The following is a 144179-nucleotide window of genomic DNA, read 5'->3' as shown; positions in this document are numbered from 1 at the left end:
GTCTGAATTAGGCAATTTTGGTCCAATTTGGAAGCATGACAAGTTACCATTCCAATGACCTGAAATAGTCTAAATTTGACCTCTGAAGATAGAGTTTTGAGGGTTACTATTGGACAAGAAGATGAAGGAAACATTCAGGACCGACGACAGCGATCCAACTTACGGATGCCCAAATGGTCTCAGAATACAACGATACCAGTCCAAAATGAAAGAGCACTATAGTACCATTCAGATGACTAGAAATTGACCCAATCCGACATCAAATGATGGAGTTATAGGCATCTCCGTTGGATCGCGTAATTTTGAAAGATTAGCAATCCATATTGAAAAATGACGAGCGAAGAGTTCCAACGTGCATTTGGGATAACGAACGGTCTTTGAATTAGGCAATTTTTGTCTCATTTGGAAGCTTGACAAGTTACCATTCCAAAGACCTGAAATATTCTAAAGTCGACCTCTGAAGAGAGAGCTATGTGGGTTATTATTAGACAAGGAGATAAATGATACATTCAGGACCAACAACTGCGATCCAAATTACAGATTCCCAAATCATTTCGAAAAATGATGATTTCAGATAGGAATGAAAGAGCACTAAAGTACCGTTCAAATGACCAAAAATCAACCCAATCTGACATTAAAGGATGGAGCTGTAGGTGTCTCCGTTGGATCGCGCTATTTGGAAAGATTAACAATCCATATTGAAAAATGACGATCAAAGACTTCCAACGTGGTTTTAGGATATCGAACGGTCTCTGAATTAGGCAATTCTGGTCTCATTTGGATGCTAGGGAAGTTACAATTCCAATGACCTGAAATAGTCTAAATTCGACCTCTGGAGAGAGAGTTATGAGGGTTACTATTAGACAAGAAGATGAAGGAAACTTTCAGGACGGACGACGGCGATCCAACTTATGGAAGCCTAAATGTTATCAGAATATGACGATTCAAGTCAAAAATGAAAGGGCAATAAGTACCACTCAGATGATCAAAAATCGACCCAATCTGACGTCAAATGTTGGAGTTATAAGCATCTCTATTGGATAGCTCAATTTAGAAAGATTAACAATCCATATCGAAAAATGACGATTGAAGAGTTCCAACGTGCTTGTGGGATATTGAACGGTCTCTGAATTAGGCAATTTTAGTCCCATTTGGAAGCTTGACAAGTTACCATTCCAATGACCTGAAATAATATAAATTCGACCTCTGAAGAGGGAGTTTTGAGGGTTATTATTGGACAAGGAGATGAAGGAAACATTCAAGACCGACGACAGCGATCCGACTTATGGATGCCCAAATGGTCTCGGAATACGACGATTCCAGTCATGAATGAAAGACCACTAAAGTATAATTTCGATGATCAAAAATCGACCCAATCCAACATCAAAGGATGGAGTTATAGGCGTCTCCGTTGGATCACTCAATTTGGAAAGATTAACAATACATATTGAAAAATGACGATCGAAGACTTCCAACGAGCTTTTGGGATATCAAACGGTCTATGAATTAGGCAATTCTAGTCCCATTTGGAAGCTTGACAAGTCCCCATTCCAATGACCTGAAATAATCTAAATTTGACCTCTGAAGAGAGAGTTATGAGGGATACTATTGGACAAGAAGATGAAAGAAACATTCAGGATAGACGACTGCGATCCAACTTATGGATGCCCAAATGGTCTCAGAATACGATGATTGAAGTCAGGAATGAAAGAGCACTAAAGTAACATTCAGATGACCAAAAATCGACCCAATCCAATATTAAATTATGGACTTATAGGTATCTTCATTGGATCGCGCAATTTGGAAAGATTAACAATCCATAATGAAAAATGTCGATTGAAGAGTTCCAACGTGCTGTTCGAATATCGAACGGTCTCTGAATTAGGCAATTTTGTTCCCATTTGGAAGCTCGACAAGTTACCATTCCAATGTCTGGAAATAGTCTAAATTCGACCTCTGAAGAGAGTGTTATGAGGGTTACTATTGGACAGGAAGATGAAGGAAACATTCAGGACTGATGACTGCGATCCAACTTACGGATGCCCAAATGGTTTCAGAATACAATGATTCCATTCTGAAATTAGAGAGCACTAAAGTGCCAATCAGATGACTAAAAATTGACCCAATCTGAAATCAAAGGATGGAGTTATGTGTCTCCGTTGGATCACGCAATTCGGAAAGATTAACAATCTATATTGAAAAATGACGAATGAAGAGTTCCAACGTTCTTTTGGGATTCGAATGGTCATGAATTAGGTAATTTTTTTCCCATTTGGAAGGTTGACGAGTTACCATTCTAATGACCTGAAACAGTCAGAATTTGACCTCTGAAGAGAGAGTTATGAGGGTTGTTGTTGGACAAGGAGATGAAGGAAACATTTAGGAACAACGACTGTGAAACAACTTACGGATGCCCAAAAGGTCTTAGGATATGACGATACCAGTCAAGAATGAAAGTGCACTAAAGTACGATTCAGATGACCAAAAATTGACCCAATCTGACATCAAATGATGGAGTTATATGCGTCTCCGTTGGATCATGCAATTCAGAAAGATTAACAATCCATATTGAAAAATGATGGACGAAGAGTTCCAACGCGCTTTTGGGAAATAAAATTGTCTATGAATTAGGCAATTTTGGTCTCATTTGGAAGCTTGACGAGTTACCAATCGAATGACCTAAAATAGTCCAAATTCGACCTCTGAAGATAGAGTTATGAGGGTTACTATTGGACAAGAAGATGAAGGAAACATTCAGGACCGACGACCGCGATCCAACTTACAGATGACCAAATGGTCTCGGAATAGGGCGATTGCAGTCAAGAATGAAAGAGTACTAAATTATCATTCAAATGACCAAAAATTGACCCAATCTGTCATCAAATGATGGACTTATAGGCATATTCGATGGATCACGCAATTTGCAAAGATTAACAATCCATATTGAAAAATGACGATCGAAGAGTTCCAACGTGCTTTTGGGATATCGAACGGTCTCTAAGTTAGGCAATTTTAGCCCCATTTGGAAGCTTATCAAGTTACCATTCTAATGACCTGAAATAGTCTAAATTCGACCTCTAAGGAGAGAGTTATGAAGGTTATTATTGGATAAGGAGATGAAGGAAACATTCAGGAATGACGACTACGATCTCACTTACGGATGTGGAAATGGTCTTAGAATACGGCGATTCCAGTCAGGAATGAAAGAGCAGTAAAGTACTATTCAGATGACCACAAATCGACCCAATCCGACATCAAATACTGGAGTTATAGGTGTCTCCGTTGGATAGCGTAATTTGGAAAGATTAACAATCCATAATGAAAAATGATGATCGAAGAGTTCTAACCTATTTTTGGGATATCGAACGGTCTCTGAATTAGGCAATTTTGGTCCCATTTGGAAGCTTGACAAGTTACCATTTCAATGACCAAAATTGTCAAAATTTGACCTCTAAAGAGAGAGTTATGAAGGTTACATTGGACAAGGAGATGAAGGAATTCAGGACCGACGATTGCGATCCCACTTATGGATTCCTAAATGGTCTCGGAATACGACGATTCTATTTAGAAATGAAAGAGTATTAAAGTACCTTTCAATTGACCAAAAATTAACCCAATCCAACATCAAAGGCTGGAGTTTAGGCATCTCCATTGGATCATGCAATTTGGAAAGATTAACAATCCATATTGAAAAATGACGATCGACGAGTTCCAATGTGCTTTTAGGATATCGAACGGTCTTTAAATTAAAAACTTTTGGTCCCATTTGGAAGCTTGACAAGTTACTATTGGACAAGAAGATGAAGGAAACATTCAGGATCGACGACTGTGACAATTTACGGGTGCCCAAATGGTCTCAGAAAACGACGAATCAAGTTAGGAATCAAAGAGCACTATAGTACCATTCTGATGACCTAAAATCGACCCAATCCGACATCAAATGATGAAGTTATAGGTGTCTCCATTAGATCGCGCAATTTGGAAAGATTAAAAATCCATATTGAAAAATGAGGATTGAAGACTTCCAACGTGCTTTTGGGATATCGAACGGTCTCTAAATTAGGTAATTCTGGTCCCATTTAGAAGCTTGAGAAGTTACCATTCCAATTACCTGAAATAGTCTAAATTTGACCTTTGAAGAGAGAGTTATGAGGGTTAGCATTGGACAAGGAGATTAAGGAAATATTCAGGACCGACGACTGCGATCCCACTTACGGATGGCCAAATGGTCTCGAAATATGACAATTCTAGTCAGGAATGAAAGAGCACTAAAGTATGATTCAGATGACCAAAAATCGACCCAATCCAACATCAAAGGCTGGAGTTTAGGCATCTCCATTGGATCACGCAATTTGGAAAGATTAACAATCCATATTGAAAAATGATGATCGAAGAGTTCCAACGTGCTTTTGGGATATCGAACGGTCTTTAAATTAGAAACTTTTGGTCCCATTTGGAAGCTTGACAAGTTATCATTCCAATTACATGAAATAGTCTAAATTCGACCTCTGAAGAGAGAGTTATGAGGGTTACTATTGGACAAAAAAATGAAGGAAACATTCAGGACCGATGACTACGATCCAACTTACGGGTGTCCAAATGGTCTCAGAATCTGACAATTTTAGTCTGGAAAGAAAGAACACTAAAGTACCATTCAGATGACCAATAATCGACCCAATCCGACATCAAATGATGGAGTTATAGGTGTCTCCATTAGATCACGCAATTTGGAAGGATTAACAATCCATATAGAAAAATGACGATCAAAGAGTTCCAACGTGCTTATGGGATATCGAACGGTCTCTAAATTAGCCAATTTTAGTCCCATTTAGAAGCTTAACGAGATACCATTCCAATGAACAGAAATAGACTAAATTTGACCTCTGAAGAGAGAGTTATGAGGGTTTCTATTGGACAAGAAGATGAAGGAAACATTCATGACCGACGACTGCGATACAACTTACGGGTGCCCAAATGGTCTCAGAATACGACGATTCTAGTCTGAAATGAAAGAGCACTAAAGTCCCATTCAGATGACCAAAAATCGACCCAATCTGACATCAAAGGATGGAGTTATAGGTGTCTCCGTTGGATCGCGTAATTTGAAAAGATTAACAATCCATATTGAAAAATGACTATCGAAGAGTTCCAACGTGCTTTTGGGATATCGAACGGTCTCTAAATTAGGCAATCTGGGTCTAATTTGGAAGCTTGACAAGTTACCATTCCAATGACCTAAAATAATCTAAATTTGACCCCTGAAGAGAGAGTTATGAGGGTTACTATTGAACAAGAAGATGAAGGAAACATTCAGGACTGACAACTGCGATCCAACTTACGGGTGCCCAAATGGTCTCAGAATCTGACGCTTTTAGTCTGGAATGAAAGAGCACTAAAGTACCATTCAGATGACCAATAATCGACCCAATCCATCATTAAATGATGGAGTTTTAGGCGTCTCTGTTTAATCGCATAATTTGGAAAGATTAACAATCCATATAGAAAAATGATGATCAAAGAGTTCTAACGTGCTTTTGGGATATCAAACGATCTCTTAATTAGGAAATTTTGGTCCCATTTGGAAGCTTGACAAGTTATCATTCCAATGACGTGAAATAATCTAAATTCGACCTCTGAAGAGAGAGTTATGAGGGTTACTATTGCACAAGAAGATGAAGGAAACATTCAGGACCGACGACTACGATCCAACTTACGGGTGCACAAATGGTCTCAGAATACGATGATTCCTGTCTAAAATGAAAGAGCACTAAAGTACCATTCAAATGACCAAAAATTGACCCAATCCAACATCAAATGATGGAGTTATCGGCGTCTCCGTTGGATCGTGCAACTTGGAAAGATTAACAATCCATATTGAAAAATGACGATCGAAGAGTTCCAACATGCTTTTGAGATATCGAACAGTCCTGAATTAGGCAATTGTGGTCCCATTTGGAAGCTTAACAAGTTATTTTCCCTGTAGAGACCACTGATCTTCCAACTCCAACTAATAGGGATTCGAGTACGGAGGCCAGAGCGCCTTCCTTTGCTAATTTATTAGGAGCTAGCCCTTCTACTGTCAAGGAAATTCGACCCCATGTTGTCCATATTTTTGCAACAAGTATATCTATCATTTGCTCTATCAGTATTTCTATATTCCCTAGCCTTATTCTAATTTCCTTTCCTTTTTCTCTTACAGGAACTCCTCCCCGTAGTGGTACAACAAGCTCTGATTCTGTAGCCTCTGTGTCTGATCTATTATCTTTCGAAAAGGTTCTTGCACATAAATTGATTTTGATGAGAAATTTTGTATCAGCAATAGTTCATATTTTTAAAGATCCTGATCAGTGGTCGGATCTGGATGTTGCTATTGAAATCTTGGACAGTACTGCAAGAATGGCGAAGATTAATATTTCTATCCTACGCGATTCTCTTCTTAAATTTCATGATTCAATAATCTCCTTGGCATCAGCAAAAAATGTCACCATCGCCCCAGAAATATGAGAATATGGAAAACAAATAGCTTCTTCCAAAAAGAAGGTATCCCTTATCACTTCTGCCATTTCTGAATTCAACCAAGAGCAATTAACTCTTCAGGAAAAGTTGAAGGCTTGTGCTGACAATAGAATGATCATTCAAAGTCGCATTGCTATCCTGAAGGAGGAAATCTTGCAACGGGAGTTGAAAGATCGTATAGAAGAATCGACTATAAAGGAGACCGAGAAAAAGCTGTGAATCAGTATTCAATCTTCCAATGCTGAGAAATCTGAATTAATCAAGAATGAAGAGATAGTTGCATCTTTGAAGAGCAAGTTAGCTGGCATTCCAGATCAGACAAAGATTATTCTTGAAGTAAGATCAAAACACGTCGTAGCTCAAGTTCAGTTGAAGAAAAATTTACAGAGATATATAAGAGTATTGGGTGTTACAAATGAACTGTAAAGAATTTGTTTTGTTTATGTTTTTTTTAATCACATGTAGCTTCTTTTGATTTATAGCATATATTAATGAAGGCATCGTGATATTTTGAAATAGTTTATCTCCTCATAAATTTCCGAATCATAATTTATTTCAAGTATATTTAGTTGTGTAATTATCTAACATGATATTTAATGAAGCTTAAGATAAAAATAATAATATATTATGATTGTTAGTATGGGATTTTCTATATGATTTTTGTTTTGGTAGGGGGAACTAAGTTTCAATTTAGTCAGATAGCCAAGCAGTTTAAGCTCTTGAGTAGTGGAGCAACACAATTTTTTAGACTCATAAGCAGTTGGAGTCGGGTCTCACGTGAATGGTCTCTTTAACTCTCATGAGTTCACTGGACTTATCACAGCCGGGGAGTTCATAAACTGCGATTCATCAGAGGGGCCCAGTGAAGCTACCGGGGTCGTGAACTCGGTGGGATTTACGCACAGGGTTAGCCACAGTAACTTTCTAGAGTTCATGAGGCTCGCAAGGCTACCTTAAGGTACCAAATCCAAGGTCGTCAGTCAATCAATGAGGGGATATTTTATAGTAACCCTGTCCTCATGAGTTACTACTGAAATCAAGTTAGGAATCTGGGGGTCTTATGCATGGTTGGCCTATCTATGGACAATGGCCAAAGAGCGTACACTGCAGTCCACTTTTTCTTCGTCTACAAGGTCGGACCTATTCATGGGAGGGCACTTTCTTCCATTCCCCATGACACTGTAAGAAGCTATACAAACGGCATTGGTCTCATGCATGACTGGCTGTTGTGGACTTTTTTGCCACTTAGGGCTTTTAGTCGCTAGCTCTATCTGCTGCCCGCATGGGTATGATGTGATGGCCTATATGGGTTTTTTAGGGCCACCGACTTCTCACTGCTGCCCGAATAATATATGTATATTGCCGATAATGGTAGGCCTTATGTGTACTTGGTCATATAGACTTGGCTAGGCTGCCTTATATAATAAACCGTCATCGCTGTCGTGAATTTTGTATGTGGTTGACCATGTAGGTTTATTCCACTATCATGAATAATGAACCAATTATTGATATATCGCCACTGCTGATGAAGTTTTGACAATGTCCATGTTGTATTTAAAATAGCATATCAGTTTGGCGATGATAACAATTCTGATAAGACTTGTTTTATAGTGACAGCAACAGTTGGTAATTGGCGATAATCATCGACACTTAGTGATGGTTGACAATTAAACACTTGACGATAATTATCAACGCTTAGCCTTGATATGCTTGAGAATTCCCCCTTTATTCATATATGAACGAAAGAATATAGGGCTCTGCCTCTTGAGGTTGTTTCATCATTTCACTTCATAATTGCCCCCTTTTGATATAAAAGCATTATTCTGATAATCTTCTAGATCAAAAATTGTTTCTACTATCAGGGATGATATTTCTTAAGGAAGCGAGCATTAACTGGTACACTGATACCTCGTCCATCTTGATCTGTAACTCTATATGCCCCATTAGAATATACTTCTATTATGATGTATGGCCCATCCCATTTAGGGTCGAACTTGTCCCCTGTCCTGCGGGTGACCACTATTGGCCTTTTCAACATCAAAACTAGATCACCTTTCTTGAAGGAGAGAAACTTGACTTTCTTATCAAATGCAGTGGAAATCCATGCTTGATATAACTGTAATCACTATTGAGCTGCTAGTTGCTTTTCATCGAGTAAGTCTAATCCTGCCAACCTTATTCTTACATTATTATCATCTGTCATTGATTGGTGCACTGCGACTCTGAGCGATGCAACTTGTATTTCAATCAGAATGACAGCCTCTACACCGTAAACTAGTGAATATGTTGCAGCCCTCGTCGATATCCGATGAGTAGTCCTGTAAGCCCATAGAGCCTCTTATAGTTTCTCATCCCAGTTACGCTTATTTCCTGTCACCATCTTCTTCAGTATTTTCACAATCGTCATATTGAATGCCTCTGCTAATCCATTAGCTGGTGGATAGTAGGGTGTCGAAAATGAGTGATGAATACTGAACTTTAAACACAGCTTCTCCATGCCTCTATTCTTAAAAGGAGTGCCATTATCTGTGATTATTTGTAACATCCCGAAAAATTTTATGCAAGGACCCGAGCACCACCTCAATCAGGTTTCTCTTAGGACTCAAGCCTTTAGAAGTTAAATGTGAATTAACTAGCGCTAAACTCGATTGCCTGTGAAATTAGCACCAATCACTTTAAATTTGATCTGCAAGACCCAAAACTTGTAGAATCGTTAGCGCTATGTTACCCTGAAATTTAGGATTTAACGCTAAATCCAGTTGCTCTCGGGAGTACTTGGAAACTTTGTATTGGACCTGGACCGCGCATCGAAAGTCCGATAGCGATGATTTTAAACAATTATGATCACCTTGTTGGGCTTGACAATCACCTCAAAAATCAAGTCCAGATGATGTCCTGAGACGATTTGCTTGAGTCCGGAGTAAAGAGTATGAGAAAGGTGAAATTATTTAGAAATTAAATATGAATTTAAGAAATCTGAGTCGTGTCGCTTGCATGCAGATTTTAAGCATTCTGACCGTCAGAATCTGACCTAAATTTACCCTCGGATCAGGAAAGATGGCCCATACATGTCAAAGTCCCGGTGGACCTGATCGAGTTTCGGTGACCGTTGAATTGAAACTGGTCCGCCACAGCTGATCTGTAAATCCGATCAGTACAGAAACTCAGCCTAACCTAGATCCATGGTCAGGAAGCTTAAGTCCGACCGCACGTGGAAAAGGGACCACCAGAGTGCTCCGTTGGACCGAAATATACCCGAATTGGTTATAACCTAAGTATACCTTGGCCCTAGGGCTATTTTCATCAATATTAGGCCTATATAAAGACCTTAAACCCTCACTCTCAAATTCCATACGAATTTTCCAAACCCTAACTAAGAGAGAGAGAGGAAAAGAGAGAAAGTGAGAGAGAAGTTGGTGAATCATCTTAAGATTCTTCTCAGTTACTCTGCGTACTTAAACCATCACCTCTGAATCGTTATTCCAGCAATTCTAAGTTCATTCTTGGGTAATTCAATCAAACCCTAACTTATTTTAGAGCTTAGAATAGTCTAAGTGTTGATGTAGCTAATTTAATTCATGCCTTAGGTTATCTAGTCACCGTTAACGAAGACTTATCATCTGAATCAGATCTGTTGTGCACTTTCTGGTTTAAGGTGTGGAATATATTCATATAGGTTAAGGTTTTCAAGGCTTTCAATGTCAGTTAATGGTTTATTATTGTTGTGGGTGAAATTTCACATGCCAAATGCGATGTTTGTATTGCATTTCTGATATATATGAACTATTTTGAGATTTGTGTATTCCATGTAGATGTAGAAAGTATCGTATACGTATGTAATATGAGCATGTGGTTGCCATGATTAATTGTCACATGTTTGTGCTAGTTGTATGTGTAATAACTCCTTGGCAAGAGGAATTGTCCTAATGTGAGCTATCACCACATACGTCATGTATGTTGGAATATGTAGCCTAAGTGTTTGTAAAAATGTCTGAATGAATAAGTGTGTCATATATTGCACTTTTTATGGGCGTTGAGAAGAGATTCTCAACTATCTTAATGATGTGTATGATTTCCTCCATGCAATCTATATTCTTTGTCTGTTTAACTTAGATGTTACTTACGTGTGAATTCATGTTAAGTTGATATTCAACAAATGCTCGCATGCTATATGATTAGAATTGTTGATCCATTACTATTCTGAATTGCTGGTATGAATATCTGTTATACTTGAATGTGTTTGGGACTATGAAATAGTCCAGGGAATCGGTAACAAACCTTGAGTTCGTGGTCGAGATTATTTTCGCCACGTAGGACGTGTTTGACGAACCCGAGTCGTATTAGGGTTGTCGGCAGTGGTTTGACCACACGGAGTGTTTGCGCACTTCATGTCGTTCAACTCAACGTGCGCTCATGCTAGTTGAGCTCGTCAAGTAACCCAATTGTCCCGGTGGATGTTCACCATTTATGGACGCTATTGTTTGAATCTAGGGTACCCAACTTACCAGTGCAATCCCATTAACTATGGTACCTCAATCCACTAAGACTCATGAGCCGGGCATAGTGGTATGGGACACCGTGGTCGAGCTGTCAGCCTACGCTAGGGTGACGAGCCTCGCCGTAGTGACCAGTGAGCAATTTAGACTCGTGAGCTGATTATGGTGGTATGGGATACTATATTCGTGCTGTCGGCCTACATTGATTGGTGACGAGCCCTTTGTAGTGACCTCGAGCATACCTTCATACTGCATTGAGGCGACGAACCTTAGGGTAGTAACTAAGGTATAATAGGCATGTATTGATTGATAACGAGCCCTTTGCAGCGACCTAGAACCACAATATCGTATGAGATTGTCTAGGACTGACGACCCTAGAATGGATCACCGTTTGGGAATTGATATGAGGAAGGTACATTAGCTTCCCAATCCTGCTGTATAAAAAAGGACTATTAACAACTTGGTAATCATGTTCATGCACCGTATTGCATGTGCCTTGGCGTTGTGGAGCACTGCGGGAGTTTGTCATGCGTACCGTAAGATAAAGACGCTGAGGGAGTGTAGGCGAGAGTATGCATCATTTCTACATATATCCTTGCATTAACAAGAGTAATTAGAACATGTTTGATTGTATTGCCTTATTATTACTACTTGATTGAATTGATAACATGTTAACTTTTACTGTATAGCTCCACTGAGATGATCACTCACTCCCACATTCTGGGACGGTGTTTCAACACCAACCAGACTCTGTCTTAGATGCAGATGATGATGCGACCCCTGAGGTAGAGCAGGAGTATGAGGATGACGATGACGTGTTTTCCTTTATGCAGTTCTCAGGCGGGTTCATGTGAGCCGTGTCCTAAGCTACGGGGATTCTGGGATTCTGGGTTTATTTTGTAATGGGTGATCTCATTTTGATACTTATATTTTAAAACAAACACTTGTAATTATGACCTGGCAGAGCATACATATCTCAGGGACTTATATATATGTGTGTGTGTGTGTGTGTGTGTGTTTCTTCAGTCTTCTGCTTGCAGATTTCACCTATCCCTGGATTATGTTTGCAGTTTGGCTTAATCTACTCCATGTTTTATGCACTCATATAGACAACATACATTCATCATTTCATATGTTACATAAGTGATGTTTCTAAAACTCGGGAACTGAGTTATGCTTGACCCCCAAATTTCAGGGCGTTACATTATTCTTTTTGGGATACCATGGCGATATATTATCGCATTTCGGATGAAATTGACAACATCCTTCTCTTTGACATTGCGTAATGCAATCGCCTCCATCCACTTAGAGAAATAATCTATTGCTGCCAATATATATTGTTTTCCTTTAGCTGAAGGTGGATTTATGGGACCAATGACATCAAGTCCCCAAGCAGCAAAAGGCCAGGAGGCTACTGATTGATGAAGGTCTTCAAGAGGCACATGTATGACGTCTCTATGAATCTAACACTTGTGGCATTGCCTTGCATAATCTATGGCATCTTTGAACATTGTTGACCAATAGTACCCCATTTGATGCACCCGATGGAATAAATTTTGGACAGCTTGATGTGCCCCACACTCTCCGAAGTGAGCTTCTTGTAATATTTGAAGAGTTTCCTATTTGTCCAGATGATCTTCTGTATAATACTTCACTACACATAATGAATCTGCTCGATCTCTGCTTGATTAGTTGCCTTTATGTCGGGTCTTCTGGCAGGATATCTTACTATAGGTAATCTACGAAAGGCTGACGCCAATCGTTTATCGTCACCTCCAAACATGATATAAGGAGTGCTTCAACAGCTTCATCAATAATTTCTGAAGATGGCAAGAATCTTCTTTCTTCTATTGTTACCTAAAGTAGACTTTGATTTGGGTAGGATAAAGCAACTGCCAAGCTAGCTAAAGTGTCTGCCCTTGCATTTTCACATCGCGGCACATGCTTAATTTCAACATGATAGGATTGCTCCAGCAATTTTTGTGCTTTCTGATAATATGGCAAGAGTTCTTGCTTCCTTATTTCAAACTCTGTCATCGGTTGATTGATTATCAACTTGGAATCTCCAAAGATCTGCAGTGTCTTTATCTTTATCTCTTGTGCTATCTCCATTCCGATAATAAGAGCTTTGTATTCAGCTTCATTATTCGTGCATAATGCTCCCAACGTGAAAGAATAGGGTAACAAGTAACCCTGAGGAGTAATGAATATCACTCCAACACCTGCTCCCGACGTTCAAGAAGCGCCATCAAAGTACATCTGCCACGGGTTTGATGATTCAGCCATCATTACCCATTCATCAGGAAACTCATCATTAATAGCCTCACTATTTGCCACGGGATGATCTGCCAAGAAATCTGCCACCGCTTGCCCCTTAACTGCTTTCACCGGCTCATACGTAATTTTATACTCTGATAGCAACATCCATTTAGCCAATCTTCCTAATAACATTGGCCTTGTCATCAAGAATTTTATAGGATCTGCCCAAGAAATTAAGATTATATTATGGGAAAGGTAGTAATGTCTTAGTTTTTGTACTGTAAATATTAGCGCCAAGCATACTTTCTCAATCGGAGAATAATTACATGCTGCACCTATCAGAGTTCGACTCAAATAATAAAGTTCTATCTCTTTCCCGTGTTCATACACCTGTGCTAACAAGGCCGGTGGGAAGTTCCACATGCAGATATATATATATATATATATATATATATATATATATATATATATATATATATATATATATATATATAATGAGTGGTTTTCCTTTCTCAGGAGCTGCCAACACTGGAGGCTGTTTCAACAATTCCTTGATCGAACGAACACATTCTAGCAGGACTTGTCCCATACAAACTCTGCTCCCTTCTTCATCAAATGAGAAAATGGCTGACATCTTCCTGTTAAATTTGAAATAAAAGGGCGAATGTACGCCAATTTACCTTGCAGACTTTTTAATTCTTTCAACGTTTTTGGAGGCAACATATCTTAGATGGCCTTGACTTTTCCTGGATCGATTTCAATCCCTCTGTGCCTAACGACGAAGCCGAGAAATTTTCCTGATGATACCCCAAAGGCACATTTAGCCAGATTCATCTTCAGCTGTTTCTTTCGGAGTCGACAGAAGATTGAAGCCAGATACTCACGATGTTCTTGATGGTTGCTCAATCGAACTACCAAATCATCAACATAGCATTTGACATGCTTATGCATCATATCTTGAAAAATATTCTGCATCGCCCTCTGATATGTTGCTCCGGCATTCTTAAGACCGAATGGCATAACTTTATAACAATAGATTCCCAACGAAGTTCTAAATGCTGTTGTTTCTTCGTCTTCAGGAGCTACTCTTATTTGGTTATAACCGGCATAGCCATCCATGAAGGACATGACGGCATATTTGTCGTACTGTCGATTAACAGCTCGGTTATCGGCAATGGAAAATCATCTTTCAGGCACACTTCATTTAAATCTCTGAAATCAACGCATACTCTGATTTGCCCATTTTTCTTTTTCACCGGGACAATATTCGATATCCATTTAGGATATTTAACTTCTCTGATAAACCCGACCTTTATCAATTCACTTATCTCTTCTTCTATCAAGGGGGCCAGGTCTGGATGAAATCGTCTTTGCACTTGCTTAATTCACTTCTTGTCTTTAGAAATGTTTAGTCGGTGCATTGCTACTGATGGTTCTAGGCCTAGCATTTCTACATATGTCCACGTGAAGACATCCTTGTTATCTTTCAAGAGGTAGACGTATTTATCGGCTTCCTGCTTGAGGAGACCAGCACTTATGAATGTATTCCGTGGCTCTTCTTCCATACCCATATTTATTTCTCGCAAACTATCAACTGTTGGCTGCCCCTGGTCTTCCATTTGCTTCGGAGCTGTCTTGGGATGTTTAATCAATTAAGGCCTAGTTTCTTTTACCTGATCATTTGTAACCATGTTTACTTAAGACTCTGCCCCCAGTCCTCAAAACTTTTCTCGTCTCTTCTGATTAACCCCGACCGGAATCTGAATTCCTTTCCCATAATTTAAGCCAGTTGGTTCATCATAATCGAACCCCATATTTTTCATGATTTTCTTGCTAGCTGGGCTGTACCTTTCTAGATCTCCGGATGTCAACTTGCCGTAACATGCATCATCATCAGCTCTTTCTTCTATTATCATTTCCGAAGGGGCGTAAAATTCAATCACTTCTAGGTATTTCTCACTAGATTTAACCTGAAATCTTTTCGGAATGTCTGGAAATGGCTTACTCCTTTTGGCATGTGGTACTGGCACCGTGTAATTTGACTGTAAGAGCTTTAGCTATTCAGGTGATAACAGTGTCAACAGCAGTTAGCTGTCTCAGGTGCTTAAGTACAAAGTAAATTTTCTTCTTCGTACTCGCCATCTTGGACAATTTTGTCGCTGTAGTTTCTTTTCATACCATCTGCATATGATAATCATCTGGGACCTTATTTTCATTGTTTTCTCTTTTTTCGTTACTTGAAAATTCATCATAGTAGCTAGCATCGGCGAAGAAGGCTTCAGCTTCTGTATATGGTCTTTCATCGGCCATTACCTTATGTTGTATCCCATCTTTACAGTATTTAAAACATTGATGTTAGGTGGAAGGAATAATTCCGTACTGATGCATCCACGGTCTTCCCATAAGGAGGTTATACTTCATTACTACATTAATGACATGGCAAACAACAATCGTAGTTAACTCTCCTATTTCCAACATCACTGTAATTTTACCAAGTGCGCACTGCCCATCTTGATTAAAGTCCTATATCATCATTCCACTAGGGCGTAGGTTAGCGCGACGGTATCCCAACTTATTCAACATTGTTAATGGTAGCAGGTCACTACAGACCCATTATCCAGCATTATTCGCTTGACTTGTTTACCACGAATATGGCCCACAATCATTAGCGGTCTGCTGTGTCCTTTATCACAGATCAAATCATCATCAGAGAAGGAGATCAAGTGGCATGCAATCTTTTCGCTCTTCGGGCTCCTTTTTGCCATCTCTATGAGCAATGCTTCCCTAACACTACTGTCGGACAGGGCTTAGATCAGCCTTTGCCTGGAGTCTTTCGACAACCTTAATGCATCGTAGACGCTTAACCGAGCTGGTATACCCTTTAGATGACTCACGACGTCATAAATTACCTTCTCTACTTCATTCTTCTCTTCCTTATCATTGCTGCGAAGATGATTCCATTTCGATTTTCTGCTTGGAGGGACTTGTCACCCGCTTTCCTGACCGGAGGGTGATTACTACGGCTTTGCCTGTATTTTTATGGTGTTCTTTCCTTACTCTTTCATGAGTATCTTCCCGGATAGTTAGCACGTTCACTGTTACCTTTGCATCTCTTTCCTTTTCTTTTCCGACTATTATCTCACCTCTGTTTATCATTCTTTGTATTATGCATTTTAATGTGAAACAATTTTCTGTCAGATGCCCTATCAAGCGATGATAATGATAGAAGTCTCTTTCTCTTATTCTTGTTGCATCTTCGGGGCGTTTAGATGGAGGCAACTCTATCGTACCAGCTTTCAACAATTGGTTCATCATAGGGACCACATCTTCCTTTTCAAATGCAAACCCTTCATGAGAATTAAGCGACCTGAGCATCTTATCATTGAATTTGCCTCTAGGACGATGTGACTCTTCTCTCCGTTCGGTTTTCTTTCCCCTCATTTCTCTCATATCTTGACCTCTCTTTTCATGATCAACAGCATTTGCAGCCAGCCTGTTAGACCCTCTTCTAGCTGTTTCATAGTGAAACGCTAGTATTTTCCTGGTCATCAATTCCAGGGCATGAGCTTTTATCGCTAAATCGCGGAAGGTCTTGATATCGGCGCTAGTGAGGCCAAACGCAATTCCCGTCTCCATAGAATTCAAGCACATCTTTACCTGCTCTTTCTCTTCCGATAACTATCTGCAAGAAGCTCCCAATGTCTTGCATTTGTCTATGAACTTCTCTACGGGTTCCCCTTCTCTCTGCCGCACTGATTGTCACGCCCCAAACTCGGAAACCGGGCTCAGAAAATTCTCAATCGCCGAATCCGGCGCCGACAGCCTCCGTAGTACCCCATTCTCGTCTCCCAGCGCCCATCTCCAGATTTCGATCTTAGGATCCTACAAGGAGGATTTTCAGTGTAAATTTTTTTGTTAAGGAGCGTAACCATAAGTGTACCCAAATCACAAGAGCAACATCATCATCACATATCTACTAATATAAATCATTGATTACAATGCTAAAAGGAAATACATGTATATAATAAAATATCCATAAAGCTCTGCCACAAACTCCTGCCTCAATCCTGCTACGACCTAACGTCACCTGCACGCAATGATCATGCATAAGCTTATAGAAAGCTTAGAGGGTGGTGTACGTGTGTGTGCAACAAGTGCCAAGTATAATACAAGTTCACAATTCATACAATATTAGAAATATTGTAAGTTCATGAGTCAAACGATATCAGAGTAGGCAGAAATACTGACAAGTCCATGAGTCATAGAATATCAGAGTAGGCAGAAATACTGACAACTCCATGAGTCATACAATATCAGAGTATGCAATGCTGATTGACTATGCAATACGGGGTCGTGGTAAACCAAATGTCATGTGTTAGGGATGCAATGCAATATGCGATGTGAAAGAAATGACCATGCTAGAGCGTGGAGTTGGGATGATAGTACGTAGTATCGCAAGATGTGGGGTCCATCACAAGGCTTTTATCCAAACTGGCCCATACCTGATTTGGATAGCTGGACACAATGTGGTAAACTCCTGATCTTAGGTTAGTCGCATACACAACTGAAATCATGGTCATTGCGATGGTACACATGATAAATTAGTTGCGCACCACCAGCCCGAGTGGATAGTGAATGAATAAATGAAAGAGTCAAATGCTGAGTATACAACTCCTGCTCAGTAAGTCCACATATCAGTATTGTACTTCTCTGGGATCATCACCGAGGTCTAGTACACTCTACGCCACCTGCCGTCCCATCAAGCGCACAACTGGGTAAGTGGAAGAGACCTCACTATCCGCTTATCAATATCGGCCCGACTCGTCTATAGTGGACTCATTTACGAGCTGGTCAGACTCAGCCTAATATTGCCTACTCCCTCGGGCGGGTAAGGCCACACCCCCTCCCAACCGACCATGATACAGTGGGAGATGTGGCCTACTAGTTTACGGCCCTCATGGGCTCGTATATATATCCACTCGGTCTAGATATTGGGGTGTCCCCTGGCCTCGAGAGTTTAGAGATTTTCACCCAGGGACATCTATCATGCCCGTATGCTAGAACCAAACATTTTCGGTGTCCCATCTGGCCATCCACGACATGCCTGTAAAAGCTACGACCCTGATGTCACTAGGGCATACGGTGGTCATATCATAAAATGTGAGATGTATGAGTCATACCATCCAGTCATACATCAAACCTGCGTGTACCACACGCTTACGTGGGGCAACTCCGTCTCTCAGGGAGTCCCATAAACATCAGCCCAATGGCTCATGCTATGCTCAATCACTCCTCATAACAAGCATGTGGATGATGTATATGGGCATGTATCATGAAGTATACCAAGCATGATTATAATCGCATACATCATAGTGGGCCGATATAAGACGGCTCATGGCCCGTATAGGTGAATGGGTGGTGTGCAATAATCACCGCCATATGGTGGGCCTCACACATACAATGGGCCTCACGTATATAATGGTCCTCACACATATGATGGGCCTCTTACATTATAATTAGGTCTCATATAATCATAATGGGCCTTATACAATCACAACGGGCCTCATACAATCACAACGGGCCTCGTACCATCACAATGGATCTCATACAATCACAATGGGCCTCATATAATCACAATGGGCCTCATACAATCACAATGTTATATTAACACATACTCAGTGCATATACTAATATAGTCGTAATCAATAATCAGCCTATATATGGCGGGGTCCATAAAAGGACAGCATATCTAATCCATAACATGAGGATCGGTCCTCAACAGTGGATACACTAAATCTAATACCACAGATTCTTCACCTATGGCCAGAGGTGATGATGCATCCTCCTCATAACAAGGATGGGGCTAAACGGCTTACTCGTGGGCCTAAGAGTGGGCTTCTAGGTTTGGGTACTTCTACTAACATCGATGAGGACCCAAGGAATTGGGATAGCCCAATAAGGCGAGATGGATCATACTAATAATAATAGGGGCCCATCAATTTGGGTTAGCCCACTAAGGGGAAATGAGAATGAGTCTAATACAATTACAATGGGCCTCATACCATCTCAATGGCTTATATCATGATGTTATACTAGCATGTACTCATAGTCGGCATCGATAATCAGCCTATACATAAGGTGGGGTCCATAGATTGATAGCAGATCCATAACATGAGGGTCAATCTCAACTGTGGATTACCAAATATGATAGCACGGATCCTTCTGTCTACGATAATAATGAACTCTCCTTATATCAAGGTTGGGCCTAGATGGCCTACCTATAATCCTAAGGATCCGGAACGGGCTTCCTTCACCATACTATCATAAGGCCCGCTAGATGCCCTAAGGCCCGAATAAGTCCTAGATGGACTCTAAGATTAAAACAATCCTACTAGTAACCCATGGAGGCCCAACATTTTGGGTTAGCCCAAAAGAATAGATGGATCATGCAATATCAGTGGGGCCCAACAGTTTGGGTCAACCCACTTAGAGAAGGATGAGAACAGGCCTAACAAAGGCCTAAGAGAAGGTCACAATGTGGACGTTTAACCATCATTGCCCATCAATGTGCTTATTTAACTAACATTGCTCCCAAGGAGTGGCCCACATAAAGCCAAACATATAGTGGGGCCCATAGGCCTCGCACAAGGGCCTCACATATATCATAAAGGACCTCACTCATGGGCCTAATATACTTCACAATGGGCCTCACTCATGGGCCTAATACAGATCCCATTGGGCCTCACTCAAGGGCCTTATATACATCTCAATGAGCCTCACACAAGGGCCTCCTACACAATACTTTGGGCCTCATTATATTGGTCACATATACATCACATCGGGCCTCACTAAATGGGCCACAAATATATCACAACGGGCCTCATCAATGGGCCATAAATATATCATATTGGGCCTCACCAAATGGACAGCTTGGATCGAACATGTACATCACGTGGGGGCCACATGGATGGACGGTGGGGTGAAACAAATACATCATGGTGGGGATCCACGTCCAGGGATGGATGGACTGGATATAAAACACATCTCAAGGTGGGCCCCACTCGTCCAGCAATACGAACGGCGTGGATAAAACAAATGCATTATGTTGCGTCCCACAGCACGTTCAGATGGACGGTGCTAATATATAATGCATACATTAAGGTGGGCCCCACCCCAGAAAAACAGATGGACGGTGTGGCTGCAAAGCATATACATCATGGTTGGGCCACATAGCACACCGTCCAAATGGACGGTGTGGATACAAAATACATATATCAAGGTCGGTCCCACCCCCACACATGTGGGGTGGGCCCCACGACCTGCCCAAAACAGGTGGACAGTATGGACGTACAGATACATCATGGTGGGTCCTACATCCAGAGGACAGTGAGGATACAACACTTACATCATATGGCCCCACCGTCCATTGCTGGACGGTGGTAAATGCAATACATATACCATATCAGGGCCCCACCGTCCATTGCTGGACAGTGGTGGATACAATACATATATCATGTGGGTCCACATGGGTGTGGCCCACCCACTGCATACTTATTTTATATATATACATATATATATATATAAATTATTTATTAGTTTTTTTGTTCAAACATCCAGCCCCTGGACGTCCATTTCATAGACGGACAGGGTAGGAACTCCAGGTGCGACCCACCATCCATGCCACTAGATGGTGTGGTGTGCCACACGTGCAGGGCCCCATGGATGTATGGCCTGTGAAACACATACGTTAGTGCGGTCCATGGTCCAGATGGACAAACGGAGTGGATGAGATCCATACATCAGGTGGGTCCCACAGATCTTGCTGACGTCAATGTACAGCAACTAAGCGTTTCTCATCCAGCAGATGAGCGGTGTGATAAAACACATACCTCATAATCAAATCCTCTGATCTGCTGACGTGGGACCACCAACAGATGGATGGTCAAATATAACACATACCTAATGATCAGGCCCATAGAACTTGCAGACGTAATACAGCAGCTGAATAGCTGATGGACAGTGTGATAAAACACTAGAATCACAGCTGGCAAACCACCATCCATTAATCTAGATGGTGGAGATATGATAAATAAATCATGGTGGGTCCACATGCGTGGCCCACCAGCTGGAGGGCCAGCTAATATACGTGTTTTCCCTGCATACAATCCTGCAGTGTCTGCTGCTGGACGGTCTGGATGCAATACATCCATCATGGTAGCCCCCACACGTCCAGCTACCGGACGGTGTGGATCTAATCCACTCATTAGGGTGGGCCACAACAGGGAAAGAGAGAGAGAGAGAGAGTGATGTGTGATGGAGGGCTCCGCCACTATGAGCCTTCCCTTCCATGCATTACAAAATGTACATCAAGTGGGTCCCATTACATGTGGGCCCACTAATCAAAATCAGCGGTGGAGATCCCTTCTCCACCAGAAATATAAGGTCTAGATGACCTTTTACACTAGGAAAATAAATATCATGATGGGGTCCATGGAGAATGGCCCCATCTTGGGATGAACATATGAATCATGGTGGGCCATCGGCCGCACCTAAGGTCCAAAATGGGATCCATACCATCATTTGGTAGGCCCCACTTGGCCCATCATCAAAAACAAAATCTAACCTACAAATCACCCATCGGTTCCACTTCTTCTTGGTTCTATGGCTTCCTTAGCTCCTTGGCTTCAATTTTGATGGAGAATGATGAAGATTGAAGGACTAGGATGAGAGATGAGGGAGTAGGAAGTGGGCCACACTTGGCTCTTTCTCTCCTTGGGAATGGCTTGGATGATTGCCCTCTCTTGGTTGCTTGGGAGTGAAGAGAGAAATGAGAGAGAGGAGTGATATGGTGGTATGAAAAGGGATGGGTGAGTGATGGGTGTACTTGACTTGAGAGTTGACTTAGGTAGGTTGCTTGTCTTGGGGAGAAAGAAAGCATGGGCTAGAGATGGGATGTGTACTTGATTGATTGATTTGAAAGGTGGTAGAGATTCTCTTGAGATTGGCAATGCACGGTGTTTTCCTCAAAATAAACACGGGTCCACAACTCCTGGTCTGGGTATCGCATCAGTGTGTAAGACACGGCATTGGAACCGCAGTGATGGTGTGGTCGTAACGGTACAAGTCTAGGGTTGAGTCAACTCGAGCCGACAGGATACAACTCGGGGTTGCACGCAAATGCTATCTACGCGTCGCGGGTCGCAAGAGTTTGACCAAGAGGACCATGGGACCCTAACGAACGGTACGGACTAGGTTACGGGCCTTACACTGATGCTAACTTTGTGATACTGATGTCACGTTCTGATGAGAAGAAATTTCACATAAAAGCATTTTGCATTTGTTCTCAAGTCCGTATCGATCCTGGTGCCAAACTGAAATATCGTCGGAATGCCTTACTTATCAAGGAAGAGCTAAATAACCTAAGACAGTATTGCGTTACTTTGTAGAAGTTTCCCATACTGGTGATGAAATGCATCAGGTGTTCTTTTGGCGATCCATCCCCATTAAATTTCTAAAAATCTGGCTACTTGAAATTAGCTGAAAAAGGGACATCTTCTACCTCTCTCGGACACGATGTTCAATATCTGAATCGGCCAACATTCTCGCTTTCTCTTTTTCTTCTGACAGCTTCTTCAACCACTTGTTGCACTTCTTCTTGAGTTATCGGTCTTGTTATGGGAGCGGATCCGAGCGATCCCGTTCTCGGTGGCTAAGAACCTTTGGGTTGTTATTCTTGTTCGTTCATGTTACCCATCATTAGAGGAGCTGTCATTTGTGCCACATTATGCGTGAGAGTTGTTAAAGCTTCCCATAGGTTCCTGCATTCTTCCATTAGCGTTCTTTATGCTTGTGCCATTTCAGTTATACGGTCCTCTATTATTGGCGATGGTCCTTGACTCATTTCAGTCATGTATAGGGCAGCTTCTCCATTTCCAGATGAAGTTGTAGTCGGGGTAGAATGGGAATATGTCAATGTAATAGGACTTACATAAAGAGGAATGTCATTGGTCTTTTCTATACTTCCACAGTTGTCGGTGGATTGGAGCGATATAGGAGTTGATGAACTCGTGAATAATGCCTTACCCTTTTGCTCCTTCGTCCATTGAGCTTCTACAGCAGGCAGAGCCAGAAACTCATGCGATGTCAATGGAGGAACAATTTTCCTGGGATATATCGCAGGAGGAGCAAGTTCAGGGTTCTTTTTAGCAACATTTCGCATCACCGGCCCCCTGATTCTTTGTGCAGGTGAATTCATTCTAGCTGCTGCTGCAATTCGAGCTCTAGTTCTTTGGGATGTCACAACAACCTTGTCTCTGTCACTCTCCTGTACTGAAGTTGAAGCAGATATAACTCCACCCATCACTTGGGATTTGTCAGTGTTGTTTGCGAGAGATCGGACCTTATCGTCCAAAAGCTGGTTCGTAGCGTATTCCATTGTGAATCCAGTCACAGTAAAATAGAAATTAACTTTCCTTGCTGAGTTGGCCATTGATTGTAACTTGTAATGATATCTTCTTACCTTAAAAAAATGCAAAATTATAATTAGTATCCGGATAATAAAGTATTCTATCTTAGAGATGAAAGGGAGGATGTTCCCGTTGAGAGTCGCCATTTTGGCATCGGAAAGACGCCAAACTATGACGAAAGTTACTGTTACTCTCTCAATGTTAATATTCAATAAGATAAAGAATCCCCAGCAGAGTCACCATTTTGTTTCGATAAGAAACAAATGCATTTCAATTTGGGAGATTATCTTATTCAATCATAACAATAAGAGAGTATGAAGAAACAATCATCGTTTTATTTATATATGAAGTTCGTTTACATCCTCTGATCCCTTGATTCTAAGTTAAAATACTTAGAATGTAAAGTTACAAGAGTTTGAGTATTGAATCTGGATCTGGATATCAAATTCGGCAACATTTCGGCTTACGATTCGATCATCTCGTCAAGAGGCATCTCATCAAGAGGAACATAATAGTCCCATGTCTTTCTTCTAGAGAAAACCTTGGAACCAAAGAAAACATTTCGATAGCATTTCAGTTCTTTAATGATACCCGTGTAACCAATATGGTTTGCGCGGGATAGCGCAACCACTGTGGTTTGCGCGGGCTGGCGCAACTGACTCCTCCTTCTTCTCTTGAATACCTTTAAACTCTTCTTCTTCCCTGGAGCTCTAATCTTCCTCAGAATTCTTTATGATGCAAATGAGAAGGGGAGTGGGGTATTTATAGGCCTCCACACGTGCGAACCCTTAAAACTCATGTTGTGGGCCCACCTTTCATCAATTTTGAACCATCCACGTCAACACACTCATATCCCCATCTGTGCCTATCCACGTAACATCCTACACCATTTGCGCAAGATCGCGTAATACTTAACATGTTGCGTGATCCGACACAAAGGCCTTGATCTTACAACTTGATCCTGTAATAAAAGGATCTTGCGCGGACTCGCGCAACTGATACCTTATGCGTGGGTCAGCGCAATACCAACAATCTTTACTTTCCTTCATTCTTTTCCTTCTATTTTCACAACTCCCATCTTCTCTCTGATTCAATCTTAACCCTTTATTTTATGCCTCAACAGACAGAACAAGTAAACATGTGTTTGAATTATATGGAGCCAGGAATTGCCTTTGGGCTCACAAGTCCTAATATAAAAACTTTTCGAGATCTTACGACAAAAGCACATGCATTGGAACTGATGGCCAGGAAAATGCCAGCATTTTAAGTCAGAATGGAAAGAAGAGGATCAAATAGATTAATGGTAAATACCATTGATCAAGAAAAGAGAAGAAATACCTTTTATAATAAATGAGTAAACCTATAGCCAAGAAAGTAAAGAAAGAATTCGGACAGTCCAAGAGCTATGGAAGGTATTTGTTCGAAGAAGATATACTTCCTATGTTGAGCAAATTGTTAGCAGCAGAGAAGATCAGGTTGTCGTGGCTAAAACGACCAAAGGAGATCATCCCTGCAATATTCATTAAACTCAGTGAAAGTAAATTCTCCACCATTATCAGTCCTTAAAACCTTTATTTTTTGCCTTGACTGATTTTCCACCATTGCCTTCCATTATTTGAATATGGTGAAAACTTTGGATTTATGTTTCGTGAAATAAACCTAAACTTTCCGGGAGTAGTCATCAATGAATGAAACAAACCATGACGACCCTCCAACGGAAACCTCTGGCAATGACCCCCATACGTTAGAGTGCACATAATCAAGCACTCCCTTACATACATGTTTTCCAGTTTTAAAAGATAATCTAAATTATTTACAATATATACAATGCTCGCATATATCTAAATTAGAATTCTTAAAAGCTGGAATCAAACAACGATCAAATAGTACCTTCATGCCCGCTCGTTCATGTGGCCTAGACGAGCATGCCACATATGTACAGACGTGGAATCGGCAACAGTTGCTGCCACTCCAGCTGTTGAAGTGCTGCCGATCAACCTGTAAAGGTTACCGTGCCTTTACGCTCTCATAACCACGAGTGTCCCTTATGAAACTTTAAGGACACCATCATTTCTAGTGAACTTGCATCCTACGGCCTCGAGTGTACCGAGACAAATCAAACTTTTCTTCATATCAGGAACATGCCTGACATCAATCAAAGTATGCTCCATCCCATAAAACATCTTGATACTCACAGTACCAATAGCCACAACATTACATGCATTGTCATTGCCCATAAAAACCTGTCCACCATCATATTCCTTGTAACTGACGAACCAACTCCGATGATGAGTCATGTGATATGATGCTCATATGTCAAAGATCCACTCATCTTTAAGATTTTCATGCAAATGTCCGACCATAAACACTGACAGAACATCACCACCACTTGTCTCTTTATCAAATGTGACAACATTAGCCTCCTTAGAAGAAGCCTCTGAGTTTTCTTTATTCTCTTTAGGATTGGTACAACCCTTTTTCATATGTTCAGTTATCCCACAGTTCCAGCACTTTAGTTTTCTTTTGCCCTTGCCATTAGATTTGGATTTAGGTCTTGAAGATCCTGTACCTCAATCATTATTCATGCCCCTCGTAATCAATGCATCGGAAGATGTCCCCATGTCACCGTTTAACTTTCTCATAGCCTTCTCTTGAAGGGCTGAGATAACGATGACGACACCCAGGGTTTTATTTGTGGTGCACATTGTGTCATTGAATGACTCATATAATGCTAGAAGAGAATTTAGTAACATACATGCTTGTTCCTCATCTTTGATCACTTCCTCCTTATCGAGCAATTTGCAAACCAATTTATTAAAGTTGTTGATGTGGGCCTCCAGATCTATACCCTCTGCCATCTTAAAGTTATACCACTATAGCTTCAAGTGTTGGCGATTTTCAGAGGTTTTTTGCATAGATATCCTCTAACTTCGCCCATAAACTAGCTGCAGTTTTCTCCCTCAAAATATTATATAAAACCTCATCCATTAGACATAAACGAATCGAGGATAAGGCCTTCTTATTAGGGGTATTCCATTCATCATCAGTCATAGTAGACTTTTTCGACTCAAGAGCACCATCCTCACCTTGCTTGGTTAAGGAACTGATCATCCTGATCTTTCATAACTCAAAGTTATTTTTGCCTGAGTACTTCTCAATATCATGGTTAATACTTTCCATTATTGCTAATCCTACAGATTTAAGCCTGTGCCCCAACAATTGCTTTGATACCATTTGTTAGGATTTGTGCTGTGGAATCACACAGAGATGGATCTAGGATAGCAATCCAAAAGCACCAAACAAACTAAATAAGAACACATAGATTTAACGTGGAAAACCCTTGTGGGAAAAAACCATGACACAAAGCGACATAATTCCAATATGAAAAAAGAGATTACAAAGATAGAGAACTTACCTAGCTTGAGCAATCCGCAAACCTCACATTTCTCACCCCTTGAAACCCTAGAGCCCATTTTAGAAACCCTATAACCCTTTTAGAAACCTTAGAATCCCATATACAACATTTTTTATAGCTTTAGAAAGGAAATAAAACAGAATAGGAAACAAAGTCCGCAATATCTACGTAAACCTTCGATGACATCGAACTACCTTCGATGTCATCAAAAAATGACAAAAACAGTCTAGCGATTGGGGGTGAAAATCCCAAAAATTCCCGATAGCATCGAGTGGCTTCGACGACATCGAAGCATGCTCGATGTCATCGAGCAGTGACAGATTTAAGACATCTAACATCTATCAACAACAACCACTCCAGTAGGCTTCCAACAGTTAATGAGAGTTATAATGGCCTAATTGCCATGTGAATGGACTAAGGGCCTATTTGTTAACGTTGAAGTTTTGCACTTAATGCGAAAATGGGAAAATGATCCATGTTTAGTGGTGTTTGTTAATGCATTGTTAACACAGAAGAATGCATTGTTAACACAGAAGAAGGAAAGCGATAAGTGGTTTTTCACTAAATTTTTTCAGTGATAGGAGTCTGGCTTAATGGTGAATGCGGAATGCGATCAGTGAATTTTTCATTAAACAAAAATTTTTACTTCCAAAATTACCCCTTTTCAAGTTACTACGACAATTTTTTCTCTTTAAATTATTTGTGCAATACAAAATCAACTTTTAACCTGTGAAACTTCTTTATGCCCCACCATGATGTATGTGTTTCATCCATTCCATTCATCCATTTTTAAAGATCATTTTAGGGCTTGATACCAAAAATGAGAGGAATATAAATCTCAGGTGGACCATACCACAAGAAAACAATAGTGATTGGATATCCACCATTAAAATTCTCCTGAGGCCCAATGTACTATTTATTTGACATCCAATCTGTTGATTAGGTCATATAGACCTAGATGAATGGAAAAAAACAAAGATCGACTTGATTCAAAACTTTTATAGCCCCCAAAAAGTTTTTTAATGGTCGACGTTCATCAACACTGTTTTCTATAATGTGGTCCACTTGAGATTGGGATATACCTCATTTTTGGTCTCATACCATAAAATGATCTAGAAACATAGATGGACAGCATGGATGAAACACATACATCATGGTGGAGCCCACATAGCAGCGACCATCAGCCATTGGTTGGTGGCAGGGGAGTAGCCAACCTGTTTCCGTGGACGCGAATTGGATACTGACAGGTTAAGTAGCGAGATTAGTTGCTAAAGTTACGTCACCAAGTTATGTGAGGCCCATCATGATGTATTTTTTGTATCCACGCTGTCCATCCATTTGGAAATATAATTTTAGGTAAAGATCCAAAGAATGAGTCAAATCCAAAGCTCCAATGGACCTCACCACAGAAAACAGTGGAGAGAGTGACACCCACCATTAAAAACTTAAATAGTCCACAAAAGTTTTTGATCAAGCTGATATTTATTTTTTCCCTTCTTTCATGTCTGTGTTAACTTGTGAACATGTTGGATTTTAAATAAAAATCACGGTGAGCCTTAGGAAGGTTTCAACGGTAGGTGGTGGGTCAACTACATATTTGGATCCGCCTCATTCTTTAACTCATGCTCTAAAATTAAATCTCGAAATAGATGGACGGTATAGATAAAGCACATACATCATAGTGGGCCCATGGAACTTGATGACGTCACTTCGGTAGCGAATCTCGCTATTCAACATGTCAGCAGCTAATCCGCGTCCAAGTAGGATGTAAATTGGTTGGTGTACCTCACACCAGCTATATAGCCGTTGTATTGATGTCAGCAAGTTCCGTAGGTCCCATCATGAGGTATGTGTTATATCCAAACCATCCATCCATTTGGCAAGCTCATATTAAAGCTAGAGACGAAAAATAAGCTGTAAAAAGCAGCGGGGGATTGAACGTCTACCATTGAAACCCTTTTTGGGGTCACAGAAGTTTTGGATCAATATGATTTTTCTTTTCCTCTTCATACAGGTATTTGTGACCATATGAACATATTGGATGGAAAATAAACTTAAATAGGCCACGAAAGTTTTTAATCAATATGTTTTCACTTCATCCAATTGGGAATGACCTTATAAACGGTTTGGATATCATATAAATATAAGGTGGGCCTTATTTGAAGGTTTTGTTGCTACAGGTGTTCAATCCTATACAACACACAGTGACAATCTTCCCACTAAGAGGAATTGTGGGTCTTATGATGATGTTTTAGTTTTTTATTAAGTATTTTAATTTATTTGAATTAAATATAATAATTTTATTTTCATTTAATAAGAAATAATTTCTTTATAATGTAAAACATTTCCAAACAAAAGATAGGGGCAAATGTGTCAAATTAACATATTTCAGACATTTAAGATGTTTGTTAACAAACAGTTTGTTTCAGATTCAGTACTTAATTTTTAGACTTCAGCCATAATTAGCAAACAAGATTTTTTTTTTTTTAACTTCAATTTCAAATTCAGGCTTTAGATTTAGATTCAGGCTTTGGATTTAGATTCAGGCTTCAGATTTCAAATTCCATCTTTAGACTTCAAATTTAACAAACAGGGCCTAAGACTCGAAATAAGCGATAAGCACTACTCGTATGCATAGAGCTACATTAAATGATAATAGTAACATGTAAAGCTCTCCCTTGAAAGCACTATATTCTGGCCCATTCCATTACAAGGCAATCAGGAACCCCTTTGTCCCTATTGTACATGATATCAACAAAGGTGTTGTCAAGGCCACAGGACACCAGTACTAGAAGGACGCCGGACCCAAGAGGGCACTGGAGGCATCATCATGTAACAACAAGGGGCACGACCATAGAGCAGGTGAAGGCAGCCTAGGAAAACCTCAACAAAGGCAAGGATCAAGAGCCCTGATGGGAGCCGACATGGTGGATGGCACCATTCATAAGAGATAAAGATAACGTTGTGAATATGGCCCACCATGATGAAGGTTCTGGTGGTGATTCCATCAAGATGAAGGTACCGGACACGTGGGGCCACGATGAAAGAGCTGGCAGGGCCGTGAGATGAAGGCGTTGGAAGGTCCAACGTTGCTCCTTGCAAAAAAGGTGGATCACATGATGCTTCGTGCACAAGAAAGTGGAGCACATGTCTCATGCTTATAACGGAGTGGGAACATATCTTCACCTGATGGATATGTTACGATGGAGTGACATATCCCATCTCAAGGACAAATTCAATCATCTCATGAATAAATATTGAGAACCTTATAAAGGTACTGAGAAATTTGGGAGGAGGTTGCTGACCGCTCCTTTCAGTCTGGCAGGGGGTTGCTTACTGCGCCTCCTATTGTGACCAAAGTACACCGCGTCATTATTCTCCTGTTACGACCACAAATAAATTTAAATTTAGAATAAGAGAAAATAGAAAACTTATCGATTTATAGAAGTCGAGGCGTGATGTGAATCACCCAGCTTGAAATTGAATTTGCTCCCCTTGGACAGCGTCCCAAGTGCAACAGGTTTCCAAAGCAATCGACCTCCAAGATACAACAACTATGACTAGGTCCCAGCGGTGCACTCACTATACACGGGCTCGAACCACTTGTAGTCTTAACCCGAACTAGAAAATACTTAAACACATTTTTAAGAGGAAACCAGATTTTCTAATCCTTTTTCAAAACCTTAAGGGTGTGAAGACACCCTTTCAAAAAGGGTTGTAACTATTAGGTTTAAACCCAATTGGTGCAACTCTTAGGCTTCAAAAGACACAGCTTTTCAAAATAAAATATGAAAGGATGCAACCTTTCAGACTTAAGTGAAAAGACACATCCATAGGGCACTTATGGCCATAGCCATTGCCCATCCCAATGGATATTTTAAAACACTAAATTATTTTAAAATAATTTAAAATACAACAATCCCCCACATGTTTCAAAATTTTTGACATTTCGGGTTAAGATGGAAGAGTTGTATAATGGTGTCGGTGTCACCATAGACTTGAACCGACATTAGAGTAAACATGACATGTCTATAAGAATCAGGTGACACCATAGTCTTGAACCTGATTCCTTTTGATGTAAATTGCAAGTATATGCCACTCACATAACTTTTCCACTACAAGTGATTCTGTGGTTCGGTGCGTTTCAGCCATGCACCATTACCTGAATTTCATGGGTGCTCTAGACAATTTGCCTAGATTCTCATAGGAAGCGGCCTCCACCTCCACACCCATATATTTGAATTCCATCAAGTGTACGTAACAATTGGGTACACCATCAAATATATGGCTATGGATTCATTAAGAGTTCAAAAATCATCCTTCTTCATTACTGCTTGCCCTGTACACCATAAAAGAGACTCATTTATAGCAGTGCAATCGTCTACCTCGTATCTTGTTGTTTACCCATTGAACCTATCTAATAAGATCTCTACTCGTATAGGTTGGGTTTTCAACACTGGTAGCTCATATATTAGGCTCAACCCCATTTCTTTCGATGTATCATTGACTAATCTTTTAAATAGTCATTCGGTCCGAGGATTTAAAACCCGTAGGCCTTTTACCTCCACCCGTCATTGCTCCGTCAAACTTTCACCTATTATGAAAAATTCACCATTGTTATCTCTCATATGAGTTTGGTCATGTCTTAGTCCCATTATGGTTAATCATCCTTTCAGATTAGCTGGGAATTATCGTATTGGCAAGCTATTACCTCACCAACTAGCTACTTAGAAACGAGTCTCTACTTAGGTGGATTCCTCATTTTACTCGTTAGTCAAGTCTTCGGTAGTCAGCTGCATCCTCTTTGACTATTCATATTTCAAGCGAACGTATACCAAACTCATTTCTAACCCCACAGAGTCAATAATTACGACTCTGATAATGAGCATCACTTTTATTATGATAGTTGTCATATCATCGGCTCTGAATACAACCAACTTTCTTAGTCTTGAATATACTTTTACCATTCAATCAACTAATGGTAAAGTCAATCGAACTTATTGTATCTTCAGTATAAAGAGGCTGGAGTAATCTATCATGTATAGACATATGACAATTAAAATAAAGTATAACTTTCATGTAATTATATTATGACGTTATTATGTTATCACATGTTCCCTAACACATGAAAGGTTGGCCAATTTATTAATTAGCGATTAGAATTTAATACAATCAATGGATATTTGGCAACTGGATATGGAGGAGAAATGTCCAAGTTCATTATCAAGTATCTTGATCGACAGATTGAACAATTGGCTCCATACGTGCATAAGTTTGTCCATTAGATACATTTGTTGATGGTAAAACAACATAGTTCATTAAATGAACTTATATTCTCATATGAATACTAATCTCAAATGTCCAAATCTAGCCTCCAATGAGGATAGAATATAGCCTAAAAATCTCATTAATCCAACAATCATCTTATGAATTCAGACTGCTAATAATATTCTTTCTAACCATTCATTTGATGGCTACCAATTTAATCATTAAAACATAAAATACATTTAATTCCAGACACCTTATCTCAAAGGCATACACATCAATGAAAACATGTGCATATTGATCCATAACATTTAACATATAGTTTCTTTAGTGCAAATCTTCAATTTTATGTCAACCCATTTATCAAATATATATTGACTAAATTTGGATTCCATGCGTTAAGTAGTTTATGTATTCGAGAGCACCCCTACAATTTCAGATTTAGCCTTGATAGATATATCTATGGCTCACCTGATAATCTATTAATTAACCAAGAGTTAAGAAAAATCTTTTGTATAAACTATCATATAAATTGACTGGATCTAACAGGTGTTGTAGGTTGGCACATGATTGAATGAAAATAGCATTTTCTCCACCTTTCTAAGCAGGTAATATTGTTTAGAAAGTATTGTGAGCGATGTCAAAAGTGAATGTAACTTGTCTCATAATTAGGCATGCGTACTCGTCACCCTATGAACAACTTTATATTTAAGATCAATAATATAAACCGTTTATAGAAAAGCAACGATAAGTGTGTTAAACAGTTAAGTGATATGTGTCGATGGTTCATCTGTTATTGGACCCAATATTCTATAATATCACTTTCTACATAATAAAATGTAAGTCAGAATTAACATTGAATTAAGGTACATTTACTACTAGTCTACTTGAGAAACTCAAGTCACCATTTGCTTCTTGGTAAGTGAAACTCAAGAGAGACAAGCATTCATATAATGTGAGTTATCAAGTACTTAATATTCATAAAAGTAATACACATGCAAGATCTAGACCTTTTATCTATTGAGCCCGCAAATGGTAATATTTTAAAAATACACCAGCCCAATCATCCCACATGAGCCAATATAACATTTGTATGGATCTATAACTTTCTAAGTATATAAACCCCATAATTTCAAATATTTATAAATGAGATGTTTTCCACATATGTACAATTTATAAGTGTCTATGTATCAAGAGTCATACATTGTTTAATGTTTCATATTATAATGGGAAGAATATATTTTGTACATGTAACACATGAATACAAGACTCGAACATATCAATCATCAATCCACATACGATGGATCAAAGGCCACAAGATACATGCAACGATACAAAATGAATAATGTGCGTTATCTATATATACACAGTGATAAATAGGCCTATGATTTGATAGACTTGACCATTGATTTGATTAAGTTCAATATAGCATACTGATTTATTCTTTGTGTGTACTCATTATCATAAAGGTCATTCATACTAATGGTTGGTCCATATTATAATTTAATTTTTAGGTCACCATAAATACAAAGAAGGACACACTAATGAACTACTCATGTTACAAATATGTGCGCAGTGACGCCTTAGTATGTAACTGTGCATTCTACTGCATTTCTAAAGATCAACATCAATATAATTATTCATTCTATGCACATTAATTACACAAAAATCAACTCCTTAATATACACTTAATCAAAAATAACATCTTATATTTGTTTTAGCACCAATAATATATAGGCCCTATCTTTTCACGATTCAGACCATGCACTCTTGTACCACCTACCATTAGTCGCCATCAAATATCTTTCTAAAATCTTCCATCTTAAAGTAGATAGTAAACCATCCACTTGCAGTCCATAAGTTAGACATGTAAGTTATCCAGTAGGAGAATATTTTAGTGATACACATTATACACGGTTCAATACATTAGTTGAATAGTCTTGATCATCAAAATTGGGTGCGGATTAGATTATCCAAAGACATATAACATTTAGAATTATAAATTGCATGTGTATGAATCACGGTGCTCTATTAAAGTATTAAAAAGATTGCCTAGGAGAGCAAACTCATAAGAGAATAAAGCCACGAGCAATTAGGATAGATGATTCTAACTGTCCACTTCATTCCCACTGAATAAATGGTTAGATTATCGGTTCGTTATTATATATATATATATATATATATATATATATATATATATATATATATATATATATATATATATATTACACCCATTTGGATTTGAGCCATCTCTACCTTATTTATTTATTTAGTCTAAAAAATCTCGTTATTGGGACATTCAAGTCCTTCTATATTTGGCGATTTTGTACCCATGTGAGGTCCATTAGATCAGTGTACTAGATTAAGGGCCATCGGAATGTTGTTTGATCTCATGCAATATGTCAAGTTCAGATAGAGTGGTTATAACCACCAGATGCTCCTTGTTAGAACCCTTCTTAAGGGTTGCACCAATCTGAAAATGATGTGAATGCACATAATTAACTACTACATTTCTCAATATTAATAATTCTATTTCTGGCACGTACGTGATCGATTTAGATCCTTTATCTGGTTAACTGTACAATAAATATTATCCATCCGTATGTGAGCAACTAGCAAACTTATGGGATAGTGATTACACCATCAACCTATCAGGCCTATTTTGGAAGATACTTTGGAAGATTGTATCCTTGAGTTTCTTTCACATTTTTCTTTTCAAAGCTTTCTTTTTAACCATGCATGGTGTCTACAAAGAAGAATTCCTAATATGGTTGGAATCCCAACACAAATTCCCATTTTGTGATGCATTTTGTGTTGATCTTCATTGTATAGGGATGTTGAGATCAGCGTATATCCTACTTAGTATGGTGTAACAGTTTGATTTATTTTCATTTGAAGGTTACTTTTGGCTCAAGCTATGAGAAAATAAATTATAAATTTTGAGATCTAACAAGAAAGGCTCATTAATGTCAAATCATGATTTTGAGAAAATCTACTAAATATAGGATTTCTTATGAGTGAACAGGGCCTGACATTATCCAAGAGGTAGGCATTATAAATTTCTTGGATTTTACATATGTGTGATAGAATGACATGTGTTTGGGACATAAAGACGATATGTAGGTCATAACTCTAGTATCCAAGATGGGCTTAGCCCGACCCATCTGACAACTTGAGGATCATACTCTGTGCTAACAGAGTTACAACGAACCCGACCAATTATTCAGGAATCCGGGCCTCTCATACATTTGATCGTAGTCTAGCTATTCTCATTTATAGATATCAAGATCTAAAGTACTCTAACCATTCTCAGTCGGTGCATACGTTCACTTTTGTACATGTGGTCTAAAGAACTTACATATTAAGTATCTATAAGATCTTAATCATTAGGTGAGATATGACAACTCTAGATTATATGGGCCATGGTTCACAAATTAGGTTGGTGTGGTTTCATTTTGGGTTATTCCAACTAGATAGATGCAACCGTAATTCTTAAATAGTTTTTCAAACATATTCGATTTCACGATTATTGGGATATGGAGTTTGAAAAACTATTTAAACAAATAAATTTAAATTTAGAATAAGAGAAAATAGAAAACTTATCGATTTATAGAAGTCGAGGCGTGATGTGAATCACTTGGCTTGAAATCGAATTTGCTCCCCTTGGACAGCGTCCCAAGTGCAACAGATTTCCAGAGCAATCGACCTCCAGGATACAACGACTATGACCCGGTTCAAGCGGTGCACTCACTGTACACGGGCTTGAACCACTTGTAGTCTCAACCCGAATTAGAAAATACTTGAACATATTTTCAAGAGGAAACCTGATTTTCTAATCCTTTTCAAAACTTAAAATCAAAAGTCTATTTATAGACTTTGTGAAGACACCCTTTCAAAAAGGGTTGTGACTATTGAGTTTAAACCCAATTGGTGCGACCCTTAGGCTTCAAAAGACACAACTTTTCAAAACAAAATATGAAAGGATGCAACATTTCAGACTTAAGTGAAAAGACACATCCATAGGGCACCTATGGCCATAGCCATAGCCCGTCCTAATGGATATTTTGAAACACTAAATTATTTTAAAATATTTTAAAATACAACACAAAATATTCATATCATCTTGTGTTTAGAATCAGGTAGCATTACGCCACTTTATTTAAACAATTGTATTTTTTACATTTAAACCAAATTGTGAAAATCTAGGCTTATTAGAAAATAATTTAATAAGCGTTCAAATGTGTCTAGAATTATCTTAATTGAATACTAAATGACCCATTAAAAGTGGGTCCAAAGTTTTTGTTGGCATGACTCCTATCTATTAGATTAGAACGGTTGAATTTTTATTTTTATTTTTGTTATATTTAGAATTGGAGTAAATTTAGAATGGGGTCTGGTGGCGTATATGATGGTTTAGGAGTAGAGAGTATTGCTGAGTATGACTTTGAGTTGAGCATCCAGTCTTCCATTAAACAATTATCAAGCTTGTCGATTCAGCCATCTCTTGTCACAAGAGTGAGTGAGGCTTAGTAGGAAGATTCGACGTTGCAGGATTATCGAGCAAAGGTTGTGTTTGAGGGTCAAACAATGTGGACTTCATTTCAGAGGCTAGTTGTGTATTCCAAATATTTTAGAATTGTACAAGGATCTTATGAGCGATGCACACCGATCGGTGTTTAGGATCTACCTCGGCTCTACTAAAATATATCGTGATATGAGGAGAATATTTTTGAGCCAAAATAAAGCGTCAGATCACTAGTTTTATAGCCGAGTGCGACAGTCTCCAACATGTCAATGCCGATCATTAGGGACCTCCGGATCCCTTGCGGCCATTGAGTGTCCCCAATTCAACCAACTTTCTAATAAACCATAAATTACCTTAATCGAAAGAGTATTTAGTTTGTCATCATTTAACTCAATGTCTACCTTCTATATCATCAAACCCACTTGAACTCTTAATTAAATAGGTAGAAACTACCATATTAGCTTTGACCCTAATATAACTTAGAAATGTGATTTTTTAAGTGCCAACACTATGTAAACCAACGAACGTAGGAAGGCCATAGCTTATAGTGCTATCAGAGCAAACCCATATAACTAGGAGCACCTGCGACATAAAGTGCTATCAAAGTACTAGAGCATCTCCTTCTAGGCTGGTTCGGAAGTAACAGGAGGGTGGAACATAACCCATTCTATTTTATTGTTTTTCTACTCAAAAGAATGGTTTCATATATATATATATATATATATATATATATATATATATATATATATATATAAACCGTCCATCTTTTGTATAGATTGGCCCACCTAATCAGTGGACCAGCTTGATCTCGCATGTGGTCCCCATCAGCTAGAGGCCTCTTGTGCCTCGTCCAAATGTGTTGGGTGTGAAGATGGAGGCAAGCGTGGAGAGGGTGAGCAAATCTAAAATTGGTGAAGTGGAGCCCTTGGTTAAGTGATTATAACCATCTACTTGTTAGCCGCACGGTTAATGGCCGGTGCAACGACCTTTTATAAGATCCTGGCCATCCACTATTTGGCAATTGTCAGGGACTGTTCAAGTCCTGCTGTATTTCTGGAAACCAACCATTTATAGGCTACTGAACAAAAGGCAAGGATCTAACCCATACATGAAAAGATCCATCGACGCGATCAACGGACTGGATCACCTAAAAGTGGGCCCTGATTCGAGAAGTGGAGCATTAGGACACTATTCACGTCCTATATTACTGATGTGTCACGATCTTATAATTTCTCGATTCCAAATCCAAACGTTCCCTCGCTCATTCCTCCGCCCTCTCTCCCGACAAAACAGGAGAAAAAAGAGAAAAAAGGAGAGAGTCAGAGAGAAAAGAGAGAGAGATCTCTACTAACATCAAAACCCACACAAGGTATCATATTCTTCCAACTCCGTTTTTTTTTTTTTCATGGAAATTTTCTTCCATTATTTCCCCATCAAATCTTCGTAAAATTCAAGAACGAGAATCGCTCTTAGGGGTTTTTTTTTGTCGGAAATTCTGAAGGGAATGAATCATGGATTTTTCTCTGATTAGGTTTTTTTTTTTAAGTCTTTGGTCTTTGAATCATTTGACATGTTTCATTCTTCCTTGTTCAATACGAAAGGAAATGAAAACAGAATTCTAATTGATATATTGACATTATAAGCATGTTTTTTAGATGATAAATTCATGAACCGCATTCATACACATAAGCATACGTCATTTATGTGAACATGTGCCAAATTTTTATTTTTTTGTGGAATGTTAACAAATGATATATATATTGGCAGTGGGATGGTGAGAGACCAACCTGACACACCCCCACCACATCATGATTACATTGCATTAACCAATCACAGCATTGAGTCTTTCCCCATATATTGATTCATCCCGATCGCCCAAGATAACCCTCAGGCCTTAACCATAAGGAGGACTTCCTCACTAAATTCATTGTGGTCATTACAAGTACTATTGTTGCATTCTTTTTGTCGGGGAGAGGGTTCCGGAATTGCCAACACCACGAAGGAGAGATAGAACATGAAGAGTTCATCTTCCGGCATCAATTATCTGCAACAGACGAAGAGGGGTGGAACTTTTTCATCCTATTTGCGAGATCAACAAAATCCATGATCTACAATGTTGAGCTATGCTTAGAGATTTTTAAGAGACAGGTATCTTTTGTGTGCGTCTAGCTTGATTCTTTTGTGATCTTTCTTTAGTAAAGATTTAAAAAAAATATTTAAATGGATGTTAAGTCTCTACTGGTTTTCTATTTTCAGAGATTTGACTCTTAGAAGATTAATATATTGGAGGATTTTTAATAAGATATATTAATATCGTGGGAGATCTTAATAAGAGAAGTTAATGATAAGGATAAGAGAAAATAAAAGGAAGGGAGGGATTTAGATTCATACATGTAGTATTTTTAGTTCTTTTCTTAATTAAGAATGATTGAGTCTTTTATAAAGTCCTTGTTTGTTCTGTATGACAATGAAATTTGGAATAAAAAAGAGTGTGAGTTTGGGTAAAGCATTTGCTTGCCGAGGGAGAAAACCCTAACAAATCAACCCCTTTGAATTGTATGTTGTATGCAAAAATCCATTCTTCTCCTCATCTTATTTTCTTTCCCATCCATCTTGCATCAGATACTCAGACACGCAAAACTGCACAAGTCGCATATATTAACTCATGTTTTACTGGCTAAATTGTTGAACCCATTATTGGTAAGTGATTTTCACAAATTCCAATTGGTTGAGCAATCCTAGCCACTAATTTTATCAATACTTGTTTTTTGAGAGCGGACCATAGGAATTTTCTTTTTTGACTATCCAATAAATGTCCATCAATCCGATGGTCATGTAATGTAATAAGTATAAATTTTTGGTACATGATAATACATATATATTTTGGGACATATAATTTGGAGAGTGTACTTTGAATTTCTTCTATTTCATGTGTAAAATTTCTACGTGCCTGTGTATCATCCATTATACTTTGTCAAAGTATCAAAATTTATTTTTTCCTTTTCGTCAAAGGAAAAATTTGCAAGTGTACTTTATTTGATACTCCAGCAGAGTGCGATGCTTGATGCTAGGGCACTCAAACTTGTATAATGGCATATTTATCTCATACTCATGCGACTAGGTTTTGGAACCCACTTTCTCTAACTCACTGTCCAAAAAGTAGATCTTTTTAGCAATCTTGATCATTAATCCATGGACACTTGTTGTTGAAATGGAACCATCGGATGGTTCATTTTTAACCGTCCAATAAATATTCACTAATCTGAAGGTTAGATAATGAAATAAGCATGATTTTTGGCATGTGTTACATCTAAACTGGGAAACTGAATGTAGATAGTTTGGTTTTTATTACTAGTTTACTATGTATGCAATTTCTAAGTGCTTGCATATCATCCATCATGCTATGCTAGAGCATCAAAATTTAAAAGCCTATTGTGGCTGCAAAAGGGGTTCACTTTGCCTCCATTGCGACTTAGGATCTAAAATCTGTCATTGCTCACTGAGGCCCACATGCTTGATGGTTTGATGATCAAAATCATATGTGTTCTTAAATCTAGGTATATGGATGAGTTGAAGAAAATTAAGTTGATCGGATGATTACAACCATAACTACATGTAGATGAATTTAGAACAATGAAAAGAGCATCTTTAATGGCTTGTGTGCAACTCCAGAAATCAAAGTTTATAAGAGACCGGGAAGCGTGATTATGGATTTTTTTGGAAGATTAAGTGTGATTATGGATAATAGCTCATCTACTAAAATATCTAGAATAAGAACAATTCAAATTATAGGACCATCTCATCATGTGGGCCCTATGTGGGTGGCGACATGTCCTAGATCCTTGTAGTACTTCTGAGTTGCCATAACAGCAAAACACTTTTACTGCTTAAAAAATGGTTCCTCTATGAGAACAATATTATTCTATTGTGGTTGCAAGTGGGCCCCACGCCACCATGGTTTATGTCATCTAACTTGCTTAGTGGGGTCGCCCTACCATGAGAATTGGACGCCTGAAAATCGAGCTGATCCAACCATCATGTGGGCGGCCTCTTGAATTTGGAGGTTTTTGGGTGGTGGTTCATTTTTTCTCTTCCTATGATGTGGTCTACTTAATTATCATATAGTCATGATTTCTGGGTCATCCTATCATTGTGGTGATTCCCACTTAATTAACGGTAGGCATGCAAACAACATAGTGGGCCCTGCACAGGCAATAGTTCAGAATAAGCAGATGAATAACTTTTACACTAGAGTGAATAATTGTTTAAATGAAGGTGAATGACCTGTAGAATAAGCTTATTCTACAAGGGTTGCATGTTGGGGTGGGGCCACCATGGTATGTGGTATGTGTACGAGATCCAACCTATCCAGCATGGTCGATTTGTCTCCCCATTGTGAAATTTGGAAATTGCCAAAAATTAGGTTGATATAATCATAATGTGGGTCACCACTCATGATTTGGACATCATGCACACGCCCCTTTACGCATGTATTCGAAGAGGAGACGGGGCCCACTTTCGATTTGGATCAATGACGACATCTTTGGAGGGCCTCAAAATTAAGGGGTTGCGTTATAGATCATTGGAGTGGACCCGACCATCACACAGATTCTACCATCGGATCTCATGATCGTGGCCCACTACTTTACATGATCTAGGATTTTGAGTTTTGAATATTTTTGTTATTAGAAACTTCATGAACGACTTTGATTGCTTAGATTAGTATTTATTTGCTTTAACTTTGGTATTAGTGCGCGCACATGGCGCAAGGGTAATTTTGTCTTTTTTGGGTTTAGGGTTTTCTTATAAATAAAGTAATCCCATGTAGGTTTTCTCAATGATATTTGATGAATAAAAATTCCTGCGTTTCTTCCTCTCTCTCTTTGGGTTGAAGAATTAAATTGGGTGCGAAGCCCTCCCTTCCTCGAAGGGTTAACTACTGTGGTGCGAAACCACATCCGCTCCAAATCATCTCCATCTTATTACGCATCACCACCACCACCATCTACCCCCCTTTCAGCATCAGTTTCACCCTTTTTCTAATTCACGTTTTCTCCTACAGCAATGCATAAATAGATTTTCAGATTTTGGCCCATCCGAGGGGTTGAAACTTCGGCGGAGTACTATGCACAACCCATGTGCTGGATCGACGTGAGATTTGGTTTGGAGACAGCCTATCCCTGGCCGATCCTAGCCTAGAAGTCGGTTTCTGACTTTGTGGGCCCCACTCGTGCGAACGACCTGTCACGTGTGTGCGCCCAGCCCATCTGCCGCCTAGCACGCGTGGCTCATCCCAGGTTCCCTTTTTCCTCTATTTCCTTCTCTTTTGACTAAAAAAACCCCTTAATCCAAATCCCTAACCCTAAAGAGTCCTAAATCCTAATTATCCCCATTTTTCAAACCCTAGATTTTCCCCCAAATTGAAACTCAGTGAATGTCTTGAGTTGGGAACAATCCTTTGCAAGAATGGATGATTCTTATCCTCCTTTAGGCTTGTTTGGCTTATAATTTTATTTGATATAGCCTTAAAGTTGTGTAGGCTTGGACCCCCATAGATTCCCCTTTTTGAATGTTTGATGGTATGTAGGATGTTGAGTTTTGTGAGTGTTTAAAATTGGTATAATCTCAAGCTTGATCTCTTGCATTCCATATTTAATTTCATATCCTGCATCAACTCACCACGTGAATTTGGAGGTTTTTGGATAGTTGTTCATTGCTTCCTATGTTGTGGCCTAGGACTGATTTTTAGGTCATCCTATCATCGTTGTGAGCCCCACTTAATGCACAACTTGAATGGCACACGCATAGCATGGTGGGCCACACACAGGAAATATTGAAGAATAGCTGATAAATAACTTTTACACTCAGGTGAATAACTGTATATGCATATGTATGTATGTATCTATCAGAATTTTTGGTCATGAACTATTCAAATTGGACTGTATTATACATGAACGAATCCATCTCTGACTTCTTGGCATTTCTGGATTTTATGGTCGGATTAACTGTATTTTTCGGTGTTTAGATCGAATAGTACTCGAACTTTGCCATACTGCAATTTTTCTTTATGCTGAGTTGCTAACTATGTTCAAACCCTGTATTTTCTTATGATAACTTGCTTCCATAAGCTGTTTGCCTCAGTCCCAACTCCCAAGCTTACATATCCATTTGCTGAGTGAGGTTTTTCATACCTGCTCCCCCATTGGGTAAGTGGATGTTGTTCCACCCTACAAGGCGGATATTCTTCTAGACCTCTTGGCCATGAGATAAGAAATTTCTCTACGACTTATTAGATTTGTTGATAATGTGTATTGAACACTTGAAAGGGAAATATGCTGGGCATTCATGTTGGATAGCACAGGCTTAGTAAGGGTAAGGTTTCAATTGTTGGTGTTGCACATAATATTGCACCTTCGAGAATGGGAGATATCAGGAAATACCTCACACATTGCATAAAATTTTGCAGTTTGAGTGAAACTTTAGGCCTTAAGAATCATTTAGAAAAAACCTTAAAAAAAAGAATTGTTTAGAAGAGGTAAAATATTTTATTTTGTTCTTTATAAGAGATTAAATGATATATCTTCTCTTCAATGCTATCGTAGAGCTTTTTATTTTTTAATTTTGTAATTTCTTACTTCATAATTGGTCGAAACACCAAATTGATGTATGACTTTGGAATGTTTTTATGGATGGTGACTCTTTTTTAGTCGGTCTATAGAATCAAATGCCGCTTTTCCAATGTGATTTTAGATTCAAGAAAGGTAACAAGAACATCTATTATTAAAGGATCTTTGTATGTTTTTTAAGGAAAATTTCTTGAAAGACAAAAAAAAAAAAAGAGAAAAAAAAAGGAAGGAAAGAAAAGAATCCTTCAACACTATCATGACATGGTATTACTTAGTGCATATTGATGGCAAAAGGATGATTACTAACTTTTTTTTTTTCTGATTTATTTATATTTTTAAAAAAATCATTAAAAAAAACTTACGATTTACGATACAATTTGCGATTCAATACGATTCAACTCCTATTATGATTTGCGATACGATAACGATTTTGACAGCATTGCCTATTGTACTGTGCCTATCATCTACAGCTGCAACGATCTCTTTTGCAGCCTATCTCGAAACATCTTTTTTGTTGTTTTTTGATTGGAATGGAACTTTATTAGTCAACTAGACTAAAATTACAAGTTGATGGAGTTGCTACCATGCATTGCTTTTCAAGTGGCTCTTTATTTATACAACTAGTTTAATTACTGCATTGATGCACTATACACCTAGCGGAAAACAAGATGTGTATTGTTGATAGGGCATCTCTAATCACATTGCAGATGAATGTTATTCCACGACTCATTTTCTTGTCTCTCTAACCGAGTTTGAAGGCTTCTTGTGCCACCTACAGTTAAGAGGATTCTGTTGAATAACTTGGGGAGCGATTTGATTCCTTGAGGGCTTTGACTTCCAGCTCTTTTCCTGGCTTCTATTGACAGTATGTAAATTAAAGAAGGTAGAGTTTTAAGTTCCCTTTCTGGATAATATTTCAGGTCTTAATGGATTTGAATTCGAATGATCAAAGCTTAGATGAGAGTGATCTTCCAACGGAGGAAAGTTCTGAGTCTGTTGTAAAATTAGATCTTAATCTTTCTGCGAATAAAGATGAAGAGGGGGGTGAGGTTTATGCTCATGTGAACACAACATGCAGTGATGGAAAGCAAGTGGATTTGAATCAACAGGAGCACAAAGGATTGCCATCATTGTTACCTGCTGATGGACCGGAATCTCCTTGTACAGGACCCAGTTCTGTGCCACCACCATCATCCCCGATGCCAGAATATTCACTAAATACAGTGAGGGAAACCGGAGAACTTCTTTCCCCTGTACGGACTGAGTTGTATGATGATGATGTGGAGAGGAGAAACTCGGACCATAGTCGGGAGAGATCAAAGTCTCCATTAAAGGATAACCATTGCACTGGTGAAGCAGAGATGGTAGGTTGTGATGATTATTCTGGTAAATCATTGTCTACATTGCCAACCAAACCTTTCCACAATGAAATGGAAGCTGGAGATTCTGCTCATGATTTATCAAACTTTCCTTCAACAGTGGATACTTATTATCACGGAGAAGAAATGGCGAGGGGCAAAATTGAACCTTATAGTGGGACGGTTCCCCCCCATGGTAGAGAAGTAAGGGAAAATTTTGTTAAAATTTCTAACTTCCTGTTTGAAAAGACTGACTCCATCAATAAAGAATTGGAAAGGGAGAATCCTGATCAGCATCTGGAGTCACCTTTGAGGATGGGGAAGTCATCATCTGATACTGGAAAAGTAGAAAGGGGGAACTCTGATCTGCACTCTCCCGGGAGAACCCCTAAACAGTCACCATCACCGTTAAGGCGGATGTCAGTTTCATCTGAAAGGTCTCTTTCTACACTAGCATCTTCAGGGCACAAAACAGTCTCTCCAGCCAAGGGTGTTCCAGAATCATCCTGTTCCCCAGGTAGACAGAAACGTTCACCTTCACCTGAAAGGACTGGTTCAGATGGTAAAAGAGTTCCTGCACGTGATCATTCAACTCCTGTAAGACTGAAATCTACTTCTCCATGGGGGTCTTCACGACGGGATTCTCAGCGTAGGAATGATTCTCCACGGAAGCGCTTATCTGCATCACCAAGAAGGCGATATTCACCACCAGGTCATCGAAGGAGGGACAGATCATCTTCACGATCACCAATCAGGAAGAAAGATTCTTCTGGACATGAAAGAGATAACCGCAATAGATCACAATCGAGGTCCCCTTATGGAAGGGATCGTTATAGAAGATCCCCAAGGTTACTTTAATTTGAGTAAAATTTTTGGCAAATTTTATGTTTCACCTTCTTAAATGTAGAAAGTTGCACATGCTGAGCTTCCATCCCTTCCTGGCAAAGAAACAATCCTGCATTTTAGAAACATTGCAAGGGTTTTCTTGTTCATGTACATATATATGTGGGTTGGTGACGGGAAGATGAAATTCAAAAGCTGTAACCTTCTATATTTTCAGTTACATCTTTCATGTGGTAGTTTTGTGTTTGACATAGCCTGCCTGCGGTTTGCTAGGAGGAGGTATTCTCCCAGGTGCAGATCTCCTCCTGGATATCATTTTCGTCGCCGCTCACAAAGGAGGCCATGGTCCCCGCCTCCTAACCGGAGCACTGGAGTGGGGAGACCTGGCAAGACTTTATTTGTTGCAGGTTTTAGCTTTGTAACTACTGAAAGGGATCTGGAAAAGAAGTTTTCTAGGTTCGGGCGTGTTTCAGATGTTCGTATTGTTCGGGATAAGAGGTGACTTCTTTTTATTCTAATTGATACACAGATCTATTAATTCATTGGAATCGAAACTGACACTGTATGTGCTCTTTTTTTACTCTTCAATTTTATGATCTCAAATATGTTATGTATATTGACATTCATAAGGGGATACATTTCGGTTTCTGTTAGTCAAAGAGTTTATGCAATATCATAACTTTTGTCAGTGTCTTTTATTTAATGTATGCATGCATTTGGGGGAATTTAGGATTAGCACAAATAGGTAATAAGATGAGAGTCCAATGGAGACCAAGATCTGCACTGGTTAGGAGTAGTTGGTTCAAGTTCAAGGCTCTAAGAGGATGTGGATTGAGTCAGTAGGAAAAGACTTGATGACCTATGGTTTTAACTGAGGATATGGTCCTTTTTAGAGTGGAATGGTGGAAGAGGATACATGTAGCTGACCCCGATTAGTTGGGATAAGGCTTAGACGATGATGATGGTGATTTATTTATTGTATGAATATTTGGCCAACATCTTTTTAAATGCTCCTAGGTTTCCATGGTAGTCTTCTAATAGCTTATAATTTACATGTTATTATATTTGGTTTTTTTTTTGTAAAGAATCTTTTGACGTCGTTAACAGGAATTGGACTGGAGTTGTAATACAGCTGGTTATGAATCATTATCTCTTTTATTGTATGTGCACACAACTTGAACGATGATATCTGCAATTTCTTCATCATCATCTTAGTCTTCTCAGATCTCCCAACAATCTGGGGTTAGCTTTTAGAAAGGTATGATGGCAGTAGTTTTATGATCAACTGCTTATCAGACATTAACCAAAAAAATACATTCGAAAGGGATGATCCCTACCTTCTAATTGGTGGGCATCAAGAGAACAATTAAAATGATGTAGAATGGATGAGAAAGAAGAAAAGAAGACGAGAAGGTTGGATTTTTGCACAATTAGCACAATTCAGAGAGGTTGATATGTTTAGGGCTCTCTCTGCAAGAGAATATCTTCTCCGCAAACTCACATTTTTTATTCCAACTTATCATTCATCACTCCTATGCATGGCCTTAGACATCTTATAGAGCTAGAAACAAAGGATAAAGATCCAAAAGAGTTCTTAGAATATAGACATTACTAATTTTAGATCCAAATCACATCCTAAACGTTGACTTCTAAATCTCAAATCCTAAAATGGAGCTAGGAGCTGCTACGAAGATTCCAAGTGTCAAGAATATCTTCCTAAAACAACCAAAATATCCTGATTCCTGAGTATGGGTTATTTTATATCCCAACTGACAGTCAAAGGAGGACTATTCTGGCCACTTGAATGATCCACCGGGCAAGCCAACTGGTAGACCATAAAATCCAATCAGACCATTAACTCAGGTCCATATATAATCCAAACCTTTGATCTGGTCTAGATCCTCGATCAACAAATATGGATGCTTGGAAGTGGTTAAGTTCAGCAATATGGAAGATTGAATGATCCAAATATTTAATCGAGATGGTCAGACCTTTTTGATCTTTGAACAAGACCACTGGGTGGGCCTTATCTAGGTCTGATGTCAAAAGCTTTGGTTGACCAGCTCATGTAGCCATTTGAGGCCCATCTGATGGTGATGAATGGCCCTGTCAGATGCATCATAAAATAAGTCAGCCCAATTCAATAAAGAAATGTGTAGAAGGTTAGTTTGCTATAAATTGAAATTAGAATCATGCCCCATCTGCAATGAAAGCCCATAAATCATGAAACAGTTCCAATAAAAATATCTTTCCTTTCCTTTTCTTTTATGGAAACCTATAGCTAGAGTTCCACTTCATGCATTTAATTGCATCAGATTGCGTCAAACTATTGCATTGGATCGACTCATTGAACAATATAACTTGAATTGCAAATTAGGAAACCTAAAAAATGAACTGAGTAAGTCTACCTTGACGAACAGGATCCTTCAACAAGTGTTGAGCTGCAAACTGTGAATTCAAATTACAAGTGGTCAAACCGTGAATTAGATAACTATTTTATATGTATGCATATGTATATAAAGAAAGATAATCCCCACTTTCTTAAAAGCAGGAGAAAAAACACTAGGAAGACTAGGCAACACCACCTCCTAGAGGGCTAGCAGGCGAAGTCGGGTCATGGTGGGTGGTAGCTAGGAATACCTTTGAGCACGAGTCACACACAGGGAGTGCGATGCTTGAGTACATGCTCAAATGGCTATCTTCCCATAAAAATAGTGAAGCTGGCTATCTTCCCATAAAAATAGTGAAGCTGCTGATCACTGTCTGCTCAGTGATTTGTATCAGGCACTCAATCCTTTTTTTCAAGCTTTACATTATGTGAATAAAAGTTTTCATTATACACAAAACAGGCACTTATTTGTACAAAGTGTGAGAAGCAACAACAAATTTGGGTGTGGGAGTATGTAACTGTTTGTTTCAAAATGGCAGCATGTATAAATGCTTAAAAAGTGGTTTTTTTTTTTTTTGGGGGTCATACTTTGGTAGAAGATGCTCATGTAAACTTTTCCGTTCTTTGAAAATAAGTTTTGGAGTTTAGTTGCACAGAGTATGATGATAAGCAACGTTAAATTTGGGTGGGAGCAAGGAATTTGTTTATATATATATAAGCATAAGTGAGAGGGAAGCATGAATGAAGTGGGAGCGACTCCTGGGCAGAAGGTTCCTACAAGTAAGATATAGAGCTCTAATCATCTGTATAAATATCCTGAAATCGTTGATGTGTGAGGCATAATCAAGAGAAGTTATGATGAGAATCGATGTTAGATATGCCCATAGACACTCTACTGGAGAGTATTTACGGTGAAAATCAACCTTAGAAAACCTCAAAACAAATATTTTTGTATAACTCTTCAATACAAATATGGTCCCTGTTTTTTACCATGTTGCTTTGGTTCCATTACAAACTCATTGATGTATCCTGCTCCAGTTCATGAATTAGTTTTGATTCAGGAAGAAGTGTGGTTGGGGCAGGAGGAAGTTTATCAGCTTCATGAAGGGTTCTGATGCAAAGTGGGAGGGCTTCCATCTAGTTATCTTGCTCCTCCTAGATTTGTGGGAAAGTTGGCGAAGACTCTGTCGGATAGTCATTGAAAGGGTGGAAAGTAAGCTTTTTGTGTGTCAAAGCAAATATCTCTTTCTCAGGGGGCACATTTAGTCATTAAGTTTGCTTTATCTAACATGCTGGCATACTTCATGTCTCTGTTTAAATGTCCTGAGAATTTGGTCAATAGGCTGGAAAGGATGCAAAGGGATTTTTGTGGTAAGGAAAAGGAGAAAACCCTAATTTCATCCAGTCAAATGGGAAGAGGTATGCAGTTGCAAGCTAAACACTGAAGGAGTGGAAATTGAAAGGCTGGACGTTATGAACTGGGCATGGTTGGGAAAGTGGATTAGGAGGTTCAACATTGAGGAGGATGGTCTTTGGAAATAAATTGTATTGTCCAAGAATGGAGTTAGGGAAGGGCAGTTGGTTTACAAAGGAGCCCTCGATTTACCGAGCCTCTTGTATTGGAAAGCTGTTAGTCACCAGGAATCAGTTTTGCGAGGGGGCTGGCTCTCGGGTAAGATTTGGGAGATACTTTGGGTCTGGGACTCTGGGGTAGGATTTTGTTGAGGAAGATCAGTTAGGATTAATTTGCTTCTCGTTATGATATTTCTTCATGCAAAGATGCTATGATAAGACAGTGTGACAAAGTCATGGAGCTGTAGTTTTTGCTAACCCATGGGAGTATGGGTTTTCAGGTCTGTCCACAGACTCCTGGCTTTGGATCTCCAACTAGAACAGAAGTTCACAGTAATATCATATTGTGATCTCCTCTGTCATGGAACAGTGATGGGTACAGTGGCTCTGACAGCTAATTCTTGGTCATACCTTGGTGTGGGAGTTGTAGTTTAGAAGAAATTTTAGAGAAGCGGAAGTATTTGAATCGACCTGTTTGTTTGCTCACCTATGGGAGTGTAGGTTTCCATTCAGTCTACAAACTCTTGGCTTTGGATCTCCAATCAGAACAGGAAGTTCCCATTCAAATCGTCTGATGATATCCTGAGGTGGGTCCGCCAGCTAATTCTTGGTCGTACCTTGGTCCCAAGAAGTTCTAGCTTTCTGTTGGTTAGTGGGTGAGGTCCTAAAAGTTTGCCATTTGAGTACTAGGAAGATGATGATTTCTAACAACTGCCACGTGTGTTTGAGGAACATAGAGACTTTTGATCATACTTTATTCTTTGCTCTTTTGCGATGGTAATTTGGAGCTGTGTATAATCTTATCATGGAGATGGTCTGGATTATGCCATGCATGATTGTGGTGTTCTTCCAAGCTTGGGATAGGGGTTTGTCAGGTTGGAAAAAAATTGATCTATGTGGAGGTTGTTATTTCTTGCAGGCATCTGGTTTATTTGAAGAAACACACCAATAAATGCTTAATAGATCGGGGCTCCTAGAGTGGTGTTCTAGAAAATTAATGGGAGAGGGATTGAGTGGGATTTTTGTAGTTAGGTGTTCCGTGCTTAGCTTTGAGGAGTCAACTGTTTTGTTGGGAGGTTCCTTGTCCTCTCCTCTCTTGAGTTTGTAGCATTTTCTTCTTATGGATAATGTAGAATTATGTAGAAGTGAAAGGGAATAGAAAAGAGAGAAAAACAGATGGGAAAAGAGAATAGAAAGAGTGAATTAGGGCTACACTCCCATGCTGTCTTCCTTTATATATTAATTCTAAAAAGCAAATAAAAAAAATGCCCCTCACTAACTTACAATATGACGTTTATATTAAGTGCACCTAATAGACTAGATAAAGGGTCACATGGATAAAACTCAAGACTAGGTGAGCTGTACCATTGTATGGCCCATTATTACACTAATTTAGGTGGGCTGCACATTCGTATGACCCACATCCACAATCATTAACACTCCTCAAGATGGAGTATAGATGTTGTCGATGCCTAGCTTTGAATAAATATGTGCAGACTGACTATGGCTACGAGCTTTGGTGAACACCTCAACAAGTTGATCTTGAGACTATATTATATACGATGTTTCTCAATCCACTTCAATATGCTTGGTTCTCTCGTGATAAATTGGATTGTTTGCAATATGGGAGGTTGCTTAATTATTGCAAAATAAATAAATTATTACACTCAAAAATCGATTTTCTGCACACAATTTGATCAGGCTACGATGCTTTGCTTTTTACTCTTCCACATGACCTATATATATATATATATATATATATTGATTACGTCAAGGTGTCCCCGCCCCATTTTGTGGCGAGACTAGTAATAGACTGCTTATCAGTTAGGGGAGCTTGTCCAATTTGCATTAGAACACCCTGTAACTTGAAGATGTTAGTCCTTTTATATAAAATTCCTTGGCTTGGTACTCTTTTAAGATATTGCAAAATTTGAACAACTACATCCATGGGAGGCACCCCAGGAGAACTCATAAACCGATTTACCACACAACATACAATATATCTGGCCAGGTGGTTGTTAGCTAGATGGTTTTCTGACCAATCTTCTATACCTTCTTAGGTCTTCAATCATGTATCCTTAATCCCTAACTAGTATGATATCTATTGGTGTACCCAAGGAAGTATTGAACATGACCTAAATTTTTTGGTAGGAAGTGACATTGAAGATACTTTTTAGATCCTCAATTCCTTTACTATCACTCCCTGTAACCACAATGTCATCTACATATACAACCAAAACCAATATTTTAAATAGCTATGCTATGTAGCATGTAGCTTATGATACAGTGTCGCTTAGCCTTAACATTATGTAGCTCATGAAAATAGCTTAAGTTGCGTGTAGCCTACGCTACATGATAATTTGCATACGTTACACGCTACATAGAGTACAGTACACTACACACTACGCTACACACTACGTAATTCACTTTACAAGTTAATTTTCACTATAACATTAAAAATCATTTAATGTTTTAAACAATTTGTCACATTTTTTTATTTTTATTTTTTTTTCTATTTCAGTAAAAATTAGTTAGTCTTTTCAATGTTTCTAGTAAAATAATATAACTAACAATATTAAATTAGTTTTATTATCTTTCTTTACCTTTGATCTAGTCACTATCCTTTCCTATTACCAATGTTTTAAATAGTGCGTAGTGTATAGCGTAGCTTTTGGCCCTCTATAGCGTGTAGCATAAGCTACATAGCATATAGTGTAAGCTACACGATACTTAATATTTTTTAATTAAAATAATATAAAATATGATAAATTTTACAAAATGCATAATTCCTTTTTGATTGCAAATTTGGATCGTCAACCACATATTTCCATGCAAAATCTCTGTCTCTTTACCTTCAGACATCTCTAAGGCCCCGTTTGTTAAATTTGAAGTCTAAAGACTGAATCTGAAATCTGAAGCCTGAATTTGAAATCCGAAGCCTGAATCTGAAATCTGAAGTCAAAAAACTTGTTTGGTAACTATGGTTGAAGTCTGAAAATTAAGTATTGAATTTAAAACAATCTGTTCGTTAACAAACATCTGAAATGTTTGAAATATATTAATTTGACACATTTGCCCCTATCTATCTCCTGTTTGGAAATGCTTTACATTATAAAGAAATTATTTTTTATGAAATGAAAATAAAATTATTCTTTTTAATTTAAATAAACTATAAAGTACTTAATAGAAAATTAAAATATCATTATTCATAAAAACAGATAAAAAATTAATGATTTGCATGTGTAAATTTACTTGCAATTTTAATAAATTTACTTGATTAAAATAAATAGAAAAGACAAAAAATCAAGTCAATCTTCAAAGATAGAGAGACTGTAATACCTGTCGAAGAGAAATATTTATAATCTTTTATAAAGAAGCTGAAAAAATAATTGATGATGCAATGGAGAAGTGAATGAGAAGCCTATTATATTTTATAAAAAAATAAACGTGAATTGGTACTACACCAGATTATTTCCCGCCAACTTTGATCTCCTTAAAACCGTTCGTACAACTCGGAGCTTGATGAGCCCCACATAGGCTTCCAATGCAGGAACTTCGTGCGAAGAGGAGCGGACGAGGATTTCCTGCTAAAGCCTTTCGCAAGGAACTTAGGTGGGACCCACCATAATGTTTGAATCCACTCCGTCTATCCATTTTGTTAGCTAATTTTAGGAGATTAGACCAAAATTGAACAGGATCCAAGACTCAAGTGGGCCGTACTAAAGGAAAAGGTATTTAGGGAAATTCCTACCATTAAAACCTCTCTGATTCGACAGTGATGTTTGCATGCCATCCATACCGTTCATAACGTCATTCCTACTGGAATGAACTGAAAACACAAATATTAGCATGATTCAAAACTTTAGTGGCCCCATGAATATTTCAACTGTGGACGTTTAATTATCACGTTTTCGGCCCACTTGAGCATTGGATACGGTTCATCTTTGGCCTCATGTCCTAAAATGAACTTACAAAATGGATGGACGGTGAGGATTTCTCACAAACATCCTAGTGGCCCCATCTGTGTTCCCAGCGCAGGAACTTCCCGCGAAAGGCTTTCATAAGAAATCCGCGTCCAAGACGGAAACGGATTGGCTACTCCCCTAGCCACTAGCCCGGTGGCTGGTGGTCGGTGCTCTGTGGGCCCCTCTATGATGTATGTGTTTCATCCATTCCGTTCATCCATTTTTACAGATCATTTTAGTGCTTTACCCCAAAAATTAGAGGGATATAAATCTCAGGTGGACCCCACCATAGGAAAACAATAATGATTGGATATGCACCATTAAAATCCTCTTAAGGCCCACTGTACTATTTATTTGACATCCAATCTTTTTATTAGGTCATACAGGCCCAGATGAAGGGAAAAAACAAAGATTAGCTTGATCCAAAACTTTCATGGCCCCCAAAAGGTTTTTAATGGTCGACGCTCATTCAACACTGTTTCCTGTAATGTGGCCCACTTGAGATTTTGATATACCTAATTTTTTGTCCCATACCATGAAATGATCTGAAAAAATAGATGGATGGCATGGATGAAACACATACATCATGGTAGGGCCCACAGAGCACCGACCACCAGCCATTGGCTGGTGGCAGGGGGAGTATCCAATCCGTTCCCGCCTAAGACGAGCGCCGACACTCCTCAAGGTCCGAGTTGTACGAACGGTTCAAAGAGATCAAAGTTACATGGGCCCTACAATAATGTATTTATTATATCCACACCGTTCATCAAATTTTCGAGATAATTTTAGAGCATTATCCAAAAAATGAATCATATCCAAAACTCAAATGGACCACACCAAAAATAGCAGCGGGATAATGATTTTCACCGTTAAAAAATTCACAGGTCCCATTGTAACGTTTATTTTCCATCTAATCTATTCATAAGGTCAAAAATATCTGGATGAAGAGAAAAAACAATTTTCATATTGATCCGAAACTTCTGAGACCCCAAAAGGGTTTTAATGGTAGACGTTCAATCCCCCACTGCCATTTGTAGTGTGGTCCAGTTTTTCTTTAGATCTGTCTTATTTTTCGGCTCAAGCCTTACGACAAGCTCGAAAAATGGATGGACGTTTGGATATAACAAATACGTCATGATGAGACCCACAGAACTTGCTGACATCAATACACCAGCCAATCCGCTTCCCAATCCGTCCCAGGCTCCCAGAGCCCATCCGCTTTGAACGCGGATCGCGTCCTACCCCCGCCCGGACGGTCCGAGCAGAGATCTGTAGGGCCCACCGTGATGTAAGTGTTTTATCTAAGCCGTTCATTGTTTTTCTTATATTATTTTAATATATGATATGAAAGATGAAGCAGGTCCACTGCTTCAGTGAGCCACACCAAAGGATGCTGCAGTGATAATGACATCCATCGTTGAAACCTTTCTAAGGGCCACTGTGATGTTTTTTTACCATCCAACCTATTCATTAGGTCATGTAGACGTGGATGAAGTGAAAACACAAATATCAACATGATCTGAAACTTCTCCAGCTCTCAAGAAGTTTTTAACGGTGGGCGTTCAATCCCCACCTTGTGGTCCCATTAATCATTGGACCTGCTTCTTTTATTGGCTCACACCTTAAATTATTTGAAAAAGTTGATGGACGCTGTGGATCAAACACATAAATCATGGTGGCGCATAAAGAAGTTTCACAGGTCAAAGGTTGATTTTGTATTGCGCAAACAATTTAAAAGAAAAAATTGCCGTAATAACTTGAAAAGGGGTACTTTTGGAAGCAAAAATTTTTGTTTAATGAAAAATCGCGGAGCGCATTCCGCGTTCATCATTAAGCCAGACTCCTATCACGGAAAGAATTCAGTTAAAAACCACTTAGCGCTTTCTGTCTTCTGCGTTGACAACGCATTAACAAACACCACTAAATACGGAAAAATTTCCCAATTCCGCATTAAGTGCAAAAATTCAGCGTTAACAAACACGGCCTAAGTGTGACATCTTTTTATTTATTTATTTATTGAAACATCACAAATTCACAATATGGACCACAATTTGGATGGTCCGGATTGATCTTAGTGCTCTATCCACGATATAGACCACAATTCAGATGGTCCAGATTGATCTAATGTAGTGCCACATGTGATGGGGATGAGTCATTGCCATTTAAAAATAGGTGTTGAACTAGCATAGAAAAACTAAAAAAAGAGAGGAGATTTTAGGTAGCATACGCTATTTGTGCTAAACTGTACGCTACGCTACATGCTTTGTAGCTTATGCTACATGCCCCATAGCTTACGCTACTAGGGAGCTACGCTACCTGCATGCGCTATATAGCGTTTTAACTATGCCACGCTATGCGACGCTACGCGCTACGCTACGAGCGCCACCGAAAACATTGCCAATTACCTTAGCCCATGTTTGGTTGTACCAAATATCATGAAATTTGTTAAATTTCATTATTAATTAGTCCAATTTGGTGCAGAATATCATGAAATTGGTGCAACCAAGCGTAACCTTGATTAAAAAGCTAGAAGTAGTGTGTAGCTTACACTATATGCTATATAGTTTAAGCCTCATGCTTCAAAGGGGTGAACGCTACACTATATGCTATTCGCTATTTGAAACACTGTATACAACTAGTACAATATGACCTGAGGCACTTCTTTGTATGAAAACAGAATGATTAAGCATGACTTTGAAGAAAACCGTAGGCCAATACAACCTTACTGAATTTTTCAAACTATGCACATTGTGACTGCTTTAACCCATAAATCGCCTTTCTTAGTTACAAACCTTATCTGACTCCCCCTGAGCAACAAACTCAGGTAGTTGCTCCATGTAGATCTCCTTTGTGAGATCACCATTGAAATATGCATTTTCAACATCGAGATGAAAGAGGGGATATCCATGATTAACAACAACAGAAGGAATGACATGAATGTAATTAAGCTGAGTAATTGGAGAGAAGGTTTCAGTATAGTTGATGTCGAGAGTCTAAATGTATCCCTTAGCAATTAAGCGAGCCTTCAATCATTCAACTGTGTCATCAAGCTGAAATTTAACGGTACATACCCATTGACAACTAACAATGCGTTTATCGGCAGGAATATTGGCTAGCTTCCAAATGTCATTTTGATGAAGTGCAACCGTTTCGTCTTCCATAGCTCGCTTCCACTCTTTACGTGAAAAGGCTTCTTGATATGACCTACGAACAAAATGAGATGACAAAGAGAAGGTAAATTTGTGAAAGGCAGAAGACAAGCCCTAAAAAGAAATTTTTTTTGGAGATAGGGTGGTCGGTACATGCACACTTAACTTTCCTCAGAACAATAGGGATATCAGACGAATGAGGGGATATAGGTGGAATGATGATGTAGGACGGCCTAATCCAACCTTAAATGAGCATGGTATATGAAAGGGGCAGATTCATGCAATCTTAACAAACAAATAAAATATCAGCCTGCCTTATACATCATAAACAGAAGAAAGAAATAAGGTTAATTTAGCATTGATTAGGGCCATCCATCACAAACACGAAGTATTGAATCTTAAAATCTGAATTTAGTTGGATCCGGCGAAAGATAGAACTTTCATCTTGCAATAGGTCCGTCTAACGATCCAAGTGGATTTTCTAATCCAGAAAAATAGGAATTTCCTGGATTGGGAAATCTGGAAAATTCAGAAAAAAAAAATGGTGGTTCTTCAAATTTAGATTTGGTTGATGGGTTTTATGGGGGGATGAAAATCTTTTGAAATCTAATGATCTAGATAAAAAGAAACAAGATTTGGCTTCTAGATCTAAAGATTCTAGGAGAAAAGGAAGAGACTGGGGTTAAAGAAAAGAGTACCTTGAGAAAAGAGAGAAGGAGAAAGAAATAGGGGATGAGAAATCGTTTACCTGGGCCTCACGCCCTCTTCCAATCACTAGAAGTCGAAGACGAGATCGTCAGAAGCAAAAAAACTCTTTTTTTTTTTTCATAAACATAACATAACATGCTATGGGTTTAGGGCAACCCTTATAAATTCGTAATTACATGAAATTACCAAAATACCCCTACTAAAAAAAAGTTTCAAAAAAGAGAAATTCGCACAAAATTGTACATAAACTGTCTCAAAACTTAATTAATTCAAATGTTCATAAACTAAATGTAAATTTAAGATGCCCGATGGGCCTCGATGATAGTGCCGTGAAGGTGGTGTAATGAAGGTGGGCCGTGACAATCCAACGGTCCGATCACACCATCCTCGCGATCCAATGGTCCAAATGTCTCCTCTGAGCAACTTACACATATCACGAACACATATGTAAGGTCTTCAACCTCTAGAGATCCGACCCGTATCCGTCATCTAACCACATTGACACGGGTAACGCACGCCTCCTGCGTTGATATACTTTGAATGGCTTGGTGTCCGCATCAACTCCCCTCGGCTGAGAAGATCTCGACTCCGGCGAGATAAAACTCTTGTGCTTTTCTAACAAATCTGAATCTAGTCGCTGCAACTCTGCTTCCGTCAACCATGTACAGTCGGATGATGGTCTGTTCTTCCACTTCACTAAGTACCTCTGAAATCCATCGTCTCAAGTGGAAACAATTTGCTCATCCACAATTCCTTCAATTTCTTCTCTTATCTCAGGTATATTAGGCGTAGGTGGTGTAGGTTGGAAAGAAAATTCAGAAATTGGCCAATGGTTTGGAATAAAATTAGGGTCTATGGGATGGCTTGAATAAGGCATTAGATCCTCCACATTGAATGTATATCAACGCAGGAGGCGTGCGTTACCCTTGTCAATGTGGTTAGATGACGGATACAGGTCAGATCTCTAGAGGTTGAAGACCTTACACATGTGTTCGTGATATGTGTAAGTTGCTTAGAGGAGACATTTGGACCATTGGATCGTGAGGATGGTGTGATCGGACCGTTGGATCGTCACAGCCCACCTTCATTACATCACCTTCACGGCACTATCATCGTGGTCCATCGGGCATCTTAAATGTACATTTAGTTTATGAACATTTGAATTAATTAAGTTTTGAGACAGTTTATGCACAATTTTGTGTGAATTTCTTTTTTTTTGAAACTTTTTTTAGTAGGGGTATTTTGTTAATTTCTTGTAATTACGAATTTATAATGGTTGCCCTAAACCCATAGCATGTTATGTTATGTTTATGAAAAAAAAAAGAAAGCTTTTTTGCTTCTGACGATCTCGTCTTCGACTTCCAGTGATTGGAAGAGGGCGTGAGGCCCGGGTAAACGATTTCTCATCCCCTATTTCTTTCTCCTTCTCTCTTTTCTCAAGGTACTCTTTTCTTTAACCCCAGTCTCTTCCTTTTCTCCTAGAATCTTTAGATCTAGAAGCCAAATCTTGTTTCTTTTTATCTAGATCATTAGATCTCAAAAGATTTTCATCCCCCCATAAAACCCATCACCCAAATCTAAAATTGAAGAACCACCATTTTTTTTTTTTTGAATTTTCCAGATTTCCTAATCCAGGAAATTCCTATTTTTCTGGATTAGAAAATCCACTTGGATCGTTAGACGGACCTATTGCAAGACGAAAGTTCTATCTTTCGTCGGATCCAACTAAATTCAGATTTTAAGATTCAATACTTCGTGTTTGTGATAGATGGCCCTAATCAATGCTAAATTAACCTTATTTCTTTCTTGTGTTTATGATGTATAAGGCAGGCTGATATTTTATTTGTTTGTTAAGATTGCATGAATCTGCCCCTTTCATATACCATGCTCATTTAAGGTTGGATTAGGCCGTCCTACATCAATTTTGGTATCAAAGCCAAGTTTCTTGCATTGGGTCGTCTTAGATCGAGTTATCAAGAGGCTAGATTTTTATTTATTATTATTATTTTTACTAGGGTTTCATGCATTGCATATAGAGTCTAGATCTGAAAATTTCAGATTTGTACCTAAAAAAAAAAAAAAAAAGTTTCAAAAAAAAGAAATTCGCACAAAATTGTGCATAAACTGTCTCAAAACTTAATTAATTCAAATGTTCATAAACTAAATGTAAATTTAAGATGCCCGATGGGCCCCGATGATAGTGCCGTGAAGGTGGTGTAATGAACGTGGGCCGTGACAATCCAACGGTCCGATCATACCATCCTTACGATCCAATGGTTCAAATGTCTCCTCTAAGCAACTTACACATGTCACGAACACATGTGTAAGGTCTTCAACCTCTAGAGATCTGACCCGTATCCGTCATCTAACCACATTGACATGAGTAACGCACGCCTCTTACGTTGATATACTTTGAATGGCCTGGTGTCTGCATCAAATGACTAGATCAACATGCTTAGAAGAAGATATGGTGGATGAGACATCATGGTTGCAGGCACCATGTCCTCGTTTTCATTGCGAGTAGACTTTGAGTGTGGGCACAACAATAGGAATGTACGAACCAGTGGAAGGAGGTGATTGGATAGTGTCTTCTTCAACAAGAATATGCAAAAACAAAAACAGTAATGGTGAGGCTTCTAAGTTAAGAGATCTACGATCGTATGAGAAGAATGGAGTGGACTCGAAGAAGGTAAAATCAGTACAAATAAATTGTCTTTGAAGATGATGACTATAACACTTGTAACTCCTTTGCATTCTATAGTACCCAAGAAAAATTCATTTTACTGCCTCATGATCTAATTTATCATTGCCTGACTCCCACTAATGAATAAAGAATACACACCCAAAATATTGAGGGCAAAGAGAACAATGGAACATGTAGAAACAAAACTGCATGAGGTGATCAACCCCTCAATAGAGGGCTTTCGATTGATCACATAGCATGCTATCAAAACTACATCTCTCACGAACTTTTTGGAGTATTCATGTTAATCAACAAGGCACCTTTCACCTCAAGCAAATGCCGGTTTTCCATTCTGTGACCCTTTTTTGTTGTGGAATGTGGGCGTACGATGTTTGATACAAAATACCATTTTCAGATAAATAAAGGTTAAAAGAATTGGATATGTACTCCTAAGCATTATCTGAATGGAACACACACATTTTGGAGTTAAATTGATTATGTACTTCCATATGAAAGATATTAAAATAGCAAACAATTCAGATCTATCTTTCATTAAATAAAGCCAAGTCATTCTTGAAAAATCATTAACAAAATAACAAAGTAACATTCATATGAATTAACAAGGCACTTGTCACCTCAAGCAAATGATGGTTTTTCCGTTCTGAGATACTTTTGTTGTGGAGTGTGGGCATACGATGTTTCATGAAAAATACCGTTTTCATGTAACTACAAGATAAAAGAACTGGATATGCACTCCTTTCGCATTATCCTCCTTAGTTAGCATCTTTTCATAAAAAATCACAATCTCCTCGCACAAAGAATCTTTCCCCTCTGGTCTTCTCCTGTCCACTATCCAGCTACTAATCTTATTGCTTCCTAGCCTCACACTTGTAATATTGTGGAAGAATCTAATATTTTTACCCCCTTACTTTAGCCAAATTGCCCTCGATCTTTGACACCACTTGATTGCTTCGTCTTTATGATGATTCTCATAATACAAGGAAAGCTTACTTAAGGCTTTATCTTTATCAGAAAGCGGAAAACCTTCTTCCTTGATGTCAATCTCCTGAATGCCTTCAATCAAGGAACCATTCTCAACCTCATGAGACCCCGAAACCTCCTTTTTCCAACCATGGATTTTAAATTGCAACATTCTCAATTTTTGGCAAAGCCTACCCGCATAAACACCAACCTCGAAAGAACGCCACCAATCTTTGATGAGCCCCGAAAAACCCTCCGCCTCTAACCATGAAAGCTCAAACTAGAACGATTTAGGCCCCTAGTTTTCGGACTCTACCTCGAGCAAAATAGCACAATGATCGGAAATCGACTTAGGCAAGCCTTTATGAGTAACCAAAGGGAACACCTCGATCCATTCAGGCAAGACCAAAAAGCCTTTATGGGGCTTTCCTGACCCTAGACCAAGTAAGTTTCACTACCCCCATTAGTAGATTGACCAAATCGTGCAGTGCCACCCACTTCGATTTTTATTTATTTATTGTACTTTGTGTGATTCTACCTACACTCGATTTTTTCATACATGAATTTGGTGATGTTATGGTCACCTCCCCCACACCAAAGCAAGCCACTTCTCTTGTGCTTCATTCAATTTTACCCAGAAATTCTGCCTCTTAAATGCATTGTTTGGGCCATAGACGGCTGTGAATAGCCATATGAAAGACCCAGTTGTGTCCTTGAGAATAAAAGATGCCGAGAAAGTTTCCCCCCTTACCACTCCTTTCTAACATAAAATTTGGAATCCCAGGCTATCTTAATACAGCTGACAGTCCCCATCGCGTCAACAACCCCCCAATCTTTGGATTTACACGCCTATATCGAATTTAAAATTCTTCTATCACAATTGGCTAGCTTTATCTCCTGCAACGCAATGACTTGAGCTTTCGATCTTCGATGGACTTCTCTAATAAGCTCTCTTCCATTGATCTCCCAGCCTCCGAATATTCTAGTTGAGAACAATCATTGGAAAATTGATTTGGTCCTTCTACCTTTGTTCACCTCAGCACTACCGCGTCACGTCTCATAGTTCATCGATGATTTGAGGGCAACCAATTCACGCTGACCATTTGGAGAACGATGAGGCTTTCTCTGCTGACACATGATGTTACCTTTTTCTGCTCCCCTATGTTCTACGAACTGAAATAATTTATAATGGTCTTCGTCCCAATCGCCAAATGTAACCCCTATTATCTTCCCTATGTGCCCCACCACTTGTCTTATCCACCTCTTCCCTCTGGCCACCTCTACGAACATTGCCGCCTTGCTTTTAACGCCCGCATAAATGATACTATCTATGGAAAAACTTGAAATTGCTTGCCAATTGCCACTTGTGACGAATAACTTCTAAAATCTCTCTCTTGCATGTACGTTTATAATATTTAACTAAAAAAGAAGAAAGAAACACATGCTCGCGCACATGTTGGTGTGCTTACAGCCTCACATACACAACATGTTGGGTTATGTTACCACCACAACTATGGTGTTAACAAGCTTTTGGCGGGCTCCATATAGCGTGTGTATGACATCCAACTTGTCCATCAGGTGAGCCAAAAGTAAGGCTAATCCAATTATCAGGAGGGCCACACCATAGAAAGCAATGATGGTTCGAGTGGCTTGATTTTTGGGGCTTTCAATCATCATGATGGGGCACACTTGATGCATGGGTTGGATGGCCCCCACACACCATGGTAGGCCCTACAAAATTAGATCTAATCCCATGAACATTTTCCATATATATGTATATAATATAATCTCAACCATTCATTAAATCTAATCCCAACCATCTATTCCAAAGAAATACTAAAAAGGATTAAAATTTCATAAATCTTGTCACAACCGTGTAGCTTTTTTGTAAATTGGCCACAAGTTACTATATTTAATTTGGGACTCCTTCAAAAGTTAACTCAATTTGCTTTCATTTGGGATCAATTTTGCGTCATTACAATGTCGTTTGATAGTTTTTGAGAAATAAATTGGAAAGTCCGCAAAATAAGTGACAAAAATATTGTTTGGTTGATTGCATAGATTGTCTGGTACTTGTCTTGCAACAAAGGGTCCACACATATGTTCTCAAAGATGGATGGCAGCAAGAATGGTGGATGAGAGTAAGTTCGAAGTAGAAAATGGCGACAAAAGGGTCAGAAAGAAGTTGTCTTTGTTCCCAAGCTATGTATCTTTTAAGACCCGGGAGGACAAGATTTGATGAGTACGGGTAGGGTTTCAGATTTTTTTATTTATTCCAAGGGTTGATTCGGGAAGGCTACGCCTCTTTGCCTTTGTCAAGTACAAATCTTGGAAAAAGTTATTCAGTTCCTTGATACAATTGAGCTTGGTGTCGTATTGAGGTGGCCATGGCACAAAATGATCATGCCTTGGTAAGGAACACGCCATCCATATTGTTTCTAGTTTTTAGCAATTGAAGGAGGCTCCTAATTCTCATATGATGGTAAATGCTCAGCAAGTGAATGGTGCTTAGAAGGGTAGCTCATTTAGCCAAGTGCAAAGCTATCCAAATAGAGATGGGCTTATCGGGAGCTTTAAAGAAGATGTCCTAAAAAATTGAGTGCTAGCCAGAGGAAGGTGGAGGATAGATGTGGTCATGGAGAATATCATGGTGGATTTAAAAGTTGAAGTGCTAAAAAAAAACACCCTTTGGAGGGTTTTCATAAGAAAATAGATGGTGGTTTCCAAAATAGCGAAATGGGCATCTGGTCTCAATAAAGGGTGGTGGGGTGAGAGTGTCTAAACTATAGATGCATGCAATGTTCAAAATATCGGTATCGTGTTACATATCACACCCTTGGCATACATATACGTATCGGTTATCGCATGGGATATATCGGTTGTATTGCGTAATATATCGTTGTTTTTGGAAACATTGGAAATTGGTCGAATTTTTCAACTAAATTTCAGTGATTGTTAAAAAAGACATCAATACGCACTTACAAATCAAAACATTACAAAAAACAAGTGCACATAATGGGTTTTCTTTGTATGGGGTCCTAATCTATGCGTTGTCTAATTGAATTGATGCAAGTATATTCAAAGTCTATTCATATAATTTATAAATGTAAGAAGACGTGGAAATACAAGCAATACATTCAAAAGCAAAAGAAGAATCACTAGATTAGGTTACATACATGTTTGATTTTGATTTTATTTTTTTTTCAATTTTCCGTAACTCGGTCCTTCTCTTCCAAATCTCGAAATCGAAGCTCCCAATCCATGATTTTTCATGCCATGCAAAACATCAAAAGTCATGGATTCGTAATAATTTGACACTGATTTAACATGATTTATAGAAAAAAAAAAGATCGAAAAATAAAAATAAAATGTTAACTGGATCGAACATGTGGGCTATATCACCACTACTTGTATGCTTCGTATCTCACAGGTGGGATACAAGATATATTGCGGGATATATCGGCCGATATCGTCGATATTTAAAACACTGGTTGCATGAAGCGTGAAGTCAAGGTGGTAGGGGAGTGAGGTGTCTAAACAACGGTTGCATGAAGCGTGAAGTGAAGTGTTGGTAGATTCGGAGCGAGGTGTCTAGACTACGGTTGCATGAAGTGTGAAGCGAAGTGTTGATAGATTCAGGTGCAGGAGTAGGGAAGCATGTTTCAAAATGTTAGCAGGTATAAATGGCTAGGAAGTGGGAGTGGAAGTTCTATTCTAACATGTGATTCAAAGCGGTAGTGGAACCCGACTAGGAGTGTGCAACTAAGGTTAAAGCTTTCCCCTAGCTAGGTGTTGATTAAGCCTCGCGAGGGGAAACTACTGGTGAATCTTCTCCAGGACCAAAAGTTAGAAAATCCAACAATAGCGATTACTCAATGGTCAAGAGACATACCACCATATGGGATCATGATGTCATAGTCGAATGACTCCAAGAGGCTCATCCATCGATTAAAATCACGTAAAGTTGTGTCAAATAGTGTGAAGATCTTTAAAATGTTTTAGAGTTCTCTAGTGGTCTTTGTAGCAATAGTAATGTAGATTATTTTAGAATAGTTTTATAGCATTCTCGGCCATTGGATGATTGTCACATTGCCATTGCAACCATTTATGTAAATGTACTTCTTGGGTCTATATAAGGATGGTCCTCATTTGTAACCATCCTCAAGAAGTAACCTTTGGAGCTTTTGAGTAATACAAAGTATTCTGCCATTCTCGTGTCTTATTGCATCCGGTGGTTTAGTGCATGACACTTGGAGACTTGGGGGATAGGCAGACTCCTCATGACGGGAATGCGTACGAGTGTCGTATAGTCAAGATATTCAATAATGGTAATAGTGGCTGTAATGGCCAACTTTATGGTTGTTATGATACAGACGACCCCTGTAACGATTGTTATGATGTAGATGACCCCTGCAGTTGCCATTATAGGCATGTAACGGTTGATTTCTTAAAAGAAAAATGTATCGGGCCATTATGGCCTTATATTAGCCTGTTATGGGCCTATAATTGTCGTTATCAGCCTGTTATGAACCATTTTTTTAAAATTTAAAATTAGGTGTTACAGTCTCGTATTGCATAACATGCACCATCGTTACTAACTTTCTACCATGACTGTTATGTAGTTGCAATCACCCCACTTCAATAAATAAGCTGATGATTTGAAATTACTGACGAGGGCTCCCACTAGCAGAACATTGGAAAAGCGGAATAAAACTAGGCTATTGGAAAAAGAATCTACCCAAGTGGAGGAACACCAGAGAAATTCCATTAGAATTTCTTTATTTTGACTACCTTGCGTACAATTCACTTTTGGGAGGCACTTAGGTTGTGAGAAGTGGCATTAGATCAATGTTATGAAGGGCTGTAACCCTTGTGTGATAAGAGAAATGCAATGCCATCAAAGGTGATCAACAATGAGCAAGCATGTGGGAATGAGGGAGTTAGCGCCAACATGCCAAGGACAATGAGGTCCCATGATGTTTTGGCATCGTTGGAGGCACGACTTGCATGGGTGGAGCTTGCTGTGGACGATGAGCAAGAATGATTTGAAGTAATATGTAACATCATTGAGGACCTTGACAATATGCTTGAGGAACTCAAGGGGGAAATCTAAACATGCTGGTTGAGACCCAATATTGAGAGAGGGAAACCTCCAGACTACAATTTTGGAGCCCCTCAACATGCTAAGGAGTAGGTTGAGGAGATGAGAGGTGATTGGGCCTTGCGGAAAAGGGACATGGCCAATGGGAGTTTGGCGATGGCTGGAGCAACGAAGGTATGGATGCTAGACTTGAGGACCTTTCATGGATTGAGGGTCACTGGGATCTAAATAACTTCCTTTGGCAGTTGAAGCATTACTTCGAGGACATTTCACTAGAAGATGAGAGGGCTAAGGTATGGATAGCGGCAATGTAAGTCATTCGCATGATGATGCTAGAGGCATCGTGTGGACGAGGAACAAGGAATTTGAGATACTTGGGATGACATCAAGAAGCAATTCTATCTTGAGAATGTCAATTACTTGGCGTAGTGAAACTCGAAGCTATTGAAGCACGCAGGGTTAATTCGCAAGTATGTTAAGATATCATTGCTCATGCTAGAGATTCCTAACATGCTTGAGAAGGAATACTTTAACTTCATGGACGGGTTGTAGCATTCCAGCAGGAGCTGCAATGACGGGCCGTGTAGGACCTTTGACAATTGTGGTGACAAAGAGCTTAATAGAGTTCATACGGGTGACTCTTCTAGGTGAAGATCACCTAAAAGAGATGGTCATGGGTTCATGGCGATGGACGTGGATTTCCTATTGAATGCTTTAGTAGTGAGAGAGTTATTAAAGTGATGTGGCGGCATTTCATTGGTACAGACGAATAATCAGAGGCGAGGCCCACATTCGAACCATACATGCACCCCCATTAGCTTTGTTATGCTATTTTGGTCGTGTGCGTTCTTGGTTGAGAGGGGGAAAACCACATTTCACTATAGGGTCCACATAACCTAGGGTTTTCTCTGGAACGTTTGCACTCTCAATTATGGGGTCCACATATGTTTCTTTGATGCAAATGGTCGGAGTTGAAGAAGGGATGGGGAAATGGGGACGAGCGGTGCTGATTTCTTGGAGTTTCTGGTTTAGTCATCTCATTGACGGAGAGGCTTTGTCGTAATTGAATTTCTGCATAGTGGCTTTTTCTAAAGGAGGAGGTGATGAACGGTCCAAAGAAGAGGATATGGTTGAAACACGAACCTTAGGGGAGGATATACCACTTGCTCTAAAAGCTCGAATTGTTAGAGTATGGCGAATTAATCCCTTTATCTCATAGCCCAGGCCCCACATCGCAGGGGTTAGGACCTCGGCCGAACCCCCTTCGTGGGCCCCAAATCACATGGGCCGCCCACCCCGAGTGTGTCCCCGCATCCCACGGGCTACCCCACTCGAGCCTGGTGTGAAATGCGCATTAATCACCCCTGGTGAGGAGTCTCGAACACGAGACCTCCATGGGCCGCACCCACCCCGAGTGTGCCCCTGCATCGAACAAGTAACCCCACTCGAGCCCGGTGTGAAAATGCCCCTGCATTAATCATCCCCAGTGAGGAGTCTCGAACACGAGACTTACTGCTCTGATACCAATTTGATGCAGGACAATTAACCACTTGCTCTAAAAGCTCAAACTGTTAGAGTATGACGAATTAATCCCTTTATCTCATAGCCCAGGCCCCACATCTCATGGGTTTTAGGACCTCGGCCGAACACCCTTCGTGGGCCCCAAATCACATGGCCCGCCCACCCCGAGTGTGTCCCCGCATCCCACGGGCTACCCTACTCAAGCCCGGTGTGAAATGCGCATTAATCACCCCTGGTGAGGAGTCTCGAACACGAGACCTCCTCCGTGGGCCGCACCTACCCCGAGTGTGCCCCTGCATCCCACAAGTGACCCCACTCGAGCCCTGTGTGAAAATGCCCCTGCATTAATTACCCTGATGGAGATTGGCAATCTCCTCATGCATTCATATTCAGCATGAAGGGCCAGAATGAATTCACCAATAGAATTGCTATCACTAGTAGCAAACTGATTTCCTCTTGATTTCACAAAATATTTATGTGCACCGCACTTAGAAGGTGCAGCTCTAACCAATGTTCGAAATATCAGTATCGCGTTGCATATCTCACCCTTGGGATACATATACGTATCGGTTATCGCATGAGATATATCGGTTGTATCGCATACTGCATTGTTGTTATTGGAAACATGGGGAAACATTGGAAATTGATCGAATTTTTCAACATAATTTCAATGATTGTTAAAAAAGACATCAATACACACTTACAAATCAAAACACTACAAAAAACAAGTGCACATAATAGGTTTCTTTATATGGGGTCCTGATATATGTGTTGTCTAACTGAATTGATGCAAGTTTATTCAAAGTCTATTCATATAATTTATAAATGTAAGAAGACATGTGGAAACACAAACAATACATTCAAAAGCAAAAGAAGAATCACTAGATTAGGTTATATACATGTTTGATTTTGTTATTTAAAAAAAAATAATTTCCGCAACTCGGTCCTCCAAATCTCGAAATTGACGTTCTCAATACACGATTTTTTGTGCCATGCGAATCATGAAAAATCATGGATTTGTAAAAATTTGACACTAATTTAACATGATTTGAAAAAAAACTACCGATTTTTTTTTTTTTTTTTTATAAATGTTCACTGGATCGAACATGTGGGATATATCCTACTACTTGTGTGTTTCGTATCGCACAGGTGGAATACAAGATATATATTGGCCGATATCGTCGATATTTAAAACACTGGCTCTAACCAGTGTTTGAAATATCGATATCGTGTTACGTATTGCACCCTTGGGATACAGATACGTATCGGTTATCGCATGTGATATATTGTTTGTATCGGGTAATTTATCGCACATTTTGGGAAACATGGGGAAACATTGTGAAAAAAGTTAAATTTTTTAATGAAACTTCACGGATTATTAAAAATGACATTGATACACATTTTTAAATCATAACATCTCAAAAAAGAAGTACGCATGGTAGGTTTCCTTTGTATAGGGTCCTAAGCTATGCGCAATCTGACTGAACTAATGCAAGTATATTCAAATTGAATGGGCACATAGTAGGTTTCCTTTGTATAGGGTCCTAAGCTATGCGTAATCTGATTGAACTAATGCAACTATATTCAAATTGAATGGATACCATTTAGAGTGTATGCGATGATCATTTCATCAATCACTCCTAAATACTTCGAAACTAGTCTCAATTGACAACTAGTTGAAGGGAAACTTGAAAAAAACTAATATTTTAATAATAATTTATTAGTTTTTAATTAAAATTGATTTTTATTTTTCAAAATTTGACAAGGTCTTAACAAATCAGTAGATCAGTCCTCATACATGCTTGATTTCATGTTTGGAGTGCAACATTGCATACCATTTAGGAAAAATTGGGGAAATTTCGAGTTTTCCCCAAATTGGACCCCCCACACTCAAATTTTGAAATTAGAGTGTATGTGATGATCATTTCATCAAATACTCCTAAGTACTTCAAAATTAGTCTCAATTGACAATTGGTTGAAGAAATTTTTAAAAAAAGGCATGGAGAACATGAAAAACCAATGGATATCGAAATCAAAGCTCCAACTCCATGATTTTTCATGCAAAACATGAAGAACCAATGGATTTGTAACCATTTGACACTGATTTAACATAATTTCAACAAAAAAGGAATAGGAAATTGAAAATGCTTACTGGATTGAACATGTGGGATTTATTGGCACTACTTGTGCGTTTCGTATCACACAGGTGGGATACAAGATATATTGTGGGATATATCGGCCGATATCGTTGATATTTAAAACATTGGCTCTAACAAGTATGCAAGGATAATCCCAGAGATTTAAACAGCCTTCAAAGAAGTACTGCAAAAATATTCAGCAGAGGTATCCAGGGAAAAGAACTGAACTAAACAGTCTAGGCATATGTAGTCACCAAGAGACATATGAACCAAAAACCCCACGGACTGGAATCCAGTCATCAATCAGCTTCTATAGATGTGTTCTCCATAAACTGGTACGAAATCCAAAAAAATCCAGATAGATATCTGATTGTTTTGCACTGATCAATGGTCAGATTGAATCTGGACTGCTGCTATTCTGATACAGATAAAAAGGGAAAAGCTGACCTTTCTATACAAAGATCTGCAAAAAAAAAAAACAGAAGAAAAAAAGTCTGGAATGATGGACGGGTATTCATGGTATGAAGGGGTCCATGGATGTCATAAAAAACAATGAGCTGTTGGACCTTCCAGGTGATGATAGTCCATTCACGTGGACTAACAATCAAGAGCTTCTGATTCTGTGGAAGACTGGATAAATCCATCATTAATGAGTAGCACATGAAATTCCATTCTCTTGTCAAGTGACCCTTCCTAAGCCAGCATTAATGGCCAGATGGGCAGGCTATCTTAGGGCCACAAACCTTTCGGCTTTGAAAACAAGTGGTTGAAGTATCCAAATTTTAAGAAGATGGTCGAGGAATGATGGAACAGCTTTCAGGTTCAAGGGTAGGCAGGGCACAGAACAATGAAGAAGCTTAAGCTTTTAAAGCATAAATTGAAGGAATGGAATGCAGTTTTGGGGGCAACGTAACGTGGGAGGCAATGGTCCATTGAAGAATTCAGGAGGCTGGAGAAGGAGAGAGATGAAGGCCTGTTGATTGGAGAGCAAAATTGTAAAACTGAGCTGCTAAGCTTGGTGATCATTGAGAGGGGAGATAGCTTGGAGACAATGATCAAAAGCTCTATGGGTGAAGGTTGGGACCACAATGCTGCATTTTTATCACCGGATGGCCAATGGCAGAAGAAGGATGAAAGTCATCAGTATGCTCTTTGTGGACAACATTTACTTCGAGGATAGGGACACAATTAAACATGGGGTAGCCAAGTGAAAGGCTTTATTCAGATGTTAAGTGAAATGGACCCAGGTTGGATGGGTTAAATTTCTAGTCAACATATTAAAACGGTTGAAGAGATTGAAGTTGGCTTCAGTCAGGAAGAGGTCGTCAAAGCAATTCAGAGCATGGAGGTGGATAAGTCACTTGGGCCGGACTGATTTTCAATGAGATTTTTTCCCCAGCAATGCTAGAACACTTATAGGGTATGTAGTGTTAAAGGAATTCCATGCACGGGCTAGGATTAACAAATGCTCGAAGCTTTTATTTCTCTTGTTCTGAGGGGGCAGAGTTGTTTGATTTGAAACCGATTTGTTGGGTAGGAAGTGTGTATAAGATTACTTCCAAAGTTGCTAGCAGAGCATCTGAAGGAGATGATGCCTCTGATAATCTCGCTGTTTGAAGGTGCTTTTATCTCAGGCAGATAATTTTGGACAAGATTGTAGTGGCTAACAAGTGCACACGCTCAAAGACGAAATTAAAGAGGGAAAGGGTCGTAAGAAAAATTGATATGGAAAAGGCCTACACTCATGTGGACTGGCAGCATTGCTTATACATGTTGTGGCAAATGGGATTTGGAGAGAAGTGGTGTAGCTGGATCAAGGCGTTCATATCTTTGGCATCCTTCTCAGTCCTCATCCACAGCGCTCTGGCGGATTTGTCAGCTCCCGAGGATTAAGAAACAGAGACCCAATGTCACCCTTCTTATTCTCACGTGCTGCGAAAGGTTTAAATAAGATAATATAAATTGTAGATGAGTTAAATATGATTAAGGGATTCCATGCAAGCTCTTCCTGGTCGATCTCCCACCTTCAATTTGCAGATGATATGTTGGGCTGTGTGAGGCTATGGACGATCGGATCCAAAGATTTAAGGGCCTACTGGGATATTTTGAGGTCATTTCTGGGCTTAAACTCAATTTGCACAAGAGCTTGCTCATTTGTGTTGAAGCCTTAGGGGATTGGGTGAAGGATGTGGCTTCTATCTTAGGGCATAAGAGTGGGGCCTTTCCAATTTCGTGCCTCAGCCTTCTCTTGGAGTCGAGGTGGAAGTTGTCTTGAAACTCTATTATTTGAAAGTTCAAGATGAGGTTCGTGAGGTGGAAGAAATGCTCTCGCATTTTGTGGTCAAATTACGCTGATAAGAGCAGCAATGTCAAACCTTCCAGTCTACTTTTTGTCTTTTTGTTTAAAGTTCCAGTTGCAGTTGCACACAAACTAGAGACGATTCTGCATGATTTTCTATGTTAGGAAGAAGGGATCAGAAAAATCTTTGCATCGTCAATTGTCAGGAAATCCAACTTACTAAGAGTGAAGGAGGATTGGGGCTTTGCTGGATGAAATAAAGAAACTGAAGTTTGCACAAGTGGTGGTGGAAATTTCGGACTGAAAGAAAAGCCTTGTAGAGGAGAATTGTGGATGAAAAATATGGCTTCGACAGTATGGGTTGGGAGTAGGGACCCTAATTGTGCAAATAGCTGGTTGAAATTTGAAGTCTAAAAGGATATTTGTAAGGTAGGGCATCAAGGCATGATGGGTTAGACTTCTAGCATATGGGACTGGATTTAAGGTGAATAGAGGCGACAAAATCCACTTTTGGGAGGATGTGTGGTTAGGGGATTGTGTGCTGGTAGACAGATTCCAAGCTGTTTAGATTGCTTGCCATTGAAGATGATCTTGTTAAAGATTGTAGGGCTGCTCTTGGGAGGAATCAGGTTTAGAGCATAACCTTTGGAAGGTTTAAGAGAATGTGAAATATCAACATTGAAGTATGTGAAGTTGATGGGTCTGGTAGAACATGTAACAATTGGGAGCACCGAAAATGACTTTATAATTTTGGAGGTGGACAGACTCTTATACTTTTTCTACATCAAATCTTTCTTCGAGAGGCTCACCAGGAATGATACTGAATTTTTTCGGTCTGGTTTTCAGCTGCTCCCTCCCAGCTTTCGGCTTTTGTGTGGATAATGGTGAAGGAGAACTTAACTGTCGATCTTCCAAGGGGGAGCTTAAGCATTCCCAACAGATGTGTAATGTGCCAGAAAGAGGAGGGATTTTCCAATCATATGTTGCTCCATGGTGCTTCTGCTTGCAAAATATGGGCCAGGTTCTTCAATATGTTTGGTATTGGGTGGCTGCTTAACGGAAAAGTGCATGAGGTGTGCCAAAACTTGGGAAAGCAGCTTGTTTAAGTGCGAGGGCAGAGTTCTAAGCTCTTACCTCTTGCTGTTTGTTGGGAGCTGTAGCCATGGTGTGCTGTAATGGCTGTTACGGGATTGTTAAGGCCATTACTTAAAGGCAATGGTTGCAACCGTTACACATTATGGAGTCGTAAAAAAATGACTTGTAACAGCCAGTGCAGTCCCCATAACGGCCTGATATGCCTCCCGTAAAGGCCGTAATGGTCTATTATGGGGCCGATATAGGTTTTTTGGTTTTTTTTTTTTTCAATAAAAAAAAGATATTGTAAGGTTCTTACGGAGGCCATAATGGCTGTTACAGCCTGTACCATAAAGGTAAAAGTGGTGGCCGTTACAGCCACCATTATCGTTACAGAAACATTGGCTGTAACTTGAGAGAAATAGGCATGTCTTTGAAGATGAGGATCATTTGAATAGATGATTGTTGGTAAGATATGGGTGGATCCAGTTTATGACGTTAAATCATGAGGCCTTCAAGGCCTATCTGTTGTTCAGTAAGTGGAATGAGATTCTTTGGAGTAAGCTGAAGCCTCTTGGTGCAGCTATGAGTGTGCTTAATCTTGTGTTTGAAAAGTTTTTTTCAGGTGCAGTGGAGCTAGTTGTAAGGAAAATGACAAATGTGTCGGCTGCTTGTTGTCATGGCGACAGTCAGAACGATCCACATGCATTTCCATCAGCAGCAAGTTGTTGGGGGGAAGGGATTCACCAAGATGTTATGACGAGGGTTAAAGTACAATCTTTCAGGCTGAACATTTTATTTGCTACAGTGGATATTGATGCTAACGTCCTAGCATCTTCTTAAGCTGCTAGGGGGATTTCGCATCCTTTATGGTGTTCTAGAAGCTCTGTTTTTCTTCATTTAATCTTAAAAATAAAAATAAAAAATAGTTTCTTCCTCTTCCCCAAAAAAAAGAAAAAAGAAAAAAAGAAAAAAAAGAAAAGAAGAGATTTTAACTATTGACTAACTCAAACCACCTGGAACAAGGACTGGAAGATTAAATCTCATGGACGCCAAGGTTTGGCTGCAACACCTATGGAGTTCACTTTTTTCTTTTTCTGTGTCACCATCCTGGTAATCATCTCAAAGTCAATTTTGAGGGCTACTCTATTGGAATCCAGGGCCAATTGGGATTTGTGATGTAGTACTGGAATTGTTGGGCTCCTTAGGGATGAGTGGTTCAAGTTATGTCGAAGTCAATGCAGTCTAGAGGACCAAGACAATACTTACCTTGGTCATATTAAACCACTCCTGCACTGGAACTCCCTGTGTTACCCATCAAATTGCCATCCACATTTGACTTCCAACATCTTGCGGGTGGAGGAGACCATCAAGCTATCTTCAATGACAACTACTACAGTTGATTATAATTTCGTACCAGCTTCTAAACATATCAAAAGTTGCTATTTATTTAAAATGATTTGATTTTGGGCCCAACTTGATAAGGGATAAATTAATTCTCTCAAGGATTTTATCAGTCAAAGAAGACTTATCTTCAAAAAATCTTTTGTTTCTCTCCTTTAGTACCCAATAAAGTAGTGTGATAAAGAAATCACCACGAAATTTGCCATGTTTTTGAAGGTGCGAGCATCCCAACTAATAAAGAGGTCTTCTTTCTGGATTGCGGCAATGCCCAGTAGATACCGGAAGAGGTTGAGGAAAGCATACTATGTGCTTAGCTTTGGTGGTCGAATGTGATGCAAGACAATTAACCACTTGCTCTAAAAGCTCGAACTGTTAGAGCATGGTGAATTAATCCCTTTATCTCATAGCCCAGGCCCCACATCTCATGGGTTAGGACCTTGGCCGAACCACCCTCGTGGGAGCCAAATCACATGGGTACCGCCTCACACGGGTGGGCCCCCCCTCTCACGAGCCACCCGCCTCACACGGGCCGCCCACCCCTAGTGTGTCCCCGCATCCCACAGGCTTACCCCATTCGAGCTTGGTGTGAAAATGCCCTTGTATTAATCACCCCTGGTGAAGAGTCTGGAACCCGAGACCTCCCGCTCTGATACCAATTTGATGCAGGACAATTAACCACTTGCTCTAAAAGCTCGAACTATTAGAGCATGACGAATTAATTCCTTTATCTCATAGCCCAGGCCCCACATCTCATGGGTTAGGACCTCGGCCAAATCCCCCTCGTGAGTCCCAAATCACATGGGTACCACCTCACACGAGCCACCCGCCTCACATGGGCCGCCCACCCCGAGTGTGTCCCCGCATCCCACAGGCTACCCCACTCGAGCCCGGTGTGAAAATGCCCCTGCATTAGAATGTCTCTTCATGATTCCAGCAAAGAAAGCACATGCTCAATCACTAATTAATTGATCATTTAAATGGGACCCGTAGGTTGATCTAATCTATAGTGCACAAAGCATGAAGTGATGTGGCAACAGATTTGGGTGAGGGAGTGGGAAGCGTCTGTTTTCATATGTTAGCAAGTATAAATGGCTACTAAGTGGGAGTGGGAGTGCGGTTCCGAAGTGTGATTCAAAGTGGGAGTGGCACTCGATTGGATGGATCGTGCAACTAAGATCTGACCACTGCAAGGGGCTTAAAAAACTGTCTTGCTATATTGTGGGCTCCACTCTGGGGATTTCATGGGAACCCTTCTTAGGTTGCATCAAGTTTGATTCTAGCGAACCCTTGGCTCCTAAAATTTGAACTCATATAAGTATACCACTGCATAGAACTAGTAGAGCTGCTAAATTAAAGAACTTGTTTACAGGGATGTTTTGCTTTCTATACCAATACGATCACGCTTAATTATTAAGTACCCACAAAGTTGGGTCATGGGTGCAAGATGATCAAAACGATCCTATTATCAGTCAAATGACAAGAAAACTTCCCTCATTGGAGAGCTAAAGAGACCAAAGAGAAGATAGGCACCTAGTTACATACTAATAATCAATGTTCGAAGTATCAGTATCACTACAAGTTTCGTTGGCAAGGGATACAGAAACAATATCGATATCGGTGATAATATCGTTGATAACTGGAAATGCAGGGAAACATGGGAAACACGGTGGAATTTTCAGTGAAATTTCAAGAGATGTTAAAATGTTCATATTTGCATATTTAGAATAAAAAATTTGGAAAAACAATGCATACACAACAAGTTCTCATTTAATGGGGCCTTAAAAACATGTGTTGTTGTAAGAAATCAGTCCAACCATCCAATCTGGCCTATTTAACCATCCAACCTTCTATCGATATTGCAAAATATCAACAACATATGATATTTCACTAAGAAATCATTAACAATTGGAAAGGAAACGGAAGATTGTGGTCTCAATATCGCGCATGTTGCGATATCGATAATATCGAGATATTATCAATATTATCAATGACAAATTGAACACTACATACAACCATGTGGCCATGAAAAAAATTGAAATAAATTTTTTTCTTATAAACGAAATTTTGATGATATCAATTCTTCAGTGATATTATTGAAATATCTTCGATACACTTATGATACAAGCATTACCTAGAATTTACATAGTCGAAAATATTGGTGATTCAGTGGTGATATTGATGCATTGGTAATACAAGCGACGCCTAGAATTTACATGGTTGAAAATATTGGCGATTACATTAGCGATATTGATACATTGGTGATACTTAGCGATACATTGCTAATACCTAGAATTTCTGATACTACCAGCATTATCGGTATTGCTACCAGTGTTATCGGTATCGTTGAGCTGGAGATAAAGATAATATCGGAGATAATTCGAACATTGCTAATAATGCACTATCTACTCCCTCATTCAATGCAAAATGAGGACAAATCACATCTTTAATTGATGTACCGAAGTGTATGAATTAGAGAACTTGTCTACTTGTATACAAAATACATGAATTGAGGTTATGCCTTAAAACGGGGAAGAACTTTTTGTTGGCTCCATTTTCATGCTGATATTACGTAACATAAGAGTTAACCACAAGAAATTGAAGGATTTTTGGCCCAGTCCTCGTTCACTAGTGGTCTTGTTTTTAAGTATTCAGGTTATATTTGTGTGCATGAATGTTGAGGCAGTTTGCTGACTCTGCTTATCTTTTTTTGGTTTTGGGTTGTCGCTGCTATATGCAACGAACAACTCCAGACAATTTAATCATTTTAATAGGCTCTGAGTATAGAAACTTTGTGCAATTTCTGTTTGAAATATGAACCTTCTTCCTAAATCAAGGTACGAAGATGTTGACATTAATTGCCATATTTTCTTTTGCTCTTTTCCTTGATCTTTTTGTAACACTTATGTAGCTTATGTTTCTCCTGCTCCTTTTATTTCTTTGTAATGTTTGCTTGGGAAAACTTGCAGAGTGGATAGATATAGGACTCCTGAAGACTTTTTTATCTGCAATTTTCTGCTGGCGATGAAAGCTTGAAGCCTTAACTTTTCTTTCTTTTTTCCTTTAAGGACGGGGGATTCTCGTGGTTTTGGATTTTTATCCTTGGAAAGAGATGAAGATGCCGATGCAGCGATCCGAGCTATTGACCAAACGGAGTGGAATGGTCGGATTGTCCTGGTGGAGAAATCAAAGACACATGCTCCCTGAATTGTTTATTTTGGTCTATCATATTTGCAGATGGTGCGACCTTTTGCAGAATTTTCTTCACAGGGCTCCTTGGGCTGTTCAGTTGTCGCCAACAGTGATATAGTTTTTGGATACATGGCAAGTATCACTTAAAATCAGACTCTTGAAACTGCTGCGGCTTTGTTTTTGTTTAATACTACAAGACTTCTTTCCATGTTCCTATAACTACAGCTACTGTAAAACTCTTAGTTTTATATCAGCTAGCTGGCTTTTGTTGTACCTTTATATGCAAGTAGCTCTTGTTTACATGGAGCTACCACTTACAATTTTCTTATGGTTGTCTGTTTGTCCCTCTTACCACTTTAATGGGTTTACTTACATGCCACTTCGCGTAAAATCCTCTTTCAGGGTACCAGCGGTTAGAAATGAAAGTTCTGTACCTTTTGTGCCTGAGAATCCGTACCTTAAATTGAACATGATTGCAATTTGCCTTTTCCAAACTGATCATTGTGGAGTTCGTCTTCATCCCAATTTCAGTGCTCGATCTCTAAAATCAGGTGTCGTGCCAGCTTGCTTGACATGGATAGATGGGTGCATTGGTGACAATATGGTGTGCAGTCATTGATCTTTCTATTTGCCCTTATGAACTCTCCACTACATTTCTAGACATTGTCTTTTGTGGTTCAGGACATGTGATGTCTGTCATTTTCTTACTCTTAAGTAGGAAATCAAGCTCTGATGATATTCTAGTCATGTTCGGGCACCTCAATGTACCCGGAAAATTTGGACTTAAACATGAGACACATGGCTCCTAGTTGCCTGTTCCAAATGTTGATCCTTTGGAGGCCATGTACCTTAAAAATTCTCTCTGCTTGCACTGCATGACTTGGCTGGAGAAAAGCACGGTGAAGAGATGTTCTTGTGCATTTCTCTATTTTTTTCTTTTTCTTTCCTTATTTTTGTTTGACTTCATATTTCAGGAGATTGTCTCTCGTGCTGCAGGATCTGTGACATGTTCTTAGCAGCAATTGTTAAGCAAGCCTGATGATTTGACCTTTTTTCAAGCACTTTGTGTTCCTGGAAATTTGGACAACACTATTGTGATTTCAGGACCATTGATGGAGTTCATGTACCACTCAAGTTTCCCAGCTTGGCCTCTGAAGCCAGTCACGTTGACACCGTCCGACTTCAGCTGGATGAATTCATGGTGAATGATGCTCTTGTGGATGTTTGTATGAAAATCTTTCTGCTCTGAAGCCAGTCACTTTGACACAGTCTGACTTAGCTGGATGAATTCGTGGCGAATCATGCTCTTGTGGATGTCTGTATGAAAATCTATCTTTTTCTTCGTAAACTGATCAATCAGTTTTGAGATTATCCCTTCTGCAACTAATTAATTGATGGCTTCTTCTTGGTGCACCAGTCACTGGAAATGCTTCCCTGCATTTTGTCGCTTGCAAGTTATATTGCACCTAATTGCATTTGAACATGTGGGCAGTCCATATCACAATTCTTGATTTTGCATCCAGTCCATCCCACACCTTATAGGTCACCTTCAAAGAATCATATCGACTGGATGATTGTAGCCAATGGAATGTTGGCATTTTTCGCTATAACCATCTGTTTTCCAACCCTTGGATTGGATAGTTTACATCATATGTTGCACAGACATCGATATGATTGTCAAAATCCTGTTCCAGTACAAAGTGTAGGTTTTGACAATATTTTATTCAATTAAAGAACCAAATAGTTTATGAAACTATTTTGTTGTTACCTTAAAAAAAATTTATGAATGAAAATATGAATTTATTCAATAGAAGAAATTAAATAAAAGGTTCTTTCCTAGTAGAGTGTGCTATATTTCCTTATTAATGACCTTGCCTTTCTTTGATAAGGAATTATATGATTCATGGATCTTTTCTTATCTACAGTTGTGCCATAATGACCATGCATGACACGTACACTGTAGCAGGGTCCTTGGATCTCACCTACGGGAATAACATGTATGAGTATGACATAAACGTTTCTGTTTCTTTTTTCTTAAATTTTACATCTTAGAGAGACAATAAAAAACATGCAAATTTTTAGTACTTCCTTTTGAAATGAGGGAGGAATTGTCTTATTAATTAAAAATAATAATTCTAGACTAGAAAAAAAGAAGGAAGCAGACAATATGTCTAGCAAAAAATTGAAGTTTTACTGAAAAAAATTACGTTTAATTGTTCAAAAGATTATGAAATTGAGGACTAACAAAAAAGAAACAATTTTATCTACAGCCGTTCATGGGTTGGAATGAGGGTGAGAGGAAGATGGGATGTTTCAATTTTCAAAGAGTATTTCTGTAGGAAGTAAAGTTGTTTTGCATTTTAATTCGAACTAAAAGATTTATCTTTACCTTTCTTTACCAAGAGAATCTTACTTAGAAGCGTTTGGTGCGGGATTCTTTGTGGTCAAGTGTCTAAACAGCTGATTTGGCTGGGTGAATAATGAAGGCATGTCACATATGTGTGCAAATGTTGCATTCTTCGAATGCTTATAGGCTAGCAATGTCCAATTGAAGTAATTCTTTATAACCATCAATAATCCAAGGTGTGGGCTGTGTGGTCAACTGGATATTTCAAGTTGATGATTATCAGTTTTGCTGTCAATTATCCTGACTGTTCTTTTTTGCATGCTAATTGGTCAGATGTTAGCATCATCCAATTGCTTTACCTTTTAGAACTAGGGTTATGGATAGTGGGCTTGATTCGATGGATGGTCTAGATTGATATATCACCCTCATACACGTTCAAGTTCATTTTGGGGTGACGTGCAATGCAACAAGCATGCAGATCTGATAAATTCCAGCTATTAACATGAAAGGTGATGCCAAAACTTCTTCTAAGGTTTAATGCTATGGTCAAATCTTCATGCTCGGCAATTTACTTCTCCTGGAGGGTCTTCCTAATGTGATTCAGAACTTCATTTTTGGTTTTCAAGCTCTTTAGGTTTGCAACTCGTGCTGTCTTGGAACTCTGAAAATTGCTCACTAGGTGAATAGGATAACTGGCTCAGCTTGATTTGGAGTTCGTGAAGAAATTTCTTCCCTCGACTAAGGTGACTAGGACTGGCATGGAGGTGATGTATTTCGTCAATCTCTTGTTGTTTAGATAAATAATGTCAATATGATTCAGCTTGTCCCACTGATTGGATATTTTACTTAGTTTTTATTTTTTATTATTTATTTATTTATTTATTTTTTTAGTTTTTTGAGGCTTAAGTTGCTAAATTTTTGTGCTGCATTCTTTCAAACTTTACACTATCAGATTAAAAGATTCGTACACAATATGACCACCAGGCTGGATTCTGTTCTGCCATACTGTCCATGGAACCGTGCCATTTCATACAGAACCAGTGTGATGCTTGACATGTGTCAAAGATAGCTCAAATTCTTCCCTAACCCAAGACTGGTTTGAATTCCTACCGCAATCTGCTGGAGGCCAACCTGCCTTCTGGGTGGAGAATTTGTTGAAAATTTTTGGAGACGTTGCCTTCTCTTACTTCTTGTATACATCCTCCAGAAAATTTGAGTCGCCATGAATACTCATGCCTATGGCACTTTAATGGTGTACCTTTCTTGCCCCCTCTTTTTGGGTTGTTTTCCTCCTTGCTTCTGATCGTAGCTTTTTATGTTAAAAATGGAATCATCAGTGGGCTTTTATATGAAATCTGCAATGCATGACTTGGGTCTTTACTGATGCTCTATGCATACAGTTACATGTTCTAAATATTAACGATAGTGTTGATTACGATGGTTGGGAGAAGTAAATTCGCTTGCCTCTGTACATGTTATATTCTGTAAATCGTAAAGGCTAACTATTAACTTCTTTAAGTTGTGCATTATTTGAACCTTTGGAGGTTCATTGCATATATTGAAATGGCTTGCTATTTATTTATGAAAAAAGTTATTTTGTCGTTGTATGCCTCCGTAATTTCTTTCTTGAAGGAAATATTTTTTTTGGTTGGGTGGTAGGAGAGAGTGATTCCGGCAGTCGATTTACTTGAAACAGTTTTTGAAGTTTATAAAGACAGAATCTAACTTTTTGAGATCATAGGGTTTGATACTTTTAGCCAGGCTCATCTCAATGCAGAAGACATTATTCTCTCTCCAACAGTTCGGTGCGATCAATGTTCATGCTTTTAACAAGTACCGGTTTTGTGAAAAAGTTAAATATTTGAAGTTTGGGATGAAGCATGCTGTGAGTCCATCCGATTATCAATATTTGATAATTGTCACATCAAAACTGAGTGGTAGAAGTTTTTTGGAGAGAGAGAGAATAATATATGTTAGAGCATGGTGGTATCTGGTACCACAATCCACTGAATGCATGATGAGATTTGAGTGATTGAACTGAATGGTCTTACTTGAGAGCTATCGTTTAACTTAAAAAACAAGTGCTACCAGTCATGCCTGCTTAAGATCTACTTTTGATCAAATGAGGACATTCTAATATCAACTAAATTGGTGGTGGAATTCAGAGGAAATTGTGGTCTGAAAATGGAGTATGATGACGAGGAAAGGTTGGAGAAGGCATTGGGTGTTTTTTCTTAATCCAATGCCTATTTATGCAACGATCATATGTCCTTTGTGAGATGTTTCTTTTTCAATAGAGACCACGTTGATATAAATGCTCTTATTTGTCTCAAAACTCAATCTGAAACCTAGATTCAAAAATGGGAATGGATATGGACACCGAGGGTATCTGGGTCTGGGTTTTCAAGAACTAGACCCTGGCCTGAAAGGACCTGGACTCGGTGATACCTGAACCTGGTTATACCGGTTATGGGTACTATAGGACCTGACCCAAACCTGACCCATTGACAGCCTAGAAAGATAGTACAGGGCATCATTTAAAACCTGAAAACTCGACACGACTTGACGTCCAGCCTGGTCGGATCAACTTGAGATGAGTCTTTACTTAATTCAACTCATTATTTAATAACTAACTAGTGATAGTTAAAATATTTGTGAATCATCCATAAAATACTTGAAATTAACTAAGAAGCAGTCAATGCTTGCTATGGTTTTTACTGGCATAATGCAGGCCAAAGGTTTGATTCTCAGCTACCTTTATTATTTCATCCACATGACCATTGGCTGATCAATGACTTATTATTTTGAGCTGACTTCTCCAAGTTTTGAGTCGGCAAAGGGTAACTGATGAGGACATCCGAGCACCATACCAAAGGAGGGCTGAGCTAGTCTCCTTATGGTTAGACGGGCATTACATGGGGCCCACTTGGCCCAATTCACATTCCTAGCTACGTTAAAGACCCCACGTGCATGTTCATGCATATTTGAAGACCCTACACTGAAAAAATGCACGTGGGTTGTATATATGAGTTTGATGGACACATCGGACCGTTGGATTGGGTGGACACAATGATCAGACCATTGGTTGAATCATCATCATCAGACATCTTGATCGTGGACCCTCATGGGCCATAAAATAGTTTAGTTGTTTATTATTTACATGTTTTATTATTTTTTGTATCACTTATATTTTTGTTGACATTAGGGAGTTAGGAACAATTTTAATTTATTAAGCATATTTATGTTGATAATCTTATCTGAGAGCATCTTTTAGAAAAAAGGTATTTTTTCTGAGACTAAAAGAGAAAGATGGGTGTGTGAAGCCCTAATGTTATTATTTTGAAAAAAAAGAAGCTGTGTTTTCTCTCTTTCATGTGATTTGAAGAATACTCCATGTGATTTGGAGCTTGGGTGTGGTGTGATTCCATTCCCTATTCAACGGAGATTCGAGGCTTCCATCTATCATCTTCCTTCTCTCTTCATTTCTATTCAAAAGAGGTATTTTGTTAAAAACTTTATATCTCTTCTTCCCTTCCTATCTAAGACGATCCAAATAATATTTTTCTTTAACTTTTTATCATCCAACTTCAATCCCAACCAAAATCAACCATTGAGGACCCAAAAACCTAGCCAACGACCCACACGTGCGAGCCCCTAGGCTGACCATATAGACAACCGCTCAATCCTTTGATTTCCCCTTCTCCCATCAAAACTCCTTGATTCCCCATCCATAACCCTACCCTAAATCCTAGATCCCCAATTTCCTATTTTTTCCAATTTCTAAAAATCATAATTCCAAAATCCCTAATTTCCATGAACCCTAATTTTTTAAATTTAAATTTTTTCCCTTCCTAACTTTAATCATAAAACCTAAAAGTTAGTCCATTAAGTGTGGAACGTGCTATGCTAAATTGGAAGTTCTATCCTTCCACCGGGCCTAGTTTTAATTGATTTATGTGCTTTTTTAGCATGCGGGTATATGATTTAGGTTAAATCATATTTTAGTTCTTATTGTATACTCTTAATTACTTGGTGGGTTAGCATCTTTTGTTAATTGAATTACTTTATGGACTCTTTCATAATCTCCATGTTGCATGTTAACATTAAATCATGTGTCCTGCATCAAATTTGGTATTAGAGACATAGGTTTAGCATATGATTTTTATGTTGCACTTAGGTTAGAGTCACATCTAGGGTTATTAGAGAATACATTGCATATGGAATTTAGAATCATATTGCAGATTTTTATTTCTAGTTTGGAGTGTCTCGTTGCTGAATTTTCAGCTAGAGTTTTCCACTTATACAATTGTTGAATTTTCAGAGTAGTAATCTCAAGTTGTCACCTTACTGAATTTTCAGTTCGTAATTTTCAAATTACACTCTTGCTGAATTTTCAGCTCGGTACTCTCAGATTGCCATTCTACTGAATTTTCAGGGTAGTATTTTAGGTTAATAGCTTGCTGAATTCTCAGATTAGTGTCTCTAGTGTTTCCAATTTGATCTCTAGGTTGGTTTTGTCTTTGTCATAACATTACCTTAGGATCTAGGTTTTTCCTTAAGAGTTACCTTGTGTATGCTAACTCGTTATGGACGTGGTTTTGGCCTACATCCCACTATGAATCTAGAACAAATTACCAAGGCCCTTAATGCTATCAACCACTGTCTGACGGCCATTGAAGCGCACAATGGGACCATCGCGACTTAGTTGACTGTGACCAATACACGTGTCAATCATCTTGCAGCTTCCCTTCAGGCGAACCCCAACACCGGGAAAGATGTTCAATCACAAGCTGTGGATCAAATTGAAGGAGTTGAGACTGTGTCATTTGGAATTGTTAGCCGCGCCTTAAGTTAGATTGCAGAAAGTGATGATTGACGCATGAATTCAATTTTCCACACTTATGCCAAGTGTGGTGGTAAAAATGGCAAGGTGATCATTGATAGTGGCAGTTACATCAATGTGGTCTCTGCTAGCACCGTGGACCGCTTAGGTATGCTAGTTGTTCCTCACTCTCATGGGCTGATGCATCTTTGATTATGGTTTCTTAGCATTGTCCTATTCCCATGCAGTTTGATTCCTATATAGACACATTGTGGTGTGATATTTTGCTTATGGATATATGCCACATCATTTTTGGAAGGCCTTGGTTATATGACAGTGACGCAACATTATTCGGTTGCTCGAATACGTGTTCGTTTATGTATGAAGGCAAAATGATTATCTCGATGCCTTTCCATCCCAAAAGCACATCGGAAAAGGAGGATGTCAAGAAATGTGGTCCTGAAGATGTGATGAAACTCTAACTTGAGTCTCTTCCTATGGTTAATGCTAAAGAGTTTGAAAGAGAGACTAAAGCTGATTTGACGCTGTATGCCCACGTGGGAAGTGAGGTAACACTTAAGGTTATTATGGAGGTGCTACTTGAGGTTACAGCTGTAAGGCCTGTATCCTAGTCCATACTGTTCCGTAGACTCTCGCAATCCTTCCCATCGAATTCCGGCAATCCGCGACCTATAATCGACGTTTGCGCACGACCTTAAGTCGTATCCCGTAGATTTGAGTCGGCTCAACCACCGTCGCCGTGGTTCTGACATCGCGTATTACTTGCCGAGGCGATACCAGGGCCAGGAGATGTGGGCCCACGTTCAGTTCGAGAAAATGCCGCACGTTTGCAATCCCAAGAGAATCTCTACAACATGTCCCATCAATCACCATATCATGTCAAGTACATTCCCATCCCCAAAAGCAACCCCAAAGTCAAAGCTACCCATTCCTTACATGTCAAGTACACATCACTCACCCATCACTCACTCACCCATCCCTCTCTCTTTACATCCCATCCTCTCTCTCTCTCTCTCTCTCTCTCCCATTTCTTCATTTTTTTTCAAGCAAACCCCATGAGAGCATCCAACGTCCAAGCTCCATGAGAGAGCTTTGTGTGGCCCACTTTCTATCTCCCATCTCTACCATCCAAGTTTCATCTCAACCGTTGAAATTGTTCCTATGGAGCTGTAGCATGCATTGGCGGAAGAAGGAAGAAGAGATCGAATGTGGGTGTTTTATAGGCTTAGATTTAATGCTTTGATGATGGGCTAAGTGGGGCCTACCGATTGATGGTATGGATCTCACTTGGGACCCAAGATGTGGCCGATGACCCACTATAATTCTCATGATCATTCCATGATGGGGCCATTTTCCATGGACCCCATCATGATGTTTACTTTCTAGTTTGAAAGATGTCATCTAGACCTTCCATTTTGGTGAAAAAGGAATCTCCACCGTTGATTTTTGATTTGGTGGGCCCACATGTAAAGGGACCCACTCGATGTATGATTGAATGCATGAAAAGGGAGGGCCCATAGTGTCGGGGTCCCTCCATCACACGTGTCTATTTCTCTCTCTCTCCCTCTCTCTTTCATTTTTGTGTGATGATGTGGCCGTGTGGCCCACCCGGATGTACCTCACCTTGATGTATGTCTTATCCACATCATCCAGCCATTTGGTGGCCCACCCTGGTAGCACGTTTGTGGGTGGGGCCCACCTTAAATGTGTTACCCAAACCATCCAGTGTCCAGGGACGCTGGACGTGGCTAGACAGTGAAGTATGAATTGACAGTGTGGTGTACCGTCCAGCAAACAGAAAACAAAAATATCAGTTTGATTCTAAACCTTGGGTGGACCGCTCATGCAGGCCCCACCTTGATGTATGGGGTTGATCCACGCCGTCCATCCCGTTCCCCTGTTCATTTTAGGCGTTGAGCTAAAAAATGAAGTTAATCCGATTATCTGGTAGGCCATTTCATAGAAAATATTGGTTTTTACCGTTAAAATCCACACTGATATTTCTACACACCGAAACATGCTGAATATTAGGCTTGTTTGGTCTGTCTTGAGTCCTAGAATGTAATGGTTGGGTTGAATTCTCCTGATGCGGGCCCCACGTACGAAAATCCATAGAAAAACAATAAAAAAAATTAAGCAGCAGACGCTGCTGCTGCTGACGTCCAGAGGACGCTGCAGCAGCGTCCTGTTGCGTTTAATGCTGGAGGCAGGGACCGTGGGTCCCAGCCGTGGGCCCCAACGTGATGTGTGTTGGGCACCAACACTGTGCATTTGATGCCCCCCCCCTAAAGATCTGCCTATGTGACAGCTCATGTAACGCCCTGAAATTCGGGGATCGAGCATAACTCAACTCCCGAGTTCCAAAACATCACTTATGCAACATATGTAATGATGAATGTATGTTGTCTGTATGAGTGCATAAAACATGGAATAGATTAAGCCAAACTGCAAACATAATCCAGGGATAAGTGAAAGTCGCAAGCGGAAGACTTAAAGAAATATATGTGTACATGTGCAAGTCCCTGCGATATGTATGCTCTGCCAAGTCATAATTATGCATCTACACGACATATGCATGACTTGCATGTGAAGATTAGAAAAAGAATCAATTTAAGTAATGAAACATACAAAATAATTGCTGACTTGCACCATAGGTTTAAAGAGTTTGTTATGGGTGATGAAGTCATGATTAGAATATGTCCAAAAAAGTTTTCACAGGAAACCATAAAAAAATTACAAGCCTATAGCGTTGGACCATATAAAATCTTGAAAAGACTAGGTCCGAATGCTTACTTGATAAATCTTCCACCTAACATGGGTATCAGTTCTATATGTCATGTGGAAGATCTTGTACCGTTTCATGGACCTCCTCCTAACCCTCACATGAACTTTGATGATGATGCCCCTGACCTATCCCATAACCCATGGCCATTACCTGACCAATCTTCTCAACCTTTATTACCCGTACCATCCATACCTACGAGAAGAAGAAAAGAGATAGGGGATACCTTCGATGAAGAAGCAGTTTTCACATGACATGGAGGTTACCAGGAATACCTTGTCAAGTGGAAGGATAAACCAAAGTCAGACAATATATGGATCACAGAGGCAGAGCTTCAATGATGAGACTCAGATCTCCTCGAGCATCACTACAACTTTATTTCGCGAAAGGTGAAATCTCCTCGACTGAGGAGAATTGATGAGGACATCCGAACACCATACCAAAGGAGGAGGAGGGCCGAGCCAGTCTCCTTATGGTTAGACGACCATTACATGGGGCCCACTTGACCCAATTCACATTCTTAGTCATGTTGAAGACCTCATGCATGTTCATGCATCTTTGAAGGCCCTACATTGGGAAGATGCACATGGGTTGCATATAGGAGCTTGATGGACACATCAAACTGTTGGGTTGGGTGGACACGATGATCAAACCGTCAGATCATCATCATCAGACATCTTAATCGTGGACCCCCATGGGCCACGAAATAGTTTAGTTGTTTAGATTATTTACATGCTTCATTATTTTTGGTATAACTTATATTTGTGTTGACATTAGGGAGTTAGGACCAACTTTTAATTTATTAAGTATATTTATGTTGAGAACCTTATCTGAGAGCGTCTTTTTATAAAATGTCTTTTTTGAGACTATAAAAGAGAAAGATGTGTGTGTGTGTGTGTGTGTGTGTGTGTGTGTGTGTGTGTGTGTGAAGCCCTAATGTCATTATTTTAAAAAAAAAAGATGTGTTTTTTCTCTTTCATGTGATTTGAAGAATACTCCATGTGATTTGGAGCTTGGGTGTGGTGTGATTCCATTCCCCATTCAACGGAGATGCGAGGCTTCCATCTATCATCTTCCTTCTTTCTTCCTTTCTATAGGCATTTTTCCAAAAACTTCATATCTCTTCTTCCATTCCTATCTAAGACCATCCAAATAATCTTTTTCTTTAACTTTTCATTATCCGACCTCAACCCTAACCGAAATCAACCATTGGGGAACCAAAAACCTTAGCCAAATGACCCTCACGTGCGAGCCCCTAAGCTGACCGTATGGACAACTGCTCAGTCATTTGATTTCCCCTTGCTTCCCCCATCAAAACCCCTTGATTCCCCATCCATAACCCTACCCTAAACCCTAGATTCCCAATTTTCTATCTTTCCTAATTTCTAAAAATCGTAATTCCAAAATCCCCAATTTCCATGAACCATAGTTTTCCAAATTTTAAAATTTCTCCTTCCTGACCCTAATCATAAAACCTACAAGTCAGTCCATTGAGTGTGGAACGTGCCTATGCTAAATTGGAAGTTTTATCCTTCCACCGGGCCTAGTTTTAATTGATTTATGTGATTTCTTAGCATGCGGGCATGTGATTTAGGTTAAATCATATTTTATTTCCTGTTGTTTACTCTTAATTACTTGGTGGGTTAGCATCTTTTGTTAATTGAATTACTTTATGAACTCTTTCATAATCTCCACGTTGCATGCTAGCATTAAATCATGTCCTGCATCAGTAACCGAGTGTTAGAACTATGGTTGAGAGGACATTCTAGAGTTTTAGAACAAGACATGTAAAGCCATTGAAAAAATAGCTGAAACTTTAACATACAAGTAAAAATTAGGACATGGAGATGCGCCTCTTGTGCGTTAATTGGGATCCGACTAAAGGGTGTGGAACTCAGGGCATGAGTAACCCCACACATGCATTTAACTAACCAAATCTGAAATTTGGATGAGCACTTGTCACACAAGTGGGCTCCACAATTGCAAGAGAGTAATTCAACTAGCCGTTTTTACAAAGCCTCCATTCATCTTAACCATTGAATAGCTAAAAAAAAAACAAACAAACCATTGAATAGAGAAAGCTCAATAAATACATGTATGAAGGTGAGTGCACTCTGCCACTCTCCCTCATTTCCTCCCTCGTAGACACATTAAGGAAGAAGAAAGCTCAATAAATACAGGCATGAAAGTGAGTGCTCTCTCTCTCTCTCTCTCTCTCTCTCAAGCTGGAATCTCTTCCATCATGGAAACTTTCCAGTGTGGCTGAGCCCAGGCATCTGCAACCTTGGTAGGATTGGAAAGGAAGGAAAGATATGCAGAGGAGGAATGAGAGTGAGAAAGAGATCCATAAGAGACAATTGCTGATGGAATGACTAGTGCAGAAACATTTTACTTTCTACAGGGAAGTAAATTTGATGAGGAAGGCATAATAATAGGTGGAAAGTTGTAGAATGGAAGGTTTGGTTGGTAACAGTTCCAGATGACATGTCCTTTACCTCCCCCCTCACCTTCAACTACTTTCCAATTGTGTGAGACCCGTCTGAACAGGATTAGGAGGACATTTGATTAATACAGGAAGGAGAATTGGATCATTTGAATGAAAATGATAAGAGATGCTGTCTTGTGAGGTTAAATAAGGTGCATTGTAACAAAAGTGACATCATTAAATATTATTTTCTTGTCACATGATAACAACAGTAGCCCTTCTGATCATTAGAGTATTACTAAAATTACAGATTTTGTGACTTGAGGTCCTAACTTGTTCTTAGAAGGTCCGAGAACATGTACAAAGCAGAGACATCCAAATATCATCGGATGAAGAGAGCACAAAGTAAAGTCAGGCTTCAAAAGTTCCATAGGATGCATGCCATGATGAATAGGGTCGACATCCTTTAATCCTATAGGTTACTGTAAGAATTGCTTCATCCTAATGGATTTTAGGTATCTTCATTCCTACCATGATAGATCTAATCAACTCTACAAGAAGATTTTTCCACTCCATTTTGTTGATGCATACAAGGACAAGAGGTTTGAGATTCTATATTGTGTTCTAGAAAATAACCATGAAAATCTGTGTGTGTGTGTGTGTGTGTGTGTGTGTGTGTGTGTGTGTGTGTGTGTCTATATATATATATATATATATATATATATATATATATATATATATATATATTCATTCTCAAGCATCGTCAGACTGAAAAAAATTAATGTTATGTCAAATTGAGTTTGGACCATCTTATCAAGCTATTTTGACAACTTCAGTGACTTCAACTGCTACTCTTAATGAGATAAATCCATGCAAAATGAGAGTAATCAATGAAAGAAATAAATCATTGAAAATTGTTTATAACCAAACACAAATAATAGGAGCAAGTCCCCTCAACATCAAAATGAATGGGAGAAATTATTAAAACTCTCATGGTTGCTAAAGGGAATGTTCTACAATGTTTTCACATGACAGGTTTACATGTTTCACTTTGAAATTTTGAATTATTAATGAACTTTTTGTACAGAGTTACTGAAGGGATTTCAACTATAAATAACCAAAAGGAGTATCTAATAGGTATTGCCTATTTCTTGTTTGTAGCTGATGAGTCATAAATAAATGCAGTATTTGTAAAGAACATGTATGGTCCATTATCTTCATGATCACCACCAATCCTTTTCCTCATTCTTAAGTTCCGGACATCACAGTGGTAAGGAAAGAAATTGATGTTGTAGTTCAATTGTTAAGTGAGAGAACTTACAAACATCAAGCTAGATGAAAAAGATGCAACATGTGCGACTGAGGTAATGACAAAGGTGGAGGAAGTTGACATTATAAAAAGCACAATAAAGAGATTCATCAGCCAATTTTATGCTAGAAATAAGAAAAATAGGAAATGAAATCATTTTTACCCATTACGTCATTTGAAGCACCTGAATCAATAATTCAAGATGCAAGGATAAGATTGAAACATGGTATGTGATAATGAAGATACCTGACTGCATAACTTCTTTAGAGCAGAGAGATGCCTTGAGCAACTGTGTTGGTGATGACATTCTTCTATCTCGACACTAGTTGGAAACTAAGTTGCATCTTTGTTCCTTGATGAAATCTTCTGACAGGAGTGCAATTTTTCTTTTTTTTTTTGCCATATCATCAGTAGAAAGCAAAAGTTGACCATCCCCATTCAGATCCACTTATTTTAGATGGTCTAGAATCTGTAAGTTTAATTGTAACTAGAGTTAAGTAGATCTCTCAGGACTAACTTGATTGATATGCTTCACTATTAGTGACTTTTCAACTTTTTCTCATGTCTCTAATGTAATTGTTGACAGATTTCAGAAAGGTCGGAAATCCCTTCTTACAACTTGCTCCCTTTGTAACTCAATATTCGAATGAAGTGTACCCAAGTATTCACTCTTTGTCGCCCAATATTCTTTCTAATATCATTTGTAGTGTTCCATTAAGCTAATAGTGATTCTACCTCATTATGGTAAGGCTCTCAACCAACATCTCACCGTGTTACATATTTGTTATCTCACGACGCAACTAGTAATTCTGGGTAAGTCATCCTATTGAGAATGCCTTGGTAACCGATTCTCGTCCTTTGTTGTCCTTAAGAAATAATATTTCTGTGACTCATATTGGGTTGCATAGAATGGACCATGACATTAGGGTTAGATTATTATTATTTCCAATCAATTATGGGATGGATCATCCACTACAGGCTTTTTCCCGTAATTGCTTCTTTTTTACTTCTAATAAACATTTTTGTAGATTGTGAACCTCCTAAGTAATTCTTTCCATCAAGTTAATAGTAGTCATCACCTTGGGACAATCAATTTGAATGCGAGTTTTGTGATCACTATGGATCTCCCTTCGACTACATTGCAGGATTTAAATCAAGCAGTAAATTAAGAACTTAATTACCAAATGATCTTTTATGATGACTGATTCTGGATCGCATAGAAGTATGTATACTTATGTTGTCTTGATTGTTAGGCCACCATGGTCTCATCAAATGATCACCTTCTAGGATGATTTATTTGGAACTGTTGCATCTATCCGAATGTAATCATGATGATGGGGTTGTGTAGTGGTGATGGAGATTGCTTAGTAATGATGACGCGATGTTGGAAATGTTGGATAACATGTTGATGTTGGGCCGCATGATGATCATGATGATGGGCCGCATGAATATAGGCAACATGAATATGGTGGCATTATGATTTGGGCAGTGCGAGATGATCGAGATGATGTAATGATGACCATAGTGATGGACAATGTGATGATGGCTAGATGAAGATGATAGCATTACATGCAATCTTACTCTGATACCATGTTTAGATCCATTGTAAAGGTTAGAAGAGAATGATGAGGGTCACAAAGGAGATGGAAGAAGAAAAAAAGGCTTGATTTTATTCCTCTTCTAACTCTTCCTTACATTATTCTTAGCCCTATACAACATTAATGAAATGTCCCTTTATTCAGACGCTTTTAAACCATAAAAATGTTTCCTAAACAAGATAGATAGAAAATGATGCTTGTTTTTCAAGAAAGTTTTACTTACTCTTAAGTAGGAGAAAATAGTGTCCTATTTGGTTTTATCACGCCGTTCTCCTAATTATTCTAAGCACTTTTCATGTTGGGCGCTACTCCTAAAGCCCAACGGCTGAAGAGTTATAATCAAACTAAAAACTTACTATTTATAGTAAAAACAGAATTAAAATAGGGAAATGACCGTCGATCTGATGGTATTTCACAAATCCGGCTTGCGTAACCCATCGTATCAGGTTTGGGTGGCTAAAGTAGCTCGTCCTACCCCAAAATCATATATTTTACGTCCGGTAACTCATTCTGGTTTGCGAGATACATTCGCTTTCAACTCTGATGGTCCGGATCATCTCCATCTCCGATCGGGCCTTTTCTGGTCCATCTTGGCCATGAAATTATCCGCGACCTGCTCTACATCAGTTTCCTCCACTTCAAAAGAACTCACCCTACTTCAATTAATGATACTTGGTCAGGTTCATGACATTGACAGTCCGCGAGATTTCCATGTTGTTCGGAAGATCAACAACATAAGCGTTGTCATTGATCTTTCGGAGGATCAACACCAGTCTAATCTTCTTGTTCTTCAACTTGTTGTACGTCCCAGTCAGAAATCTCTCCTTGCATAGATGGATCATAACTTGGTCTCCTACTTCGAACACCTTTTGTCGTCGATGCTTATTGGCTTGTTCCTTGTACTTGTCGTTCGAGGCATGTAACTTGTCTTGTACCTCAGTATGAATGCCCATGATCTTGTCTACCATATGTTCTGCTGCAACGCTCATACTTGGGAGCTTGGGCAAAGGGACCAAGTCAAGTGTGTGGCGAGACACTTGGTCATAAATAACCTAGAACAGGGACTTCCCTGTCGAGCGGTTTACCATGTTGTTGAATGCAAACTCTGCTTGAGACATGGCTAAATCTCACTGCTTAGGCTTTTCTCCTGAAATACATCGAAGAAGGTTTCCCAACGTGTGATTCACAACTTTAGTTTGCTCGTCGGTTTGTGGGTAGTAGGCGTCACTAAACTGAAGTTGTGTACCAAACCGGTTCCACAAAGTTCGCTAAAAGTGGCTAATGAACTTTGTATCGCGGTCAAAAGTGATAGTCTTGGAGACCTCGTGTAGCCGCACGACCTCTCTGAAGAACGAATTTGCCACGTGTGTCACGTTGAGGGTCTTTTTGCATGGTATGAAGTGAGTCATCTTCGAGAAACGATCTACCACCATGAATACCGAATCCATGCCACGCTGTGTTCGTGGGAGACCCAACATGAGTCCATCGATAGGTCCTCCTAAGGGCCTTCACTTACATGTAACGGTGTGTAGAGGCCCGTACTCTAAGACTGCCCTTTGGAGGCCTGACAAACATGACAACGTTGCATCGCTCTACCCATATCACGTACTAATTATGGCCAGTAATATCGTTCTTTAACAAGTGCTCGTATTTTGTCCTATCTAAGGTGTCCACTAAGGCCACCTCCATGTAGCTATTGGATGATCTGCTCCCTCAACGTACTTTTGGGGATGCACAGTCGATTACCTTTGAAAAGGAACCCGTCTTACATATGTAGGTCACTGAGGTGACCTTCTTGACATCTAACCCATGCATCCTTGAAGTCGTCGTTGTCAGTATATATGTCATTGAGGCGCTCGAACTCGACAACCTCACTGCTCATAGTGACTAACAAAGTTGCACGATGACTCAGTGCATCGGTTACTTTGTTCTTTTGCCCAGACTTATGTTTCAGCACAAACGTGAATTCCTGTAAAAATGAAATCTACGTAGCATGCACACGGTTAACGTTGGCTTGACTATTAACGAATTTGAGAGCTTGATGGTCAGTGTAAAGTATGAATTCCCTTTGGATCAAGTAATGTTGCCAATGTCGCAGTGCCTGGACCACTGTGTATAATTCGATCTCATATGTAGACCAATTCTTGCGTGCATCACTAAGTTTCTCACTGTAGAAGGCTACCAGCTGACCTTCTTAAGACAAAACTCTCCCAATTCCAACATATGGGGCATCACATTCAACTTCAAACAGTTTGTTGAAGTTGGGAAGTACAAGAACCAAGGTTATGGATAACCCGTGCTTAATTTTGCTAAAGCTCCCGTCGACTTAGTCAGTCCATTGAAACTTTCCCTTCTTCATGCAATTTGTGATTGGTGACATAATGATACTAAAATTCTTCACGAACCGACGATAGAATGTCGTGAGTCCGTGAAAGCTCCGTACCTCGTGAATGTTTGTGGGAACCGGCCATTCCTTAATTGTCTATACCTTTTCTTCATCCACCCGAATGCCCATGGATGTCACGACAAAGCCTAAAAACAACAGGCTATCGGTCATGAAGCTATATCTTTTTTAAATTGAGATGCATTTTATTTTCAAAGAGCACTTAAAGGACCTTGAGGTGTTTCATATGGGTGGCTTCGTCTTGACTGTATATCAAAATATCATCGAAGTAAACTACAACGAACCGCCCAATAAATGGTTTTAGAACTTTGTTTATCAACCTCATGAATGTGGTAGGCGCGTTCGAAAGACCGAAGGGCATGACCATTCATTCATACAACCATTCATTGGTCTTAAAGGCTGTCTTCTACTCATCACCTGACCGTATTCGAATCTGATAGTAGCCACTCCTTAGATCCAATTTAGAGAATAATTTTATGCCCTCAGGAATGTCCGACGTATCGTCCAGTTGTGGTATGGGAAACCTGTATTTTATGGTGATTTTGTTGATGGCTCGACTGTCGACACATATGTGCTAACTCCCATCTTTCTTAGGAGTTAATAGAGCAGGTATGGCCGCTGGGCTCATGCTTTCTCGAATAAGACCCGTATAGATCAGTTCCTCCACTTGCCCATGCAGAATTTCTCACTCCTTCAGACTCATCCGATAGTGAGGACGATTGGATAAGTCCAACCCAAAGACAAGGTCGATATGGTGTTGGATATCTCGTATGGGAGGTAATCCGTTGGGAAGGTTATCAGGCCAAATTTCTTTAAAATCATACAGTAAGGGTTTTAGTTCATCAAGGATGTTGGTGGGATCGAGTTCTTTCCCTTTTACAATTAGTGCACTGGCCTGTCATGTTTCTTTGGTTTCCTCCACGAAGTCCCGTATGGTTAAGAGGAAATGACCATTCACTTTAGAAGTTTCAGGTGGTCTATCTAGATCCATAAGGGCTAATATCACTTTTCGGCTGTCTTTGATGAAAATATACACATTATCTTGCCCTTTATGAGTGGCTTCACGGTCAGATTGCTAGGGTCGACTGAGTAGTATGTGACATGCCTCCATGTCAACTACATCGCATATTACTTTATCTTTATAATGTCTGCCAATTGAAAAAGATATGGTGCACCATTCAGTTACCTTTGTTTCACTGACATTCTTAATCCAACTGATAGTATATGGGGAGGGATGATGCTCTGTTTTCAATTACAATTTTTCTACCATTACCCTGGAGATGATGTTTTCACTGCTCCCACTGTCGATGATCACCTCATAGACTTTTCAATTCACCGTACACATAGTTCGGAAGATTTTATGTCATTGTGGGTGTACTTCTTTCCTTGGCGCATATAATAGTTGCCTCACGACGAGCGATTCACCATGATCCTGCTGAATCCAACCTGACTCACCCATTTCATCTTCTATGGTATGCTCTGGTTCCTCGACACCTGGATCCATCAACATTTTCAGCACTACCATCATTGATGGCGAGGTTCGCTACTTGTCGTTGGGGACAGGTATTCGATATGTGACCCAGTTGGCCACAACGAAAGCAATTGTCCGCCCTTGGCCAAGCATAGGGGTTCAGGATCTTGCTCGGGCCAGCAGTAGTCGATACACCCCTTTGGGGCCTCGCTTGCCCGCTTCCTTGATCTAGGTTCACAGGTGTAGGAGGTTGAGTGCGTGCTCCTATGGGCTCCTTCTCTCTGGGCTGTGGAGTTCCCTGGGGCAGACTTGTCATGGTAACCCTAGCAGTAGGATAAGTCCGTGTATTAGGACATTCAAGTTGCACTTCCGCTCGAGTAGCCAACTTGATTACATCATTCATCATCTAAATGGATTGCATATGGACCCGATCCTAGATCGCCATATGCAATCCACCGTTAAATCGGGTGACTTCCTGCGATTCAGTTTCGGCCAAATTGTTACGTGCTGCCAAACAATAAAATTCTTCTGCGTAATCTCTCACTGTCTGACTACCCTGTCGACAATTTTGGTATTGTTGGAATAGTACTTGATCTTAGTTGCTAGGGAGGAATCATGCACGTAGTAGTTACTTTATCCACTGACATGTGCGGATTGGTGCTTTCGTTTGTCTTGTCCATGCGAGTTGTTGTTGCTCCGACCAAGCTAGAGCTCTGCCCTTTAACTTGTAGGCCATAAACTTGACCTTTTTTACTTCAGAGATGTCTATATAGTCGAAGAATCGCTCAACTTCATAGAGCTAATTGAGGAAATCCTCAATGCGTAGTTGGCTATTGAAGTTAGAAATATCGACCCTTATCTTGAACTCCCGATTTGTCCGATTTATTCGATTGTCACCTTGTCTAGGATAATGGAGGACTATGTCATTAACCTCCTTGTCGCTGGATCCTCCTTCCTCAGGAATGATCCTTTTGTTCATTGCTGTCACTATCCCGCGATCAGGGTGATTACGAGTTCCAGTAATAGCTGGTGGTGGATTACCGCCACAAGCACGGAGCTGCCCTAGGGCCTCTGTTATGCGATCCGCCATGCGATCGATGGAAGCCTGCATCCCTTGCATGGCTTGCCGATTCTCTCGTTGCGCCGTTTCAAAGGCTGCCGCCATTAAAGATAAATTCTCTGGAGCACCGTCCATGAGATTGTTGCCCGACCCATCGTTATAAGCCATAGATCTGAGGAAAAGCCTCGCTCTGATACAAAACTAACACAGGAAAGGACGTGATGTCAAGCACTGTCTTCCTCAAGGGGATAACTGTTTCGAATCCACGAAACTTCTCTGGACTCTTCACAAAGACTTCTCGAATCCACGAGGAAAAGAATAAGAAAATAGAAAATAAATTCTATAAAATTCGAAATTGATTGATGAATGAAATAAACGAGTTCACAACCCTTTAAATAAGGATACTAAGCAATGGAAGAAATTTCAGAATCAAACTACAACTAAAACTCCTAGAATTTGCAACTTACTATAAATAGTAAACTTACTATTTATAGACGGTCATGATGTCTACTAGTGCGCAAGGTTTTCGGCCAAAAATAGTGTCTTATTTTGCTTCACCATGTTGTTCTCCTAATTATTCTAAGCACTTTTCACGTTGGGCGCAACTCCTAAAGCCCAACGGATGAAAAGTTATAATCAAACTAAAAACTTACTATTTATAGTAAAAATGGAATTAAAACAGGGAAACAACTGTCGATCTGATGGTATTTCACAAATCCGGCTTGCGTAACCCATCGTAGCAGGGTTGAGTGGCTAAAGTAGCCCGTCTTACCACAAAATCATATATTTTATGTCCGATAACTCATTCCGGTTTATGAGATACGTTCATTTTAAGCTCTGACAGTCCAGATCATCTCCATCTCCGATCGGGCCTTTTCTGGTCCACCTTGGCCATGAAATTATCTGCGACCTGCTCTACATCATAATCTGATGACCTGTTAGATGCCTATTCAAAGTTTATGTATGGACATTCCCTTTTGGGCCTGTTGACGAGCTTTTATCCTACATCTAGACTGTCTATTTCGCTTACAATGAGCATATAATCTGGATCATTCATTAGATAAATAATTGTGCATTTGGACCTTCCATTATATGGATCTAGAGTATAGAATTTGAACCGTCCATTTTATGGACCCTAATGTAAGGATCTAATCGTCCATCTAAATTAGGTTAAACATTATATCTGGGTTGTCCATCGTGTAAACGTTAAGGACCAAACATTAAGTGCTTATTGATGATGTTCATATCATATTCGGCTCAATTGTGGGCCCATTACATATACTTCAGAAGTGGACATGGACAATTGATTTAAAAGGAAAGGGGAGAGATAAGCCTAACTGTCCATTTCCTTTTAAAATCCATGTGTTTCAACAATCAATATCGGTTACTTTTTTAGCCAAATAGGATTATTTGATTGATAATCCGTTGAGGGCAGGATTCTATTCACAATCCTAGAGTCTAAGTTCGTGAGATATGAATTGGTTATGTTAACCACCACAGTGACCTAAATCGATGTAAATTTTAGGAATTTTGACTCTTTATATTAGGATACAGTAGTAGGATTGCATATAATTACGTTTGTAGCCAATGCGGATGGTGATGAATACATAAATGATCACCATTTAACATGGACATAAGCGGTGTGGAGTAAATAGCGCTGGTGGTGTAAAGCTGAGAGACCTATTTCACTTGCAGGTGATGAATGTTTAAGATTTACATGATCGTCATTGCTTAGCGAGTCACTTGCATATTATGATTACCTCCCATAGGAGTGATGATGATGTGACTAATTCTCACCAGGATTGACTACTTAGGCCTATATTTATCCTGGGTAATTCAATTGAAGGCCCTACTCAATTAAATTTATGATAATTTTTCTTGATATTTAGTTTTGTTAATGAATTATTTAAAGTAAATATATTGGCTAATGTGAGTATTAAGTAATCAAGTTAACATTCCAACTTAATGCATTTCAATTCCCCTTTTAACCGGGTCAAATTATCCCAAAAGGAAAGAGTCCATAAAGTTGGTATTAAGGAGCATGGTAAATGGCCTTACCTCAGAAAAGGATGAGAGATCTAGTAAGAAGGATAATGTTCATAGACCTTATCTAGTAACCTCGAGATATTGACATGATGGGAAAAGAGAAAGGAAACATTGTTATAAAAAGTGATCTTTAGGTTCTATGGCTGACAATCAACCTAAAGATCGGTCGAGCAATAAGCAGGCTAAGAAGGATAACTACTTCTGCAAGAAGTCGGGCCATCAGGAGATAGATTGCATTAAATTTAAGTATGGTTCGTAGAGAATGATAAAGATCATGTCCTGGTCTATTTCGAGTCCAATTTGATTGATGTATCAAAAGATTTCTGGTGGATAGATTCTGGTGCAACTATTCACATTTGTAATTTCATATAAAATATTTGTATTGCTGGCCATCGACTGACATAGAGTGATCAATATAAATGGGCAATGGCATTGATGTGGACATAGATGTTGGGTCTGCAAGATTAGGTTAGAGTAAGGTCATATGTTGGATTTAGTAGATACATTTATATGTGTCTTCTATAAGACGCAATCTATTCTCCATTTTTCGTTTACACAAATCTGGTTACATGTTTGAATTTCAGAATAAAAAGTTTATTATCTACTACAATTCGAATGTGATTGACGCTGGCTCTTTGTAGATAATCTACACCAATTGGACTTGAATGCCTCACATGTCTATATTATGAATGCTCTACATAGAAATAAAGTAAGATTGAAGCGAAAACTAAACTATGAAAATTCATCTATGTTGTGGTATAAACGATTAGGCCATATCTTTCGTGAGAGATTAGAAAGGTTAGTGTGGGAATGAGTTCTTCATTCTCTAAACTTCTCCGGCTATAAAGTATGCACATATTGTATTAATGACAAAAAGATCAGAATTAAGAAGAAATGCACAAATAGAAGTGTAAAACCCTTAGAAGTGATATGCACATTTGTGTTCCATTTCCTACAATATCTTGGAGTGGACACAAATATTTTATAACTTTTATAGATGATTACTCTCATTTTTGGGTACCTCTATCTTATAAATGAAAAAGTAGATGCTGCAAATGCTTTTAAAATCTATAAAGCTGAAATTAAAAATGAAATTACGTGGATTATTTAACACGATATCACGACATGCGAAAGCTTACAAAGCTTAGAATTATAGCTAGGTCCTAGAGGGGGGTGAATAGGACAACTGAAAATTATTTACCAATTAATTTGATTAAGTGAGGTCTAAGAACATAGACTATAAAAGATACAACTAAATATGCTAAGAGTCTATGATGTGAAATAAGAAAATACCACTTATGTACTATAATTTAAGTACCTAATATACAATTTATTTCATGCATTCATATAACATAAACAAATCATTCATAAGTATAAATAGAATTGCATCCACATAAACAATTGCAAACACAAGGAAGTATAGTAGTTCGGATTGATGCTTACACTTTCGGCTGACGCACTCAAACTCGAGTCTACTGGATTTTACTATCTCAATTGGTTTTTTATAGGTTCACCAAAAATCTTTACAATGGTTTTCAATAGGTTCAATACAAACCTACATGTACACACCCATGTCGGCGGTTCCCTTGGAGACTCACAAGGTTTTTTATAGGCTAACCAAGAACCAATGCAATCTTATACAAGGACCTACATATACTCTCATTGGAAGCGGTCCTACACAAGGACCTACACGTACATAAAGACCCGTGTTAGTGACGGTCCTACACAAGAACCTACATGTACACACCCGTGTTGATGGCTCCATTGGAGACTCATAAGATTTTTTATAAGCCAACCAATAACCTTCGATTAGTCCTATAAAAGAACTAATCTTACGTCCACTCCTGCTGGAGATGGTCCTAAATAAGGACCTTTTCGAGTTTAGGTTGCAAACTTTATAGATTCTAATTAAAACCTTACATGTTTTGGATGAGCCTTGTTGATGACACCTTTTTGAGATGCTCGATCAATCTTGACGTGACTTCTCTTTTACTCTCCCGATCTTTTGATGTAGATTTTCTCAGCTTTTGTGATCGGCTCCTTGCTTTGGTTTTCCTATTAAGATTGCCAAGGTAATTGGATGATGGTGGAATTTCCTACAACTAATGGGATAGTTGGTTCAAATTGGGAATTCACTTAGATGAGCATTCTAGATGATGATAAATATGAGGATTTACCTATAGGGTTGGTGTCTAATCTCTAGAAAATGTAAGAAAACATGTACATCTTCAAATGGAACTTTGAATGCTCATTAAAGTGATAAATCACAATGAATATGATACAAATATCTTTGGTTTAGAGTCTAAAAGCATGGGATATGAGTTGTAAGCATAGAGCCTCTAAAAACACTAAAAAGCAGACACAAGATGATTAACTTGAATTCATAGTGTCGGTCCAATCATTATGAGAAAATGATAGATTCAAAATACTTTATTCTGATACCTGGATTAGCATAATCGAGCTCCAACTTGCGAAAAGATCTTTTGTGAACCACGATGACAAAATCCAAAACTCAAATGGCTAAAAGCATAATTCAGATAACTCTATTCTAAGACACATTCAAAACTATTGCGTTGTGATGCAGGAGATCTGTAAAGCTGCAGAACGTGCATGCAACTGCTCATTAAAAACAATATACTTGCAAGTGATTCTAGGGGATTGTGCAACATAAAAAAAAAAAAACTACTCTTTTAGATCCAACATGTGTTATCCTCGCCGGCATGAAAAGGGTTGCAATCAGATATTAAAACGTTTTCCCCACCCTCGTGAATTGTTTGAGTTAAGCCTCTAACTAAGCAAGCTTCTCAATTACGACACTATGCTAGGTAGGAGAACTAATCACATCTTCATATAATCCAGATGTGGTGTCTACTCGCTTTGGCATTCGGTTGTATCTGAACCTCTGTCAAAGAGAGACATCTGTCGGTACCCTATTTTTTAGGCAAAAATGGTGGGGGGGCTCCACCGTCTCCACACAAAAACGACTGTAGCCCAGCCATTTCGGTGTAAAGACGGCAACCCTCTAGCCGTTTGTGCATTCTGGCCAACCAACCCTCAATCTGTTTACGAGGGCATAATGTTGTTACACCCTTGTATTGATTTTCTTTTAATAAAAAATAATGAAATATGTGAAAATAATTACAAATATTTAGAAGATCATAAATATGTATTATTATTATTATTTTTTTATTTTGTTTGTTTTATTTTGACCGTGTTTATATGGCATAACAGTTCATTCTTTGGTGAGAATATTGTTTCAGAATGTCAGCATGAGTTTTGTAATTTGCTTGAATCTTCGTTAATGGTTGTCAAGGAAATTATTTTAAGTATAAGTTTGACAGTTCGTACTTGCGGTGTATTGCATAGAAAAGTACTTACCCGAAGAAGATTAAGAAAAAGCTCACTAATATTCATGATGTGTATTGTTGCTCAACCTCCACATCTTGTCATCATCAAACTATGGATGTGGCATTGGCACATCCTGTGCATAACCATAATAGCCTCGGAACCGGAAGAAAAAACCAAGTTAACAAAACCCAAGGAGAATGACTAATCATGATCCTCGTTGAGCGTTTGCTGTGTAAACCCCTTTTTAAGTAGGAATATTCAAAAACTTTTTTGAGTTTTTCCTCATAGTTATTGATCATGAAAAAATTATCGAAAAATAAAATAAATTATAAAAGTAAAAAGGGAGTTAAATCCCTAATATTTGGCATGATGTTGTACATGTAAGTATCTCACATTTGTTTGAAGTATCCAAATTTAATACTAAAAATGTCTTTTTTCAGAGTTCTCTCTCTCTCTCTCTCTCTATATATATATATATATATATATATATATATATATATAAAAACTAGGTTTTGAGTTATGATTTTAGCCCGTGGATGCCCGCTACACCCAACCCGACTTGACCCGATTCAGTACTATTAAATAAAAAAGTTATTTTTTAGGAGTTTTATTTTTCTTGATGGTTACTGTTCATGTGAAAATTACCAAAAATAAAAAATTATTAAAAATAGAGTTAAAACTCATGATCGATAGGATGGTGTTAAACATATACGCATACTACATCTGTTTTAAGCATCTATATTATTATCAAATAAAAATATATTTTTGGAGTTTTTTTTCCTCATAACTATTGTTCATGTGAAGATCAACGAAAAAAAATATTTTTTTATATAAAAAGTAAATAAGGAGTTAAATCCCTATAGATTTTTATATAAAAAGTAAATAAGGAGTTAAATCCCTAATCTATAGAATGATGTTGTATATGTAAGCATCTTATATATGGCTGAAGCATTCACGTACGTTTAGTATTAAACCAAAGAAATTATTAATTTTGAGATTTTTTCCTTTTAGTTACTGTTTATGTAAAAAAAATAATAAAAAAATAGAGATTAGACTATTAATAAGGTTAAAATCCCTAATCTATGGCATAGTATTATAGATGCAACCATCCTACATCTGTAAGCATCCACAGTTAGTATTAAACAAAAAATTAATTTTTAACCTTTTTTTTCCTCACTGTTAATGCTTATGTGAAAAAAAGTTGTTTTTTTTTTTTTTTTTTTTTTTTTAAAGTTAAAAAAAATCACAAAAATGGTTAAAATCCATGATCTATAACGTGGTGTTGTACATGTAAGTATCATACATCTTTTTGAAGCATCTACACTTAAATACATAATAAATAATCTGACTTATGCCATTTTTATGTTAACAACATTAATATTTAAAAAATAATTAGAAAAAAAAACCCACCAAGTCAACCAGGAATATAGCAAGTTGTGGTTGATTGGGTTTTATAATCATCGAAAACTATTTCTAGCAAGAATTTTTTTTAAAAAAACATTTACTTCTTTTTAAAAAAATTTCACACACACACACACACATACACACACACACACACACATAAGAGAGAAGTACGCTCTCCCGTGCACTGGTTCGCATGTCATTATGTGCGAATTTTGATGTCGGCCGAAGTATTTGACGTATGATGTATATGATGCACGAGTTTGAGATTGAGTTTCGGTCACGCGCACCTCGCGGAGAGAGAATCTCCCACTAGCACGCCTCCTAATGCAGGTTTACTACGGAAGCCTTTCATAGGAAGTTACTGCAATGGGATGCTAGGTAGGGCCCACCATGATGTTTGCGAGAAATCCACCCCGTCCATCTATTTTGCAAGTTCATTTTAGTATATTAGAGCAAAATTGGAGTGGATCCAAAACTCTAGTGTGCTGTACGAGAGGAAACAATAGGGATTTAGTGACTACCGTTGAAACATTCATTTGGCCACAAAAGCTACTTATTAGGCTTTTTTTTTTTTTTTCACGATTTTACTTTATCCCATTAGTAATGATCTTATAAACGGTTTGTATTGCATATAAACATCAAGGTGGAGCCCAAGAAGATTTCAATGGTAGGAAAGTCTTACTCCAGTTTTCCATATTGTATGGCCCACTCGAGTTTTGAATCTACCCCATTTTTTGTTGTATGTTGTAAGATGATCTCAGAAAATAGATGAATAGGGTTTATTTCTTACAAACATCACGGTGGCCCCCGATAGCATCCGTGCATGCCTACTTGCAACAAGCTTCCGCCATCTACTCCCCTCCCACTAGCTACTGGCTAGTGGTCGGTGCTCTATGGACCCCAACATGGTGTATGTGTCTCATCCATGCTGTCTATTCATTTTTTAAGATAATTTTATGGTAGGAATCCAAAATTGAGGTAGATCAAAATAGATCAAAATCTCAAGTGGGCCACATAGTGTTGATTGAACTCTTATCATTAAAAACTTCCTAGGGCTACAAAAGTTTTGGATCAAGCTGATATTTGTTTTTTGCCTTCATCCAGGTCTGTATGCCCTGATCTACAGGTTGGATGTCAAATAAAAATTACAGTGGGCCATAGGAGGTTTTTAATGGTATACGTTCAATCTCTACTTTTCCCATGGTGTGGTCCACCTGAGATTTTGATCTGTTTCATTTATGGCATAAATTATTAAAATAATGTGTAAAAATGGATGAATGTTGTGGATAAAGCATAGATCATGGTGGGGGCCACATAACACCAACCACTAGCTACCTGGCTAGTTGCAGTGTCGCTAGCCAAACCGCGTCCGTTTAAAGGTTAGTAGCTTGGAGTGGCCACCGTGATGTCAGCGTCTTATCCACACTATGTATCCATTTTTCCTATCATTTTAGGATATGAACATAAAAATTAGGTAGATCCAAGGCTCAAGTGGACTATACAATGAGGATTAAACTCTTGCAATTGAAAACTTCTTGGGGGCTACAAAAGTTATGGATGAAGCTGATATTTGTGTTTTATATTCATCCACGTGTATATAACTTTACAAATAGGTTGGATGGCAAATAAACGTCATGGAGGGCTCGGGAAAGGTTTCAATGGTGAGAATCATTATCACCGTGGCTTCCCGTGGTGTGGTCTACTTGACCTTTGGATTTGCCTCATTTTTTGGCTTATCCCCTAAAATGATATGAAAAAATGGATGGAGGATGTGGATAAGGCCCATACATCATGGTGGCCACTCAAAGCTGCTGCCCTTTCCCCACTAGAAATGGGTGGAGGTAGGACGTAATATGCGTTCGGAGAATCCATGAGTGGGTACTAACAACTAGGGGTGTACATCAGGCCGAACCGAGTCGAACTGGGCTACCCGGCCCCGCCCGGTCACCTGTCAAACCCAGCCTGAATCCGGCCCAGCTCGGTCACCGGGCCAACATGTCTAGCCCGAACTCGGCCCGGTCAGCAATCGGGCAAGTTCGGGCCAGTTTCGGACCTGCTCCATCTACAAAGGGACGGGCAGTGTTCTCACTTCTCTGTCTCAAATGGTTAAGGTATATATATATATATATATATATATATATATATATATATATATATATATATATATATAAAGCAGCTGACGCTGCTGCTGCTGCAGTATCAGGACGCTACGTAGGCGCTGGAGGGCTAGGAGATGGTCCCAGCCATGGGCCCCATGTGAGGTGTGATGCACATCAACACCGTGCATTTTATTTTTCTTTTAAGCTGCCTTGGAAATGTGAAAAGTTTCAAGAAAATCATGACGTGGATTACGTCTTGGCAGCCTTAGTAGTGAGGCTGCTATTACAGAGCTACGTAGGCCCCACATGATATATATATATATATATATATATATATATATATATATATATATATATATATATATATATATATATATGTTTTATCAAAGCCATCCATCTAGTTTTTCATATCATTGTCAATTACAAGCCGAAATATGAGGGATATACAAATCCCGAGTGGACCACACCACAAGAAAATAGTGGCGATTGCATGCCAGCCATTAAAAACTTCCTAAGCTCATCGCAATGTTTATTTGTCATCCAACCTCTTGATTAAGACACACACCTAGACGAAGAGAAAATGAAAATATGAGCTTAATCCAAAACTTTTGTGGCCTTTAAGAAGTTTTTAATGATAAGTGTTCAATCACCACTCTTTCCTTGTGGTATGGTCCATATGAGATTTGGATCCTACTCATTTTTGGGGCTCATGCCATGAAATTATTTGGAAAATGGATGGAAAGTGTGGATAGGATACATACGTCATGATGGGGGCCACAAAGCAGCATGAGTAGCCACCTCCCTACCAATGCCCCATTTGATAATCCGGAGAGGCGCTCCGCAGCGGATTCCCTCAGAAGCCTATTGTAGGGGACGCGAATTGCGTCCTACCCCTGCTTGGACGGTAATCTGTCCGGGCAGGGCTCTGTGGGGCTCAACGTGATGTAAGTATTTTATCCACACCGTTAATAGTTTTTATATGATTATTTTAATGTATGAGCCAAAAATTGAGGTAGTTTCAGGGCTTAACTGGACCACAAATTTGGGATTGAACGTCCACCATTAAAAACTTCTTGGGAGTTGGAGAAGTGTCAAATCAAGCTGAAATTTGTGTTTTCACTTCATCTAACTTTGCATGACCTTATTAATAGGTTGGGTAGTAAAAAAAAAACATCACGGTGGCCCTTAGAAAGGTTTCAACCGTGGGTGTCATTATCACCGCAGCTTCCTTTGATGTAGTCCACTCTAATTGTGTATCTGCTTCGTTTTTTATATAATACCTTAAAATGATATGAGAAAAGTCATGAATGGTGTGGACAAAATACTTAAGTCATAGTGGACCGCACAGAGCCCTGCCCAGATGGATTACCGTCCGGGCGGGGGTAGGACGCAATCCGCATCCTATTGCAGGAAGTAAGCCGGATGTTATATGGGGCCCACCATGATGTTTGTTAGAAATCCACCTTGTTTATCGGTTTTTCGAGATCATCTTAGGACATACAACCAAAAATGGGATAGATTTAAAATTCAAGTGGCCCATATAAGATGGAAAAATGGGAAAAGACTTTCCTACCATTGAAACCTTCATGGGCTTCATCTTGATGTTTATATGCCATTTAAACCATTTATAAGGTCATTCATAATGGGATGAAGTAAAATCACAAAAAACTTAGCATGATAAGTAGTTTTTGTGGCTGAATGAATGTTTCGACAATAGTAACTAAATCCCCATTATTTTCTCTCGTGCAACACACTAGAATTTTGGTGTAATGTAATTAAAATGATCTCGTAAAATGGATGGACGGGGTGGATTTCTCACAAACATCATGGTGGGCCCCACCTAGCATCCCAACGCGTGGTAACTTCATGCAAAAGGCTTCCTTAGGAAACCCAACGAGTGGGAGATTTTCTCTCTCTGTGAGGTACGCATGACCCAAACTCACTCTCAAACTCGCATGACATCAACACCATACGTCATATCTTACGACTGACATCAAGGTTTGCATATAATGATCTTATGTATGTATGTATAGCCCAATGATCAACCACACACTGATATCACAAGTTCTCATTAAAACTTTTTAAGAGCTCATCACACGTGATGTAGCACCCATGAAGCCCCAAGGCCCAACTTTTACCTTGATCCAAAACGATACTGGGCCATGACAAAGAAAACAGTTTCCTCGATTTGTATCTCTCTTTACTATGACCCATTGGTTTCATGGTGTGCCGCATCACATGGACCGTTCATATTTCTCTCTCTCTCTCTCTCTCTCTCTCTCTCTCTCTCTCTATATATATATATATATATATATATATATATATAGGAACGCTCAGCTACGCACCGGTTTGCACGTCGTTATGTGCGAACCTTCCTATCAACCATCCGATAAGGTAGACGGTCGGGATGAAGGCACTCTTAGCATGAGCTTAAAAAAGTGAGTTTCCTTCTCTCATACGCCTCTTCACCCACTCTTTGAAGGATGCGGCGGTGGGTCCCACTAAGATGTTAGTGATAAATTCACGCCGTCCATACATTTTTAAAAATAATTTTATGGTATAAACCCAAAACTGAGGTAGATCAAATTCTCAAGTGGGCCACACAGTGTTGATTGAACTCTCACCATTAAAAACTTCCTGGGGCTACCAAAATTTTGGATCAAGCTGATATTTGCTTTTTTTCCATCATCCAGGTCTATATGACCTAATCTACAGGTTGGATGTCAAATAAATATCACGGTGGGCCCTAAAAAATATTTAACGGTGAGAATCATTATCACCGCTGCTTCCTGTGGTGTGGTCCACTTGAGATTTGGATCTGCCTCAGTTTTGGGATAATGCCCTGAAATGATAAGGAAAAATGGATAGATGGGGTAGCTTTCTCAAAAACATCATGGTGGGCCCCACCTAGATTTCCAACGAACTTTACAAATTGCGTGCGTCATTAGGGGCGGATTTGATTTCTTGTGAAAGCCAAGGATGTTGGGTGGGGCCCACTACCATGTTTTTGGGAAATATACTCCATTCATCCGTTTGTCGAGCTCATTTTAGGAAAATTGACCAAAAACGAGGTGGATCCAAAACTAAAGTGGTCAACACGAGAGGGAAAATTGGGGAAAGAAATACCTACCGTTGAAACCTTCCTAGGCTCCACCTTGATGTTTATATGCCATCAAAACCGTTTATAAGGTCATTAACATAGGGATGAAGTGAAAATACAAAAACTTTACCCTGAAAAAAAAGGTTTTATGGTCATAAAAATGTTTTAATGGTTCTCACTGAATCCCTACTGTTTCCTCTCGTGTGGCACAGTCGAGTCTTGGATCCACCTCATTTTTTGTCGCTTGTCCTAAAATTAGCTTGCAAAACAGATGAACGGACTATATTTTCGAAAAATATGGTGGTGGGCCCTACCCAGCATCCTTGCCCAGGGACTTCATGCCAAAGGCTTTCGCAAGAACTCCGCATAATGACGGAGGTTGAGTAGCTGACGCAAATTAGATACTAGTAGAGGTTGAGTAGCCAGAGTTGCTACTGGAGTGACATCACCAAGTTCTATGTGCCCCACATGGTGTATGTGTTGTATCCCCACCGTCCATACATTTGGAGAGATCATTTTAGGATATGGTCAAAAGAACGAGGTAGATCCAAGGCTGGGGTGGACCCCACCATAGAAAACAGTGGTGAGAGTGACGCCCACCGTTGAAACCTTCAAAAGGTCCACCATAATTTTTATTTGAGATCCAATCTGTTCATGTGTTAACTCAAACATGAAAGAAGGGAAAACACAAATATTAGCTTGATCGAGAACTTTTGTGGCCCTCAGAACTTTTTAATGGTGGGTGTCACTCTCCTCACTATTTTTTGTGGTGGGGTTCACTAGATCTTTGGATCTGATTCATTCTTTGGATCATTCCCTAATATAATCTCTCCAAATGGATGGGCGGTGTAGATATAAAACATACATCATGGTGTGGCCCACAGAATTTAGTGACATTCACTTCATTAGAGAGTTTGTTACTCAACCTATCAACAGCTAATCGGCGCGGGAGGTGAGGGACGCATATTGCGTCCTACCTCCTCCCATCTTTGGGAACAGGCGGTAGCTTTGAGTGGCCACCGTAATGTTTTCTATGGTCTTATCCACACCATGATGTATGTTTTGTATCTACATCGCCCATCCATTTGGAGAGATCGTATTAGGGTATGATCTAAAGAATGAGTTAGATCCAAAGATCTAGTGGACCGCACCACAGAAAATAGTGAGGAGAGTGACACCCACCATTAAAAAGTTCTGTGGGCCACAAAAGTTCTCGATCAAGCTAATATTTGTGTTTTCCCTTCTTTCATGCCTGCGTTAACACATGAACAGATTGGATCTCAAATAAAAATTATGGTGGACCTTTTGAAGGTTTCAATGGTGGGCGTCACTCTCACCACTGTTTTCTATGGTGGGGTCCACCCCAGCCTTGGATCTACCTCGTTCTTTGGACCATATCCTAAAATGATCTCTCCAAATGTATGGACGGTGGGGATATAACACATACATCATGTGAGGCACACATAACTTGGTGACGTCACTTCAGTAGTGACTCTGGCTACTCAACCTCTATCAGTATCCAATCCGCGTCAGCTACTCAACCTCTGTCAGGGACGCGAATTTCCTGCAAAAGCCTTCCTGCATTGGAAACCTAGGTGGGGCCCACTGTCATATTTTTGAGAAATCCTATCTGTCCATCCGTTTTTTTAGTTCATTTTAAGATATGAGGCCAAAAATGAACCTTATCCAATTCTCAAGTGGGCCAAAAACATGATAATTGAATGTTCACAGTTGAAATATTAGTGGGGCCAAAAGAGTTTTGAATCATGCTATTATTTATGTTTTTAGTTCATCCCAGTACAAATGACGTTATTAACATTATGAATGGCATGTAAACATCACTGTCGAACTTAGGGAGGTTTCAATAGTAGAAATTTCTCTAACTACCTTTTCCTTTAGTATGGCCCACTTGAGTCTTTTATCCTGATAAATTTTGGTCTTATCCTCTAAAATGATCTCAAAAAATGAATGGACAGAGAGGATTTCTCACAAATATGACAGTGGACCCACTTGGGTTCCCAGCGCAGGAACTTCCTGCAAAAGGCTTTCGCAGGAAATCCACATCTCTCTGTCAGTATCCAGTCCACGTCCCCTAATGACGCACGCAATTTGCAAAGTTCGCTGGAAATCAAAGTGGGGCCCACCATGATGTTTTTGAGAAATCTACCCCGTCCATCCATTTTTCCTTATCATTTCAGGGCATTATCCCAAAACTGAGGCAGATCCAAATCTCAAGTGGACCACACCACAGGAAGCAACGGTGATAATGATTCTCACCAATAAATATTTTTTAGGGCCCACCGTGATATTTATTTGACATACAACCTGTAGATTAGGTCATATAGACCTGGATGATGGAAAAAAAAAAGAAGCAAATATCAGCTTAACCCAAAATTTTGGTAGCCCCAGGAAGTTTTTAATGGTGAGAGTTCAATCAACACTGTGTGGCCCACTTGAGAATTTGATCTACCTTAGTTTTGGGTTCATATCATAAATTTGTTTTTAAAAATGTATGGACGGCGTGGATTTATCACTAACATCTTGGTGGGACCCATCGCTGCATTCCAGCGGAAGAATTTTATGTGAAAAGGCTTCCACGGCATCCTTTGGAGAGTGGATGAAGAGGCGTGCGAGAGAAGGAAACTTGCTTTTTTAAGCTCACGCTAAGAGCGCCTTCATCCCGACCGTCTACCTTATCCAACGGTTGATTGGAAGGTTCGCACGTAATGACGTGCGAACCGGTGCGTAGCTGAGCGTTCCTCTCTCTCTCTCTCTCTCTCTCTCTATATATATATATATATATATATATTAATGGTAATAAATATTGTTATAGGGAAAGTTGTAAAGTTGTTTCAAAGAGGAAAAAAACTTATGGCTTAGGTAGGACCCACGGTGGAGTTAATGTGAAATCCACACCAATAATTAGATGAGTCGACCCACATTGGACCTAGGAGCCGAAAATCAGGCTCATCCATGATTTAGGTGGACCCCAAGATTAAAAACAGTATATACGAAAAGCTTATCCTTCAATTGATTCCCTTGGTATGGTCCAGTTGAATTACAGATCAGCCTGATTTTATTTTTTTTATTACCATGGAGCCTATCATAGAATTACACATCTAATGATCGGAGTGGATATTCATGTCAAAAGATGAAGGGTGAGCGTTTGTTTGGACGGATAAAGGCTGGCCGTTAGGATAATTTTTGTTTTAACGCTCACTGCTTGAATTCAACCCCTAACTTTTTTTTTTTTTAACGCTCACTGCTTCAACCCCCAACTTTTCGTATTTGATGATGGAATCAGCAGATGTTGTTACGTAATGGCTGATGCCGTCGTCACGTAAACAACAAGGCAAACCTCCTGGGCCTTCAAACGATAAAATAACATATGAATGATGAGTGCTTCTTGGAATTTCTTTAAAAAGAAAGGATAGTGTTATTATGGTGAGGAATATAAAATACATTTGGAGCAATCCCCTTCTTCCACTGTGCTTACCTTTTTTCAGAGTCTTTCTTTTATTCCACATCAGTCATGGCAAGCTTATCTTCCGCACCACAGCTTGAGGAATTATACCCGCTTATTTTAAGCAGAGCAATTATTCGATACTCTTGCAGGCCGAGGTAACAGCTCAGTGGGTGAGTCCCTTACGGTGGGGCCTACTTTGATGTATGTGTTGTATATGCACTCCTAGGACCACACCATCGGAACATTGGTCATTGAACACACTGTTAAAAAATTCCTAGGGTCCACAGTAATGTTTATTTGCCATCCAACCTGTTAATAAGGTGAGAAAGACGGAACGAAGGGTGTTGTATCATATTTCTGACCATTCTTGAAATCCAGTTGGAAATGAGATGTGTTAAAGGTCTTCAATGATGCTTGGAGTATTTTTCACGGGATCACAACTGACAAGCTTGAAAGGAATTCAAAAGCCAATCAAGTTGACTTGAGGCATTCAGGAGGTTAACCAAGAGGGCAACCAATGACAAAGTAAGTTGTCGATAGCCGTACGAAAGTGGAAAGAGCAGCCGGTAAACATCCAGAAGCAGACTTAGAAGTTGAGAGGTGTTCAAAAGTAGACTGAGCGACCGAGGGAAGCTACGAAATGGAATATGGCTCAGAAACTTGGTCTAACGGTTAAAACGGAAAGATACAGAGAGCAATCGAGTGGAACGCGAGCGAGTGATCGACAAAATAGATGCAGCCGATGCTCAATTAGCGACCAAAAACGGAACTTGATCGAGAGAAGAGGAACAACCATGAAGAAGAAACATAACAGAGAGAAGATGAACATTCAAGAAGAAGAAACATACTAAAATAAGGATATAGAAAACAAAAGAATTTAGAAAGGCTTTTCAATTACTGATGTTCTACCCTATTTATGTCCATTCCAACGAGAGCCACTCAGAAAGGAACACGTATAACTTTATAAGAGTTGCGTGGTGTATTCGAGATCTGTAGAGATGCCTAAAGATGAGTTTACAGTAATACAGTTGGCATCTATCGAACGGTGCCATGTCATCCACAAAGCAAGGTGGCTGAGTAGAACGTGGTCTAATCGATAAGGAAGCCTGGGGCAGTTATCCATATAGGTGACAAGCTAAGAAGGAAAAGATCAAGAGGGTCAGTAATACTGAAACGTTTATAGTAACCGTCAGAACTTGGGAAACATCCAGATGGTTGATTTAAGGCTATAAATAATAAGGGAATTCAGTAGAATATGACGTCTCTTACTAATGAAACCAAATCAAATCTATCTTTCAAGTACTTCATGCTCCTTAACATTATCTGTCATTTACATTCCTTAGTGTAATCCTTAGCATTATCTGTCATTTACATTCTTTAGTGTAATCTATAACAGTAATCAAGTAGTTGTTGACTTTAGCTGGAATTCGAGTTTATGCTCACACGTTGGATTCAGTTCGAGTATAAAGCAAAATATCCATCCAGAGTGGCATTCTGTAGTTGTTCTCTGTGACCAACTATAAGAATTTCTATTTTATTTTATCTGTATAAAAAAAAGTGCATTCATACAGAAGGCGGAGGTATAACCCATTTTCAGAGGATGAACTCCACCCTCCAATAATCACCTGATCATCTTAAGTAACATTATGCAAGTGGCTGAATAGGCGATCGATCTTATTCGATCTTAATCACATATGGTTAATTTCTGATGGATTTGCCTATCTTAGCACTTGGTGTCGCAGTTGATCATTTTGAATTGCGCCACACATTAAATTTTGGCACGCCCGCACTAATCATGTGTCCAAAATTGAAACTGAAAAAGGGACAACAACACATATCTTGGCATGCTCGGTGGGGCCGTGTCTCTACTTTACTCACCGATGTGACATTGCGAATCAACCAATTAAAAATATGAATAGAAGAAGCAATTGAATTGTTGGGGCTAAACCCTCGACACCAACCAAACCACCTTCGATGTAGGACATGCCGGTTTAAATGACCCCCAAATCATTGAATCTAAAGGCTAATCTGGCACTTAGTCCCATCAACCAAGAAGGGGCATTGACCTCTCAGGTTATTTCCCTTGAAGAGATAATGGTCAGACTTCAAGATGTACAACTCAGTATCTATCATGTTCACGAATATGGGAGAGCTCAGGTAGAGTTGGTCCAAGTCGAGCAATTCTTTGTTCAAACTGAGGATGTTAACAGATGGATGACTAATTAAACCGAGGCCATGCATCGATTGATAACCATCATTAGCAAAAGAGCACATATGGTAACGCAGTACGATGCCAAAGGAAGTTTTGTCGGTAACATGGCTCAGCCACCATCGCTACCTCTCGTGCAACGGAGCACCCTTCCCGTTCCGATTCAGGAAGTTCAAAATCTTTTGCCACCTGCTGAGTTTAGGTGACCATAACAAGAGGTTAGGAATATTATTCCTTGTGAAGGAAACCAGGACATACATAGGGGACAACCCTTCCTTGAGAATCCACCATATCATGGAAGACAAAATCAAGTATGCCCTTTATAAGACCCGTACCTCGATAAATCAACCGTATGCTTCGACTTTGGCACCAGCATGTTCTGGGCGGCCTAGATTGATGAGTTTTGATCGTGACCTTATTTTAGTATCACAATACCCCGAGATTTGTACGTTAGCGACCATGTGGGCTTTACGATTCTAACGCCGCACATTACGCCCCATTACGACCCCTGGATTAGAAGTTGTAGTTTTAGCAAAATCTAAGGTGGGCCACACAACGCACGCATGGCACAGGCTCCACTTGTACAAATCCTGAGTTGTCCAATCAATCAATCAATTAACCCATCACCTTTCTCTCCCCATTAGTCAAAGAAGCACATATCCTTGCCCTTGCTAAGCCACTCCCCTTGCCTTATCCCTCTCCCCATTATACCTCTCCATCTTTTCCTAATTCTCTCTTTATCCTAAAAGTTCTACCACAAAGCCCTAAATCCATTCTCATTTCCACCACATTTCCTAGCAAGAGAGTGAGAAGAAAAGAGATTAGAGAGAGAGAGAGAGAGAGAGAGAGAGAGAGAGAGAGAGAGAGAGAGAGAGAGAGAGAGAGAGAGAGAGATTTAAGTAAGAGGGAGGGATTAGAGAGCTAGTTTGAGAGAAAAGAGAGACCTTGAGAGAGAATTAGGGAGAGATCAAGAGGTTAAGAGGAAGAGAGAAAAGAAAAGAGATATTAGAGGAGATTAAGAGTGGAGAGAAGCTTGGTGGACCATCCAATCGTTGATCCGAATTGATCCAACCATCCTTCTTCGCTATGAGTGCATGAGAGGATGAAAACACCAATTTTCTTTGTGTTATCCTATTTTTTGATGGGCCCATAAGGGTGGGACCCACCTTGAGATGTATGGAGTGTATGGTGGACCCCATAGTAGCGGGGGGCCACCTCAATTGCCAGAATCTTCCTTTCTTCCACTTATTTTCTTCTATTCTTTTCTTAAAATTACGGTGCTGTGAGGCCCACAAGTGGGCCATGCTATTGGAAAGCGTGCTCTGCACACTATCACAGCATGGACTACTTTATGTGGCCCACCACAACATTTATTTATTTTTTATTATTTTACATATTGATTTGGTTCACACAGATCTAGATGGTGGAAAAACACAAATTTTAGTTGGTCCAAATCTCATTGGCTCCACATGAGCTGGACAATCTGATAGAAAGAGTCGATTTTTTTGGGTGCGCCCATCACCACTTAAACAAATCAAGAGAAAGAGAGGGGTAGCTGCTACTATTGCTGGTTACTAACAGCGTCTAGAGACGCCGCTGCCCAGTAGCAGGCTTTGCTTGAATTAGAGAGGGCCATGGAGAGGGGCCACTCGTGGATCCCACCATGATGTATATGCCTCATCCAAGTTGTCCATACGATTTTAGGTGTTGAACCAAAAAATGAAGCAGATCTGCATATCAGCTGGACCACACCGAGTGAAACGGTGGGCTGAGACCCCCTCACACAGACGCCTGCCCATGCGTACGTGGGGAGTAGTGTACCCACTCATGGGCCTAAATTGATGTATTTATTTGATCCAAACCGTCCATCTATTTTCCAGATCATTTTAGGCAACGAGCCCAAAAATGAAGCTGATCCAAATCTCAGGTGGACCACACCACAAGGAACAGTGGGGTTGGGACCCCTGCCAACGTTAGTGTCCCTGCATGGGACGCGGGACCCACCATGATGTATTTGGTTGATCGTGTTCATATGTTTCTCTAGATTATTTTAGGTCATGGGCCAAAAAATGAGGAAGACCAAATCTCTAGTGGGCCCCACCATAATAATTAATACCCGTTGTTGAAACCTTCCAAGGCACATCGTGATGTTTCTGTTTGTCCAAACCAACCCAAGTCAGGGCTCATTGAATGCCTTTCGAGTTGGCCAATCCGATGGACGGATTAAATCATCCAATTGGGCCCCACTTGGATGGGGAAATAAAAGAGAGGGAAAAAGACAATAAGTTAAAAAGGAAGAAGCTGGGAGCTATGCCTAGCGACCAGAGACGGTGGACGCCGTTCATCTATTTTTCCAGATCATTTTAGGCCATGGACCAAAAAAATAGGTATATCCGAATCTCAGGTGGACCGTACTGAGGGAAACAATGGGCCAGAGGCTGCCCCTTTTTGTAGTAGCTTGGGTCCCACTCATGGTTCCCATCTTGATGAATGTGCTTCATCAGTGCCATCTATCTGTTCTCCCATATCAGTTTAGGACATTGCTCCAAATTTGAGGTGGACCGACACCTCGGGTGGGCCACACCACGTGAAACTTGTGGGGTTGGAGACCCTTGGATTTGGAATCCCTTTGATTGGGAATATTTGGATTTGGGATCCCTGGATTTTGGAATCCCGTAACTATGTTTGGCACCCTGGATTCAAAATCCTTATGAAACTAAGGTAACTATGCATAATATATTTACAAGGGTTTGAATTTAATTATTAAATCAACTTTAATACACTATGGTTGTACTAAACCAATTGAAATATACACGTTGCCTGGGTGTAATGAAATCCCAAAGTCTCCGATGACCCACAAGCACAGGATCACACCTTAGTGACTAACCAACAATTTGTAACCATTGGATTACATCAAAATGATTAGATGGTACAAATCATTCTATTAAGAAATTATATGATGCAATTGGTACTTTGATTGTTTTGGGATATCATCAGTGGGCCATGTGCCCAATAGATTGGCAGCCTAGTGACACATGTTGCACATGTGGGTGTCCATCTGGGTCATTCCCAATTGGCCACGCCTTGGCATATGTATTATTATCCATGCCTTAAATCTAGTTGCTAGATCTTCTTTTTGGTACAGGCTACATGAGGTGCCTATGTTAGTCTAACGTGGGCCACGCCACATAGACTTCTACATTGTTAGTGGGGCTTTCCATTTGGGTCCCACTCTCTCTCTCTCTCTCTCTCTCTCTCTCTCTCTCTCTCTCTCTATATATATATATATATATATATATATATATATATATATAAGACTAATTAAGGTCAATTATCACATGATATGTTGGATAACATGCCAGTGTACTTAGCCTGATAGGACACACTGGCAACATGCTTAGTGTAATAGATACTGTGCCTATTTATATGGTCATACGCATCATCTATATGCCTGTTGTGGATGACGATTGATCATAACATACGTCTTTTAGCTTGAGATACTTAGAAGACCCCATATGAGATAGGGTTGCCTCACGTGATTGCATAGTATTTGCAGGTTTGGTGCATGACTTGGATAGTATGACTCATGCATTTCACATTCTTTATGTTATAATTACCTTCACACCTAGCGATCTCGGGGTTATGGCTTCCACAGACATGCCGTGGCTGGCTAAATTGAATACTAAAAATATGTATTATAGCACTTGGGTGAAAGTCCCTAAACCCTGTGGTACCAATATGATGCTTTAACGTGGAGACCGAGTAGATAACATGAGTGCCCGAGTGTCAAATACTAGTAGGCCGTGCCTCCCATTGTGTTTATATCGGTTGAAAATGGGTGTGACCTTATCCATTCGGGCGTAGGGGGCTATAAGCTATGTTGAGTCTGACCAACTCGTGAAATAGGTCAGTTATCGACGAGCCGGGTGGGCATTGACATACCACTGACGAGGTGGATAGTGAGGTATTTTTTACTTATTTGGTCATGTACGCGATGGGCGGCAGCAGGTGTTAGAGTGTACTAGACCCTAATGATGTTTCCAGTTATAAACTATTTTGATACATGGATAGGTTGAGAATTGGCATTTTGCGTTGCATCTCTAGCATGTGACACTCAACCACGTAGGCCTTGCTTTGCATAACCTTGGTATGGCTAACAACATTCATGGACTTGGCAACTTAGCCCTCCATTTTCCACGTACTTAGATATCTGCATTCTTGTCATATGCATTGCACATGTACACACACACACACTCTACTGAACTTTGTAGGAGGCTTATGCACGTTTGTTACGCTGCAGGTAATGGTAGGGCGTATCAACAACATTGAGCCAGAGTATGAGCCTGATCTTTTGAATTCTTGATTATATTTTATATTTCCCTTTCTAGTACTGTACTCAAAGATTATATAGTAGATATGTGATGATGATGATGATGATGATGATGATGTTTCTATGACTTTGGCACACTTATGGTTATGCTCCTTAAAAAAAAATCACCCTGAAAATCTCATTGTGGGATCCTAGGATCAGAACCTGGCATATGAGAACTAGGAGCTGAGAATGTGATACTATAGACGCTGTCGGCATCGAATTTGGCACCTGAGAATTTAGTGAGCCTAGTTCCCAGGTTTAGGCGTGACACCCTCAACCATCTCCAATGACAGAATCACGCCATTTGAATCTTGATTAAATTATTCAAATGGTTCAGGAAATAGGTAGTAGCAGACTATGTTCTCGGTTATATTACTACCTCGGTAAACCATAAGCTCTATTCAGAATGGATTGATTGACAATGTCCATTCTCACGACCAATTTTACCATTTTTTTATCAGGACGACCAAGTTCAACATAGATGACCGAATTTGTTGTCTCTCGATCAAGATGGTCGAGTTCAACCAAAATGACTGAATTTTCCGTTTCTTTATCAAGATGGTCATATTTGACCAAGATAGTTGAATTTTTCATTTTTCAACCAAGACGCCTGTATTTGACTAAGATAGTCGAATTTGCTGTTTTTTGACCAAGACTGACAAATTTGACCATGAAGGCCAAATTTACTATTTTTGACAAAGATGGCCAAGTTTGACCAAGTCGGCTGACTTCAATGTTTTCCAATCAAGAGAGTTGAATTCGATTAGGATAGCTGAAATTGATGTTTTTACACGGCTGAGCAATCACATTTATTGCGCTAAACAACGAATTAACATCGCGGCCACCTTACGAAAGGCGAAGTGATGTGGGGGGCAATGTTGTATCCTATTTCTGACCATTCTCGGGACACCCAATTGGAAAGAACACATGTTATAATAAGGGAAATATATATCATGCTAAAGATATTTAAGAATACTTGGAGTACTTTTTATGGAATCATAACTAACTGGACGAGAAGACAAGGGGCAGTCGAAAGGAATTCAAAAGCAAACCAAGTAGCCGAGAGGCTTCCAGGAGGTCGACCAAGAGGGAAACCAAGACAAAACCTTGGTCCACAAAGTAAGCGTTGATAGCTGTACAGAAGTGGAAAGAGCAGCCGATAGTTACCCAGAAGCAGACCAAGCGGCCGAGAGGTGTTCAAAAGCAAACCGAGGGGCTGAGAGAAGCCAGGAAATGGAATATGGTCGAGAAGCTTGGTCGAGCGGTCAAAAAGGAAAGATGCAGAGAGCAATCAAGTAGAGCGCATGTGAGTGACCGGCAAAAGAGATGTGGTCAATGTGTGGACGATGATTGATTAACGACAAAAAATAGAGCTTGGTCGAGAGAAGAGGAACAATCAGGAAAAAGAAACGTAACAGAGAGAAGGGGAACAATCAGGAGGAAGAAACACACTAAAAGAAGGATTTAGAAAAGAGAAGAATCTAGAAAGGCTTTTAAACTATTGTTATTCTACCCTATTTCTATCTTTCACTACTAGTGCCAATCAGAAAGGGATACGTGTAATTTTACGAGAGTTGCGTGGTGTATTTGAGATCTATGGAGATACTTGAAGAGGATTTTGCAGTAATACTGTTGGTGTCTATTAAGCGGTGCCATGTCATCCACAAAGCAAGAGTGGCCGAGCAGAACATGGTCAAGTCGATGAGGAAGCTTGGGGAAGTTATGTGTACAGGTGGCAAGCTGAGAAGGAAAGGCTCCAAAGGGTTAGTAATGCTGAAATTGTTATAATAACCGTCAGAACGGGGGAAGCATCCAGATGGTTAATTTAAAGCTATAAATAGCGAGGGAATTCAACAGAAGAAGGCGTCTCATTCTAACCAAATCAAATCAAATTTATTTTTCAATTACATTATGCTCCTTAGTGTAATCCTTAGCATTGTCTATCATTTACATTCCTTGTAATTTGTAGCAGTAATGAAGTAGTCGTTAACTTTAGCAATAATTTAATTATACACTCAATGGTTGGATTCAATTTAAGTATAAAGAAAAATCTTCATCCAGAGAGGCGTTCTGCAGTTGTTCTCCATGGCCATTGTAAGAATTTCCTTTTTGTTTTGTCTGTATTGAAAGAAAAAAAGTCCTTTCGTACAAAAGGTAGAGGTGTAACCCATTTTCAGAGGATGAACCCCACCCTCTGATAATCGCCTGATCATCTTAGGAAACACTATGTAAGTGCCTAAATAGGCAACCTATCTTATTCGATCTCGGTCACATACGGTTGATTTCCGATGCATCTGCCTATCTTGGCGCTTAAGGTCGTAGTTGTTCGGTTTGAATTGAGTAGCACATTCAATTATGGCACACCCCATTAATTACATGACCGAAAAAGGGATAACAACACATATTTTGGCACGCCTGGTGGGACCCTGACTCTAGTTTACTTACCGATGTGACATTGTGAATCGACCAATCAGAAATATGAATAGAAGAAGTAATCGAATTGTTGAGGCCAAACCCTCGACACCAACCGCAGCACCTTCGACCGAGGACGTGTTGGTTCAAAGGACCCCCGAATCATTAAATTTAAACAATAATCTGACACTCAGTCTCGTCAACCAAGAAGGGGCATCGACCTCTCGGACTGTTTCTCTTGAAGAGATAACGGTCGGACTTCAGGATGTGCAACTGAGTATCTAGCTTATTCATGAATATGGGAGACCTTAGGCAGAGTTGGTACACACCCAAGCCGAGCAATTCAGTGTTCAAAGTAAGAATGTTAACAGATAGATGACTACCCAAACTGAGGCCATGCATCGATTAATGGCCATCATTACCGAAAGAGGAACTATGACAATGCATATAGTGCCGAAGGAAGTTTTGTCGGTAACATGACTCAACCACCATCGATACCTCCCCTGCAATGGAACACCCTTCCCATTCTAATTCAGGAAGTACAGAATCTTTTGCCACCTACTGAGTTTAGGTGACCAAAACAAGAGGTCAGGAATGTTGTTCCTGAAGAAGAAAACCATGATATACCCGGAGGTAACCCTTCTTTGGAATTCCACCATATCATGGAAGACAAAACTAGGTAGGCCCTTAACTACTTCCAATGGCAGAATCACGTCGTTTGAATTATGACCAAATTATTCAAATGCTTTATGAATTAACAGGCCAAGTTCTCGGCCGTATTACTACCTTGGTCAATCATAAGACCTATTTAGAATGGATTGACTGACAATCTCTATTGTCACGATCGATTTTTGCATTTTTCGATTAGGACAACCAAGTTCAACAAAGATGACTGAATTTGCTGTCTCTTGATCAAGATGGCCGGGTTCGACCAGGACGACCAAATTTTTCATTTTTCGATCAAGATGGTTGAATTTAACTAAGAAGGCTGAATTTTTCATTTTTCGACAAAGATGACCAAATTCTACTAAGATGGATGGATTTGTTGTTTTTCGACCAAGACAACCAAATTCAATCAAAATGGCTGAATTTACATTTTTTCGACCAAGACTGATGCATTCGGCCAAGAAGGCCGAATTTGTTGTTTTTCTACCAAGATGGCCGAGTTCGGTTAAGTCAGCTCCAATCAAGAATGTCGAGTTCGATCATGATAGTTGAAATTGATGTTTTTACATGGCCAAGCAATCACATTTATTGCACCAAATAACGAATTAACATCGCAGTCACATTTTACCAAAGGTGAAGCGATGTGGGGGGCAATGTTTTACCATGTTTCTGACCGTTCTTCAAAAAATAATTGGAAATTACACATGTTATAAAAAGGAAAAAATATAGCATGCTAAAAATCTTCAAGTATACTTGGAGTACTTGTTATGGAATCATAATAGAGAGGATGACAAGATAAGGAGCAATTGAAAGGAATTCAAAAGTAAACCAAGTGGCCAAGAGACATCTAGGAGGTCGACCAAGAGGGCAACCAATATAAAACTTTGGTCGACAAAGTAAGCGGTCGATAGCCGTACAGAAGTGGAAAGAGCGGCTGATAGTTGTTCAGAAGCAGACCGAGTGGCCAATAGTTATCCAAAAGCAGACCAAGCAGCTGAGAGGTGTCCAAAAGCAGACTAACCGGTCGAGGGAAGACATGAAATGGAATATGGCTGAGAAGCTTGATCGAGCGGTTAAAATGAAAAGATGCGGAGAGAAATTGAATGGAGCATGGGCAAGCGACCGATAAAAGAGATGCGGTCGATGTGTGGCTGATGATTGATTAACGAAAAAAAATAGAGCTTGGTCGAGAGAAGAGGAACAATCAGGAAGAAGAAACGTAATAGAGAGGAGGAATAATCAGGAAGAAGAAACGCACTAAAAGATGGATCTAGAAAAGAGAAGAACTAGAGCTTTTCCACTACTGTTGTTTTACCCTATTTCTGTTTGTTACTATTAGAGCCAGTAAAAAAGGTACACGTGTAATTTTATGAGATTTGCATGGTGTATTTGAGATTTGTGGAGATACTTAAAGAAGATTTTGTAGTAATACTGATGGTATCTATCGAGCAGTGCCACATCATCCACACAGCAAGAGTGGCCGAGTGGAACATGGTCGAGTCGATAAGGAAGCTTGGGGCAGTTATTTGTAGATGTGGCAAGATAAGAAGGAAAGGTTCCAAACGATAAGTAATGCTAAAACGGTTAGAGTAATTGTTAGAATGTGGGAAGCATCTATATGGTCAATTTAAGGCTATAAATAGTACAAGAATTCAACAGAATAAGACGTCTCATACCAACCAAACCAAACTATAATCTATCATTCAATTACTTTATGCTCTTTAGCATTATTTGTCATTTACATTCTTTAGTGTAATCCTTAACATTATTTGTTATTTACATTCCTCAGTATAATCCGTAACCAAGTAGTTGTTAACTTTATCTGTAATTCGAGTCTATGCTCATGCCTTAGATTCAGTTTGAGTATCAAACAAATTTTCCATCTAGGGAGGCGTTCCGCAGTTGTTCTCCGTGCCCGCCTATAAGAATTTCCTTTTTGTTTTATCTGTATTGAAAAAAAAGTCGATGTAATCCTTTTTCAGAGAACAAACCCCACCCTTTGATAATCGCCTGATCATTACTTGTTGAATAGGCGACCGATCTTATTCTATCTCGGTTACATATGGTTAATTTTTCACGAATCTACTTATCTTAACGCTTGGGGTCGTAGTTGTTTAGTTTGAATTAAGCCACACATTCAATTCTGACATGCCTGCACTAACCTCGTGACAGAAATTGAAACCGAAAAAGGGATGACAACAAAGAGGGAAAACACAAATATCTGCTTGATCCAAAACTTTCATGGCCCACGGGAAGTTTTTAATTGTCAATGTCGACTGTTTCTCGTGGTGTGGTCCACTTGATATTTGGATCAGCTTCATTTTTTAGACCATCCCGAAATGAGTAGGAAAAACTGATGGACGGAGTGTATATACAACAATTACATCAAGGTAGCCCCACGGTCAGCGACTCACCCACTAAGCTGTTACCCCAGACTAACCTTATTCGCGCCCCTATCCAGACAGTTGTGGATATTGCCTGCATTAACTCAAGCTAAACTAAATCATAAAATCCCTTGCCGCTGAGTTACAGTTCCAAAATAAAATTGTTTGAGAATACTAAACTATGATTAATGGAGACTCGTTAGTTGAAATAAGGCCATTGGATGTTTTTTTTTTTTTTTTTGGTTTCATTATCCAATAAAATGTCCACCAATCTAATAAAAAGACGAGATCAAATAAGCTTAAATTTTGGCCACTAAGCATTTATTTTCTAGCCATCTATTTTACAGCCGACAATTAGAAAGCTGGGAACATCCAATCGATCTGTTTTTTAGTTCAAAATCCACTTGCTCGTAAGTCGGATGGTTCAGATTTGCTGATCTGTATTCCGTGATGCCTCATTTACCTCTCTCCTTACTTCCTTTCAAAAAGAGATCTCATCACCTGCAGGCAACTGCACCACAACTCCGGGTTTGAACCATCTTTTCCCTATGCATGTGATCACTTGCAGGACATCGGTACCATGAAAGCAGCAGGCCCCAACGTGGAGATCACTCTTTTAAAAATCTGGTTGACCCACTTGTTGCATTCAATCAGACCCGATACTACCCATGTTAACAAATGTCCATATTAGGCATTCGGTAGAACGTGTATCATTAAGATAGTGCCTGGCGTGTCAGGGTTGTACGATTTGAATGGAATGAACGCTTGCAACCCAGGCTCTAAATCAAACATATCATTAGACATACGAAAGTTGTCTTGGCTGTTTAGTCACTAATGTGCACTAACTAGGTGATTTAGAAAGGAATGATTAGTACTTCTGAATGAGATCTTTTTTAAAGGATTTTTCTTTCAATGGTAATTGTTGATGCAAAAAATTTATTAACATATAAGTTGTGCGATCATGCGACTAGTATGAGTTGCACAGAAGCAGGAAAGGAAGGACTCAGGAAACCAACGCAGACAAGTTAGTTTGCTGACATCTATGGAGGAAATTGTTATGCGACCATACAACTAAAATGTGTTGCGCCACCGCACAACTGTAGTGTAAGACAGAAGAAGATTTGTCCACTCGCACAACTTTAGTAGGTTGTGCGGAATTAGAGTTGCGCAACCGCACAACTGTAGTGTAAGACAAGAAGATTGGTCCACTCGCACATCGCACAACTTTAGTAGGTTGTGTGGAATTAGAGTTCCACACGTGTGAATGCTTATAAATACCCATTTCACCCTCTCATTTGGGTACTTTTGAGTTCATAACTTCCTCAGAGATGTTGTCAAAAAGGTATCAGGGAAGACTCAGGCAACAACTCCTCCTCGGAAGTTATGCATTAACCATAGTCAGTGTATCCCAAGGTTGGAGGAAATCAGAGAAGAATTGAAGTAGAAGAAAGGCTCCTTATGAATTGCGTGATTGCACAACTCAGCGGTCTTGTTCATGCAACTACTCTGCAGTAAAAGTCAAATGGAAAGCTTGATATCATTTATGAATTTAGGAGAATTCTATTCCTACTTTGTAGCGTGCATGGCGGGGTTTCAAACCCACACAACTCTTTTATCATTTTGAAAGACACCCTAGAGAGCCGAAATATTGTTGGAACTATTGCCGAATTGTTTTCAATTATTATTTAAGAATGAAACAATTGAAGAATGATTGTCGTCAATAGGCACTGCGAAGGCATCAAAACAATGACTCTCGACAGAAACATTCCTTCCATCATCTCTAAAACAAAGTATAATTTAATTAAATATAGATAATTAATGATGATCCATTTTAATCTAAGGTACTCCATTCTCGTACAATTGTAATGGATTCTCTTATGGCTAATGTGATTGTTTACTTTACGCCCAATGGATTTACTGTAGACTGTGGGTGACGCCAAAATGTCATGCAAAAAAGACACCGAAGAGGGTCGAATCAGTCACAATTCAAAACAGACAACCATGAACAATGACAATGGTAGTTTTCACTTCGCCCACAATGCAGAAAGATGACGAAGAATGGACGGTAGTGACATTCAGGAAAATGAAAACTTGATCCCCTCTTATGAGAATCCCGGTAAAGTTGTAAGATGTAAGATGGACGATCACGCTTAATATTGCAAGGCACAATCCTGCCTTAGCTCCACTTTCACTTTATCCTAGAGGGATCCACACTTTTCGCCCCACATGATTTTCCTACTCTACCTGTAATAACGTGACAAGCACCTGTCGCAGTCTCACCGAAAGTCCAAAACGAGAAAAGAAAAGCTATCCTGACAAGTAAGCTTTCACCCTTGATGCTGGTCACAATGGCTCCGGTGCATGCTTTCATATCAAATACATTCTAGAGATGTTAAATCCCCCGAGGCAGCAAAATGCTAGTTTTGAGTCTAGCAACGGTTCATTCTCCTTAACATCCCCGATGACGGCATATTCTCCTCTCCCTTTATGTCAGAACGATCAAGGAGTGGGAAAGCACCAGTCTTCATGGAAGGCACCAATTAGGCCCATCCGCTATCTATGAATGAATGCTTAGCGATATGGCACGCACACAAACTCTATTAATGGAGGAATGCAGAAACCCTAGAGATGAGTTAACGGTATTAACCTGTCACATGACTTAAACTACTACTCCCCCAATGATGGTTGCCACAAATGATAATGGATAATAGGTAGAAGGGTCACAACTACATAAAGTGGGATCTCATGGGTCAATACCCGCCACTGCTCACACCGTAACCCATGAAGAAATTTGACAAGTTATTGCTGAAGCTGTTCATTTAACGAGAGAATGGGAACATAAAGGAAAATTTTGGTTTCAAATACCGTATCCCCGCAAGATTGAGGACATACTATTTCCTATAAGTTTCAAATATTCAGCGTTCTAAAAGTTTCATGGAGACGGTTCATAAGAAGAATGCTTGATGCATTTCATCATAACCATGTGGAATTTCTCTATAGTTATGCAATACTGTTTATAACTGTTTGGGTCGTCCTTGATAGGGGACTCATTTAAATGCTAGTCATCCCTAGCACTGGATTCTATACATACGTGGGATCAGATGCAAGATGCCTTTACGATGAACTTTTTCTCATCTGATAGAGATGTTATCTTGATCGAATTGGCTTCCATTCGGCAAAGAGAAGGAGAATTGGTTGAGAAGTTTATCTATTGATGGAAAACCCTAAGAGCGTCATGCTGACAGCTCATAGAGGAGTCAAAATAATTAAAAATGTGTTTAGGTTTTATGGAACCGGGGGTAGCATTTGGTCTAATGAGCACCGATATACAAACTTTCCATGACCTTGCCACCAAAGCCCATGCTCTTGAAATTATGGCAAAAAAAATGCCGGCCTTTTTTCATATGGAGTAACACATCGAGGCTCCAAAAATATGTCAGCAAATATTACTGCTAAAGGAAAAAAGAGAGAAGATTCCTGAAACAGATAGAGAGTGGCAGAAGAGAGCATAAGTAGTTATACAGGCAAAACAACAAATAAATGGCCTAGACGATATGATGACTATTGGGGATATGCATTTTTGAAAGAAGATGTACTTCTTATGATGAACTAGTTGTTAGCCACATGGATGATTGAGTTACCTAAACTAAAATGCCCCGAAGAGGTAAGAAAAATAATAGAAAATGATTATTGTCATTATCATCACATGCTTAGCCATCCGACTGAAACCTGCTATACTATTAAGAACATACTCCAAAAGATGGTTGACCGATGTGAAATTGTAATAAAAGGATAATGAATGGGACAATAACGTTATGACAAATGCAGTGTTCGTATAGAATTCATTTAATGCGACATCTTTCACCCTTCTTCTGGAAGCACTCAATTTGGAGGTTGAGGGCAGAAGAATGAACCAAATGAAAGTTCATGGGCATCCCGTAAGGAACGAAATGAAGATTTAGGAAAAGAAAGATTGATGAAAATTCTCCCTGAAGAAATCATAGTACAAAGTATGACCATAGACACAATTTTCGATGATAATTGCCAAAAGAGAATAGAAGCAATTTTGGGGGTCAAAGCTCGCTGGCGATCAAGGCATCCCAGGGCTAAAAGGACACCAAAGTCTGAAGGTATCTTGTTCTCTAGAGTAGAGTCTCCCATAGAGCACCTGTTGTAGTATGTCAGACAGAGTAATCGGCATGATCCCAATGAAAACTACTTAGTAGAATGATTTGGTGAATCTCTGACAGGCCCGCCTAAGCTGGGATTCGAGTCTAGAGCACTGGAATGAGTCGCTAGTTGGAAACAAGCATGTGATTTATTCCTGCTCCGATTCTTTATGCCAAGAAGAGCCATGACATTAACAGAATTGGTCAGATGGTAAGCCAATATGGAAGAATGCCCTTATCGATATGCGTTAAAATGGAGAAACACTGTTAGCAGTTCATATAAATTGCTTAAATACCTAGAGATTCACGTGACTGAGTCATATGTGAGGAGAATAGGATTGTACATCAAGAAGAGATATGAACCTCACATGCTCTTTAGTTTGATGAAAGAAGCGGAGGTTATAGGGTCAATTCCTCGTAATGTGCCACCTGTAGTGCATTTTTTCAATGGAGCACATGCAAGGCAGGTACAACAAGTGTTGACTGCGATGGCAATTTAGCTGTTCAAGACGATGTAGTCTACAAGAATGAGACAGATTCTGGAATTTTCAAAGTTCAATGTGTATGAAGGGGGAACACAATCACCATTAGAACATTTGATTGCCTTTGAGAAAGCATCCTATTTTTGAGGACATGTCTCAAAAAATTATCCATTAAGAAATTCCGTATACTCGATGATATCAAGTAAGGCAATGACATGGTATTTATCCTTACCAGTGGGAGTCTCCGATCTTCGAAAGAGTTGAAAGAAGCCTTCATCTTGTGATTTTATAAGTAAAACACTTGAATTTTGGGAACACAATTGATACGAACTATCTAATATCCCAGAGAAGATGTGTTGGATTTTATTCGATGGTGGTGGAATATACGTTCTTGTTACCTTTCACTACCCATATCAGAAGAAACTATGGTAAAAGAATGTATCCATGCGACTATCCTCAAACAAAAATTGTTCCTAAAGGATGTAGAATTGCTAGGGACTTTTCAAAAGCTGTTAAAGGTGTTAATCAGGAAATTCTATGAAGATTGTAATATATCCTTTATGAAGCCCATGGCGGAACCAATTAACTCCTCATAAAAAGCGCTAAGGAGATGGCTGTACTAATTTTATGCTCAGGGAAGAAGATAACAATTCCTCAGAGAAAGCATGACTTTACAACATCACGAGAAGGGACTTCGGGAAGCTCCCAAGAAAAGGAACCATAGAAAGAAATAAAAAAGATAAAAGATTATCTAACAAGATACTGTTAGCTTCAAGAGTGACTTATGATGTCGTCAGTCACCTGAAAAGGATCCATGCTCGGTTAAGCATATATGATGCATTACGCTTATCCAGGGACTTTTGACAAATGTTAATTCAGACATTGTTAGATGATGGAGTGAGAGAAGCATTACTCATTGAGATAGAAAGCACAAAAGTGGGGAAAGATGACAGTACAAGTTGGAATGCCATATCTGAAAAGATTGAGGCGGCTGATTGTATGTCTGTTACTACATTTTCTTATGACAAGTTAATGCCAGGTGAGAAAGAGCACACCCAATCGCTTATGGTCAGTAGCTACATCCATGAGAAGCAAGTCAAATGTATAATGCTGGATAATGGCTTTAAAGTAAACCTCTTACCACTAAGTATGCTTATCAAATTGGGATATCAACATTCTCACTTATATGCAAGCAGAATGATGATCTAAGGGTTCAACCAAGATGGACAGAAAGCATTAGGAAAGATTACACTAATGCCAGAAATTGAAAATCCTATTACAAAGGTTGTATGTCATGTAATTGATGTGGTGACAACCTATAATTTTCTTCTTGGATGACCCTGAATGCAAAAATATGACACTGTCTCTTCCACATTTCATCAGTGTTTTAAATAGTCAGAACAATATTTGATACAAAGTTATGGGCGATACGAAGCCATATACAGTAACATAGTCATTTTTCGCAGATATGCGTTCCTACGATGAATTTGCTAGAGAAGAATAAGGACAAAGTGAGTGAGAAAGCCTCGAAATTAAAAGATCATAAGTCCCTAACAATGGAAAGAAAGGTTGTATAAGCTAAATTGACCAAAAAAGAAGACATGAAACAGTCAAAAGTCCAAGAGTCAAGTATGATATAATCAAGGAAATAGAATTTTTATTTTGTCCCAAGGCATTTATGGCAGCTAAGACAACCTCCTTTGATAATGTTATCACTAGAATAGATGGGAATTCTACAAGCAAATTATATAATACATGTGCGATGACTGGAAAGAAGTAAACCATTCCTTGTTGTGCTGAATAGATTCTGTCTACAACCAAATTCTAGTAACCCGAGGCCAATAATATTCTATTCTCCGCCACCAAAGGAAGTTATGGAGAAAATCGGTGAGGTAATGAACGATGAAAAGCTTTCACCAGAAGATCTGAAAAGATACAACCCAATGAGTTAAAAGATCATGCAGGCTATGGGATTTGACTGTGATTAGCCAATGGGGTTGAATAATGAAAAGACATACAAGCCTCAGTTGGAGTTCATGAAAAGAAATGGAAAATTTTGCGAGCTAGGGGCATCCCCTATGTGTGTGCAAGCGAATGTGATTAACACATTCCCAGTGATTAGTACGAGGGAGTTCAATCCAGAGACAAATGGAAATGTCAAAAAAGAGATGATTAAGTCCGGAATAACGCCGATGTAGATAGAAGATGGGAGGACAACCCACTGTTGATGAATTATAAGAAATAAATCTAGGGATGAATGATGAACCTTAGAATACGTACATAAGAGCTAGTCTTCTAAATGAAGAAATAAACCGATATGTCAAATTGTTGAAAAAAATAAAGATGTGGTTGCCTAGACGTACGTAAAAATGCATGGTTTAGAGTTGATATTGGCAATACACCGGCTCAACATCTCAAAGGAGAAAAGGCCAGTTAAGCAAGCACAACGACGTTTCCACCCAGATTTGTTACTGTGAATCAAGGAAGAAGTAAATAAATTAATTAAAGCTGGCTTCATTAGAGAAGTGAATTATCTTAAGTGGATCTCTAACATACTACCTGTCACACGAAAAAGAGTGAGCCAATAAGAGTATATTGACTTTAGAGATCTTAGCAAAGCATGCCCAAAAGACGAGTACCCTGTGCCTATAACAGAATAATTGATCGATAGTATGACAAAAGATGCAGTCATGTCCTTTATGGATATAATCAAATACACATAGCGCTAGAAGATGAGGAGGCCACAACATTTAGAATTACTTTAGAAATATACTATTAGAAGGTCTTATGATAACATTTAAATATTATATATTTATCATCTCAATTGCATTAGTTTCCATGCATTCAAAGTACTCAATTAATTAACTAACATATATTTTGAACATGCGTGGTAATCTGGAAAATAAAGAGGAAATCATGCTTAAGAAGGAGGATTAAAGCTCAAAAGATTAATCAAGAGAAGACTTGGATGTTTGTGAGTCATTAATGAAGAATTCATAAGCCAAAGATCTAAGAAAATCAAGGATAAAGGATGAAGGACTGAAAAATCACTCATTGCAATAACATAAATAATAGACTGTTCTGTTCCACTTGATGTTAGTTTAGTTTAACCGAAAGTGCATAGAATAGTCCAGTAAGAAGAAGTGATTTTTAGAGATAATTTGGCTGACACTTAGGTCCGACTGAAGCCATATTTGGTGCCACCGGAGAAGAGTTTAGTGCGACTTAAGGGAGATAAAGACTTTAGACAATTTTTTATGAAATTCAGTTACAACCAAAGGCATCTTCAGCTGGACTCGGTGAGACCAAAGCGTAACATAAGTATTGTGGGCAATTAGGAATTATGGACTTAATGGACATTTCAAATCAATTGATTCACTAGCAAACCGATGCAACTAGGAGTATTGTAACTAAAGTATTGAAGCATCTCCCTCATCATAAAGACCAGTGTTGTGGGCAAAATCGAACTGGTCCACTACAGAGGAGGTGTAACCGACTACAAAACAAAGTCTCAAAGTTGAGCTGACTAGAGTACAAGGGTGAGTTTCCCGAACCAATAGAACACAGAGCTTGAAAGATTTAGTGAGTGATTCTCCCAACGATCGAAGAGATGGGCCGTAAGCCAACCCTCAGCTGAGTTGGTTAAGGGCAGAGCTCAGAGGGGAGAATCATCTCCTGAGTTGACCAGATCGACCATAGCCAGAGGTAGGAGGTAAATCTCAGAGAGAATCCTGCCTTGAACTAAGAAAGAAAAGATTCGATACAATCCCATCCAAACATCATGCCAACCGAGGCGGGCTCGACGATACTTTTGGAGGAAGATTCCTATTCAAATAAGGATCCTCCAATGAATCCAGCAAATCCCATAAGGATACGTAGGTCTCGACACTGCCTAATAGACCCTATAAGTACCCCTACTGCAATCGAAGGGAGGTAAGACAACAAACCCAAGCTCAAGCCCTTTAATCCGAGTCTAACTACTTGGCTTAGGCATCGGAGGGCCCATAGTCGTCATTAGCTCCCCCGTTGTTCACATCTTCCTATTTCTATTCAAGTCCACCGGTGGGCTTGCGTCCCTAATTGATTACATCTATTCGACCAGAATCTGGTGATAAAATATTGGCTCCATCTATGGGAACGACAATAAAGCCAAGTTCTCAACATCTCCAGCTTGAGCCACTATTTGTTGCCCCCTCGATGGCTAAGAGAAAAGGGAAAGCCGTGGTTGTGGTTGATTCTGCTCATAGGACTCAACCCGAAGAAGCCCAAACTTTACAGTCGATGCCCTAGTCCTAGCTACCTTCTCAAGAGGTGGCGTAAAGGTCCCAAAACTGGGATAGCCAACATATCTCCCTCGAGAATCAAGTGGGAGCCCTAACTGGCAATGTAGACCATATCTTAAAACTGTTAGAAAGGTAGCACGCGTCCCCAACTAATAAATGAGAAGAGGTGGAGTTAGTGACTGAGCAATCCCTCTCGATACATTCGTGTCCTGAGCCACATTAGGAAAAAAGCCCAACCTAGGGGAGCATTCTCGCCCCAACGTAGACCTTGAAAGTCACCGAGCTTGCCAAGTCAGATCTGTGCCATACTTTAGACCAGAGGAGGCAAGCTCGGGGAAAGGCCCCATATATTATGACAAAAAGTGAAGCCCTTAGGGTGTAAAAATTAAAGAAATTTAAGATCAACTCGGTGACATACAATATGCCCACAGAGCAAAGCCCTCAACTTCTATTGATGTCATCCTCAAATAGACTAAACCACTCTTCACAGACGACATCATGCAAGCTCAGTTGCCACTAGGTTTCAAATGCCCCAAATATTACCTTACTTGGGCTCGGGAGATGTAATGTAAGGCCTGTATCCTAGACCGTACTGTTCCGTAGGCTTCCGCGGTCCTCCCGGTCAAATTCCGATGACTTGCGATCTGTTATCGGTAGTTACGCGCAACCTTAAGTCATGTCTCATATTTCAGAGTCAGCTCAACATGAGACATGTACCCTTAGCGACGGCGCCATCATCGCGGTTCTGATGCCGCGTATTACGCGGTGAGGCGATACCCGGGCTAGGAGATGTGGGCCCACGTTCAGTTAGAGGAAAAACGCCGTGTGTTGCAATCCTTAGAGAATCCATCACATCAATTACTTCACTTGTCAAAGTACACCCATTACTCTATCTCATCCCTAAGTAAAAAAACAACCCTTAAAAGTCAACTCTCTCCCTTACACAAGTACACCCATCCATCCCTCTCTCCCATCACTTCTCTCCCATCACCTCTCTCTCATCTCTCTCATTTTCAAAACTCCATCTCCTGAGCAATTCCAACGTCCATGGCTTCCATAGAGAAGCTAGTGTGGCCCACCTTCCTATCTCCCATCCCCACCCTCCAAAACCAATCTCGATCGTTGAATCGCATCCCTTGGAGCTCGGGAGATCAAGGAGGCTAGAAGATTTGCAACGGTGGGTGTATTTTGTGATTTGATTTGTGTGATCTTGATGATTTGATGGTCCACATATGGTGGGACCCATCTTGATGTATGCCTTGTATCAAAGAGGGACCCATAGTGGTGGGGTCCCTCCCATCTCCACCACTCTCTCTCTTTCTCTCTTTCCCCTTTTGTGGCCCTCCTTATCTATTGAATATCCACACCATCCAAGATATCTGGACAGTGCTGGAACTGTTTGGACGATGTGTGGACCACACTGATATATATGTTTTATCAACATTGTCCATCTATTTCGTCCAGACCGTTCAGAGGTCTGGACGTGGTGTGGTCGTGGAGGCCACCATGCTGTATGGGTTTTATCTGCACCGTCAGTGCAGTAGGACCCACCATGATATGTGTTTCATCCAGCCATCCATATATCAGGGATGGTGGGTCCCATGCAGCATGTAGTTGCTGCTTTGGCGTGCAGCAAGTTTGTGGGTCTGATCATTGAGGTATGCGTTATATCCCAACTGCCCATACACTTGGTAGAGGGTGTGGCCCACCCACACGTGCTGCACGTGTGGGCAGGTGGGGCCCACCTTAAGGTATGTATTTGCTGATGGCCGTCCATGGTTGCTGCTGTAGTTGAACGTCAGTAAGTTCTGTAGCCACCATTGATGTTTGTGATGTACATCCCAGCCGTTCATCTGTTGTGCTGCAGTGCAAGGACCACCATGATGTATCTGTTCAATTTACTGCGTTCATCATTTGGACGATGGGCCAACCCACCCTGCGATGTCTGTTCATTTGAACGGGACCCACCTGGAATATGTATTGCATCCAGGCCGTCCAGGGCCTGGACGACGCTGGTGTGTATAGATATTATATATTATATATAATACATAGTATTATATTATATATTTTATATTATATATTTTATATAATATAATATATATTATATATTACATCTGGTGGGCCCCACATGGGACCCACCTTTAACTCATGTATGTTAAGTACCGTCCATCTGGATGGTACCATATAGGCATGCTGGTGCGTGTGTGGGACCCACATGAGGTATATGTTATATCCCTATTGTCCATTTGTTGGACATGGACCCCACCATGGCAGCGTGTGGGGCCCACCTTTAATGATGCATTCCATTTGCACCGTCCAATCCATGGGATAGTGGGATGTGGATTGGCTGGGTACCACACACCTGACTATTTAGCAAGTTATGGGGCCTGCCTTGATGGCACGTGTGGGCCCCACCATGATTTTTGTGTTGTATCTCCACGGTGGACACCACCATGATGTGTTTCATCCACACCGTCTAGATTGTGTTGGACAGTGCTGGACAATGTTTGGACGCTGCTGTCCAATGTTTGGACATTGATGATTTATATGTCCAATGTTGGACCGTGCTGATTTATATGTCCAATGTTTGGACAGTGATGATTTATATGTCCAATGTTTAGACAGTGTTGATTTATATGGACAATGTTTAGATAGTGCCGATCATCATTAGTGGGCCATGTGCCCCATGGAATGACTCTATATAGTGATACACATGTTACATCTGCAACTATTGAAATGATTTTAGATGAAATCCAAGCTCCCACATGAGGCCCACTTTGATGTTTTCATGGCCCATCCATTAGGCCCACTTCAATATACTTGTAGCCCATCTGTGAGGCCCACCTTGATATATTTGTTGCCCATTTATGAGGCCCATTAGTGCGGCCCATTGATGTAGCCCACTTAATGTATATTGAGGCCTATGGGTTATGGCCCATTATGACGTATATCGAGGCCCATGGGTCGTAGCCCATTATGATGTATTTGGGGCCAATGGGTCGTGGCCCATGGTGATGTATATTAGGCCCATATAAGTGGCCCATTGTGATATATATGTAGCCCGTATGAGGAGACCCATTGTGATGTATTTCTAGCCCATTTTGAAAGGCCCAATGTCATGCATATGCGGCCCTTTTGACGAGGCCTGACATGGTGTATATGTGGCCCTTGATTGAGGTCCACTATGGTGTATATTAGGCCTTTGTATGGGGCCATGGGCACACTATACGTTTGGCTCTATGAGGGCCACTCCTTGGGAGTAATGTTGGTTAAATGTCCACATTGATGGGTAGTGATGATTGAATGTCCATATTGTGACCTTCCTTTAGGCTTTGTTAGGCCCATTCTCACCGATTTTGTTAGTCAAGGACGATTGTCGAGGCCGATTCCGATTGTTGATTTCAATTGTTGAGGCCCAGTCCAATTGACGAGGCCGATTCCATTACTTGAGGCCGATTATCGAGACCGATTTCGATTGTCGAGGCCGAGTCCAATTAACAAGGCCGAGTCCAATTGACGGGGCCGATTCCATTAGTCGAGGCGATTGTCGAGGCCAATTCTGATTATCGATTTTGATTATTGATTTTGATTGTCGAGGCCGAGTCTGTCAGTTGAGGCCGATTGTCGAGGCCGATTTCGATTGTCGAGGCCGATTCGGATTCCGATTGTCGAGGTTGATTGTTAAGGCCGATTTCGATTCCGATTGTCGAGGCTGATTGTTGAGGCCAATTCTCATTCCAATTGTCAAGGCCGAGTCCAATTGAAGGGTCTGATTCCGTTAGTCGAGGCTGATTGTTGAGGTCGATTTCGATTGTTGATTCTGATTGTCGAGGCTAAGTCCGATTGACGAGACCAATTTCGTTAGTTGAGGCCGATTGTCGAGGTCGATTCTGATTATTGAGAACAATTTCGATTCCAATTGTTGAGGCCGATTATCGAGGCCGATTCCGATTCCGATTGTCAAGGCCGAGGCTGATTGTCGAGGCCGATTGTTGAGGCCGATTCTGATTTCGATTATTGAGGCTGATTGTTGAGGCCGATTCTGATTGTTAAGGCCGATCCTGATTCCGATTGTCGAGGCTGAGTCCAATTGACGAGGCTGAGTCCGATTGACGAGGCCGATTTCGTTAGTCGAGGCCGATTCCAATTGTCGATTCTGATTGTCGAGGCCGAGTCCGATTGACGAGGCTGATTCCAATTCTAATTATCGAGGCCGATTGTTGAGGTCGATTCCGATTCCGATTGTCGAGGCTGGTTCTGATTATTGAGGCCGATTGTATAGGTCGATTGTCGAGGTCAATTATTAAGGCTGATTTCATTGTCGAGGTCGGATATCGAGGCCGATCTTCGCGGCCCAATGTGATGTATATGCGGCCCGTGTTTGAGGCCCGATGTGATGTATATGCGGCTCGTATTTGATGCCCATTATGATGTGCATTCAGCCCGTGTTTAAGGCCCAATGTGATATATATATATATATATATATATATATATATATATATATGAGGCCTATGTGATGGGCCTATTGGGATGCATTTGAGGGCCAGGCGATGGAGCCCATTGTGATGTATGTTGGGCCCATGAGAAAGGTCCATCGTGATGTGTATTAAGCTCTTGAGTGAGGCCCATGGTGTTGTATATTTGGCCCTTATGTGAGGCCATGGGTCCACTATATTGTAACGACCTTGGAATTTTTGTGCTAATCTTTCCTTAAGTAGTTGTTTTGGGGTAATTAGCGCTTTACTCGATTGCTTGTGAAATCCACATCAATAACTTTAAATTGTATCTGCATGGCTCTAAACGTGTAGATTAGTGAGTGCTACATTACTCTGAAATCTGGGATCCATCGCTAAATCCAGTTGTTCTGGAGAATTTTTGGAAGATCTGGATCGGACCTGGACCGCGCGTCGAAAGTCTGATGGCGATGATCTTAGGCTGTTGCGGTCACCGAGTTGGGCTTGATCTTCACCTCGAAAATCAAGTCGATCTGATGTTCTGGGTCGATTTGCTTGAGCTCGGAGTGAAGAGTGTGAGAACGGTTGGAATTTATTAAGCTTTTATGAAATCTGAGTCGTGTCGCTTGCACGACGATTTTAAGCATTCTGACCGTTGGATTCTGACCCAATTTCACCCTCTGATCAGGGAAGGTGGCCCAGGCATATCCTAGTGCTTGTGGACCTGATCGAGTTTCCGTGACCGTTGAATTGAGTGTGGTCCGCCACGGCTGATCTGAAGAGCCGGTCGGTATGAAAACTCAGCTTGACCTAGATCCATGGTCAATGAGCTTAAGTCCGACCTTTCGTGGTTATAGGCCCACTAGAAGTGCTTCGTTGGATCGAGAAAGGCTTACTTTGGTTATAACCTAAGTATACCTTGACCCTGGGGTTATTTTCGTCAAGTTTAGGCCTATTTATAGTCCTTAAACCCTAGCTCTCTTTTCCATACGATTTTCTCTAACCCTAGCTTGGAAAGAGAGTGGAAAAGAGAGAGAAAGTGAGAGAGATAAGTTGGTGAATCATCTTGGATTCTTCCTTGTTCTTCTTCATCTTTGAACCTTCACTTTGAATCGTTCTTCTGACGATTCTGAGTTCTTTTGGGGTAAGTTAACCTAACCCTAACCTGTGTTAGAGCTTAGACTAGACTTGGTGTTGTTGAATCTCATTTCTATCCTTATTTTAGGGTATTCTAACGCCGTTGACGAAGACAACTCGTCTAAATCAGTTCGGTGTTCCTTTCTTTGCTTAAGGTGAGGACTTTAAGTGTATAGGTTATGGTTTTCAAGGCTTTCAATCCCAGTTAGTGATTTATTCTTGTTATGGATGAGATTTCACATGTCAAATGTTATGTTTACATTGCTTTCCTGATATGCATGTGCTATATTGAGATTTGTGTATTCTATGTGTATTTATAAAGTACCGTATACGTATAAAATACGCACTTATGTTTGCCATGATTATTTGTCATGTATGTATGCTAGATGCATGTATGACAACTCCTTGGTAAAAGGAATTGTCTAAGTGCATGTATTCCAACATACGTCATGTATGTCGTTCCATGTATGCTAAGTGTTTGTAGAAATGCATGAATGATCTAAGTGTAACTTATTACACTTATTGCGGGCGTTGAGAAGTGATTCTCAATACTCCTATTGATGCGCATGATTTCCTTTATGCAGTTACTTTCCAAGTTATTTAAATTCAAGCATCTCCTATGCTTACATTTATGTTAAGTTGATATTCTTCAGATGTGTATGTACCATGATTTGAGTTATTGTTCCATTACTGCTTTACATTCCATATGAGCATCTGTTGTAGTGTAAGGTGTTTGGGACTATGCCTTAGTCCAGGAAATCGGTAATTGACCCTACGTTCGTGGTTGAGATTGCTTTCGCCACGTAGGACGTATTAGACGAACCCGAGTCGTATTAGAGTTGTCGGCAGTGGTTTGGCCACGCGGAGTGTTTGCGCACTCCATGTCGCTCAATTCAACGTGCGCTTGTGCTAGTCGAGTTCGTCAAATAACCCGATTGTCCGATGTATGTTAACCATGTATGGACGCTACTGCTTGAATCTAGGGTACCGAACTTACCAGTGACATCCTATTAACTATGGTACTTGATCCGCTAAGACTCATGAGCCGGACATGGTGGTATGGGACACCGTGGTCGAGCTGTCGGCCTACGCTGGGGTGACGAGCCTCCCCGTAGTGACCAATGAGCAACTAAACTCGTGAGCCGATTATGGTGGTATGGGACACTATATTCGTCGTGGCCTACATTGATTGGTGACGAGCCCTTTGTAGTGACCTCGAGCATACCGGATACGCAATGAGGTGACGAGCCGAACTGTGGTAGGAAGGGCATGAAAGGCGTGCATTGATTGGTGACGAGCCCTTTGCTACGACCTCAAATGTATGATCGTATGATATGTCTAGGATTGACGACCCTAGTATGGATCACTGTTTGGATGGTGATATGAGAAAGGTATCTTAGCTTCCCAATCCTGCTGTGTGAAATGGACTAATAACAACTTGATAATCATATCCATGCACCGCATTTGCATGTGCTTTGTAGATGTGGCGCACTTTGAGGCGATGTCATGCGTAACGTAAGATGAAGACGCTGAGGGTGTACGCGTGAGGGCACGCATCATATTGCATTCATCATTGCATTAACAAGAGTACTTAGGATTTATTTAATTGTTCTGCTTTATCATTACTGTTTGATTGAACTGATAACATGTTAACCAGTGCCTTATTGTTCCACTGAGTTGATCACTCACTCCCACGTTTGGGGCGGTGTTACACACCCACCGGACTGTCTTAGTTGATGATGTTGTAGATGTGGATGCGCGTCGAGGCGAGCGAGCCGGATGGACGAGCAGTGCCTTCTCCTATATGCGATTTTGACGGGTTCTAGCGAGCCTCGGTGTATTGCGCGGGATCTCTGGGATTATATTTTGGAATAAATGATGTAATTGATACTTATAATTTTGTTACATAACACTTTCAAACGATCGCTTGTATATGTAATTCAGGATTTACACTTGTACACATATTTTGCTATAAGTCTTCCGCTTGCTTTATTCACTTGTCCCTGAATCATATCTGTGTTTTGGCTTAATCTATTCCATGTTTTATACACTAATACAGACAACATACATCCATCATTAAATATGTTGCATAAGTGATGTTTTGAAACTCGGGAGCTGAGTTATGCTCGGCCCCCGAATTTCAGGGCGTTACAAGTTGGTATCAGAGCATGATCTGGATTAAACCGGACCTGGGTTATGGTCACACACCGCACGTTGTCGCCACTTTAGTGTATGTGGGTGCGGGTCTATCATCGCTTTGTGTTTGTGCTCCGTAGTTTCTATCGGCGAAGGTTTTCTGGAAACGTTCGCCGAGATCGAGTCTATACTCTTACCTGATCACACACAGCGACCCGAAACCTTTCCTAGACCCTCTATTAATGAGTGTAGTCGGTCTATCTTCCCTTTTTTCATCTTTAAACCTTCCAGAAATCGCTGTTTGAACCAGATTTCTGTCAGAATGACCCGATAGGCGTCAAACTAAGCAAGGGGCCAATCGGGGCATTTCCAGTGGGGCCCAGGGGGGACCACATGTTTTGGACCATAGGGGACCAGGAGGGCCTCGCCAAATCGGCGAGGCATTGCCGATATGTCCAGAGACCGGCGATGCCATCGCCGGTTCGGCGAGGGATAGCCGGTCAGCGGGCCGGGCCGACGCGGGCCGATTGTCCCTAGGCCTTGTGTGGCCCACCCCTCCACGGTTTTGCCTTTATATCTTTTTCTTTAACCTATTTCCTTCACAAAACCCACCCCCAAGCTCTCCCTTTCTTCAAAAACCTCTCCAAATCCTCTTAAATCTCTCCCAAATCTTCAGTGTTTGCGCACTCTATGTCGTTCAATTCAACGTGCGCTTGTGCTGATTTCTCTTTCTTTCCTTCTCATTTGGGTCCTTTCATTCCCTTTTTGGCTAATAGTTGTGTGGAAGCTTCACCATCTTCCTATTTCTCTCTTTCTCTCATTTCTCATGGCCCTCTTTGAGATTGTGACGGCCATCTTTTCCATTTCTTCCCTTCTTTCCTTGATGGGGAAGAAGAGAGCGCCCGTGGATGAAGCTGGGCCGAGCCGCCCAACCCGTGCACGGAGGCTGAGAGGTACCGCCGCTAGCACGTCCGCCACGCGCGAGTTCCAGACGAAGCGAGACCTCGATCCTCGAGCTCCCGTTAGCAGGACCTTGTTGGCGGAATTATCGCATGGAGTCTATGAGGGGCGTAGAGTCCTTTTTGAGGCTCATGTTGATCCGCGGCTCTTTGGTGAGTTCTTCTTGTTGGAGCGCCTAGAAGGGGCTGGTTGGGGTCCCTTGTTCGAAGGCGAGTATCGCGCGAATGCTAGCACTGTTCGGGCCTTCTATGCCAACATTCTAGAGCCTTCGCTGGATCCTCTGCAGTTTAAGATTCCCTGTGGTAGCGGTCGAGTTGGTATTGTCAATGTTGCTTTGATATCCCGACTCTTGAAGGTGCCACTTGGGGAAGTGCATGCCAGCGAGAAGAATGTGGACAGTGTGCGCGAGAGGGATCGTCGCACCCGATTCTTGTGTGGTCGTCTGGTTGAATGGCAGCCGAATAGGAGTCTTCTGGCTTCTTTCATGACGGACGACTTCCGTTTGCTTCACCACATCTTTACATTCAATGTATATCCAAGGTGGAGCAACCGCAGCGAGTGTACGCGCCTGATGGTGGATTTCCTATATCAGGTGGGGCAGGATGCGAAGTTGTGTGTGCCGACGTACGTCCTGCGTCAGATTATTCTCATCGCTCGTTCGAGTAGAAGGACCGAGTCTCTTCCCTTTGGCCGCCTCATTTGCAAGATCGCACATGAGTTTGGCTATAGGCTTGGAGCTGAGAAGCCGGTCCCTGTTCGCCATATCAATTTGAGGACTCTTAAGCTGATGGAGGTTGGTTCTGGTTGGCTTGCCTCAGAGGGTGAGGCTGAGTCTGAGAGCGGTGACGATGAGAGTTATGCTGAAGGTGGT

General features: G+C 39.8%; 1 protein-coding gene across 5 annotated transcripts; it reads left to right on the top strand.

Moving 5' to 3' along the window:
* The first annotated feature begins 38168 nt into the window (after positions 1-38168).
* On the top strand, positions 38169-78221 carry LOC131221261 (uncharacterized). 5 transcript variants are annotated; one of them, XM_058216467.1, is made up of 5 exons: positions 38182-38311; positions 38710-39090; positions 44489-45774; positions 46043-46267; positions 77720-77840. In XM_058216467.1, the coding sequence occupies exons 2-5, from the start codon at positions 39046-39048 to the stop codon at positions 77784-77786; spliced, it is 1623 nt and encodes a 540-aa protein (XP_058072450.1). In that variant the 5' UTR covers positions 38182-38311; positions 38710-39045; the 3' UTR covers positions 77787-77840. The 5 variants fall into 5 exon arrangements, with proteins under 5 accessions (XP_058072448.1, XP_058072450.1, XP_058072452.1 ...); XM_058216469.1 differs by lacking the exon at positions 77720-77840 and adding an exon at positions 48321-48475; XM_058216464.1 differs by having other exon boundaries at positions 38186-38311; positions 77819-78221.
* The last annotated feature ends 65958 nt before the right edge of the window (positions 78222-144179 follow it).

Source organism: Magnolia sinica, chromosome 12, assembly GCF_029962835.1.
Source record: "Magnolia sinica isolate HGM2019 chromosome 12, MsV1, whole genome shotgun sequence".
NCBI lineage: Eukaryota > Viridiplantae > Streptophyta > Magnoliopsida > Magnoliales > Magnoliaceae > Magnolia > Magnolia sinica.
This window is presented reverse-complemented; position numbering and strand designations above follow the sequence as displayed.

Coding starts and splice junctions, on each gene's coding strand:
- LOC131221261 (XM_058216464.1), top strand. CDS start 39,046: ATGATCTACAATGTTGAGCTATGCTTAGAGATTTTTAAGAGACAG. Junction 39,091..44,488: donor TAGAGATTTTTAAGAGACAG/GTATCTTTTGTG, acceptor ATAATATTTCAG/GTCTTAATGGATTTGAATTC. Junction 46,268..77,818: donor CGTATTGTTCGGGATAAGAG/GTGACTTCTTTT, acceptor TTTTCCTTTAAG/GACGGGGGATTCTCGTGGTT.